Consider the following 144,179-nt stretch of genomic DNA (forward strand, 5'->3'; position numbering starts at 1 on the left):
TAGCAGATAACATAAGAAAAATCTAGAAGACCTTGGGTTTGCAATGACTTTTTACATACAAAGACCAAAGATATGATCCATAAAAGAAAGAATTGACAAGCTGGACTTTTTTAAAATTAAGAATATTTGTGATATGAGAGACATTGTGAAAAAAAATGAAAAGACAAAGCACAGACAAGAAGAAAACAGATATACACACACACACACACACACACACGACATCAAAATTATACAGAGAACTCTTAACACTCAACAATGAGACAAACAACTTGGTTGAAAAGTGGGCCAAAGACCTCACCAAAAAATATACACAAATGCCAAATAAACACATTGAAAATGTGTTCCAGATCATATGTAATCAGAAAAATGCAAATCAAAACAATGTTGCCCCTGCACACATATTAGAAAGGCCAAATTCAACACCAGATGCTGGTAAGGATATGGAGCAACAGGAATTCTTGCTCATTGTTGATGGGAATGTGAAATAGTACAACATATACTCTTTCTGTATGTTCTAATAATTGCAATTGTGTTTCCTTTCATTTACTCAAGGGAGTTGAAAACTTCTATCTATTCCCAAGACCTACACATGAGTGTTTATAGTACCTTTATTCATAAATACCAAAACCTGGAAGTAAGCCAAGATGCCTTTGTGTAGGTCAATGGATAAACTGTGGTATATCCAGACAATAGAGTAGTACTCAGCACTAAAAAGAATGGATAAGAAAGCTGTGGTACATATACACAATGGAGTATTACTCAGCTGTTAAAAAGAATTCATTTGAATCAGTTCTGATGACATGGATGAAACTGGAGCCAATTATACAGAGTGAAGTAAGCCAGAAAGAAAAACACCAATACAGTATACTAACACATATATACGGAATTTAGGAAGATGGCAATGACGACCCTGTATGCAAGACAGGAAAAAAGACACAGATGTGTATAATGGACTTTTGGACTCAGAGGGAGAGGGAGAGGGTGGGATGATTTGGGAGAATGGGAATTCTAACATGTACACTATCATGTAAGAATTGAATCGCCAGTCTATGTCTGATGCAGGGTGCAGCATGCTTGCGGCTGGTGCATGGGGATGACCCAGAGAGATGTTGTGGGGAGGGAGGTGGGAGGGGGGTTCATGTTTGGGAACGCATGTAAGAATTAAATATTTTAAAATTTAAAAAATAAAAAACTAAAAAAAAAAAACAGAAGAAGTGAAGTAAAGTGAAGTGAAGTCAAAAAAAATAAAAAATAAATTAAAAAAAGTTGCTGTAGGTAGGAGCTATGTAAATCAAAACAAATTTTAAATAGTTTTATGAAAGGATATTTGACTTTTATTTTTATTTAATGTAGATTTTAAAATAAACTACTAACTTTAGTACAGCTTTTGATTTACAGGAAATCTGTGGAAAAGATGGTGCAGAGAATTTCCATAAACCAACACACAGCATATCCTGTTACAAACATCATACTTTAGTATGGTACAGTTGTCATAGTTAATAAACCAATGAACCGATATTGCTAGCTTATTGTAAATTAAATTACATGATTTCTTCAAAAAAAATAATGAACTATCACACAATGAAAAGACATGAAGGAAAAATATACATATTACTGAGTGAAGGAAGCCAAACTGAAAATTGTACATATTGCATAATTTTAAATGTATGGCATTGTAGAAAAGGCAGAAATATGGATACAGTAAAATATCAGTGATTTCCAGGGGTGAGGGAGGAGATAATCATGAATAGATAAAGCACAGGGAATTTTTAGGGCAGTGAAACTATTATGTATGATGCTATAGTGGTGGTTATATGTCATTATTTGCTTTTCCAAACCCATAGAATGTATAAAACCAAGAGTGAATCAGAATTTAATCTATAGTCCATGGATGATAATGACGTGTCAGTGAGGGTTCATCAGTGTAACAAATATACCACTCAGTGAGAGATGTTGATAATCAAAGAGGCAATTTATGTGTGGGAGCAAGGAAATATATGGAAATTGTCTGAAATTTATGCTTAATTTTGTCGTGAAACTAACACTGTTCTGAAAATAAAACCTATTTAAATTGACATAATAAACATGAAAAAATGTTACAAATAATATGTGTGAACCTTTATGAAAAATATATACATAAATGTATATTTATGGCTAGAACAAATGCAAAAGGCAGTACATCAAAATACTAGCAGTAGTTACCATTGAATATGTATGATTTTATCTACTTCATAATTTATGCATTTGTAACTTTTATAAAATTATTAAAAATAAAGCTATTTCAAAAAAAGCTATTTTTATCTTGGAAAATAAAAATTAATAAGCAAGTCTTTCAGATATTGTTGATATACTTCCTTTTTCAAACATCATATGTGTGCATTAAAAATCTAAAGATTAAAGATATTTTACATTACAAATAAAACTGGCTTGTACTGTATTTACTTAGTTTTATGAAGCTAAAAATCAATACCAAACTGTATTGTTGTTGATTTAGCCTAGTCTCCATGAATTGAGGGCTTCCCAGGTACCTTAGTGGTAAAGAACCTGCCTACCAATGCAAGAGATGGAGGGCATGTGGGTTCAACTCGTGGGTCGGGAAGATCCCCAGGCTTAGGAAACGGCAACCCATTCCAAAATTCTTGACTGGAAAATTCCATGGAAAAAGAGCCTAGTGGACTACAGTCCATGGGGTTGCAAAGAGTTGGACAGACTGAATGACTGATCATGCATGTATGCCATGATTTGAGACAATTTTCTATAACATAAAATACATGTCAATTCAAAGAACCAAATATGATCTGTTCAAAATAACAGGGATATTTGTGTTATTTTCCACTCTTATTCAAGATTAACGTGTAGAGCCTTTGGTGTTTAGTATAAAGAAAATTGAGATGAAATATTTCATAAAGGTGCTATGTGTTCACAACTGTAAATGGAAACTATTACCCAATATTCCTGACATTTTTTATAGAAAAGAGAAGATAAAACCATGTTTTCCTCCTTCCTGAGATTGCTCCTGAGTTCATTTCAGTTCAGCCAGTCAGCTGTGTCTGACTCTGCAATCTGATGGACTGGGGCACACCAGGCCTCACTGTCCACCAGTAACTTCCAGAGTACACTCAAACTCATGTCCATTGTGTCGGTGATGATATCCAACCATCTCATTCTCTGTTGTCCCCTTCTCCTCCCAACTTCAATCTTTCCCAGCATCAGGGTCTTTTCAAATGAGTCAGTTCTTCACATTAGATGGCCAAACTTTGGAGTTTCAGCTTCAGCATCATTCTTTCCAATGAATATTCAGGACTGATTTCCTTTAGGATGGATTAGTTGGATCTCCTTGCTATCCAAGGGACTCTCAAGAGTCTTCTCCAACACCACAGCTAAAAAGCATCAATTCTTCACCACTCACCTTTCCTTATAGTCCAACTCTAACATCCATACATGACCACTGGAAAAACAACAGATTTGACTAGACAGACACTTCTTGGCAAACTAATGTCTCTGCCTCTTAATATGCTGTCTAGGTTGGTCATTTCTTTGCACTGATACCTGAAGAAGGCTTTCTTATCTCTTCTTGCTATTCTTTGGAACTCTGCATTCAGATGCTTATATTTTTCCTTTTCTCCTTAGCTTTTTGCCTCTCTTCTTTTCACAGCTATTTGTAAGGCCTCTCCAGACAGCCATTTTGCTTTTTTGCATTTCTTTTCCATGGGGATGGTCTTGATCCCTCTCTCATGTACAATGTCATGAACCTCATTCCATAGTTCATCAGACACTCTATCTATCAGATCTAGGCCCTTAAGTCTATTTCTCACTTCCACTGTATAATCATAAGGGATTTGATTTAGGTCATACCTGAATGGTCTAGTGGTTTTCCCTACTTTCTTCAATTTGAGCCTGGATTTGGTAATAAGGAGTTCATGATCGGAGACACAGTCTGCTCCTGGTATTGTTTTTGTTGACTGTATAGAGCTTCTCCATCTTTGGCTGCAAAGAATAAAATCAATCTGATTTGGATGTTGACCATCTGGTGATGTCCATGTGTAGAGTCTTCTCTTGTGTTGTTGGAAGAGGGTGTTTGCTATGACCAGTGCATTTTCTTGGCAAAACTCTATTAGTCTTTGCCCTGCTTCATTCCACATTCCAAGGCCAAATTTGCCTGTTTCTCCAGGTGTTTCTTGACTTTCTACTTTTGCATTCCAGTCCCCTATAATGAAAAGGACATCTTTTTTAGGTGTTAGTTCTAAAAGGTCTTGTAGATCTTCATAGAACTGTTCAACTTCAGCTCCTTCAGCATTACTGGTTGGAGCATAGACTTGGATAACTGTGATATTGAATGGTTTGCCTTGGAGATGAACAGCGATCATTCTGTCGTTTTTGAGATTGCATCCAAGTACTGCATTTCGGACACTTTTGTTGACCATAATGGCTACTCCATTTCTTCTGAGGGATTCCTGCCCTCAGTAATACATATAATGGTCATCTGAGTTAAATTCACCCAATCCAGTCCATTTTCATTCGCTGATTCCTAGAATGTCTATGTTCACTCTTGCCATCTCTTGTTTGACCACTTCCAATTGGCCTTGATTCATGGACCTAACATTCCAGGTTCCTATGCAATATTGCTCTTTACAACATCGGACCTTGCTTCTATCACCAATCACATCCGCAGCTGGGTATTGTTTTTGCTTTGGATTCATGCCTTCATTCTTTCTGGAGTTATTTCTCCACTGGTCTCCAGTAGAATATTGGGCACCTACTGACCTGGGGAGTTCCTCTTTCAATATCCTATCATTTTTCCTTTTCATACTATTCATGGGGTTTTCAAGGCAAGAATGCTGAAGTGGTTTGCCATTGCCTTTTCCAGTGGACCACATTCTGTCAGACCTCTAGAGGAAAATAACAGAATGGGAAAGACTAGAGATCTCTTCAAGATAATTAAAGATACCAAGGGAACATTTCATGCAAAGATGGGCTCAATAAAGGACAGAAATGTTTTGGACATAAAAGAAACAGAAGATATTAAGAAGAGGTAGCAAGAATACACAGAAGAACTGTTCAAAAAAGATCTTCACGACCCAGATAATGAGGATGGTGTGACCACTAATCTAGGGCCAGACATCTAAGAATGTGAAGTCAAGGGGGGCTTGGAAAGCATCACTACAAAGCTACTGAAAGTGATGGAATTCCAGTTGAGCTGTTTCAAATCCTGAAAGATGATGCTGTGAAAGTGCTGCACTCAATATGCCAGCAAATTTGGAAAACTCAGCAGTGGCCACAGGACTGGAAAAGGTCAGTTTTCATTCCAATCCCAAAGAAAGGCTTTGCCAAAGGATGCTCAAACTACCACCCAATTGCACTCATCTCACATGCTAGTAAAGTAATACTCAAAATTCTCCAAGCCAGGCTTCAGCAATACGTGAACCGTGAATTTCCTGATATTCAAGCTGGTTTTAGAAAAGGCAAAGGAACCAGAGATCAAATTGCCAACATCCCCCGGATTATGGAAAAAGCAAGAGAGTTCCAGAAAAACATCTATTTCTGCTTTATTGACTATGCCAAAGCCTTTGACTCTGTGGATCACAATAAACTGTGGAAAATTCTGAAAGAGATGGGAATACCAGACCACCTAACCTGCCACTTGAGAAACGTGTATGCAGGTCAGGAAGCAGCAGTTAGAACTGGTCATGGAACAAGACACTTGTTCCAAATAGGAAAAGGAGTACATCAAGGCTGCATATTGTCACCCTGCTCATTTAACTTATATGCAGAGTGCATCATGAGAAACGCTGGACTGGAAGAAACACAAACTGGAATCAAGATTGCCGGGAGAAATATCAGCAACCTCAGATATGCAGATGACACCATCTTTATGGCAGAAATTGAGGAGGAACTAAAAAGCCTCTTGATGAAAGCGAAAGTGGATAATGAAAAAGTTAGCCTAAAGCTCAACATTCAGAAAACGAAGATCATGGCATCTGGTCCCATCACTTCATGGGAAATAGATAGGGAAACAGTGGAAACAGTGTCAGACTTTATTTTTTTTTTGGGTTCCAAAATCACTGCAGATGGTGATTGCAACCAGGAATTTAAAAGACGCTTACTCCTTGAAAGAAAAGTTATGTCCAACCTAGATAGTATATTAAAAAGCAGAGACATTACTTTGCCGACTAAGGTCCATCTAGTCAAGGCTATGGTTTTTCCTGTGATCATGTATGGATGTGAGAGTTGGACTGTGAAGAAGGCTGAGCGCTGAAGAATTGATGTTTTTAAATTGTGGTGTTGGAGAAGACTCTTGAGAGTCCCTTGGACTGCAAGGAGATCCAACCAGTCCATTCTGAAGGAGATCAGCCCTGGGATTTCTTTGGAAGGAATGATGCTAAAGCTGAAGCTCCAGTACTTTGGCCTCCTCATATGAAGATTTGACTCATTGGAAAAAAACTCTGAAGCTGGGAGGGATTGGGGGCAGGAGGAGAAGAGGACAACGGAAGATGACATGACTGGATGACATCACTGACTTGATAGACCTGAGTCTGTGTGACCTCTAGGAGTTGGTGATGGGCAAGGAGCCCCACATGCTGCGATTCATGGGATCGCAAAGAGTCGGACACGACTGAGCGACTGAACTGAACTGACTGAGGTTAGTCATAGTATTCTTTCAAGGAGCACACGTCTTTTAATTTCATGGCTGCAGTTACCATCTGCAGTGATTTTGGACCCCAAAACAATAAAATCTGTCACTGTTTCTATTGTTTCCCCATGTATTTCCCTTGAAGTGATGGGACCAGATGCCATGACCTTAGTTTTCTGAATGTTGAAGTTTAAGCCAACTTTTACACTCTTCACTTTCATGTTCTTCAAGAAGCTCTTTAATTCTTCTTCATTTTCTGCCATAAGTGTGGTGTCATCTGAATATCTGAGGTTATTGATATTTCTGCCCACAATCTTGATTCCACCTTGTGCTTCATCCAACCCAGAGTTTCTTGAGATATACTCTGCATATAAGTTAAATAAGCAGGGTGACAATACAAAGCCTTGACATACTCCTTCTCCTATTTGTGACCAGTCTGTTGTTTCATGCCCAGTTCTAACTGATGCTTCTCAACCGACATACAGATTTCTCAAGTGGCAGGTTAGGTGGTCTGGTATACCCATCTCTTTCAGAATTTTCCACAGTTTGTTGTGATCCACACAGTCAAAGGCTTTGGTGTAGTCAATAAATCAGAAGTACATGTTTTTCTGGAACTCTCTTGCTTTTTCAATGATCCAGTGGATTTTGTGAATTTGATCTCTGGTCCCTCTGCCTTTTCTAAATCCAGCTTGAACATCAGGATTCATAGTTCACGTAATGTTGAAGCCTGGATTGCAGAATTTTGAGCATTACTTTACTAGCGTTTGAGATGAGTCCAATTGGGTGGTAGTTTGAACATTATTTGGCATTAACTTTCTTTGGGATTGGAATGAAAATAACCTTTTCTAGTCCTGTTGCCACTGCTGAATTTTCCAAATTTGCTGGCATATGGAGCCACAGCATCATCTTTTTTTTTTCTTTAAATATAAATTTATTTATTTTCATTGGAGGTTGATTACTTTACAATATTGTATTGGTTTTGCCATACATCAACATGAATCTGCCACAGGTATACACGTGTTCTCCATCCTGAACCCACCTCCATCCTCCCTCCCTGTACTATCCCTCTGGGTCGTCCCAGTGCACCAGCCCCAAGCATCTAGTATCATGCACAGACACAGGTGCAAACATCATCTTTTAGGATTTGAAATAGCTCAGTTGGAATTCCATCACCTCCACTAGCTTTTTTCATCATGATGCTTCCTAAAGCCCCCTTGACTATGCGTTCTAGGATATCTGTCTCTAGGTGATTGATCAGATCATTGTGGTTATCTGGGTCATGAAAATCTTTTTTGTATAGTTCTCTGTGTATTCTTGCCACCTCTTCTTAAAAAAAAAATCATTTCCAAACTAATGCTTATAACTGAGACTTTACTCATTCAGTTTGTGTAAGGTCTTTAAGTTGCCATCAGCAAAACTATTACTTAGTTAATTCGGATAACAATAATAATAGTGTATATTAATAAATAGCCTAAATTCCCAAAAGACTACATCTAGACTACTGAAGAACAACCTTAGACTCTATCTAAAGTGAAATAAAATTTCAAGGTCTATTTTAAAGCAAATTAAAATGTTAAAATTGAATGAGAAAAGTTTTGCAAGATCTAATTTGCTAGTTGAAAATAGAGATAGATTATATGATTTCCATTAGAAGTTGAATACCAAGTAAAACACAAGAGAAATTCTACATAGAAAAAAATCATTAATGATTCAATTCAGCTGAGTTGTTCAGTCATGTCTGACTCTTTGTGACCCCCATGGACTAAATCACGCCAGGCTTCCCTGTCCAACACCAACTCCCAGAGCCTGCTCAAGCTCATGTCCATCTAGTTGGTGAATCCATCCAACCATCTCATCCTCTGTCGTCCCCTTCTCCTCCTGCCTACAATCTTTCCCAGCATCAGGGTCTTTTCCAATGAGTCAGTTTTTTTGCATCAGGTGGCCAAAGTATTAATATAGTACATTAATGATTAGAATTTACTATATGTATTAGCAATTAATCTATACTGTATTTGAAATATATTCTCTTTATATAAATGTTCAATTTGCATTGAAATGTGGTTCCTATAATAGTAGCTAAGCTCCCTTCCTCTTAAATTTAGTCATAAGCCAGTCTTAGTAACAAAGATAAGTTATACAACTGACAAGCTTGAAAAACACATAGAAATAACAGGGAGAGCATAAAACTCTCTGGAAAATGGAGGTCTTTTGGCAGGACAATTAGAATAATGAGCAGCAGGAGAAATATGATTAATTATGGCAACAGTATCTCTATATCTTATGGCTGACAGAGAGAAGCTGCAAGTTAGGTCTGCACAAGAAAACACTGCGCTTTGTGTTTTAATGTAGAAAGCCAAATGGGAGGGTCTAACTAGGCAATTTCGTTAGAAAGAAGAAAGTCAACTGCTTTAAGACACAAGTTGTTTCCACTCCTGTAAACATTAAAGGATAAAGTCAGCAATAAAGTAAGTAAGCATTTGAGAATCAAATTGCATAGGAGTGTATTCTGAGGGAAATAAGGGAAAGAGATGGAGGATAAGAGGGAAGAAAATAAGGTGGAAGGTAGTAATAAATGACCTATCACTGGAATTTAAAGTTGTACAGTGAAATGAAAAGAACATTTTTATCACAGGTCTCTATAAACACACACACACACACACACACACAAATAGTAAATGGAAACCTGATCAATTTTCTTAGAAACTAATGTTCTTTTAAGGCTTGTTGATAATAATTTTTCTGAATTCACCCTCTGTAGCTATTTTCAATTCATTCTTCAGATGGATTTCATATTGATAAAAATATTAGTAAAGTCCTAAACACTTCACCAGAAAATTACTAGAGCTAATCAATGAATGTAGTAAAGTTGCAGGATATAAAATCAACACACAGAAATCCCTTGCATTCCTAAACAACAATAATGAGAAAATAGAAGAAAGGATTAAGGAAACAATTCCATTCGCCATTGCAATGAAAAGAATATATCTACCTAAAGAAACTAAAGACCTATATATAGAAAACTATATATTAAAAAAAAAAAAACTGGTGAAAGAAATCAAAGAGGACACTAATAGGTGGAGAAATATACCATGTTCATGGATCGGAAGAATCAATATAGTGAAAATGAGGATACTGCCCAAAGCAATCTATAGATTCAATGCTATCCTTATCAAACTACCAGCGGTATTTTTCACAGAGCTAGAACAAATAATTTCACAATTTTTTATGGAAATACAAAAAACCTCGAATAGCAAAAGCAATCTTGAGAAAGAAGAATGGAACTGGAGGAATCAACCTGCCTGACTTCAGGCTCTACTACAAAGCCACAGTCATCAAGACACTATGGTACTGGCACAAAGACAGAAATATAGATCAATGAAATGAAATAGAAAGCCCAGAGATAAATCCACACACCTATGGACACCTTATCTTCAACAAAGGAGACAAGAATATACAATGGATTAAAGACAATCTCTTTAACAAGTGGTGCTGGGAAAACTGGTCAACCACTTGTGAAAGAATGAAACTAGAACACTTTCTAACACCATACACAAAAGCAAACTCAAAGTGGATTAAAGATCTAAATGTAAGATCAGAAACTATAAAACTCCTAGAGGAGAACATAGGCAAAACACTCTCCGACATAAATCACAGCAGGATCTTCTTTGACCCACTTCCCAGAATTCTGGAAATAAAAGCAGAAATAAACAAATGAGACCTAATTAAAATTAAAAGCTTCTGCACAACAAAGGAAACTATAAGCTAGGTGAAAAGACAGTTTTAAGAATGAAAGAAAGTAATAGCAAATGAAGCAACTGACAAACAACTAATCTCAAAAATATACAAGCAACTCCTGCAGCTCAAGTCCAGAAAAATAAACGACCCAATCAAAAAATGGGCCAAAGAACTAAATAGACACTTCTCCAAAGAAGACATACAGATGACTAACAAACATATGAAAACATGCTCAACATCACTCATTATCAGAGAAATGCAAATTAAAACCACAGTGAGGTACCATTTCACACCAGTCAGAATGGCTGCGATCCAAAAATCAACAAGCAATAAATGCTGGAGAGGATGTGGAGAAAAGGGAACCCTCTTAAACTGTTGGTGGGAATGCAAACTAGTTTAGCCACTATGGAGAACAGCGTGGAGATTCCTTAGAAAAACTGGAAATAGAACTACGTTATGGCCCAGCAATCCCCCTGCTGGGCATACACATAGAAGAAACTAGAATTGAAAGAGACACGTGTACCTCAATGTTCATCGCAGCACTGTTTATAATGGTCAGGACATGGAAGCAACCTAGATGTCCGTCAGCAGATGAATGGATAAGAAATCTGTGGTACATATACACAATGGAGTATTATTCAGCCATTAAAAATAATACGTTTGAATCAGTTCTAATGAGGTGGATGAAACTGGAGCCTATTATACAGAGTGAAGTAAGCCAGAAAGAAAAACACCAATACAGTATACTAACACATATATATGGAATTTAGAAAGATGGTAATGATAACCCTGTATGCGAGACAGCAAAAGAGACACAGATGTATAGAACAGTCTTTTGGACTCTGTGGGAGAGGGAGAGGGTGGGATGATTTTGGAGAATGGCATTAAAACATGTATAATATCATATAAGAGACGAATCACCAGTCTAGGTTTGATGCAGGATACAGGATGCTTGGTGCTGGTGCATTGGGATGGTCCAGAGGGATGGTATGGGGAGGGAGGTGGGATGGGGTTTCAGGATTGGGAACACGTGTACATCCATGGTGGATTCGTGTTGATGTATGGCAAAACTAATACAATATTGTAAAGTATTTAGCCTCCAATTAAAATAAATAAATTTAAATTTAAAATCAATATTTGGAAAGAAAGTGTACTAGAAATAAAAAAAAATGGCTGAAATAGTAATCTAGCCATTTTATATATTTTAAATCAGAAGTCAGTAATATTTCAGAAACAAGATGCTGGATTGATAGCCTCATTCTTTTTTTTCTTCTTCATTTTTTTATTTTTTTTTAATTATGAAAGCATTGCAGCACATTTATAGGACACTGGAAAATAAAGAACAAAGTTACATATAGTTTTACCATATATTACAAATATTTTTAAGTACATAAATAAAGATTTTTAGTTGGAGTTTCAAAGTTAAACTCTCAGAAATTAACAGAATGAAGAAAAAAAAAGCAGTAGGTTATAATAGACTTGAAAGGAACTATAAACCAAAAGGCATAAGAGCTATACAATTTTCACACAACAGCAGAATACAAATGTTCTTCACGTTCCCATAGATGATAAACTAGAAGACATTGGCATATACCCAGGGATATAAAACAAGGTGCAAAATTTTCATGGTCTAAAGGTATTGAAATCATACAGAGTCTGTTCTCTTACTACTGTGGAATTAGTTTAGAAATCAATATCAAAACATATTTGAAAATATCCCACATATTTTCAAGTGCAATGTGACATTTACCAAGATACATCTTTGGCTTAGCCATTGAAAGCCTCAATAAATTTAGAAGACTGAAAAAACAGAAAGTGATCGCAGAGAAGAAAGTATATAACTGAGAAATAAGTATCAAAATGAGAAATTAATATCAAGGATATTAAAAAGACAAACATGTGTTTGGAAATTCAGTGTCCACTTCTAAATAAAGGGGGTGTATGTAAGAAGTCATAACAAAGAAAATTTAAAAATATTGGTAACAGAAAGATGAAAAGAGAATTTACCAGAATTTATGCATGTAGCTGAAGCACCTCAATGCAACTAAATATAATGTGAAATCTTGTATAAAGTATGAAAACAAATGGTGAACACTGACATAAAATTTTGTGAAATTTGAACAAATCTGTACTTTAGTTAACTATATCATGCTTTTTCTTCTGTTTTTGAAGCATAATATTTCTTTATATTCTCAGAATTGAATTGGAATTTTCAAGCCTCATCCAATTATTTTTAAAATCACTAAGATAATAAAGTTTCTAGAATTTTAGCATTAATACTAGATGCCAGAATAAATGGAACTATATAAAAATTTTGAGTGAATATAAATTAGAAATCTAGGATTCTATTTACACTTAGTCAAACAAGTGAAATCAAAATGTCATAAAATTTTAGCTAAGCAAAAATCCATGTTTTCTAAACTATACATTATACATACTATTAATATATATGTGCAAGAAAAGGGTTTTCTACAACACTTGATAAAGGTTTGAGAAAGAAAAACAAAAATAAAGGCATGGAGAAATTAGAAAACTTAAACTAAATGAGATGGGAGCACAGAATATGAAATAGAAAAAGCGAAACAAACTATATAAAAGGTCATCAAACAGTCCAGTTGCTTTTAAACAGAACTGTTCATGAGAATCACATCTGGAGCTTTGGAGAAAAAAACAATACATGGGTATTTGTAATTTTCAAAAAATTATGAATTAATTTTAATGTGCATCTGTGTTTTATTTATTTTTTTATTTTACTATATTTACTTTACAATACTGTATTGGTTTTGCCATACATCAACATGAATCCCCCTTGGGTGTACACGTGTTCCCAATCTTGAACTCTCCTCCCACCTCCCTCCCCATACCATCTCTCTGGGTCATCCCAGTTCACCAGCCCCAAGCATCCTGTATCCTGCATTGAACCTTCACTGGCAATTCATTTCTTATATGATGCTATACATGTCTCAATACCATTCTCCCAAATCATCCCATCCTCTCCCTCTCCCACAGAGTCCAAAAGACTGTTCTATACATCTGTGTCTCTTTTGCTGTCTTGCATACAGGGTTATCATTACCATCTTTCTAAATTCCATATATATGTGTTAGTATACTGTATTGGTATTTTTCTTTCTTGCTTACTTCACTCTGTATAATAGGCTCCAGTTTCATCCACCTCATTAGAAAGATGGCTGAATAATACTTTAACAAGTGGTGCTGGGAAAACTTGTCAACCGCTTGTAAAAGAATGAAACTAGAACACTTTCTAACACCATACACAAAAGCAAACTCAAAGCGGATTAAAGATCTAAATGTAAGATCAGAAACTATAAAACTCCTAGAGGAGAACATAGGCAAAACACTCTCCGACATAAATCACAGCAGAATCCTCTATGACCCACCTCTCAGAATACTGGAACTAAAAGCAGTATTAAATGGCTGAGTAATACTCCATTGTGTATATGTACCACTGCTTTCTTATCCATTCATCTGCTGATGGATATCTAGGTTGCTTCCATGTCCTGGCTATTATAAACAGTGCTGCGATGAACATTGAGATACACGTGCCTCTTTCAATTCTAGTTTCCTCTATGTGTATGCCCAGCAGGGGGATTGCTGGGTCATAAGGCAGTTCTATTTCCAGTTTTTCTAAGGAATCTTAACACTGTTCTCCATAGTGGCTGGACTAGTTTGCATTCCCACCAACAGTGTAAGAGGGTTCCTTTTTCTCCACACCCTCTCCAGCATTTATTGCTTGCAGACTTTTGGATCACAGTCATTCTGACTGGTGTGAAATGGTACGTCATTGTGGTGTTGATTTGCATTTCTCTGATAATGAGTGATGTTGAGCATCTTTTCATGTGTTTGTTAGTCATCTGTATGTCTTCTTTGGAGAAGTGTCTATTTAGTTCTTTGGCCCATTTTTTGATTGGGTCGTTTATTTTTCTGGACTTGAGCTGCAGAAGTTGCTTGTATAGTTTTGAGATTAGTTGTTTGTCAGTTGCTTCATTTGCTATTACTTTCTCCCATTCTGAAAGCTGTCTTTTCACCTAGCTTATAGTTTCCTTTATTGTGAAGAAGCTTTTAATTTTAATTAGGTCTCATTTGTTTATTTCTGCTTTTATTTCCAGAATTCTGGGAAGTGGGTCATAGAGGATCCTGCTGTGATTTATGTCGGAGAGTGTTTTGCCTATGTTCTCCTCTAGGAGTTTTATAGTTTCTGGTCTTACATTTAAATCTTTAATCCACTTTGAGTTTGCTTTTGTGTATGGTGTTAGAAAGTGTTCTAGTTTCATTCTTTCACAAGTGGTTGACCAGTTTTCCCAGCACCACTTGTTAAAGAGATTGTCTTTAATCCATTGTATATTCTTGTCTCCTTTGTTGAAGATAAGGTGTCCATAGGTGTGTGGATTTATCTCTGGGCTTTCTATTTCGTTTCATTGATCTATATTTCTGTCTTTGTGCCAGTACCATAGTGTCTTGATGACTGTGGCTTTGTAGTAGAGCCTGAAGTCAGGCAGGTTGATTCCTCCAGTTCCATTCTTCTTTCTCAAGATTGCTTTGGCTATTCAGGTTTTTTGTATTTCCATAAAAATTGTGAAATTATTTGTTCTAGGTCTGTGAAAAATACCGCTGGTAGTTTGATAAGGATTGCATTGAATCTATAGATTGCTTTGGGTAGTATACTCATTTTCACTATATTGATTCTTCCAATCCATGACTGCTACTGCTAAGTCACTTCAGTCATTTCCGACTCTGTGTGACCCCATAGACGGCAGCCCACCAGGGTTCCCCGTCCCTGGGATTCTCCAGGCAAGAACACTGGAAGTGGGTTGCCATTTCCTTCTTCAATACATGAAAGTGAAAAGTGAATGTGAAGTCGATCAGTCGTGTCCAACTCTTAGCGACCCCATGGACTGCAGCCTACCAGGCTCCTCCATCCATGGGATTTTCCAGGCAAGAGTACTGGAGTGGGGTGCCATTGCCTTCTCCCCAATCCATGAACATGGCATATTCCTCCATCCATTAGTGTCCTCTTTGATTTCTTTCACCAATGTTTTATAGTTTTCTATATATAGGTCTTTAGTTTCTATAGGTAGATATATTCCTAAGTATTTTATTCTTTTCATTACAATGATAAATGGAATTGTTTCATTAATTTCTTTTTCTTTCTCATTATCAGTATTTAGGAATGCAAGGGATTTCTGTGTGTTGATTTTATATCCTGCAACTTTACTGTATTCATTGATTAGCTCTAGTAATTTTCTGTGAAGTCTTTAGGGTTTTCTATGTATAGGATCATGTCATCTGCAAACAGTGAGAGTTTTACTTCTTCTTTTCCAATTTGGATTCCTTTTTCTTCTCTGATTGCTGTGGCCAAAACTTCCAGAGATATGTTGAATAGTAGCAGTGAAAGTGGGCACACTTGTCTTGTTCCTGACTTTAGGGGAAATGGTTTCAATTTTTTACCATCGAGGATAATGTTTGTTGTGGGTTTGTCATATGTAGCTTTCATTATGTTGAGGTATGTTCCTTCTATTCCTGCTTTCTGGAGAGTTTTTATCATAAATGGATGTTGAATTTTGTCATGGCTTTCTCTGCATCTATTGAGATATTCATATGGCTTTTATTTTTCAATTTGTTAATGTGGTGAATTACATTGATTGATTTGCTGATATTGAAGAATCCTTTCATCCCTGGGATGAAGCCCACTTTGTCATGGTGTATAACCTTTTTAATGTGTTGTTGGATTCTGATTGCTAGAATTTTGTTAAGGATTTTTGCATCTATGTTCATCAGTGATATTGGCCTGTAGTTTTCTTTTTTGGGGCATCTTTGTCAGGTTTTGATATTAGGGTGATGGTGGCCACATAGAATGAGTCTGGAAGTTTACCTTCCTCTGCGATTTTCTGGAAGAGTTTGAGTAAGATAGGTGTTAGCTCTTCTCTAAACTTTTGGTAGAATCTAGGTGTGAAGCCGTCTGGACCTGGGCTTTTGTTTGCTGGAAGATTTCTGATTACAGTTTCAATTTCCATTCTTGTGATGGGTCTGTTAAGATTTTCTATTTCTTCCTGGTTCAGTTTTGGAAAGTTGTGCTTTTCTAAGAATTTGTCCATTTCTTCCACATTGTCCATTTTATTGCCATATAATTGCTGATAGGAGTCCTTTATGATCCTTTGTATTCCTGTGTTGTCTGTTGTGATCTCTCCATTTTCATTTCTAATTTTATTGATTTGATTTTTCTCCCTTTGTTTCTTGATGAGTCTGGCTAATGACTTGTCAATTTTATTTATCCTCTCAAAGAACCAGCTTTTGGCTTTGTTGATTTTTGCTATGGTCTCTTTTGTTTCTTTTGCATTTATTTCTGTGCTAATTTTTAAGATTTATTTCCTTCTAACAGTAGGGTTCCCCATTTCTTCCTTTGTAGTTGCTTTAGGTGTAGAGTTAAGTTATTTATTTGACTCTTTTCGTCTTTCTTGAGGTATGCCTGTATTATTATGAACTTTCCCCTTAGCACTGCTTTTAAAGTGTCCCACAGGTTTTGGGTTGTTTTGTTTTCATTTTCATTCATTTCTATGCATATTTTGATTTCTTTTTTGATTTCTTCTGTGATTTGTTGGTTATTCAGAAGTGTGTTGTTCAGCCTCCATATGTTGGGATTTTTAATAGTTTTTTTCCCCTGTAATTAAGCTCTAATCTTACTGCATTGTGGTCAGAAAAGATGCTTGGAATGATTTCAATTTTCTTGAATTTATCAAGGCTAGATTTATGGCCCAGGATGTGATGTATCCTGGAGAAGGTTCCGTGAGCACTTGAGAAAAAGGTGAAATTCATTGTTTTGGGGTGAAATGTCCTACAGATATCAATTAGGTCTAACTGGTCTATTGTATCATTTAAACTTTGTATTTCTTTGTTAATTTTCTGTTTAGTTGATCTATCCATAGGTGTGAGTGGGGTATTAAAGTCTCCCACTATTATTGTGTTATTGTTAATTTCCCCTTTCATACTTGTTAGCATTTGTCTTACATATTGTGGTGCTCCTATGTTGGGTGTATATATATATTTATAATTGTTATATCTTCTTCTTGGATTGATCCTTTGATCATTATGTAGTGGCCTTCTTTGTCTCTTTTCACAGCCTTTGTTTTAAAGTCTATTTTATCGGATATGAGTATTGCTAGTCCTGCTTTCTTTTGGTCTCTATTTGGTGAAATATCTTTTTCCAGCCCTTCACTTTCAGTCTGTATGTGTCCCTTGTTTTGAGGTGGGTCTCTTATAGACAACATATACAGGGGTGTTGTTTTTGTATCCATTCAGCCAGTCTTTGGCTTTTGGTTGGGGTATTCAACCCATTTATGTTTAAGGTAATTATTGATAAGTATGATCCCATTGCCATTTACTTTGTTGTTTTGGGTTCGAGTTTATACATGCTTTTGTGTTTCTGATCTAGAGAATATTCTTTAGCATTCGTTGGAGAGCTGGTTTGGTGGTGCTGAATTCTCTCAGCTTTTGCTTGTCTGTAAAGCTTTTGATTTCTCCTTCATATTTGAATGAGATCCTTGCTGGGTACAGTAATCTGGGCTGTAGGTTATTGTCTTTCATCACTTTAAGTATGTCTTGCCATTCCCTCCTGGCCTGAAGAGTTTCTATTGAAAGCTCAGCTGTTATCCTTATGGGAATCCCCTTGTGTGTTATTTGTTGTTTTTCCCTTGCTGCTTTTAATATTTGTTCTTTGTGTTTGATCTTTGTTAACTTGATGAATATGTGTCTTGGGGTGTTTTGCCTTGGGTTTATCCTGTTTGGGACTCTCTGGGTTTCTTGGACTTGGGTGATTATTTCCTTCCCCATGTTACGGAATTTTTCAACTATTATCTCCTCAAGTATTTTCTCATGGTCTTTCTTTTTGTCTTCTTCTCAGACTCCTATAATTTGAATGTTGGAGAGTTTCATATTGTTCTGGAGATCTCTGAGATTGTCCTCATTTCTTTTAATTCGTTTTTCTTTTTTCCTCTCTAATTCATTTATTTCCACCATATTTTCTACTTCACTAATCCTATTTTCTGCCTCCATTATTCTACTATTTGTTGCCTCCAGAGGGTTTTTATCTCATTTATTTCATTATTCATTGTATTTTGACTCTTTTTTGTTTCTTCTAGGTCTTTGTTAAACCTTTTTTGCATCTTCTCAATCCTTGTCTTCAGGCTATTTATCTGTGATTCCATTTTGATTTCAAGATTTTGGATCATTTTCACTGTCATTATTTGGAATTCGTTATCAGGTAGATTCCCTATGTCTTCCCATTTTGTTTGGTTTGGTGGACATTTATCCTGTTCCTTTACCTGCTGGGTATTCCTCTGTCTCTTCATTTTGTTTATATTGCTGAGTTTGGGGTGACATTTCTGTATTCTGGCAGTTTGTGGAATTTTATTTATTGTGGAGTTTCCTCACTGTGGGTGGGGTTGTATCAATGGCTTGTCAAGGTTTCTTGGTTAGGGAAGCTTTTGTCAAAGTTCTGGTGGGTGGAGCTGGATTTATTCTCTCTGGAGTGCAATGAAGTGTCCAGTAATGAGTTATGAGATGTCAATGGTTTTGGAGTAACTTTGGGCAGCCTGTATATTGAAGCTTATGGCTGTGTTCCTGTGTTGCTGGAGAATTTGTGTGGTATGTCTTGCTCTGGAACTTGTTGGCCCTTGGGTGGTGTTTGGTTTCTGTGTAGGTATGGATATGTTTGACGAGCTCCTATCGATTAATGTTCCCTGGAGTCAGGAGTTCTCTGATGTTCTCAGGATTTGGACTTAAGCCTCCTGCCTCTGGTTTTCCATCTTATTTTTACAGTAGTCTCAAGACTTCTCCTTCTATACAGCACCATTGATAAAACATCCAGGTTAAAGATGATAAGTTTCTCCACAGTGAGGAACACCCAGAGAGGTTCACAGAGTCACATGGATTAGAGAAGAGGGAGGAGGGAGTTAGAGGTGACCCAAATGAGATGAGACGGAATCAAAAGAGGAGAGAGCAAGCTAGCCAGTAATCACTTCCTTATGTGCACTCCACTGTCTGGACCACTCAGAGATGTTCACGGAGTTATACAGAGAAGAGAAGAGGGAGGAAAGAGACAGAGGTGGCCAGGATGATAAAAGGGGGGAATCAAAAGGAGAGAGACAGATCCAGCCAGTAATCAGTTCCCTAAGTATTCTCCACTGTCTGGAACACACAGAGATTCACAAAGTTGGGTAGAGAAGAGAAGGGGGAGGATGGAGACAGAGGCGACCTGGTGGAGAAAAAGGAGAGTCCAAAGGAGAAGAGAGCAGTCCAGCCAGTAATCTCACTCTCAAGTAAAAATGGGTAATGAAGATTGGGTTTTTGAAGATACAAAATTGATAACAAATACCAAAAAGCAAAGATTAAAAATCTAAAGTAGAGGTTGGATTTTCAAAAATACAATATTAAGAAAGAGAAGAAGAAAAAAAAGTCACAAGAAGTATTTAAAATATATATATGTATATGTAAATGAAGTTTGCCTTAAAAATAGTCTTTTTTTTGAAATGTAATAGTAGGTTATAAAAATGAAAATTAAAGGAGTAATAGAGGACTTAAAATTAAAATAAAAAGTTTAAAAAAAAAGAAGAAAAAGAAAAAAAAAGAATGATCGTAAAAATAGTAAAGGTATATCTAGGACTTTCTCTGGTGTTGTTGTGAGCAGTGATGGGTCAGTTCATTTTCGGATAGTTCCTTGGTCCAGCTTATATTTCTCACGATCTATAGACCCCTTCCTATGTAGTTGGTACTAACGACAGGGTTTTAATCTATTGCACCTCTCACTTCCAAGACGGTTCCCTCTGTTTTAGCTTCTTCTGTTTGTTGGTCTCTTCAGTGTCTGATTTCTGCCCTGACACAAGGAGGGCGGTGGTGGACACTTGTTTTAGGCTCACTTGTTTAGTCGCGCTGTGAGGAGGGAAGAATGCTGCAAACAAATAACAGTGGCGTGTGCTCACAGTGTCTCAGCCACACTGGGCCTGGCCCCGCTCACGGTGCACACATCTCAGGCTCTAGGTTGCTCCGCTGGGAACCGTCTGAGGCCGGCCCTGGGCTGCATGCACCTCCCAGGTCTAAGCCACTCAGTTCAGGCACTCAGGTAGTCCTCAGAGGCGCAGATTCGGTTGGGCCTGCATTTTGTGCCCTTCCCAGGTCTGAGTAGCTCAAGTGTTTGGCGAGCAGAGTTGCTGCTACTTATCACCTCCCCCGTCCCTGCTGCTGTTTTCTGGGTGTACAACTGGCGTCCCTTCTCAGGTGGATGGTGATTGTCTAGAACCCCAAGAAGTTTTAGTTAGCAAATAAGCCTGCTTGCCATTTGGTAGATAATGTCCTTCTGGGGCTGCTATTGCCCCCTTCCAGCCCTTCTGGCTCTGTCTGCCTGTCACCGGAGGGGGATGGTCTGCAGCTGGCTAATTCTATTCCATCCTTTGTTCTGTGCGTGGTCCTGGCAGTTTCTTATGTTAGAGCTTTTCACATGGTAGCTATCCCACAGTCTGGTTTGCTAGCGCAAGTTAGTTAGCTCTGATTACCCTCGGGCATTTGGGCCCGATCCTTAAAAAGCAATGCAGCCTGTGCCTCCCTGCCCAGCCCCCGCTTGCTAGTGGCAGATGCAGGCATCTGCACTGCTTCTCTGCTGGGGGAGTTACTGCTGGGATCGTAATCTGTGGGTTTTAATTATTTATTTATTTTTCCTTCCTGTTATGTTGCCCTCTGTGCTTCCAAGGCTCACAACAGACTTGGCAGTGAGAGTGTTTCCTAGTGTTTGGAAACTTCTCTCTTTTCAAGACTCACTTCCCAGGATGGAGCTCCCTCCCTACCTCTTTGGTCTCTTTTTTTGTCTTTTATATTTTTTCCTAACTCTTTTCAAAGACAATGAGCTGCTTTTCTGTGTGCCTGATGTCCTCTGCTGGCATTTAGAAGTTGTTTTGTGGAATTTACTCAGCGCTTAAATGTTCTTTTGATCAATTTGTGGAGGAGAAAGTGGTCTCCCTGTCCTATTCCTCCACCATCTTAGGACCGCCCCCCATCTGTTTTTTAAAAAGCAATTGCATGCTTTTCTATTAATGGTAGAATTATATTATTTTCTCTTGACCAATCATGATTGATATTGACATTGACATTGAAGTCACTCAGTCGTGTCCGACTCCTTGTGACCCCATGGACTGTACCAGGCTCCTCTGTCCATGGAATTTCCAGACAAGAATACAAAGTGAATAGCTACATAATCACTACAGTAAAATATGTTTATCAGTTTTCAAAATCAATAGCCAGACAAAAAATAAAATATAATTAGAATTGCAAGCCATACTGGAAACATGATTAACCAAAAATATAAACTAATTACATACAATTTAGGGGTTAAGTAGAATGATGCGGTAAGTGGAAGTATATACATGTACCTGTTTTCATCCACCCAGCCAGTCTATGTGTTTTGGATAGTGCATTTAATCCATTTACATTTAAAGTAGTTATTGATATGTATGATCCTATTACCATTTTCTTAATTGTTTTCCATTGAATTTTGTAGGTCTTATCCTTCTCCTGTTTTTCCATACTAGAGAATTTCCTTTAGCATTTGTTGTAAAGCTGGTTTGGTGGTCCTGAAATCTCTTAATTTTTGCATGTCTGGAAAGCTTTTGATTTCTTCATCAAATCTGAACATGAGTCTGGCAAGGTAGAGTATTCTTGGTTGTAGGTGGCTCCCTTTCATCACTTTAAATATATCATGCCATGATGTATGTGATTTGAGGATCTATACAGAGTGAAGCAAGCCAGAAAAAAAAAAAAAAAAAAACACCAATACAGTACACTAATGCATATATATGGAATTTAGAAAGATGGTAATGATAACCCTGTATGTGAGACAGCAAAAGAAACACAGATGTATAGAAGAGTCTTTTGGATTCTGTGGGAGAGGGCGAGGGTGGGATAATTTGGGAGAATGGCATTGAAACATGTGTAATATCATATATGAAACGAATAGCCAGTCCAGGTTCGATGCAGGAAACTGGATGCTTGGGGCTGGTGCACTGAGAAGACCAAGAGGGATGGTATGGGAGGGAGGAGGGAGAGGGGTTCAGGATGGTGAACACATGTATACCTGTGGCAGATTCATGTTGATGTATGGCAAAACCAATACAATATTGTAAAGTAATTAACTTCCAATTAAAATAAATAAATTTATATTAAAAATAAATGAATAAATATATATATCATGCCATTCCCTTCTGGCTTGTGGAATTTATGTTGAGAAATCAGCTGATAACCTTATGAAAGTTCCCTTGTATGTTGTCATTTTTCCCTTGTTGCTCTTAATATTTTATCTTTGCCTTTAATTTTTGTCAGTTTGATTATTATGTGTCTCTGTATGTTTTCCTTAGGATTATCCTGCCTGGGACTCTCTGAGCTTCTGGGACTTGATTGACTATTTTCTTTCCCATGTTAGGGAATTTGTCAGCTATTACCTCTTCTAATAATTTCTCAAGTCTTTTCTCTCTCTCTTCTTCTGGGATATCTATGACGTGAATGTTGATGTATTTAATGTTGTCCCAGAGGTTTAAACTGCCTTTAACTTTTTTTTAAATTATTTTTTTCTATACTTTGTTTTACAGCAGTGATTTCAACCATTGTGTCTTCCAGGTGATTTATCCATTCTTCTGCCTCAGATATTCTGCTATTCATTCCTGCCAGTGTATTGTTCATTTCTGTTTGCTGGTTCTTTAGTTCTTCTAAGTCTTTGGTAAACATTTCTGGCATCTTTTCCATTCTTTTTCTGACATCCTGGATTATCTTCAATATTATTAGTCTGAATTATTTTTCTGGAAGGTTGCTTATCTCTACTGTGTTTATTTATTTTTTCTAGGTTTTATCTTGTTCCTTTATCTGGGACATAGTTCAGTTCAGTTGCTCAGTTGTGTCCGACTCTTTGCGACCCCATGAATCACAGCATGCCAGGCCTCCCTGTCTATCACCAACTCCCAGAGAAATCTGTATGCAGGTCAGGAAGCAACACTTAGAACTGGACATGGAACAACAGACTGGTTTCAAATAGGAAAAGGAGTACGTCAAGGCTATATATTGACACCCTGCTTATTTAACCTATATTCAGAGTACATCATGAGAAACACTGGACTGGAAGAAACACAAGCGGGAATCAAGATTGCCAGGAGAAATATCTATAAACTCAGATATGCAGACACCGCCCTTATGGCAGAAAGTGAAGAGAAACTAAAAAGCCTCTTGATGAAAGTGAAAGAGGAGAGTGAAAAAGTTGGCTTAAAGAACAACATTCAGAAAATGAAGATCATGGCATCCGGTCCCATCACTTTATGGGAAATAGATGGGGAAACAGTGGAAACAGTGTCAGACTTTATTTTTGGGGGCTCCAAAATCACTGCAGATGGTGACTGCAACCATGAAATTAAAAGACCCTTACTCCTTGGAAGGGAAGTTATGACCAACCTAGATAGCATATTCAAAAGCAGAGACATTACTTTTCCGACTAAGGTCCGTCTAGTCAAGGCTATGGTTTTCCAGTAGTCATGTATGGATGTGAGAGTTGGACTGTGAAGAAGGCTGAACGCTGAAGAATTGATGCTTTTGAGCTGTGGTGTTGGAGAAGACTCTTGAGAGTCCCTTGGACTGCAAGGAGATCCAACCAGTCCATTCTGAAGGAGATCAGCCCTGGGATTTCTTTGGAAGGAATGATGTTAAAGCTCAAACTCCTGTCCTTTGGCCACCTCATGTGAAGAGTTGACTAATTGGAAAAGACTCTGATGCTGGGAGGCATTGGGGGCAGGAGGAGAAAGGCAGGACCGAGGATGAGATGACTGGATGGCATCACTGGGACATCACTCTGTTCCTTTTCGTTTTGGTCGACTTTCTGTGATGAGTTTTTTGTTCTGGTGGTGCAGGGTTGTAGTTTTTATTGCTTCTTCTATCTGCCTTCTGGAGGATAAGACTAAGAGGATTGCTTAATCTTCCCTGTTAGCTTCCCTGATGGGAGGGACTGGTGGTGGGAAAATCTAGGTTTTGCTGTGGTGGGCAGCACCATGCTCAGTAAAACTTTAATGTGATTGTCTGCGTATGGGTATGGCTGCACTCCCTCCTATTAAGCTGTGTAACCTCAGGCAACCCAGGCCTGGAGTCTCTATGGTAGAGTTAATGTCAATGTCCAAGAGGGCTCACGCCAAGGGACACTGCTCAGGACTACTGCTACCAGTGTCCCTATCTCTGTAGTGAGCCACTGTTTACTCCTTCCTCCACAGGAGACCGTCCAACACTAGCAGATATGTCTGGTTCAGCATCCTGTGGAGTCACTGCTCCTTTCCCCTGGGTCTTGGTGCACACAAGTTTTTGTTTGTGCCCTCCAAGAGTGGAGCCTCTGTTTCCCCTGTCCTGTGGAAGTCCTGTAATTGAATCCCACTGACCTTGAAAGTTAGATTCCCTGGAGAATCCTAATCACTTTGCTGGATCCCTGGGCTGGGAAGCCTGACATGAGGCTCAGAACCTTCACAAGAGTGAGGGAACTTCTTTGGTATTACTGTTCTTCAGACTGTGGTTCATCCACCTAGCAGGTATGAGATTTGATTTTATCATGGTTATACAGCTTCTCCTTTGTCTTTGAACATGGGGTATCTTTTTTGGTGGGTTCCAGCATCCTCTTGTCAATTGTTGTTCAACAGCTATTAATAGTTGTAATTTTGATGCTCTCACTAAAGGAGATTGCTCATCCTTCTACTCTACCATTTCAAAACATTCTCTGACCTCGTTCTTCTTATATGCATTGCACAAGCACAGGGACAAGTGGTAGAGGCAAAGCACTTAAGGAAGGTACCTACATTTAAATAATTCCCCTATTTCTTCCAAACACCTATAAATTAATTGGATGAACAATCTTAAAGGCCCTTCCTTTAAAAAAATCCTAACCATATTAGATATTATATTTTAATCAAATATTCATTAATTCAATAGCCATTTAGTAATGGCTTATAATGAATTAGACATTGTGCTGATCCCTATTGATATAATTAGAGGGAAAACAAACATGTATTTTGTTCTAATTTTGCTTGAGTGCATGGAGAGAATTCACTTCAGCAGCTCAAAGTTACCAACAGCTTAGATTTGGGAGGAAATTAGAAAAGATGCTATTTGCTATCTGCAGGTCATGGGGCAAGAAGAGGGCTATCAAAACAAAGTGCTCTTTTTTTCCCCCAAGTTTAACAATCACATTTCCTGAGAAGCACCAAGTACAATAAGTTATGAAAGTCTAAAAGAGAAAAATTGCCTTCCAATTTAACCGATACTTCCCACAGTTGATTTTGCTCAGTTAACATACTGAAGGGTTGTTGATTCTCAGATTAAAGATTTTGTAACTATTTACTTATCAGTATGTCTCTAATCAGACCATCAAACTTGAGCTCCCTGGGAAGAAGGTCCACTCCTTATTCATCTTTGTTCCCCTAGAGCATGGGGAGTGGGATGAGGGGGTGACGGGGTGGGAGGAGGGCCTACAGCCAATGCATACATGCTTAGTCACTTCTGACTCATTGTGTCTCTTTGGACTGTAGCCAGGCTCCTCTGTCCATGGGGTTTTCCAGGCAAGAATACTGGAGTGGGTTGCCATTTCCTTCTCCAGGGTATCTTCCTGACCTGGGGATTGAACCCATGTCTCCTGTGTCTCCTGTACTGCAGGTAGATTCTTTAGCTACTGAGCCATCTGGGAAGCCTCTAGAGCATAGTAGCATATATATTTGATGATTATTGGAGGATTGACAGAATATTGAATTAACTGCAGCCCAATAGAGGCAGTTTCTACTTGTCCATGTGAAATATTCAGGCAAGAGTTGAAAGCATAATTGTAAAAGCAGGAAATCTTAAGATTTCTCTGGTCCTCCAGTGGTTTGGACTCTGTGCTCTCACTGCCAGGGGCCTGGGTTCCATTCCTGGCAGGGGGACTAAAAATCACAGAAACCATGTGATATGGCACAGAAAAGACATCTCACAAAGTTTAAATTGTATCCATAAAAAGAAAAAGTCAAATGCATAGAAAAGCAACTGTGTTACTAGATTTCATTCTGGTTCTTAATTCTCAGTTGGTCAGCTTTTTCACTACTTTGTAGTGATACCAGTTGGTAGTTCATAATCTGATAAAAAATAAAACTTGAATATGTCACCTTTTGATGGAACAGATTTGGGGGATATTTTTAATAAGTGAAATAAAATGTCTTCCTTTACTTTCACTTTTATTAGCATTTTTTTAAAGAATGAAAGGTAAATGGGCAGTTTCAAAATTGGAAAGGTTCTGCTTTTGGAAACCATCTTAGAGAAGTAGATTTAGCTGTGGTATTTTTATTCATCTAGACTTTCCAACTTTGATTACCAAGTTCCCCTCTTTTATTCATGGGAAATTCAACACATGGGACTTGTAGTGATGTTGTCACATTCTTATCTGTACAAAGGGAGGAATTAAATACAATGTATTGGACCACACCAAGTTTATTTAATGTCTACTATTTAGGGAAAAAAATAATGAATAAAGATAGCTTTGAAGCTAAGTTTTGTTGAGTGACAAGTATTTTCATATTTGAAGTATTTAACATATATTACATAATAGTTCTTAATAAACCATCTTTAGAAAAATATTTTAACAGGCTCTACCTTAAGATGTTTTGCCTCATCTTTTAAGGAGGAAAAAGGAACTGAACTTTTTTTTTTTTTAAATAAAGCTTTCCGACAACCACAAACATATCATACAATCTTAAATTCTAAATTGCATTTGTTTTTATCAAGAAAATAAAGTCTTGCTAAAAGGTAGCATTAACTCAAGACCTAAGCAACAGAAAGAGTAAAAACTCCTACCTTTGTATCTTTAATAAAATTGACAAATAAAAACAGTACATGAAATTATGAGGTGTTAAAAAACCTCTTGTTACTGTATGTCAAAACTAATGTTTTTATACAAATGAGGTATCTGTGTTCAGATATGAAATTTTCAACCATTTTTACTTATAGATCAAAAATAAGGTCTTATCTGGGAAATAGTTGTGATCTGATGAGCATAATTCATTCAACACAGTGAACTACCAACCAAGAATACAAGGTTTTAAATAAAAGAGTAAAATAACAGTTTTAAGACTCTGATACCACAGATAAATTTCACAAATGATTCCATTATATACATGAAATCATTTGCTCACTAGTAACACTGACCCATTTTTTCATGACAGCTTCTAATTAAATAATTTTAAATAGTAAAAACATTAATGCAAAAAAATACTTCACAGAGAAGTTAAAAAAAGATGTAGTAAGACAGTGGAAAATAACATAATTAGCAATAGCAAAATTTTGAAGCAGTACATGTTTAAGTTGCATATATCCTGTTTCCTTTGCAACTCTTTGCAATACTTTTTTTCCTAGAATGAACAGAAGAGGTTGGCAGGCTGCAGTCCATGGGGTTGCAAGAGTTGGACATGACTTAGTGACTAAATCACCAATAAACATTATGTCTTTAACTAAGATATCTCCTGATTTCTTTGCCTCTCTTTGCAATACTTCTTTTCCTAGCTAGAAGCTTTGAACCTTCAGATGGATCAAGCATAGTCAAAAGATGAAAAAAAACAATGTTAAGTTCATTCATATAAAGTTATTAATGATAATGAAGAGTCTTCCACTCATTATTGTCACTCTCTCAAAAATTTTAACCATAGACACTTAACATAGGATAAAATCTTGAGTGTCATCTGGCCTATGCTTCAGTTCCACAGGCCAATAAATTTTCTTTTATTTTGCAAATGTTTATCAGAGGACTAACGGTGAGTTTGATCAAATTGCCAACATCCGCTGGATCATCGAAAAAGCAAGAGAGTTCCAGAAAAACATCTATTTCTGCTATATTGACTATACCAAAGCCTTTGACTGTGTGGATCACAATAAACTATGCAAAATTCTGAAAGAGATGGGAATACTAGACCACCTGACCTGCTTCTTGAGAAACCTATATGCAAGTCAGGAAGCAATAGTTAGAACTGGACATGGAACAACAGATTGGTTCTAATAGGAAAAGGAGTATGTCAAGGCTGTATATTGTCACCCTGCTTATTTAACTTATATGCAGAGTACAACATGAGAAATGCTGGGCTGGAAAAAGCACAAGCTGGAACCAGATTGCCAGCAGAAATATCAATAACCTCAGATATGCAGATGATACCACCCTTATGGCAGAAAGTGAAGAGGAACTAAAAGGCCTCTTGATGAAAGTGAAAGAGGAGAGTGAAAAAGTTGGCTTAAAGAACAACATTCAGAAAACTAAGATCACAGTATCTGCTCCCATCATTTCATGGGAAATAGATGGGGAAACAGTGTCGGACTTTGTTTTTTGGGGCTTCAAAATCACTGCAGATGGTGATTGCAGCCATGAAATTAAAAGACACTTACTGTTTGGAAGGAAAGTTATGACCAAACTAGATAGCATATTGAAATGCAGAGACATTACTTTACCAACAAAGATCCGTCTAGTCAAGGCTCTGGTTTTTCCAGTGGTCATGTATGGATGTGGGAGTTGGACTGTGAAGAAAGCTGAGCACAGAACTGATGCTTTTGAACTGTGGTGTTGGAGAAGACGCTTGAGAGTCCCTTGGACTGCAAGGAGATCCAACCAGTCCATTCTGTGATGACCCAGAGGGATGGTACAGGGAGGGAGGAAGGAGGGGAGTTCAGGACGGGGAACACGTGTATACCTGTGGCGGATTCATGTTGATGTATGGCAAAACCAATACAATATTGTAAAGTAATTAACCTCCAAAAAAATAAATAAAAATAAACTTAAAAAAATAAAGGAGATCAGTCCTGCGTGTTCATTGGAAGGACTGATGCTGAGGCTGAAACTCCAATACTTTGGCCACCTCATGTGAAGTGTTGACTCATTGGAAAAGTCCCTGATGTTGGGAGGGATTGGAGGCAGGAGGAGAAGGGGACAACCGAGGATGAGATGGCTGGATGGCATCACCGACTTGATGCACATGAGTTCGGGTGAACTCCGGGAGTTGGTGATGGCCAGGGAGGCCTGGCATGCTGCGATTCATGGGGTCACAAAGAGTCGGACACGACTGAGGGACTGAACTGAACTAAACTGAACACTGAGTTGCCATCTTGGTTTGTTAAGTAAGAACATCAAACATTATTTTTTCTATCTAACAGCATCATTTCAAAATGGAAAAGACATTTTTAAACTGAAAAAAAGGATAAATTTACCTAGATGAAAATTCACTACATTTTTGCATTTTACTCATTTTTCTTGCTTTGCTAACATTTGATTATTTTCTCTAAAAGCCCTATATACAGTTATTCAAGACCTTAGAATATCTCACTTGATCAAGAATCTGCTAAATCTTGAGACACTGCATTCCATCTTTGGTTAGCTGTGACTATTAGAAAGTACTTGCTTGAATTTACGCAAAGTTCGTCTCCTTTTAACTCCCAACTATTGATTTAATTCTGCCATAAAGAATTATGCCATAATTATGCCATAAAGCCATAAAGATCAAGTTAATCCTTCTACATAATGACCCTTCAGACATTTGGAGACCTCTCTTTTGCTCCCCCCACCACGTTGTCCTTGCCTTTGTTACACAAAGTAATATTTTCCCAAGCTAAATATTCTATATTTTCTTTAAGTCTTCCCATGTGATGTGGGCTAGTGTCAGCTCCATTATCTTATTCACCCTTTTACTACTTCAAGTCTTTTCTATAATGACTGACTGAAAATTTATACTCCTTTGGATAGAGTTAAATTTATCAATTGAAGTGTGAAGTGACTTTGCAAGTGTGGCAATAATAACTGAATTAGACTTTTAGAGACCTTACATATAGAGAAGATTATGGTTCCCTTCTTCAGCACCTAACATATGTAATGAAAAATAAAGCAAAACCAAAGATGAGATGATTTTTTTTTTCTAAAAGACACATAATTACCTGATTGCTAAAATTGAAATGTTACTAGGCACATAATGATGGGACCCAGAACTAAGTTCTGGGTATACCAGTACTCAAGGTGTAATCTGATGCACATGGAACAAGGCAAAATTCATATTAAAACAATGTCTTAGTTGCAAGAGGCAGCCAAATAAAATGTTTCTTTAACTAGTAAGTCCAATCAGCAAAATAGTCAAATCTGTCAAATAGCTTAACTGACTAATTCTTTACCAACTTGGACCATTGTTTGAATCCACAGACTCTGCCACAGTTATAACATAATTAAGACATGATAGCAGTTATCACCATGGTCTTATTCCTTGCAAATGCTAAATAACTCATCTTCATCCATTTTATAAAGTTAGCTCTGAAAAAGAATAATTCTACTTTCAGCTTTAACTTTTATTCAATGTAGTATTGATTTTTTCTTACCTCTGGTGCTGCTGTTGATTTTTCATCACTGTGAACACTTAAGTATTGGTGGAAGTATTGCCTCATAGAGTAGGTTTCTCTTTTGAGTTTCCAACAGATTTTGCAGTGAATAACAAAAAGTAAAATACATTTCCACTTTCCCTCATCCTAACTGCTGTTGTCTACCATTCTAGAGTGCTGCAAATAATAATAATAATAATAATAATAATAATAATAATATAATCCTACCTCTTTGGTTTTGTTTATCTGTATGTTTTTTCTTCTTTTGCTTTTTATTTCACTTTTTGATAAGATAAAATATATATTTTTATTCTCTTTTATTGTATATTCTACTTTTAAGAGACTGTTTGGAGAGTATATATCATGGCAAAAGAAAGATAAGGTACAGGAAGAAAAGGTTTTACTTCATTTATGCAAATATTGGAATTATTTTCTAACTTTAGATTTATTGCTTTCATAAAAACTAACATGAGTATTTAAAGATCCAAACATTCATTCGTTCTAGTAACTGAATAACCTAAGTGAAGATAACTTACTTATAAGATATTAAACTGGAGATATGATTTGAAAAAAAATAAAAAAGCTTCTGATATGATACAAATCTTTCAGGAGTATTGATTTTAGAGGAGATTCATCATATTATTCAATTACCTAATTATTTCTGTCAGGAAAGGAGCATGGTATAGTACAAATTTTAAAGATCTAGACTTGAATTCTTATTTTGCCACTTTCTTAGATCTCAGTTAGCACTTGTTCAAAGTAGAGTTAATAATAGTACTGGCTTTACTACCCCGTAGAGTTTGTAGATTTCAAAGAGATAGGGGATGCATTTCCTGATCAACCTCCAAGCAACATAAGGCTCCCAGATTACAGTCTTGTGAAAAGCACCTCATAGTTCATTTTTGTGGTATTAATCTTTATTTAAATTGATTATTTATGTTATTTTTTAAAATCTGTCATTTATTTAAAGACTAAGCTCCTTGAGAGCAAAAAATGACCATCGTCTTGTATACTGCTATATCTCAGACAAAAAATACAGCAAATGACACTAAGTAGCCAATGCATAAATATTTGATGAATAAATGAGGACGTTTTGTAAACTTTATAGCAATTTTCTGATTTTGTTATTACCATGTTCTGTTAAAAATGATGACAAAAACCTAGTCATACTGCATCCTTACCACACAAAAAATAAAAAAGAAACTTGGTGGTGATGTAATTTTTAGTACCTTCAGTTGAGTTCAGTTCAGTTCAGTTGCTCAGTCGTGTCCGACTCTTTGCAACCCCATGAATCACAGCACGCCAGACCTCCCTGTCCATCACCAACTCCCGGAGTTCACTCAGACTCACCTCCATCGAGTCAGTGATGCCATCCAGCCATCTCATCCTCTGTCGTCCCCTTTTCCTCCTGCCCCCAATCCCTCCCAGCATCAGAGTCTTTTCCAATGAGTCAACTCTTCACATGAGGTGGCCAAAGTACTGGAGTTTCAGCTTCAGCATCATTCCCTCCAAAGAAATTCCAGGGCTGATCACCTTCAGTAGTGTGATAGCAACATGGCTGTATGGATATGTCTAACTCATCAATGTATACAGTAAAAGTGTGCAATTTTTGCATATTATTTATCAATAAAGCTTAAAAAATAATCATACTAACAGTCAAGTTGGCAATCTAACTAAGTAGGAGTATAATCTTATAACTTTTGGCATTAAAAATATCAAAGCAAACAGCTAAATCAGTGAATTCAAGTAGATTGAATCATTAATAAACAGTCTTATAAATACCATGGTTTTTCCCATCTAATATTACTTTTTTTTCTATTATGAGAGTATAAGCTCTCCTTAAATATATATTCAAGTATATACTGTACTATAGTCCTCTTGAATTTTAAGTGACTTCAAAGTGGTGCCATTCAAAGGGCTGAATCACCGAACTATAGTAGGAACTTATTTTTTCTTCCTGCATCCTCTCTTTCTTCCCTGTTTGTAGCTTCAGGTACTGAGCTTCATTTTGGTTGCCACTTAAAGGACTCAGTGCTGAGATTTGGAAGATTAACTTCTCCTACTTCTGAGAAGAGCTTTACAGAAGCTATGCCTATGAGTCACCATACTCCTTCTACACTCCCTCTCTGCCCTTCCCTTGCCCCTAACTAGCATGCATACATAGATGCACCATACTTTTGTAAAGACTAGAAGGGCCTCAACAGCTAAATGGGTTTTAAAATCACTATGTCTGCTCACAATTTGTTGGGTTTCACTACTGTAGAGTATATTTTCATAATGTGGATCATTAACATTGGGGCTTCCCTCATAGCTCAGTTAGTAAAGAATCCACCTGCGATGCAGAAGACCCTGGTTCGATTCCTGGGTCAAGAAGATCTGCTGGAGAAGGAATAAGTTACCCACTCCAGTATTCTTGGGCTTCCCTTGTGGCTCAGCTGGGAAAGAATCTGCCTGCAATGTGGGAGACCTGGGTTCAATCCCGGGGTTGGGAAGATTCCCTGGAGAAGGGAAAGGCTACCCACACCAGTATTCTGGCCTGGAGAATTTTATGGACTATGCAGTCCATGGGGTTGCAAAGAGTCAGACATGACTTTCACTTTCACTATCATTAACATTATGGAGTCATTCCTCATTTTTTATAGAGAATTATTTTCTCTGAAAGTTGTTAGAAGATGGTTAGTTATTTTAATTTGCACATACTGAAATGGCTTTCAAATCTTGATCTGAATAGAGGATCATAATGACTTCTGGTAACTAGTTCAGTGGCTTACAGAAAAATATTCTCATTTTCATTCTCTATTAAAAAAAACACATAGTGTCATAAATGGTATTCAACTGAGGAATGTGTGAGGGATTTATATATGATATAAGGAGAGGAATGTAACTTCCTTATTTAAAATTAAATCTGGTGGAATTAGACTCATGTTATTAGAGACAGGATAAATATCAAAAATTAATTATTTTGCAACTTAGTTTATCACAAATCTGCCCTATGACACATAAATAACTTATATTGTTTTGCAGATTATTTTATAATAAGTTCAATGGTGTAGGTGAGTGACAATGTGAGATGCATGATGATAATTCCCCAGGGAAATCAGACTTAAGACCACAGAGTTAGACATATGTGGACTTTTATTAAAATGAAAAAATCATATTCAAAAGTTGATTTTTTTTCATAAGACCATCAGTTGAGATATAGAAAATCAATATTAACAAATAAGTAGTTTTGGAAAAACAGCATAACAAAAATATTGATTCCTATTCTAAATTGAAAATATTTAAAACTTCATGTGCTAAAAGGCATGGATTCATTGTATATAATAGAATTAATATTATATTATTTGGTCTGTTACAGAAACAAGGGTTAAGAAATGGGAATACAATTAGACTTAGTATAAAAAGATAGAAGAATTAATTAGAAAGCACAAAAAATAATTGTTTTCATTGTTCCCTATACAACAAACACATCAAAACGTGAATATGAACAGTACTACTTCAATAGTTTGCTAAAGGAAAATAAGTTGAAATGTATTAACTTTTCCACATAATTCATTGAAAGACATTGATATAGAGTATTGTTTTTCTCCAAGAAGATGGTTTAAGTTTGAAATTTCAAATTTAGTGGACACCTCAGTACTTTCCAGGATATGGAAATATTTGTGTTGAAAATATATAGGCATAAATTTCCATTTAAGTATATACATTATGCTTCTCAAATGCTATAGGCAGATTTTTCAAGCCCTTAGCTATGAAGATGCTGGTGAATTGCCACCCACCCTTCAGTTCAGTTCAGTTCAGCCGATCAGTCGTGTCCGACTCTTTGCGACCCCATGAATCGCAGCATGCCAGGCCTCCCTGTTCATCACCATCTCCCGGAGTTCACTCAGACTCACTTCCATCGAGTCCGTGATGCCATCCACTCATCTCATCCTCGCTCGTCCCCTTCTCCTTCCCCCAATTCCTCCCAGCATTGGAGTCTTTTCCAATGAGTCATCTCTTCTCATGAGGTGGCCAAAGTACTGGAGTTTCAGCTTCAGCATCATTCCTTCCAAAGAAATCCCAGGGTTGATCTCCTTCAGAATGGATTGGTTGGATCTCCTTGCAGTCCAAGGGACTCTCAAGAGTCTTCTCCAACACCACAGTTCAAAAGCATCAATTCTTCAGTGCTCAGCCTTCTTCACAGTCCAACTCTCACATCCATACATGACCACAGGAAAAACCATAGCCTTGACTAGACAGACCTTACTCGACAAAGTAATGTCTCTGTTTTTGAATATGCTATCTAGGTTGGTCATAACTTTTATTCCAAAAAGTAAGCGTCTTTTAATTTCATGGCTGCAGTCACCATCTGATATAAAAACTCCCGTAACATAACCCATCCTCCTGAGTTGTCAGTGTACTTTGAAAATTTGGGTTGGTTATTTTAATCTCTCTTTTCCTTAGGAACTGGAGTTTTACAATTTAAGTACTTTTGCTTATGACAAGTCATGCACGTTTTCCTTGAAAAGTTTGTGTTAAGAAGGATAAAGTATTTTTTGAGACGTTTACAATGGTTGTGTTAAAGAACAGAGTCAAAATTCATTTAAATAAAACGAGATAGTAGAGATAATCATATATGATGCATGTAATCACTTGTTAAACAACCTACTTTGCTTCTAAAAATACATTCATATATCCTTTTGTGTGCATAAGCAGTTTGACTCAGAAGATATCCTTGGTCACTGAAATAAAAATGCATTAATTTCAAACATTCTTCTTATGTTTTAAATAATTTCATCCTCAAACCTCAAATTTCATTACTTACTCTATCACAACCAAATGTGGAAAATTCATGAACAGATGGGAAGACCAGATCACCTTACCTGCCTCCTGAGAAATTTCTATGTAAGTCAAGAAGAAACACTTAGAACTGGTCATGGAACAACAGACTGATTCCAAATCGGGAAAGGAGTACCTCAAGGCTGTATATTGTCATCCTGATTATTTAAATTATGTGCAGAGTACATCATGCAAAATGTTGGGCTGGATGAAGCACAAGCTGGAATCAAGATTGCAGAAAGAAATATCAATAGCCTCAGATATGCAGATAACACCACCCTTAAGGCAGACAGTGAAGAACTAAAGGCCTCTTGATGAAAGTGAAAGAGGTGAGTGAAAAAGTTGGCTTCAAACTCAACATTCAAAAAATGAAGATCATGGCATCTGGTCCCATCACTTCATGGCAGATATATGGGGAAACAATGGAAACAGTGACAGACTTTATTTTTTAGGACTCCAAAATCATTGCAGATGGTGACTGCAGCCTTGAAATTAAAAGACGCTCGTTCCTTGGAAGAAAAGCTATGACCAACCTAAACAGCATACTAAAAAGCAGAGACATTACTTTGCCAACAAAGGTCCATCTAATCAAAACTATGTTTGTTTGTTTGTTTCCGGTAGTCATGTATGGATGTGATAATTGGACTGTAAAGAAAGCTGAAGAATTAATGCTTTTGAACTGTGGTGTTGGAGAAGACTCTTGAGAGTCCTTTGGTCTGCAAAGAGATCAAACCAATCAATTATAAAGGAAATAAGTCCTGGGTATTCTTTGGAAAGACTGATGCTGAAGCAGAAACTCCAATATTTTGGCCACCTGATGGGAAGAACCGACTCATTGGAAAACACCAAGATGCTGGGAAATATTGAAGGCAGGAAGAGAAGGGGACGACAGAGAATGACATGGTTGGATGGCATCACCGGTTCAATGGAAATGAGTTTGAGCAAGCTCCAGGAGTTGATGATGGACAAGGAAGACTGGTGTGCTGCAGTCCAAGGGGTCACAAAGAGTCGGACACAACTGAGTGACTGAACTGAACTGATATATGTTCAGGATGAAGAAGTACGAAGTTCTTGGTAAATTTTATCACACATAGAAAGAAAATCATGGGACTAAAAGAGTCGGACACAACTGAGCGACTTCACTTTCACGTTTCACTGTCATACATTGGAGAAGGAAATGGCAACCCACTGCAGTGTTCTTGCCTTGAGAATCCCAGGGGTGGTGGAGCCTGGTGGGCTGCCATCTATGGGGTTGCATACCGTCGGACACGACTGAAGTGACTCAGCAAACAATGTGAACCCTAGGAGAGACAAGGCTCATTTAATAGCTTCACATATGAAAAAAAGCGTAAGAATAAAACTACAGTAATGCTACCACTCAGGTTGCTTCTATCTTCACTAAACATTCAAAAATTGTTGTTTAAATGATTTATTTAAATCAAACTCAAAATTTGAATGGAAAACTGTGTAATGAACATATATATTGCTCTTTATTATCTACTACTAAGTGATTTGTGAATTGTTTCTTACATACATCGAATATTCCCTTAAAATTTTCCAGTAAGGATAAACATGTTGTTATGAAATTTGAATGACAAATTAATGCTGAAAATTTTTTCTCAAAGATTCAAATGTTAAAAATAAATTAATGCCTGACCCAGTAGCCATAACGGACTCATTAACTAATTAAAGTTATTATTTATTCTAAAATAATTGGTGTGAAATGTAAGTTTGTAGTTTCTGCTGAATCATTCATATATTAACATGTACAAATCCTACCAAACATTAATCTTCTACAAGCTAGTTTAATGGAAGCATTCACAGATATACATACACCAATTCTATTCTTGATTCTTCCTCTGTGTGGTCTTTTATAACTTGCAGTATCAGTTTTCTGTTTATTATTGTTCTTGGTTTAAACGGAATTTGCCAAGTGATTTCTGGACTCCAATTTTTAGGCCTGTTTGGACAAATTAATCTCTGTGGAAACCGACTGTGCCTTAGATACCGTCTAGCAAATGCAAGATAAATGGAGAAATAGTACAAGCATTTCTATGTAACTTGCTGGAGATGGAGGAACAATAAGGGATACTTTGAAGAACCAAAAAAAAAAAATGACCATATAATAAAATTAACATATTTTTATTGTAGGTAGCAAAATTCAAAATAAAATAATAAAATATAATGTGTAGTAAATTAGTATGGGGAAATAGATGTCAATAATTTCATCTACACAGTTATACTCTTCTGCACATGGATATGAAACATTTGTTTAATTATCTACTGATCTCATATTTTTGTAGATTAAAATATTTATATATATATAATTCTTTTTATTTTGCCATGAAAAATTAATTTAAATTATTGAATTCTCAACTGAAGACAAGACAACATCTGCAATTGCTTTGTTTATTGTAAATAATCAGACATTGTTTGCAATTAGAAATTTAGGAGTTAAATGGTCCTTTTATAGATTAAAGCCTACAGACTGGGTTATGCAAAATTCTCCAGACACTTCAAGTTTAAATCCCTATTTTTTTTTTTAATTTCTTCATGAATTTGGTGGAATGGAGGTGAAACTGTCACTGGGGAGTGTTCAGGAGCTTGAAAAACTCAGATAGGGCATATGAGGGGTTTGAATTAATCAGATAATCATTTCTTCCTTCATAGACCTTGATAGGAAACTTGTATAAAATCTCACCTGAACAGTCTGTCACAAACACACCATTTAATGTTGGTTAAAACAGTAATCAGTTATCTGTAGTTTTATTAATTCATCATTTATAAACGCCTAACAATGCTCAGCTTATTTGCCTGAGGAAAAGTTTCTGAGAATAAAATTGGATAATATAACTAAAGGAGGAAAAAATACACTGAAATAAGCAAAACTTTTTTCTGTTATATCTTGGATTCAAAAAAAGCTGCAATATTTTCTTAATTTCTCATATTTTGAATATGAAAACATAGCATATTAAGGAGGCAATATTCAAGAACATTCTTGGAAATTCTTGGTCTAGCTTTATGTGCATAGAAATCAGATGGAAATGTTAACATGCAGTTTCTTGAGCAGTAAATCTGGAATGCACCTGAAATACTGCATCTTGCATTTCTAACAAGATCAAAAGTGATGAAATGCTGCTGCTCATCAAAGAGCCAGACTTTAAGTAGCAAAAGTTCATATATAATTCAACATTTATGGGTCACATTTTCTTATTGGCTAAGTAGAGCAATTAATCTTGACCCTATGTCCTTCAAAGTTCAGAATATCAAAATGTATATATAGAGGTGAATTTTATATGAATATATAGTAAAGATTTCCTTTCAGGTAAGAATGATAGTTTATAATTCACAGAGATTAGCTGAGTAGCTTCCATACGTTCAACATAGTGTTAGATATTGCATGACCAAGCAAATAAGTTTCTTGCCGTCAGAGTTTATAATCCAGCTATGTTCAAACCTGGTCCAAATAAAAGCAGTATAAATCTGTACCTTTATTAACATTGTTTTTTTTTTTCCCCCAATATAACGGTAGATTATAATTGTTTTATACTCTATTATGATAATAAAAACTTCTGTTGTGTTGCTGGTGAATCCCTTTTCTACTGAGTTGGATGCTGCTTCTGCTGCTAAGTCACTTCAGTAGTGCCCGACTCTGTGCGACCCCATAGACGGCAGCCCACCAGGCTCCTCTGTCTCTGGGATTGTCCAGGCAAGAATAATGGAGTGGGTTGCCATTTCCTTCTCCAATGCATGAAAGTGAAAAGCAAAAGTGAAGTTGCTCAGTCGTATCTGACTCTTCACGGCGCCATGGACTGCTGCCTACCAGGATCCTCTGTCCATGGGATTTTCCAGGCAAGAGTGCTGGAGTGGGGTGCCATTGCCTTCTCCACTGAGTTGGATAGTAATTCTCAAATACTTAAATAACAGTTTTTAAAATGTTTGTGCACCAGCCCCGAGCACCCTGTATCATGCATAAAACCTTGACTTGCGTTTCGTTTCACATATGATAATTTACATGTTTCAATGCAATTCTCCCATATCATCCCACCCTCACCCTCTCCCACAGAGTCCAAAAGACTGTTCTATACATCTGTGTCTCTTTTGCTGTCTCACATACAGGGTTATTGTTACCATCTTTCTAAATTCCATATATATGCCTTAGCCGCTAAGAGTTGGACATGACTGAGTGACTTCACTTTCACTTTTCACTTCCCTGCGTTGGAGAAGGAAATGGCAACCCACTCCAGTGTTCTTGCCTGGAGAATCCCAGGGACGTGGGAGCCTGGTGGGCTGCCGTCTATGGGGTCGCACAGAGTCGGACACAACTGAAGCGACTTAGCAGCAGCAGCAGCAGCTTACTGTATTGGTGTTTTTCTTTCTCCTTTACTTCACTCTGTATAATAGGATAATATATAATAGGATAATAATAGGATGACCCAGAGGGATGGGATGGGGAGGGAGGTGGGAGGGGGGTTCAAGATAAGGAACAGATATACACCCATGGTGGATTCAAGTCAATGTATGGCAAAACCAATACAATATTGTAAATTTACATAAATAAATAAACAGAAGAAATAAAAAATGTTGTGGTACTCACAGTATCACAGTCACAGACATGTTGCACTTATAAATTTAACTTTACTTGTGAACATTTTCTCAACCATATTTTTAAATTTAGACCAAAAGTTGGCAAATATTTTATACAGGAGGACATGGTGTAAATACTTTGTGTTTTGCAAGTCATATAGTCAACTCCATCCTTGTAGCACTGGAATTGCCTATATACCAGTAAAATTTTATTTAACAAAATAGATGGCAGGCTAGAGTTGGACCATGGACTATAGTTTATTGATTTAAGTTAAAAAAATTGAATAATTATTTGTAAAACACTGATTTCCATAGTGCAAATACTCTCACTGTTTCCAGTTTCAAGCTAGAACATGGTATCATTGAGAGCATAATTGGGAAGTAATGCTGTGACACATCATTATATACTATCTCCACTGTGCAAGTTCAATAGATGTAATAACCTTAAAAACATGTATAATAGTAAAATGTAGTAAAAAAGAAATGATAAATACTTGTCACATTTTTATAATTTACTTAATTTTGATTATATAATTTAATTTTTAAGAATGATTGACTTAATATCTAGTTCACAAAATTTATGAAAAGTCAACATTTTACTCTTATGAGCTAACATCACAACTAACTGACAAAAATGGATTTAATTGTGCATTTTCATGTCTTGGCCACTTATGTTGATAGCATGCATATAAAGACTTACAGCAAAGAAAATAACTGCATGTGCTTTCTATATGACTTTCATATCCTCACCAACTTCCTGCTTCTTGGAACTACAGTGAACAGAGGTATTGAAGAAGGGTAAATGGAGATAAAGAAAACAGCATAGATGAAGAGGGGGGAAAAGTAAAAGTTGGTAAAGATGGAGGCCCTACATTCCAAGCTTTCTATCCCATCACAATCATAAAGGCAACACAATTAGCTGATAGCATGAGTATTTATGCCTAAATGAAGCATGCAAAAATCTATCTCCCCAAAAGAAATGGCCTCCAAAATGAGGGTGTTTTGTGTTAAATGGAAAAATGCAAGAAATAAAAAGATGTTGACTAAATACTGTTGGTACAAACCCTAGTATACTGTAATGAGGTGAAAGGAGGTGGAGAAGGAAGAAATAACACCATTATCTTGAGGACAAATGCCGTGTGTGTGTGTTAGTAACTCAGTTGTGTCCAACTCTTTGTGATCCCATGGACTGTAGCCCACCAGGCTCCTCCATCCATGGGCTTCTCCAGAAAAGAATATTGGAGTGAGTTTACATTCCCTTCTCCAAGGGATCTTCCTGACCCAGGGATCAAACCCGGATCTCCCACATTGGAAGTAGATTCTTTACTGTCTGAGCCTCCAGGGAAACTATTCCAAAAGCCTTAGAGAAGTCAAATCTTGCACCACGTAATATAAAGAACAAAATCTTAAACTGTTAAGGGCTCTTAGCTAGAAATTCCTTCTGTTTTCACATGCAACACTGCCATATGTTTCAGTCACATAAGACTAACTTGGGCAGATGAACTTAATGAATGCAAAGATTCTCACCGAATCAACCCTATTGGCAAATATTTAAATTACTTCTGTTTTGTTTACAACTTCATTTGGAAAACAGGAAAACCTGTGGCTTTGTGTCTGGTACAAATTTCTCTGTGGCAAAATATTTTTTAAACCACATTCATCAGCAAATCAAGGAAATCTTCACACTTGTCTTCTTTCTGCATCAAGCCTTTGACATAAATGAAACCTAAAGACTCTAAAAAAATTATGAGCATATATAGTCAAGTGTAGGTTTCTGAAGCCCTCTGACAATATAAGATAGCCCTAAAATAGTAGTAGCTAAAATGGATTTCAATGAAACTAATATATAAAATACATGATATATAATATATAAATAATGTTTTTAATTTATGGAAAATATAAATTAAATCATGTACTCAAATTGGTTTTCTCACTGTTCTTCATATATAACCCTTACTTTATGGGGAAAAAAAAAAAAAAACCTTAAGAGTGCTTTAGAACACAGGAAGCTATACATGTTGTTTCTAGTCATGCTGTGGAACACTTTTAAGAAATACAAAAAAAGTTTGTGTCTTAGAACATCAGTATGATTTTGCTGAATTGTTGTTTCTAAAAAACCCATTGCAAAGCAAAGGAAAAGATCATAGAGAATTTGGGAGTCATTTAAAGCTTATGAATAGTACTTGTAAAGGCAACGAGGAACAGTCTGCCAAATTATCAAAATATCAAATCTAAGTTTAATTTTGCCTATGAAAAATCCCAACAGATAATCTATCTTGCTGACAATTAGGGTATCCATACCTGAATACTGAATAATCAAATAATAATGAATTTCCTTCATCCTCCCTCAATACATAGTATGGAGCTACTTTGCCACAAGGATTTAAGTTTAGACCAACCTCATTTCTTGATGGGACAAAAACCGCCTAAATGACTTACTTTTCTCTGGCCTTTCTGATGCTCCATTCCATTTTACATCCTGATGTCAGAATCATCTTTCTAAAATGCCAGTTTTCTTATCATACTCTGCTGCCGAAAATCTATCAATGATTCACTTTACTCACAGGTTAATGTCCAAGTTCATTAGCTGTGAGTAAGCTAAAACCTTCTTTTATTTTTTTATTTTATGTTATATATATATATATATATATTTTAAAATTTTTAATTGGAGGCTAATTACTTTACAATATTGTGGTGGTTTTTGCCATACATTCACACGAATCAGCCATGGGTGTACATGGTTCCCCATCCTGACCCTCCCTCCAACCTCCCTTCCCATCCTATTCCTCAGGGTCATCCTAGGGCACCAGACCTAAGCACCCTGTCTCATGCATCGAACCTGGACTGGGGCTCTATTTCACATATGATAATAAACATTTTTCAATGCTATTCTCTCAAATCATCCCTTCCTCGCCTTCTCCCACACAGTCCAACAGTCTGTTCTTTACATCTGTGTCTCTTTTGCTGTCTCACATATAGGGTTATTATTACCATCTTTCTAAATTCCATATATATGCGTTAATTTCATTCACCTCATTAGAACTGATTCAAATGCACTCTTTTTAATAGCTGAGTAATATTCCATTGTGTATATATACCACTGCTTTCTTACCCATTTGTCTGCCAGTGGACATCTAGGTTGCTTCCATGTCCTGGCTATTGTAAACAGTGTTTCAATGAACACTGGGGTACACGTATCTCTTTCAATTCTGGTTTGCTCGGTGGGTATGCCCAGCAGTTGGATTGCTGGGTCATATGGCAGTTCTATTTCCAGTTTTTTAAGGAATCTCTACACTGTTCTCCATAGTGTCTAGACTAGTCTGCATTCCCACCAACAATGTAAGAGGATTCCTTTTTCTCTGCACCCTCTCCAGCATTTATTGTTTATAGACTTTTGGATAGCATATATTCTGACTGGCGTGAGATGGTACCTCATTGTGGTTTTGATTTGCATTTCTCTGATAATGAGTGATGTTGAGCATCTATTCATCTGTTTGTTAGCCATTTGTATGACTTCTTTGGAGAAATATCTGTTTAATTTTTTGGCCCATTTTTTATTATTTTTAGTTTTTATAAAATAAAATATTTTGATTGTTTATTTGATCATTTATTTTTTTGGAATTGAGCTACAGGAGTTGCTTGTATATTTTTGAGACTAATTCTTTGTCAGTTGCTTCATCTGCTATTATTTTCTCCCATTCTGAAGGCTGTCTTTTCATCTTGCTTATAGTTTCTTTAGTTGTGCAAAAGCTTTTAAGTTTAATTAGATCCCATTTTTTTTTTATTTTTGCTTTTATTTCCATTACTCTGGGAGGTGGGTCATAGAGAATCCTGCTATGATTCATGTTGGAGAGAGTTTAGCCTATGTTTTCCTCTAGGAGTTTTTATAGTTTCTGGTCTTACATTTAGATCTTTAATCCATTTCAAGTTTATTTTGCGTGAGGTATTAGAAAGTGTTCTAGTTTCATTTTTTTACAAGCGGTTGACCAGCTTTCCCGGCACCGCTTGTTAAAGAGATTGTCTTTACTCCATTGTATATTCTTCCCTCCTTTGTCAAAGATAAGGTGTCCATAGGTGTGTGGATTTATTTCTGGGCTTTCTATTTTGTTCCATTGATCTATGTTTCTGTCTTTGTGCCAGTACCATACCGTCTTGATGACTGTTGCTTTGTAGCGGAGCCTGAAGTCAGGCAGGTTGATTCCTTCAGTTCCATTCTTTTTTTTCCAGATTGCTTTGGCTATTTTAGGTTTTTTGTGTTTCCATACAAATTGTGAAATCATTTGTTTTAGTTCTGTGAAAAATACCATGAGTAGCTTGATAGGGATTGCATTGTATCTATAGATTAGGTAGTGTACTCATTCCCATGATATTGATTCTTCTAATCCATGAGCCTGGTATATTTCTCCATCTATTTGCATCATCTTTGATTTCTTTCATCACTCTTTTATAGTTTTCTGTATATAGGTCTTTTGTTTCCTTAGGTAGATTTATTCTTAACTATTTTATTATTTTCGTTGCAATGGTGAATGGAATTGTTTCTTTAATTTCTCTTTCTGTTTTCTCATTGTTAGTGTATAGGAATGCAAGTAATTTTTGCCTCTTAATTTAATATCTTGCTACTTTCCTGTATTCATTGATTAGCTCTAATAACTTTCTGGCAAGGCACTCTTTTATAACGATCATTTTCTTCCTCTATTCCTTCTGCAGTTTCACTCCTCTCTTCTATGTCTTATGAATGTCTATTTTTCAGTCAAAGTCCAGGTAGTGTGGCACTTCCCATTACAAATTGTTCTGACTTTTCCAGAATGGATTAGTCACTCTCTCCACTGGTCCCCCATAAAACTTTGTTTATAAAGTTTGTGGTGTGGGGAAATTTTTGAATGGAAAAAGAATGCTTACAGAGCAATAGATTTTGCCACAGAGGCATCTAAGGGGTTGCAATGCATAGTCCTTACTTCAATTAAAACACAGTAAATATTACATTATATATGTGTGTAAGATTGCCTTTCAAAAATTTTGTTTGTTCAGTCACCCAATACTGTCTGTCTCGTTGAACCCCATGAACTGCAGCATGCCAGGCCTCTCTGTCCCTCACCACCTCCCAAAATTTGCCTAAGTTCATGTCCATTGCATCAGTGATGCCATCCAGCCATCTCATCCTCTGATGCCCTCTTCTCCTTCTGCCCTCAATCTTTCCCAGGTCAAGGACTTCTTCAATGAGTCAGCTATTCGCATCAGTTGACCAAAATACTGGAGCTTCAGCATCAGTCCTTCCAATGAGTATTCAGGGATGATTTCCTTTGAGATTGACTGGTTTTATCTCCTTGCTGTCCAAGGGATTCTCCACAGCTTTCTCCAGCACCACAGTTGGAAGGCATCAATACTTTGGCGTTCTGCCTTCATGATGGTCCAGCTCTCACAACTGCATGTCAACACAGGAAAGACCATAACCTTGACTATATAGACATTTGTCGTAAAACTCAAAAAGTTTTCAAAAAACTCTGCCTTTAAAAAAAAAAAGAGTCAAGCAATCAGAGCAGAAAAATAAATAAAAGGAATCCAAATTGGAAAAGAAGTAAAACTCTCACTGTTTGCAGATGACATGATCCTCTACATAGAAAACCCTAAAGACTCCACCAGAAAATTACTAGAGCTAATCAATGAATATAGTAAAGTTGCAGGATATAAAATCAACACACAGAAATCCCTTGCATTCCTATACACTAATAATGAGAAAGTAGAAAAAGAAATTAAGGAAACAATTCCATCCACCATTGCAACGAAAAGAATAAAATACTTAGGAATATATCTACCTAAAGAAACTAAAGATCTATATATAGAAAACTATAAAACACTGATGAAAGAAATCAAAGAGGACACAAATAGATGGAGAAATATATCATGTTCATGGATCGGAAGAATCAATATATTGAAAATGAGTATACTACCCAAAGCAATCTACAAATTCAATGCAATCCCTATCAAGCTACCAGCCATATTTTTCACAGAACTAGAACAAACAATTTCAAGATTTGTATGGAAATACAAAAAACCTCGAATAGCCAAAGCAATCTTGAGAAAGAAGAATGGAACTGGAGGAAACAACTTGCCTGACTTCAGGCTCTATTACAAAGCCACAGTCATCAAGACAGTATGATACTGGCACAAAGATAGAAATATAGATCAGTGGAACAAAATAGAAAGCCCAGAGATAAATCCACACACCTATGGACACCTTATTTTTGACAAAGGAGGGAAGAATATACAATGGAGTAAAGAAAATCTCTTTAACAAGTGGTGCTGGGAAAACTGGTCAACCACTTGTAAAAGAATGAAACTAGATCACTTTCTAACACCGCACACAAAAATAAACTCAAAATGGATTAAAGATCTAAATGTAAGACCAGAAACTATAAAACTCCTAGAGAAGAACATATGCAAAACACACTCTCCGACATAAATAACAGTAGGATCCTCTATGATCCACCTCCCAGAATTCTGGAAATAAAAGCAGAAATAAACAAATGTGATCTAATGAAAATTAAAAGCTTCTGCACAACAAAGGAAAATATAAGCAAGGTGAAAAGACAGCCTTCTGAATGGAAGAAAATAATAGCAAATGAAGCAACTGACAAACAACTAATCTCAAAAATATACAAGCAACTTATGCAACTCAATTCTAGAAAACTAAACAACCCAATCAAAAAATGGACCAAAGAACTAAATAGACATTTCTCCAAAGAAGACATGCAGATGGCTAACAAACACAAGAAAAGATGCTCAACATCACTCATTATTAGAGAAATGCAAATGAAAACCACAATGAGGTACCACTTCACACCAGTCAGAATGGCTGCGATCCAAAAATCTGCAAGCAATAAATGCTGGAGAGGGTGTGGAGAAAAAGGAACCCTCTTACACTGTTGGTGGGAATGCAAACTAGTACAGCCACTATGGAATACAGTGTGGAGATTCCTTTAAAAATTGCAAATAGAACTGCCATATGACCCAGCAATCCCATTGCTGGGCATACACACCGAGGAAACCAGAATTGAAAGAGACACATGTACCCCAATGTTCATCGCAGCACTGTTTATAATAGCCAGGACATGGAAACAACCTAGATGTCCATTAGCAGATGAATGGATAAGAAAGCAGTGGTACATATACACAATGGAGTATTACTCAGCCATTAAAAAGAATACATTTGAATCAGTTCTGATGAGATGGATGAAACTGGAGCCGATTATACAGAGTGAAGTAAGCCAGAAAGAAAAACACCAATACAGTATACTAACACATATATATGGAATTTAGAAAGATGGCAATGATGACCCTGTATGCAAGACAGCAAAAAAGACACAGATGTGTATAACGGACTTTTGGACTCAGAGGGAGAGGGAGAGGGTGGGATGATTTGGGAGAATGGCATTGAATCATGTATACTATCATGTAAGAATTGAATCACCAGTCTGTGTGCGATGCAGCATACAGCATGCTTGGGGCTGGTGCATGGGGATGACCCAGAGGGATGTTGTGGGGAGGGAGGTGGGAGGGGGGTTCATGTTTGGGATCGCATGTACACCCGTGGTGGATTCATGTCAATATATGGCAAAACCAATACAGTATTGTAAAGTAAAATAAAGTAAAAATAAAAAGTTAAAAAAAGTCATCATAAAACACAAGTGTGGTAGAAAATTATAGTTTTTAGAGCCTGAGAGAATTAAATTTTAAATAAATACTCTTCCACTTACTAGACGTATGATTTTAGGCAAATCAATTTTCCTACCTTTCTCCAACACCATCATATATCACTTGTTTGCTTGCAACTTACATTTCAGTTCAGTTGAGAAATTAGAGGCTTCCTAAATGTTTCATAATGGGTTTCCCATGTAGTTCAGTGGTAAATAATCTGCTTGCTAATGTAGGAGATGCTGGAGATGTAGATTTGATCCCTGGGTGGGGAAAATACCCTGGAGAAGGAAATGAGAACCTACTCCAGTATTCTTGCCATGATAATCCTGTAAACAGAAGAGCGGGGTGAGTGATAATCCAAGGGGTTGCAAAGATTCAGACACAAATGAGTGACTAAACAGCAGCAGCAACAGGAGCAAATATTTCATAATATAACATTTCATAGCATATTTAGACAAGCATATTTAAGTTCATGTTTCCAATTCATGTTTCTGGAATGCCTCTAATATGTCAAATGCTTATTTATATTTCAAGACCCAGTTGAAGTGTTACTTTGTCCATGAAGTCTAACTTCACATAGAATCCAATACTCTTACATTTTTGACCTCATTTTGAGATATAAAAAACTTTATTATCTATTGTCATTTTTCCATTTCCAGTACCCAGGGTTATGTCAGCTTCAAAACAGTCCTATTTATTGTTAAAATATTGAAATACTATGTTCAGTTCAATTCACCTGCTCAGTTGTGCATGACTCTGCAACCTCACGGACTGGGGCATGCCTGGCATCCCTGTCCATCACCAACTCCTGGAGCTTGCTCAAACTACTGGAGCTTCAGCTTCAGCACCAGTTCTCCCAATGAATATTCAAAACTGATTTCCTTTAGGATTGACTTGTTTCATCTTCTTTCAGTCTAAGAGACTCTCAAGAGTCTTCTCCAACACCACAGTTGAAAAGCATCAATTCTTCAACACTCAGCTTTATTTATGGTCCAACACTCACATCCATTCATGACTGCTGGAAAAATCATAGCTTTCACTATATGGGCCTTCGTTGAAAAAGTAATGTCTCTGCTTTTTAATATGCTGTGTAAATTTCTTATAGCTTTTCTTCCAAGGAGTGAACATCTTTTAATTTCATGGCTGTAGTCACCATCTGCAGTGATTTTGGAGCCCAAGAAAATAAAGTCTGTCACTGTTTCCATTGATTCCTGATCTATTCGCCATGAAGTGATGGGATCAGATTCTACGATCTTAGTTTTTTGATTATTGAGATTTAAGCCAACTTTTTTCACTCTCCTCTTTCACTTTCATCAATAGCCTCTTTAGTTCTTCTTCATTTTCTGCCATAAGGGTGGTATTATCTGCTTACCTGAGGTTATTGATATTTTTTTCTGGCAATCTCGATTCCAGCTTATGCTCCATCCAGCCTGCCATTTCACATAATGTACACCGCATATAAGTTAAACAATCAGGGTGACAACATGCAACCTTGACATACTATTTTCCCAATTTGTAGCCAGTCTGTTTCATGTCCCTTTCTGCAAGTTGCTTCTTGACCTGAATACAGATATCTCAGGAGGCAGGTAAGGTGGTCTGGTCTTCCCATCTCTTTAAGAATTTTCCACAGTTTGCTGTGATCCACACAGTTACAGGATTTAGTGTAGTCAATAATGCAGATTTAGATGTTATTTCTGGAAATCTCTTCCTTTTTCTATGATTCAAGGGAACGTTGGCAGTTTGATATCTGGTTCCTCTGCCTTTTCCAAATCCAGCTTGAACATCTGGAAGTTCTTGGTTCATGTACTGTTGAAGCTTAGCTTGGAGAATTTTGAGTATTACTTTGCTAGCATGTGAGATGAGTGCAATTGTGTAATAGTTTGAACATTCTTTGGAATTAACTTTCTTTTTGATTGGAATAAAACCTGAACTTTTCCAGTTCTGTGGCCACTACTGAATTTTCCAAATATGCTGGCATATTGTGTGAAGCACTTTCACAGCATTATCTTTTAGGAATTAAAGTAGCTCAGCTGGAATTCCATCACCTCCACTAGCTTTGTTTGTATTTATGCTTCCTAAGGCCCACTTGACATTGGATTCAAGGATGTCTGGCTCTAAGTGAGTGATCACACCTACATGGTTCTCTGGGTCATTAATATATTTTTTTGTATAGTTCTTCTATGTTTCCTGCCACCTCTTCTTAACATCTTCTGCTTCTGTTAGGTCCATATTGTTTCTGTCCTTTATTGTGCTCATCTTTGCATGTAATTTCTCCACTGATATCCAGTAGCATATTGTGCACCAACTGACCTGGGGTGTTAATCTTTCAAGGTCCTATATTTTTGCCTTTTCATACTGTTCATGGGGGTAATGGAATTCCTGTTGAGTTATTTCAAATCCTGAAAGATGATGCTGTGAAAGTGCTGCGCTCAATATGCCAGCAAATTTGGAAAATTCAGCAGTGGCCACAGGACTGGAAAAGGTCAGTTTTCATTCCAATTCCAAAGAAAGGCAATGCCAAAGAATGATCAAGCTACTACTGCACAATTGCACTCATCTCACATGCTAGTAAATTAATGCTCAAAATTCTCCAGGCCAGGCTTCAGCAGCACATGGACCATGAACCTCCAGATGTTCAAGCTGGTTTTAGAAAAGGCAGAGGAACCAGAGATCAAATTGCCAACATCCACTGGATCATGGAAAAAGCAAGAGTTCCAGAAAAACCTCTATTTCTGCTTTATTGATTATACCAAAGCCTTTGACTGTGTGGATCACAATAAACAGTGGAAAATTCTGAAAGAGATGGGAATATCAGACCACCTGACCTGCCCCTTGAGAAACCTATATTCAGGTCAGGAGGCAACAGTTAGAACTGGACATGGAACAAGAGACTGGACCCAAATAAGAAAAGGAATATGTCAAAGCTATATTTTGTCACCTTGCTTATTTAACTTATATGCAGAGTACATCATGAGAAACGCTGGGCTGGAAGAAGCAAAAGCTAGAATCAAGATTGCCAGGAGAAATATCAATAACTTCAGATATGCAGACAACACCACCCTTATGGCAGAAAGTGAAAGAGGAGAGTGAAAAAGTTGACTTAAAGCTCAACATAGAGAAAACTAAACTCATTTTATGGGAAACAGATGGGGAACAGTGGAAACAGTGCCAGACTTTATTTTTTGGGGCTCCAAAATCACTGCAGATGGTGATTGCAGCCATGAAATTAGAAGACGCTTACTCCTTGGAAGGAAAGTTGTGACCAAACTAGGTAGCATATTGAAAAACAGAGACATTACTTTGCCAACAAAGGTTCGTCTAGTGAAGGCTATGGTTTTTCCAGTGGTCGTGTATGGATGTGAGAGTTGGACTGTGAAGAAAGCTGAGCACCGAAGAATTTATGCTTTTGAACTGTGGTGTTTCAGAAGACTCTTGAGAATACCTTGGACTGCAAGGAGATCCAATCAGTCCATTCTAAAGGAGATCAGTCCTGGGTGTTCTTTGGAAGGAATGATGCTACAGCTGAAACTCCAGTACTTTGGCCACCTCATGCGAAGAGTTGATTGATTGGAAAAAACCCTGATCCTGGGAGGGATTGGAGGCAAGAGGAGCAGGAGATGACAGAGGATGGGATGCCTTGATGCCATCACCGACTGGATGCACATGAGTTTGGGTGAACTCTGGGAGTTGCTGATGGACAGGGAAACCTGGCATGCTGCGATTCATGGGGTCACAAATAATCGGACACAACTGAGCGCCTGAACTGAACTGAAGTGAACTGTTCATGGGATTCTCAAGGCAAGAATAATGAAGTGGTTTGCCATTCCCTTCTCCAGTGGACCACGTTTTTTTCAGAACTCTCCACAACGACCCATTCATCTTATGTAGCCATACATGGCATGGGTTATAGTTTCATTTCAAATCCTAAAAGGTGAAGCACAAACTGAAATTAATATTGCCAGGAGAAATATCAATAACCTCAGATATACAGATGACACCACTTTTATGGCAGAAAGCAAAGTAGAACTAAAGAGCCTCTTGATAAAAGTGAAAGAGAAGAGTGAAAAAGATGGCTTAAAACTCAGCACTCAGAAAATTAAGATTATGGAATCCAGTCCCATCACTTCATGACAAAGATGGGGAAACAATGGAAACAGTGGGTGGTAGACTATTTTAGGGGACTCCAAAATCACTGCAGATATTGTCTGCAGCCATGAAATTAAAAGATGCTTGCTCCTTGGAAGAAAAGTTACGACCAACATGGGCAGCATGTTTAAAAGCAGAGACATTACTTTGCTAAGAAAGTCTGTCTAGTCAAAGCTATGTTTTGGTGTTTTTTGTTTTTTGTCTTTTGTTTTTTTCAGTAGTCATATATGGATCAGAGAGTTGGATTGTAAAGAAAGCTGAGTGCTGAAGAACTGATGCTTTTTAACTTCAGTGTTGAAGAAGACTCTTGAGACTCCTTTGGACTGCAAGGAGTTCCAACCAGTCCATCCTAAAGGAAATCAGTCTTGAATATTCATTGGAAGGACTGATGCTGAAGCTGTAACTCCAACAGTTTGACAACCTGAAGTGAAAAACTGACTCATTGGGAAAAAAAAAAAAAAAAAAACAACCCTGATGCTGGGAAAAATTGAAGGCAGGAGAAGGGGACGACACAGGATGAGATGGTTGGATAGCATCACTGATTCAATGGACATGAGTTTATGTAAACTCCAGGAGTTGCTGATGGACAGGGAAGCCTGGCCTGCTGCAGTCCATGGGGTCAGGAAGAATCAGACATGACTGAACAACTGAACTGACTGACTGACTTGAATGAAATATTCCCTTGGTATCTTTAATTTTCTTGAAGTGATCTCTAGTCTTTCCTGTTCTACTGTTTTCCTCTGGTTCTTTGCATTGATTAATCAGGAAATCTTTCTTATCTCTCTTTGGTATTCTTTGGAAATCTGCCTTCAGATGTGTATATCTTTCCTTTTCTCTTTTGCTTTTTGCTTCTCTTCTTTCTTAGATATTTTTAGGCCTCATGAGACAAACATTTTGGCTTTTTGCATTTCTTCTTCATGGGGATAGTTTTGATCATCACCTACTGTATAATGTCACGAACCTCCCCTCTAGAGTTCTTCAGGCCCTCTGTCTATCAGATCTAATCCCTTGAGTCTATGTGTCACTTCCACAGTATAATCATAAGGGATTTGATTTAGGTCATACCTGAATGGTCTGTGGTATTCCCTACTTTCTTCAATTTAAGCCTGATTTTGGCAATAAGGAGTTCATGATCTGAGCCACAGTCAGCTCCCAGTCTTGTTTTTGCTGACTCTACAGAGCTTCTCCATCTTTGGCTGTAGAGAATATAATCAATCTAATTTCAGTATTGGTTATCTGGTGATGTCTGTGTGTACAGTCAGTTCAGTTCAGTTCAGTCACTCAGTCGTGTCCGACTCTTTGTGACCCCATGAACTGCAGCAAGCTAGGCCTCCCTGTTGATCACCATCTCCTGGAGTTCACTCAGACTCACGTCATCCAGCCATCTCATCCTCTGTCGTCCCCTTCTCCTGCCCCCAATCCCTCTCAGCATCAGAGTCTTTTCCAATGAGTCAACTCTTCCCATTAGGTGGCCAAAGTACTGGAGCTTCAGCTTTATGGTCATTCCTTCCAAAGAAATCCCAGGGTTGATCTCCTTCAGAATGTACTTGCTGGATCTCCTTGCAGTCCAAGAGACTCTCAAGAGTCTTCTCCAACACCACAGTTCAAAAGCATCAATTTCTCGATGCTCAGCCTTCTTCACAGTCCAACTCTCACATCCATACATGACCACAGATAAAACCATAGCCTTGACTAGATGGACCTTACTCGGCAAAGTAATGTCTCTGCTTTTGAATATACTATCTACGTTGGTCATAACTTTTTTTCCAAGGAGTAAGTGTCTTTTAATTCCATGGCTGCAATCGCCATCTGCAGTGATTTTGGAGCCCCAAAAAATAAAGTCTGGCACTGTTTCCACTGTTTCCCTATCTATTTCCCATAAAGTGATGGGACCGGATGCCATGATCTTCGTTTTCTGAATGTTGAGCTTTAAGCCAACTTTTTCACTCTCCTTTTTCACTTTCATGTGGAGGTTTTAGCTCCTCTTCACTTTCTGCCATAAGGGTGGTGTCATCTGCATATCAGTGTTCGCTATAACCAGTGTGTTCTCTTGGGAAAACTCTGTTAGTGTTTGCCCTGTTTCATCTTGTACTCCAAGGCCAAACTTGACTGTTATTCAGATATCTCCTGACTTCCTACTTTTGCATTCCAGTCCCCATGATGAAAAGGATATCTTTTTTTTTTTTTTATGTTAGTTCTAAAGGTCTTTTAGGTCATCATAGAACCTCTTTTTGCCTGTTCATACTGCTCATGGGGTTCTCAAGGCAAGAATACTTAAGTCCTTTGCCATCCCCTTCTCCAGTGCACCACATTTTGTCAGAACTCTCTACCATGACCCTCCCATCTTGAGTGGCAATACAGGGCCTGGCTGATAGTTTCACTGATTTAGACAAGATAGTGGTCCATGTGATCAGTCTGGTTACTTTTCTGTGATTGTGGTTTTCATTCTGTTTGTCCTCTGATGGATAAGTATAAGATACTTGTAGAAGTCTTCTGATGGGAGGGACTGCCTCTAGGGGAATCTGGGTCTTGTTCTGATGGGTGGGGCCATGCTCAGTAAATCTTTAATCCAATTTTCTGTTGTTTGGCCTAAGGCCAAACTATGGTAAGGGTAATGGTGGTAATGTTGACCTCCTTCAAAAGAATTTATGCCAGCACTGTTGTATTCAGTGTCCCAGCCCCACAGCCAGCCACTGTCGACCCAGGCGTCCACTGGAGACTTCTGAACATTTACAGTCAAGTCTGACTCAGTCTCTTTTGGGATTACTGCTCCTTTCTCCTGGGTCCTGGTGTGCACAAGGTTTTGTTTTTGCCCTCTAAGAGTCTGTTTTGGTGGCTCTGTGATTGAGTTAATGGCGACATCCTCCGAGAGGACTTAGGCCACAAGCCGGCTTCCCAGTTCTGCTGTAGCCAGATCTCATATTCCTGCAGTGTGCCACTGCTGACTTGTGCCTCTGCAGGAGACACTCAAACCTTTAAAGGCAGATCTGGCTCAGTCTCTGTGGGGTCTCTGGGTTCTAGTTTAGATAAGGTTTTGTTTGAGCCCTGCAAGAGTCTCTGGTGGGCATGGAGTTTGATTCTAAATGTGATTTTGTCCCTCCTATTGTCTTCTTGGGGCTTCTCCTTTGCCCTTCCATGTGCAGTATCTTTTTTTGGTGGGATACAACATTATCCTGTTGACTTTTTTTTTTTTTTTTTTTATCAGTGAGTTGCAGTTTTGGAATTCTTGCAGGAGAAAATGAGCACACGTCCTTCTATTCTGCCATCATTTACTCCAAGGAAATAGTATGTACAGATTGGTAAAGATTCATTGTCCCAATTTTCAACTCTTGCTCTTCCTGATATTTCAGTTCTCCTTAAGACACTCACTTCAAAACCTCCAATGACTGAACAACTAAGGGGTTAACACCTGGACCATCAGGGAACCTCCAGAACTCTGATCTATTTCTAAGGCTTGTATTCATTTTGATCCATCAGTTCTTGTGTTTCCTGGTTGTTAATATATGAATATAATTCGTATCTTCCTATTAAAAGGTAAATTACCTGAGAGCAGCATTTGAGTTGTCATTCATCCTCGTTTCCCTGCTGTTCCAGTTGTTATATCTAGTTAATCTTTCATTTTGGCACTTCTGCCCTTTCTGATATCAAATATTTCTCACCTTCAATGCATTTTCAACAAACTCATGTTGTCATTATTTGTTATGGAATCTGTACCTTGGCCTACCCTACTTGAACCTGTGAATGGATTTTAGTCTTCCTCTGTCCCTACATACAAAAATTAATTATTTTGTTTAGGGATATACAAGGACAGGCAGAAAGATAATTTCATGAAAGAAAATAATACACTTGAGTATATATTGCTAACTACAACTGTCCTAAAGATTAATATGGTTTACAAATATATCTCACATAACAGTTACTTAAATAATGGGTTGTCTGTCTTCAGCTTATCAATAAGTGTTCTTTTACTCCTCTGTCCTCCAGTACTTTGGCCACCTGATGCTAACAACTGTCTCATTGGCAAAGATCCTGATGCTGGGAAAGATCGAAGGCAAAAGGAGAAGGAGTCAGCAGAGAATGAGATGGTTAGATCATATCACTGACTCAATGGACATGAATTTGAGCAAACTACAAGAAATAGTGGAAGACAGAGGAGCCTGGCATGCTGTGGTCCATGGGGTCACAAAGAGTCAGATACCACCTAGGGACTGAACAACAACTGAAAACCAAACTTTTAAATAAATCATTCCAGAAAAGTAAATATATTAAGGGTCCTTCTCACCCTTACCTTCACCCATTATATATTGTCTAAAATGTTACTACTAACTACTCCATATAGCATCTACTGTACTTTCTGAAAAGGTCATTCCATCTCTATATGAAGCACTGCTGAATACAATTCATATATTAGTGCAAGTACTAAAATCTTCCTTGGAAAAATAGCTGCTATCAATAAGAATATAATAATTCATTTAATTTAGATCAAGGCCTCCATACGTGCTAAGTCAATACAGTCATGTCCAACTTTTTGGGGCCCTATGGACTATAGCCCGCCAAGCTCATCTGTCCATGGGATTCTCAAGACAAGAATACTGGAGTGGGTTGCCATGCCCTCCTCCAGGGGATTTTCCCAACCCAGCGACCGAACCTGCATCTCTTATGTCTCCTGCATTGGCAGGCGGGTTCTTCACCATTAGCGTCACCTGAGAAGCCCATAAAATAAGTTGAAACAAGTTATTTTCTAAAGAAAAATAATATCATCAATCTAGAAACTTGAAGTAGAATTTGATTCATATCCAAAAAATATGTTTTCAATTGTGATACTATTCTGGTGAATATTGGTTTCCACTATAGAATTGCTCTATCTTCTACATCTCTTTTAGGAAAATTTATCTATAGATATATTAGACTAAAAACAAAATAAAATATAATTATTGTAATAGTAGTATAATATTCATTATTTGAAAGTTGCTTACTATGCTGTTCTTATTCATTAATTGATTCATTCATTAAACAAACATGCATCAAGTGTCATCTCTGTGCCAGGTGCTAAGAGTACAAAAAGAAATATTATGTCTAATAGTAAAGTGCTCATAATAACAAGCCAAATGTTTTTTTTTTAAACTTATTTATATGAAAGTCAATTAACTATTAAGTCTTACCTTTCCACAACATAGTCAAGAAGCAGGAAAAAGTTGAAAAGAAAAGTGTTCTCTAAACAAATGTGAAGATACATTTCAAAATTAATTTATTGAGACTACCGTATTACTGATACCAAACTGCCAAAGGGAGAACAATGACATTGACAAGATGGCAGAATAGAAATTCCCAGCAGTCATTCCCCCACAGTAATATCAACATAACAAAAAGTACACACTGGAAACCTATATGAGATTTCCAGAATCCAAATAAGATGCTGCTATACTTCAGGAAAGTACAAAACTGAGACTAGTTGCACTGAGATAGATAAGAAGAGGCATTTAAAAGTCATTTTTGTCATTCCCAAGCCAAGATAGATCAGTCCTGTGAGCAAATATTCCACCTTGTGACAGAACAGAGAAAGAGAAGAGTGGTGTGTGTGTGTGTGTGTGTGTGTGTGTGTGTGTGTGTGTGTGTCCAGTGTCCCAACTTTTTGGAGGACTGCCAGAAGACTGATTTTCTTTGCATCTCATTTGGAGTGCTGATGAAGCAGATAGTTTGGCAACCTATGGGCCACTGACAGCAAAGAAGAATACTTGCTGAAGCCAGCATGATTCAACACAATTGTGAGGTAATGTACAACATACAACATGAGGCTTCTCCCTCAAGCGGGGAGCAGAAGAACTGAATGTTAGTCTAGAATTTTGAATTTTGAGATAACTACCTAAGAGACTAATTCAAATTTTACTTGACTCAGGGTGTTGATGCAGAACTGGCTTACTTTGAATGCCTGTTGGCTAGTGGACACAAAGAAAATGAGGTACTTGCTCCTATAAAACCAGAAAACTTTCACCAGAAATAGCAAGATATTATTAAAATTTTTATTATGAAAAAGGAGCTGGAGCCCCCTATAGTTATGAACTGGCAACCTCCTAAATAGTTTCAATGTCCCTCAGAATCTCTAGCCAGGCTGAAGTGAAGTGAAGCTGCTCAGTCGTGTCGACTCTTTGTGACCCCATGGACTGTAGTCTACCAGGCTCCTCCATCCATGAGATTTTCCAGGCAAGAGTACTGGAGTGGGTTGCCATTTCCTTCTCCAGGAGATCATTCCCACCCAGGGATTGAACCTGAGTCTCCAGAATTATAGGCAGACACTTTACTGTTTGAGACACCAGGGAAGTCTAGCCAGGCTGATTACTGAGAAAGAGTTCTCCTGTGTGAAGCCAGTCCATAAAAACTGGGGCAGATGGCTTTCCAAATGGACAGGTTCCAACACAAAGTTATAAGACATATGAAAAAACATGCAGATATGACTCAAATAAAGGAACAAAATAAATCCCCAGAGAATGACCCTAAAGTAACAGAAGAATATGAATTACCAAACACATAATTCAAAATAAATGTCATAAAGATGCTCTACAAGATCTTTTAGAAGAAAACGATACATGCATAAAATGGAAACTAAAGAGTAAATATTAAAAAGACAAGTTAACAAATTTTGGAGACGAGGAATATAAAAGATAAATTTAATTCTTAGGAGTTCAACAGTAGGCTTAAATAGACAGAAGGAAAAAAATCAGAGGACATGAAAACAGGGTATTTGAAATTATCCAGTCAAAAGAATTAAAAAAAAAAAAGAAAGAAAAAGAAAATGACTGAGCACTTCTAAAATCCAAGAAAGGAAGCCGAAATCCATAGTTGAGAATATGAAGAGTCCAACTAGGAAGAATTCAAAAAAATCCATGTCAAAATATATTCTAATTAAATTGTCAAAAGTCCAAGATAAAAACAGAATTTTGAAAGCATCAAGAAAAAGTGACTCACCACATGCAAACAAAACAAAACCCATAAAGCTATCAATGCTTTCTCAAGCAGCAACATAGCAGGAGAGAAGGGAGTTGGATCACTTAAGTGTTGAACGGAAAATAAATAAATAAATAAAAACTGGCAAGCAAGAATAGTAGACCAAAAAACTATCCTTAAAAAAATGAGAAAGAATGGCCTTCCCAGACAGGAAAAAAAAAAAAAAAAAAAAGCTGAGAGATTTTATCACCACTAGACCTGCCTTAAAATAAATGTTGCGCTAAGTTGTTTTAGTCGTGTTCAACTCTTTGCAACACTATGGATTGCAGCCTGCCAGGTTCCTCTGTCCATGGGATTCTACAGGCAAGAATACTGGAGTGGGTAGCTATTTCCTTCTTCATGGGACCTTCCCAACTAAGGGATCGAACCCGTGTCTCTTATGCCTCCTGCACTGGCAGGTGGGTTCTTTACCATTAGCACTAACAAGTGCTAAAGGAAATCAGCTGTGTTAAAATGAAAGGATGCTAAACAGCAGCAGGAAAGTATGTATATGAAGATATAAAAGCTTGGTGGGAATGCAAACTAGTACAGCCACTATGGAGAACAGTGCGGAGATTACTTAAAAAACTGGAAATAGAACTACCCAGCAATCCCACTGCTGGCACACACACCAAGGAAACCAGAATTGAAAGAGACATGTGTACCCCAATGTTCATCGCAGCACCATTTACAATAGCTAGGGCATGGAATCAACCTAGATGTCCTTTGGCAGATGAATGGATAAGAAAGCTGTGGTATATATACACAATAGAATATTACTCAGCTATTAAAAAGGACACATTTGAATCATTTCTAATGAGGTGGATGAGACTGGAGCCTATTATACATAGTGAAGTAAGCCAGAAAGAAAAACACCAATACAGTATACTAACACATATATATAGAATTTGAAAGATGGTAACGATAACCCTATGTACGAGATGGCAAAGAGACACAGATGTATAGAACAGTCTTTTGGACTCTGTGGGAGAGGGCCAGGGAGGGATGATTTGGGAGAATGGCTTTGAAACATGTATATTATCATATGTGAAATGAATTGCTAGTCCAGGTTCTATGCATGATACAGGATGCTCAGGGCTGGTGCACTGGGATGACCCAGAGAGATGGTATGGGGAGGGAGGTAGGGAGGGGGTTCAGGATGGGGAACACATGTACACCTGTGGGGGGTTCATATCAATGTATGAGAAAACCAATACAATATTGTAAAGTAATTAACCTCCAATTAAAATAAACAAATTTATATTTAAAAAATAAAAGGTGATGTATGAAATGAGTGAAAATATTTGCAGAACATATATTTGATAAAGGATTAATATCTAAAATAAATAAAAAAACTCATAAGTCAATAGCAGAAAGAAATAACTCAATTAAAAATAGGAAAAGGATTTGAATATTCTTTTCTTCAAAGAAGAAACATAAATGACTATCTGGTATATGAAAATATGCTCAATACCCATAGTAATCAGAAAATGGAAATCAGAGCCATAATGAGAAATTACCTCACATTGGTTAGATTGGCCATCCTTTTTTGTTAAAGTAAGGTAAACAGAAAATGTGTGGATGAGGCTGTGAATAAATTGGAACTCTTGTGCACTGATGATAGAAATGTTAAGTGGTTCAGCCACTAAAGGAAAATATTATGTAGGTCCTCAAAAATTTTATTAGAATTGCCATATGATGCAACAGTTTCCAATACTAGGGGTTTATCCAAAGTAATTAAAATTAGGATATCTTGATGAGATAGTTGCATTCCCATGTTATTTACAGAAATATTCACAGTAGACAATAGGTGAAAACAATATAAATATTTGTGATTGAATGAATAAAAAAATGTTGTATATGTATAAATGGAATATTAATTTGGCCATAATGAAGGATGAAACCCTGTCATACACTGTAAAATGGATGAATTTCAAAGACACAATGCTAACTGAAATAATCCAGTCATAGATGGACAAATATTACTTGATTCTTCTTGTACTTTACTCAAACATACAAAAAAAAAATGTAGAATGTTGGTTCCCAGGGGTTAAGTGGAAAATAAGATAGGGGGCATTGCTGTTCAATGGGTATAAGGTTTCAGTAATGAAAGATGAAAACGTTTTAGAGATCTGTTTTACAACATAATGGTTATAGTTAACAATGATCTATTGTACACTTAAGCATTTGCTGAGAGATAATATCTCACGTAATATCTCATGTTATGTTTTTATTCCTAGAAACACACACACACAAAATAAAATCTCACCAAGACAGAAGGCTGGAAAATCACCACACAATTCTCACCTATGAAAGTCCATACAAATATCTTAAGCAAAATATTTGTAAACTAATTTCAAGAGTATATGCAAAGGATACTATATAATGACTGAATTGGTTTTATCCAAGGGATGAAATGTTGGTTGAACATTCAGATACCCACAGCATCAGACTAAAGAAGAAAAAAAAAATCATACAACTATTTGAATATATGGAAAAAATGTATTTGGCAAAATTCAACTTCTTTTAACTTTTATAGAAGGGAAACTTCATAATACTTATTAGAAAGGAAATACCAAAATCCACTTCAAAATTACACTTTTATGATACGTCAAATTGTTTTAATTTAAGATAGGGAAAGACAATGAAGCCATAAACTAGAGACCCCAGACTGCTCAATGTCAAGAAGATGGCTAACTTGGAGATAATTCAACTCAATAATACTGTGAATAGCGTGAATTGGTTTAAATGGTATTAGAAGTTTGAAAAGGTAAATTAGTAAAACTGAAGTAACAAGAAACTAATTTCAGGAACAGATACCACCCTTAGGGCTGGGAGACAAAGGAAAGAGGTTAGGGTTGTCAAAATCTAGAAGCTTGGAGGGAAAACTTTGAGAAGCTGCGATCTGTTTACCTATAAGAGCTGCTGCCTAGCTAACAACAGTACTCAGTAGCTTGAAGGGGGCCTCATGGAGCTGGGATTCAGATATTGGTGAAGGGTTACTGCTAGTATCTCCAACTTTTGTTAATGTCTCCAAGAAAGCACAATGAGGTTGGTTTGGGGACTATGGAAAACTATGAGACATTGGAAACAACTGCTACTAGAACCAAATGCTATTGCTAGGGTAAAATACCATTGTATTCCAACAGGAATGTAAAGAGAAAATTCCTTTTACTTTTTCCTAACCTTAAAATCTCCCTTTAATGCTGAACTTATTTACAGAACAGAAACTGACTCACAGATTTAGAAAACAAACCTATGGTTACAGGGAAGATGGTGGAGATGAGGTGGAGATTGTGAGTTAGAGATTCACATGTACACACTGATGTATTTAAATACATTGAAATAGATAACCAAGAAGGGCCTGCAGTATACCACAAGGAATGCTTCTCAGTACTCAATAATAACCTAAATGGGAAAAGAATCTGAAAAAGTATAGATATATGCATAACTGAATCACTTTGCTATACACAGTACTGTTTTATTTTTATATTTTGGCAATCTCATGTTTTTATAATATAAATTTATTTTAATTGGAGGCTAATTACTTTACAATATTGTATTGGTTTTGCCATACATTGACATGAATCCACCACGGGTGTACACGTGTTCCCCATCCTGAACCCCCCTCCTACCTTCCTTCCCATACAATCCCTCTGGGTCAACCCAGTACACCAGCCCCGAGCATCCTGTATCATGTATCAAACCTGGACTGGCGATTCGTTTCACATATGATAATATACATGTTTCAATGCCATTCTCCCAAATCATCCCACCCTTGCCCTCTCCCACAGAGTCCAAAAGACTGTTCTATACATCTGTACTCCAATATAAAATTTAAAAAAAAATTAGAACAAATCATCTAATGCAGAACCAGTTTGCAAATAGAAAATTACTCTATTTTAGCCCTAGCACCACAAAGATAATAGAAGGGTGAATTTGGAACAGAAAGACCAAAGCTTAATAATTGATAAAAAGTGAAAGTTATGAAGATTATTTTTTTATTTCAGCTTTTTCTTTTGTAGTAACTCCAATATTTCAGCAACATTTATTTCTTGCTCACATTACATGAAGATTGTTGGTTGGGTACAGTTCTACTCAGTGCTGCTACATATCTTCTTATTTTTATTACCAGGTTAAGCACCGGTCCCTATCTGGGATACATTCTTGATCAGAACGAGGTCACATCTAAAGCCTAAACCTTGAGTTGCATTTATCTAATAACAGGAAAAAAAAAAAGTTGGCTTAAAGCTCAACCTTCAGAACACTAAGATCATGGCATCTGGTCCCATCACTTCATGGGAAATAGATGGGAAAACAGTGGAAACAGTGCCAGACTTTATTTTGGGGGCTCCGAAATCACTGCAGATGATGATTGCAGCCATGAAATTAAAAGACACTTACTCCTTGTAAGGAAAATTATGACCAACCTAGATAGCATATTAAAAACCAGAGACATTACTTTGCCAACAAAGGTCCTTCTAGTCAAGGCTATGGTTTTCCAGTGGTCATGTATAGATGTGAGAGTTGGACTGTGAAGTAAGTTGAGCACCAAAGAATTGATGCTTTTGAACTGTGGTGTTGGAGAAGACTCTTGAGAGTTCCTTGGACTGCAAGGAGATCCAACCAGTCCATCCTAAAGGAGATCAGTCCTGGGTGTTCATTGGAAGGACTGATACTGAGGCTGAAATTCCAATACTTTGGCCACCTCATGTGAAGAGTTGATTGATTGGAAAAGACCCTGATCCTGGGAGGGATTGGGGCCAGGAGGAGAAGTGGATGACAGAGGATGACATGCCTGGATGGCATCACTGACTGGATGGACATGAGTTTGGGTGCACTACCAGAGTTGGTGATGGACAGGGAGGCCTGGCGTTCTGCAATTCATGTGGTCATTAAACAGTCAGACAAGACTGAGCAACTGAACTGAACTGAATAATTAGTGATGTTGAACATATTTTCATGTACATTTTTCCATCTGCATATCTCTTTTGGAGAAGGATCTATTTTTGTTTTCCACCTATGGAGAAATGAAAATAAAAACTACAGTGAAGTATCACCCCACACCAATCAGAATGAAAAGCATCAAAAATTCTACAAATGATACATGCTGGAGAGGGTGTGGACAAAAGGGAGTCCTCCTACACAGTTGCTGGAAATGTAAATTGGTACAGCCACTATGGAGAACTGTATAGAGATTCCTTAAAAAACTGAAAAAAAGCTATCACATAATCCTGCAATCCCATCCCTGGGAATTATCTGGAGAAAACCACAATTCAAAATGATATGTGCACTCCAGTGCTCAATGCAGTGCTGTTTATAAAAAACAAGACATCGAAGCAACCTAAATGTACATCAAAAGAGGAATGGATACAGAAGATGTGATACATACATAGAATATTTCTCAGCCATAGAAAAGAATTAAGTAATGTCATTGGCAGCAACATGGATGGACCTAGAGATTGTTATACTGACTGAAGTTAAGTCAGATAAAGACAAATGTCATATGATATTTATTGTATGTGGAATCTAAAAAAAATGGTACAAATGAATTTATCTACAAAATAGAAATAGAGTCACAAATGTAGAAAGCCAACTTAGCTTTACCAAGGAGAATGGGGGATAGGAATAAATTGGGAGATTGGAATTGACACATACACACTACTATATATAAAATAGATAACTAATAAGGACCTACTATGTAGCACAAGAAGCTCTACTCAGTAGTCTCTAATGACATACATGGAAAAATAATCTAAAAAAGAGTAGTATATGTATATTTATAACTGATTCACTTTACATATAGCATAAACTAATACAACATTGCAAATCAACCATATTCTAACAAAAATTTTAATAAAGAGAAACCCTAAGCCAATCCACATGTGGCATTTAAAGCTTTGCCTCAAACATGGCAAACATATTAATTCATGTGCCACTGGCCAAAGTATATCATATGTCCAATTCCCAAGTAATAGATGTGAGAAAGAGATACACAAGCAAGTCACATGACAATGGTCTGGATTATATAATCTTACTGCATAGAGGTACAGAGTGGTTGGCAAAAATAGCCCAGTGTTCTACATGTTTGAAATGGAATTAAAAAAATATTATTTATAGGTTACATGGTTGTTTACTTAGAAACTTTTTAAAAATCTATGTACAAAATGTTAGCACTCATAAAGGAGTTCAGCAACATTGATGAAAAAATAACAAATTGAAAAAAATCACAAAAAAAAAGAAAAAAATCACATATTTCTCTACAACAATAACAAATGTTTATAAAATAATGTTTTGTAAGAGTGCCCTATATAAAAGTTCAATGAATAAAAGGAAAATTTCTATGTAAGAATATTTTATTGTTGGAAATCAAAGACCTAAATTATATACAAATACTGTGTTTATGGATTAAAGACTCCATGTAGTAAAGCATGTCTAAATTCAACAAAATTGCAATCAATATGCCAGTAGGAATTTTGTGATCATTGATAAGACTATGCTAAAATTTGTATGAAAATACAAAAGGATAAGAATAGACAAGACATCCTCTATGAAGAAGGATGTAATAAGATTATTGACAAGATTTATAAAGTTGTAATAATAAAAAGAATATGCTATTTGCACAAAAATATACAAATATACCAATGAGACATATTGGGAATCTTGAAATAGACAAATACTTATAGGACTCTGATTTATGCAATGTTAACTCTGTAAAGTAGTCTTTTCAACAAATAATGTTAAATCAATCAAGTATACATATCAGAAAAAGGGAAATTGGAGCCCTACCATCACAAAAATTAATCCCAAGTAGATTATAGACCTAAATGTGAACCACGAACAATAAAATATTTAGATAATATAAGAGAATATCTTAATACACACAAGATAAGAAAATGTTACACAAAAAGCATGAACCATAAGAGGGAAAATGAATAAATTTGACTTTTAAAATTAAGAGTTTATATACATTAAAGAGTGCAAAGGAAATGAATGAAATAGGAGACTAAAAAAAAAAAAAAAAAAAGATCCTTTTCAGAACACAGAAGGAATTACACCAGAGGCATAAGAAATAGCTGGAGAAGGAAATGATAATCCACTCCAGTATTCTTACGTGGAAAATCCCTTGGACAGAGGAACCTGAAAGGCTACTGTCCTTGGGATCTCGAGAGTCGGACATGAATTAGTGACTAAATCACTGCCATAAGAAATAGGCAACTCAGTAAATATGTGCAAAAGGCCTAACAGGAACTTTACACAAAATAAGCTTCACCTTGGCTTCTCTGGTGACTCAGATGGTAAAGAACCCTCCTTCAATGAGGGAGTTCTAGGTTCATTCCCTTAGTTATGAAGAGACCCTGGAGGAGGGTATGGAAACTCCAGTATTCTTGCCTGGAATATCCCTACTGACAGAGGAGCCTGGCAGGCTACAGTCCAGTCCATTTCAGTTCAGTTCAGTCGCTCAGTCGTGTCCGAATCTTTGCAACCCCATGAACTGCAGCACACCAGGCCTTCCTGTCCATCAACAACTCCCAGAGTTTAACCAAGCTCATGTCCATTGAGTTGGTGATGCCATCCAACCCTCTCATCTTCTGTCGTCCCCTTCTCCTCCTGCCCTCAATCTTTACCAGCATCAGGGTCTTTTCCAATGAGTCAGCTCTTCTCATCAAGTGGCCAAAGTATTGGAGTTTCAGCTGCAACATCAGTTCTTTCCAGGATTGATCTCCCTTAGGACGGACAGGTTGGATCTCCTTGCAGCCCAAGGGACTCTCAAGTGTTATCTCCAGCACCACAATTCAAAAGCATCAATTCTTAGGTGCTCAGACTTCCTTATGATCTAAATCTCACATCCATACATGACTACTGGAAAACCATAGCCTTGAATAGACGGAACTTTGTTGACAAAGTAATGTCTCTGCTTTTTAATATGTTGTCCAGGTTGGTCATAACCTTCCTTCCAAGGAGTAAGTGTCTTTTAATTTCATGGCTGCAGTCACCATCTGCAGTGATTTTGGAGCCCCCCCCCACCCCAAAATAAAGTCTGACACTGTTTCTGCTGTTTCCCCATCTATTTCCCGTGAAGCAATGGGACCAGATGCCATGATCTTTGTTTTCTGAATGTTGAAGTTTAAGCCAAATTTTTCACTCTCCTCTTTCAATTTCATCAAGAGGCTCTTTAGTTCTTCACTTTCTGCCATAAGGGTGGTGTCATCTGCATATCTGAGGTTATTGATATTTCTTCTGACAATCTTGATACCAGCTTGTGCTTCTTCTAGCCCAGCATTTCTCATGATGTACTCTGCATATAAGTTAAATAAGCAAGGTGACAGTATACAGCCTTGACGTACTCCTTTTCATATTTGGAACCAGTCTTTTGTTCCACGTCCAGTTCTAACTGTTGTTTGCTGACCTGCATACAGGCTTCTCAAGAGGCAGGTCGGGTGGTCTGGTATTCCCATCTCTTTCAGAATTTTCCACAGTTTATTGTGATCCACACAGTCAAAGGCTTTGGCATAGTCAATAAAGCAGAAATAGATGTTTTTCTGGAACTCTCTTGCTTTTATGATGATCCAGTGGATGTTGACAATTTGATCTCTGGTTCCTCTGCCTTTCCTGAAACCAGCTTGAACATCTGGAAGTTCATGATTCATGTATTGCTGAAGCCTGGCTTGGAGAATTTTGAACATTACTAGCGTGTGAGATGAGTGCAATTATGCAATTATGCAGTAGTTTGAGTATTCTTTGGCATTGCCTCTTTTTGGGATTGGAATGAAAAGAGACCTTTTCCAGTCCTGTGGCCACTGCTTAGTATTCCAAATTTGCTGGCTTATTGAGTGCAGCACTTTCACAGCATCATCTTTCAGGATTTGAAATAACTCAACTGGAATTCCCTCACCTCCACTAGCTTTGTTCATAGTGGTGCTTCCTAAGGCCCCCATGACTTCACATTCCAGGATGTCTGGCTCTATGTGAGTGATCACACCATTGTGATTATCTGCATAATGAAGATCTTTTTTGTACAGTTCTTCTGTGTATTCTTGCCACCTCTTCTTAATATCTTCTGCTTCTGTTAGGTCCCTACCATTTCTGTCCTTTATTGAGCCCATCTTTGCATAAAATGTTCCCTTGGTATCTCTAATTTTCTTTAAGAGATCTCTAGTCTTTCCCATCCTGTTATTTTCCTCTATTTCTTTGCACTGTTCTCTGAGCAAGGCCTTTTTTTTTATCTCTCCTTGCTCTTCTTTGAAACTCTGCCTTCAAATGGGTATATCTTCCCTTTTCTCCTTTTCTTTTTGCTTCTCTTCTTTCACAGCTATTTTTAAGGCCTCCTCAGACAGCCATTTTGCTTTTTTGGCTACAGTCCACAGTGTTGAAAAGAGTTGGACACAGCTGACCATCTAAGCACAGCCAATAAATATTTTGTTAGTTCCTTAACCTTATTAGCAAGCCCCCAGGTGGCATCAGTGGTAAAGAATCCGACTGACAATGCAGGAAACATTAGATACGTGTGTTGGATCCCTGGATCTGGAAGATTCCCTGGAGGAAAGCATGGAAACCACCTCCAGCATTTTTGCCTGTAGAATCCCATGGACAGTAGAGCCTGGTGAGCTACAGTCCATAGGGTCACAGGGAGTTGGACATGACTGAAGTGACTTAGCACCCAATACAAATCTTATTAGCAAATCCATGTGTGGGCAAGCTCATTTGATCAGTCATGTCCACTCTTTGCACCCCTATGGACTGTAGCTCACCAGATGCCTCTGTCCAGGGGATTTTCCCAGCAAGAATACTGGAATGGGTTGCCATTTCCTCCTTCAGAGGTTCTTCTTGACCCAGGGATCAAACCTGCATTTGCTGCACTGCGGGTTGATTCTTTACCTCTGAGCCACTGGGGAAGCCCTATTAGCAGTCAGGTTAACATTCCTACACATCCTCCAGAATGGCTAAATCTGAAGTCTACAGAAATCAAATACTGTCAACAGCATGGAGCTGTGATAAGTTTCACACTCTGATTGTGGTATGGAGTAGAAGTCTTAATTTGTATAACCATTTTGGGAAAGAATTTGAAGTAATAGAGTAAAATTGGAGATATTCTACAGCTCAGCAATTCTAGTCTATATGACTTACTGTAATATGAGTTTATGTGTACCAGGACTCATGTAAAAATTTCCAGAATATTGTTTATATACAAAATTACGATCTACATATCTAATAGCAATACAAAGAGATGAGTTATACTATGCTCACACAATGGAATATAGTGCAACAATGTCCATGAATATTCTACAACTAATAAAACAGTGGCTGAATCTTACTAACAACTGTTGAAATAAAGCAGTTAGACACAAAATAGCATATACTGTGTAATTACACATATAGTGTTCAAAAGCAGATAAAATGAAACTATTTAAGAAGTAGACTTGCATGGTAAAATTACAAAGGAACTCACAGAATTAAGAAGAAAAGTTATCTTTAAATTAGGCAGAGGGCTATATTCAAGAAATAATACACCAAGGACTTCTAGAATACTGAAAATGTTTTATTTCTTGACTTTAGAAAATTTACACATGAAGTTATTTCACAAATATTTCAAGTTGTATATTTATATTTTATGTATGGTCATTCACAATATAAATGAAAATACAAGGCGTTTTATTAGTAAAAATAAATTTTACAATGTCTGTTCAAATTTAGACCGCAAAATCTTTGGCACATTCTTAAATTTTCTGCACCTCTGTTTTTCATTTTTAAAATGAAGCTATTTTCTGGGAGAGTTTGAGTAGGATAAGTGTTAGCTTTTCTCGAAATTTTTGTAGAATTCAACTGTGAAGCCGTCTGGACCTGGGCTTTTGTTTGCTGGAAGATTTCTGATTACAGTTTCAATTTCGATGCTTGTGATGGATCTGTTAAGATTTTCTATTTCTTCCTGGTTCAGTTTTGGAAAATTGTACTTTTCTAAGAATTTGTCCATTTCTTCCACGTTGTCCATTTTATTGACATATAATTGCTGATAGTAGTCTCTTATGATCCTTTGTATTTCTGTGTTGTCTGTTTTGATCTCTCCATTTTCATTTCTAATTTTATTGATTTGATTTTTCTCTCTTTGTTTCTTGATGAGTCTGGCTAATGGTTTGTCAATTTTATTTATCCTTTCAAAGAACTAGCTTTTGGCTTTGTTGATTTTTGCTATGGTCTCTTTTGTTTCTTTTGCATTTATTTCTGCCCTAATTTTTAAGATTTCTTTCCTTCTACTAACTCTGGGGTTCTAGGCAAGAATATACAATGGAGTAAAGAAAATCTCTTTAACAAGTGGTGCTGGGAAAACTGGTCAACCACTTGTAAAAGAATGAAACTAGATCACTTTCTAACACCGCACACAAAAATAAACTCAAAATGGATTAAAGATATAAATGTAAGACCAGAAACTATAAAATTCCTAGAGGAGAACATAGGCAAAACACTCTCCTATGTAAATAACAGCAGGATCCTCTATGATCCACCCCCAGAATTCTGGAAATAAATGCAAAAATAAACAAATGGGATCTAATGAAAATTAAAAGCTTCTGCACAACAAAGGAAAATATAAGCAAGGTGAAAAGACACCCTTCTGAATGGGAGAAAATAATAGCAATTGAAGCAACTGACAAACAACTAATCTCAAAAGTATACAAGCAACTTATGCAGCTCAATTCCAGAAAAATAAATGACCCAATCAAAAAATGGGCCAAAGAACTAAATAGACATTTCTCCAAAGAAGACATATGGATGGCTAACAAACACATGAAAAGATCCTCAACATCATTCATTATTAGAGAAATGCAAATGAAAACCACAATGAGGTACCACTTCACACCAGTCAGAATGTCTGCGATCCAAAAGTCTGCAAGGAGTAAATGCTGGAGAGGGTGTGGAGAAAAGGGAACCCTCCTACACTGTTGGTGGGAATGCAAACTAGTCCAGCCACTATGGAGAACAGTATGGAGATTCCTTAAAAAATTGCAAATAGAATTGCCATATACACTCCAAGGAAACCAGAATTGAAAGAGACACATGTACCCCAATGTTCATCGCAGCATTGTTTATAATAGCCAGGACATGGAAACAACCTAGATGTCCATCAGCAGATGAATGGATAAGAAAGCAGTGGTACATATACACAATGGAGTATTAGCCATTAAAAATAATACAGTTCTAATGAGATGGATGAAACTGGAGCCGATTATACAGAGTGAAGTAAGCCAGAAAGATACAGAATACTAACACATATATATGGAATTTAGAAAGATGGCAATGATGACCCTGTATGCAAGACAGCAAAGAGACACAGATGTGTAGAGCGGACTTTTGGACTCAGAGGGAGCTGGAGAGTGTGGAATAATTTGGGAGAATGGCATTGAAACATGTATACTATCATGTAAGAAACGAATTGCCAGTCTATGTCTGATGTAGGATACAGCATGCTTGGGGCTGGTGCACGGGGATGACCCAGTGAGATGTTATGGGGAGGGAGGTGGGAGGGGGCTCATGTTTGGGAACACATGTACACCTGTGGTGGATTCATGTCAATGTATGGCAAAACCAATACAGTATTGTAAAGTAAAATAAAGTAAAAATAAAAATTAAATAAATAAATAAAATGATGCTAATTATGTTTATTTTCCAACGTGTCAAATGAGATCTTGGTTATGAAACTGCACTATAGACTATTAAGCATAGTACAAGTATGTTGCATAATTATCTCTTTCTTGAGTCTACCATAGATTAGAGAAAAAGACAGAAGAAAATGAAGTTCAGACCCCTGCTGCTGCTAAGTCACTTCAGTCGTGTCCGACTCTGCACGACCCCAGAGACGGCACCCCAACAGGTTCCCCCGTCCCTGGGATTCTCCAGGTAAGAACACTGGAGTGGGTTGCCATTTCCTTCTCCAATGCATGAAAGTGAAAAGTGAAAGTGAAGTCGCTCAGTCGTGTCTGGCTCTTCGTGACCCCATGGACTGCAGCCCACCAGGTTCCTCCGTCCATGGGATTTTCCAGGCAAGAGTTGGAGTGGGGTGCCATTCACAGGCAAGTATATTTTCAGCATTGCTTAAAAAATGAACTAGAAAAATCAGGTAAGATCTGAAAGAGTACAACTTGAAACAATTTAGAAGATAGGACAAACACTGCTCTTAATACATCAGTTGGCCAAGGGCATCATCATACATATAAGTGCAGAATATAAAGATGAGAATTCCTTGCGATTATTCAGGACCACAAAGAAACATGTCAGCTATGTTCATTGTAGTCTCCTGAAAGAATCAGAGAATGTAATATAGATATTTTTTAATCTGAAATGGATAAATTTTTAAAGTTTTTGTTTATCATATAGAGGTAAAGCTGTATTTGGTGAATACACTTACCTAGAAAAAAGTTATATTGATTAAAATACCTTTTACTGCAGTACACAGATCTAGAAACTCTCTGGACATTACATTATTTAACATTTAAAATAATCTTGCAAACCAGGTCTATTTGTTATCTCCAATTTACAAATGAGAAAATTGAGAGTTTCAATGGCTTTCCTATACATCTAAGGAGAGGCAGAATTGAAATTTGAACCCAAATATGATTCATTCCAAATCCTAGCCTCCTTCAACTATCATAAAACTCCCTTTTATTGCTTAAAGTTGATAGATAAATGTGGTGGGGCAAATATACTTTTTGGAAAGTGACAAAATCAGTTACCTCCATATTCATATAACTCTGTATGGCAATGTAATCGTACAAGGTTTTTATCAGTCATCTTTAAAGTCTTCAATTCTTGAGCTGTTGATGTTTTATTACTTGTAGATATATCATTATCATCTTAAGTGAGCCAAACAAGGCATTTTCTCTAGGAGACTTAAATTTCAAGTTAATCACCTCCATAGGTATGTCAGTTAGCATATATATTTGTAGATATTTCCAGTTTTTAATACAATAAAAATTCTAGTGGAAAAAGTTTTCAGCAGCTTTCAAAAATGCATGTGTAATCTTTGAACAATATATCTATTTTACAACTTGAATTTTATATCCTAAATGCTGCTGCTTTAAAACAATGAATGTATAGAAATAATATTTTTGATAAAACCTGAATTTGCCACTTTAAAAGATTTATAAAGATAAAATCCTTAAAATTCATTTTTAACAATCTATAATAGATTAACATGAGTTTGAGCAAGTTCTGAGAGTTGCTGATGGACAGGGAAGCCTGGCATGCTGCAGTCCATGAGATAGCAAAGAGTTGGACACGATTGAGTGACTGAACTGAAGTGAATAGTTTAACAGACTTCTCTTAATCTGAGAAAAATTTTAATAAATAGATTTTTAGAGACATATAGCACTAAAGAATACCTTAAAAGTCAACTAATGAAGTTTAATCTCATTCTCCCCTTCCCTATTATGATTCAGGCCTCACACATTTCATATTACAGTATCTCAAATGAAGGAGATAGTAATCCTTGCAGATTTACTCTTTAATGCTAACTCTGTAATATTTTGCCCCCAAATATTGTTGCTTATTAGCATATAAAATTATAATTCTATAATTTCAGCATATTATTATTGTAAGTTAGAGCCACTCAACAGGAAGATAACAACTGAATCTCAACTAGAGAGCAAATACAGACCATAAGCTTAATATTGAACCAGTAAAATTCATTTTTTTTCCTTTGCCACTTTATTTTTTTTAATCGAAGGATAATTGCTTTATAGAATTTTGTTGTTTTCTGTCATACATGAACAAGAATCAGCCATAGGTACACACATGCCCTCTCCCTCCCAAACCTTCCTCCCATCTCCCTCCCAAACCTTCCTCCCATCTCCCTCCCCAACCTTCCTCCCATCTCCCTCCCCATCCCACCCTTCTAGATTGTCACAGAGCCAATGTTTGAGTTCCCTGAGTCATACAGAAAATTCCCATTGGATATCTATTTTACATATGGCATTGTAAGTTTCCATGTTACTCTCTCCATACATTTCACCCTTTCTGCTCCCCTCCCCCATGTCCATAAGTCTGTTCTTTATGACTGTTTCTTCATTGCTGCCCTGAAAATAAATCCATTAGTATCATCTTTTTAGATTCCATATATATATGCGTCTCTATATGATATTTATATTTCTTTTTCTGACCTACTTCAGTCTGTATAATAGGCTCTAGGTTCATCCACCTCATTAGAACTGACTCAAATGAGTTCCTTTTTATGGCTCAGTAGTATTCCATTGTATATATGTACCACAGCTTCTTGAACTCTGTAAAATTCTTAAATAATTTATTAAATATTTTTAGAGCTTAAAAAAAAAAAAAGAGGGTGATTACAAGTCATCGTATGTTCACCAAAAACAAGATCAGTTCAGTTCAGTTCAGTTCAGTCGCTCAGTTGTGTCCGAATCTTTACAACTCTATGAATCTCAGCAAGCCAGGCCTCCTTGTCCATCATCAACTCCCAGAGTTTACTCAAACTCATGTCCATCGAGTCGGTGGTGCCATCCAGCCACCTCATCCCCTGTCGTTCCCTTCTCCTCTTGCCCCCAATCCCTCCCAGAATCAGGGTCTTTTCCAATGAGTCAACTCTTCCCATCAAGTGGTCAAAGTACTGGAGTTTTAGCTTCAGCATCAGTCCTTCCAATGAACACCCAGGACTTGTCTCCTTTAGGACGGACTGGTTGGATCTCCTTGCAGTCCAAGGGAATCTCAGGAGTCTTCTCCAACATCACAGTTCAAAAGCATCAATACTTCGGCACTCAACTTTCTTCACAGTCCAACTCTCACATCCGTACATGACTACTGGAAAAACCATAGCCTTGACTAGATGGACCTTTGTCGGTAAAGTAATGTCTCTGCTTTCTAATATGCGCTCTAGTTTGGTCATAACTTTCCTTCCAAAGAGTAACAAAATATGTTGAACAAATTCCATTTTTTTCAGATAGAATTACTAGAAGAGACTGCCACACATGTGGTGGGTTTTTGAGTCTTTAAAAATTTGGGAGACTTCCCTGGTCATTCAGTGGTTAAGACTCTGCACTTTCACTGCAGGGGGCATGGGTTCCATCCCTGGTCTGGGAACAAAGATCCCATATGTCATGCAGTGAGGTAACTCCAAAAATTAATTAATTAAAGTGATTTTTAAAATTCATGTTAGGGCCCTGGAATATATGATTATCTAAGGTCCATTTTGACTTCAAAATCTCACATTTTACCTGATAGACATTAGAAAAATTTTTGCTGTATGAATTTGTAATTTGATATACAAATTTTCTTAATGAGTTCTGATGAATGGATTCTTTGTAAACCTGAACATAAATCTCAAGTGGCAAAACAGTGACTCTGTCTTTGACCTTTAGCCTTCTCAACAATATTTTTTCAATGCAGACTGAGATATACAAGAATCTTAAATTTATCCATGACACAATTCTAAAAAGGATAGCTATTATTTGAGAAAACAAAACCATGATGCGTGTATGTGTGTATGCATGCATACACCCACAAGATGAATCTAAGAATGAAAAGATCCTTAAGTATTTACAAATAAATATGGGTTCAAGTATAAATCTCACTGTGTTTACAGTATTTGCAAAGTCAACAGAAAGGAACGCTTTTGTAAATTATGAAACACCCTTAAGATGAAATAATATGAAACATTTAAAAACATTTGTAGAAAGGGAACATAGGGAATTCATATAATAAGTTGAATTTTTTAGCACATACAATTGCTTATAAAGTATTATTACAATTATATTTACAGACACTTAAAAGCAAAGAAAATAATAGAGAGAAGTCACCAAAAGTTTAAATGTGAGTGGCGAGGAGACCTGGGTTCAATCCCCGGGTTGGGAAGATCCCCTGGAGAAGGAAATGGCAATCAACTCTCAAAATGGCAATGTCCAGGGAAGAACATTGGAGTGGGTTGCCATTTCCTTCTCCAATGCATGAAAGTGAAAAGTGAAAGTGAAGTCACTGAGTCATGTCCAACTCTCAGCGACCCCCATGGACTACAGCCCACCAGGCTTCTCCATCCATGGGATTTTCCAGGCAAGAGTACTGGAGTGGGGTGCCATTGCCTTCTCTGATGTGAGAGTGCTAAGTGCATGTAATCTGGGATAGTGAATGCTATGGACTGAATTGTGTTCTCACCACAAATTCATATGTAGTAGCCCAGTCCTCCAATATGACTATATCTGGAGATGTAGTCTTAAGGTGGTAATTAGAATTAAGTGAGGTCATAAGAGTGGGATCCTAATCTGATAGAATTTGTGAAAAGAAGGCCATCTACAAATCAGGAAGAAAGCCCTCATCAGAATCCAACCATACTGGCACTTCTGAGTCAAAACTGTGAGAAAAAAATCTCTGTTTTTAAAGCCACCTAGTCTATAGCATTTGCTATGCCAGACAAATAGAGTGAGAGATCTTAAAACCACTCCAATGATGAATAGGTGGAGTAGCTCAAGATATTAAGAATGAAAAGAAAATTAATAAGGCAGGGTTAATAAATTGTTTTCAGATATTCAAAGAGATGTCATTTGGAAACAAATAGGCTTCCCAAACTAGGTTACAAGAATTTGGGTTCAATGTGAAGCATAGCTTTCTAACAAAACTCAGCCAAAATGAAACAAGCTGTTTTTTGACATGGTGAAGTTCATATCAATAGACTTGTTCCAATAAAGACTATAGGACAATTGTTCAAGCGTGCTATAGAAGAGATTTTTGTATTACTTTAGATGATTTTTGAAGTCTCATCTAACTCCAATTTTCTCAGTCGTAGCATATCACACTATTGAAGTCTTTCAGAATTTTAATTCCCATACAATATATTAACTTTCCCTGAAAATTCTTTAAGTATGTCTTCTATACTTTTATTTTAGACTTTCATTAAAAACAAAAGGAACTCAAGATGGTGGAGTAGAAAATCATGCACTCATCTTCTGCAAGAACACCAAAATTGCAGCTAGCTGCTGAACAACCATTGAGAGGAGGATGTTGGAGCCCACCTAAAAAAGATACCCCATGTTCAAGGACAAAGAAGAAGCTGAAAATAGAAGATGGGAGGGGTGCAATCATGTTCAAATCAAACCTCATACCTGCCAGAGACTCTTGGATAGCACAAACAAAACCTTGTGCACACCAGGACCCAGGGGAAAGGATTAATGATCCCCACAAGAAACTGAGCCAGACCTACCTATGAGTATTTGAGGGTCTCCTGTGTAGGCATGGGTCAGCAGTGGCCTGCCATAGGGCAGGGGCACTGGCTGCAGTAGTCTTGGGATGTGGGGCGTGTGGCATAAGTCCTCTTGGAAGAGGTCACCATTAGCCCCACCACAGACCCTGGAGTCAGGTGAGTGAACCAAACTGAGGACAATTACACCATAGAAGTTCTCACATTGCTGTGAAGGTTCTAGGCCATACATCAGACTTCCCAACTTAAGGTATCTAGCAAAGGGTCTGGGAATCCCAAGGGAATGTGATTTGAAAGTCAGCAAGAATTGACTACAGAACTTCCACAGGACTGGGGGAAACAGAGACTCTTGGAGGACACAAACAAAACCTTGTGCACACCAAGACCCAGGAGAAAGGAATAATTACCCATAAGAGATTGAGCCATACCTGACAGTGAGTATGTGGGAGTCTCCTCTGGAGATGTGGGTTGAGAGAGGCCTACTGCAGTAACAGGAGCACTGGCAGTAAAGTCCTAGGAGGTGGAGTGTGTTGGAATGAGTTCTCTTGGAGGAGGTCATGATTAGTCTTTCCATAGAGTCAGAAGCCCTACCAGAGAGACTACAGACTCTAGCACTGAGCCACCTCAGGCCTAACAACTAATCAGGGAGGGAGCAGAAAATTGAATTAAAGATTTACTAAGCATGACCTTACCCACTAGAGTAAGATCCAGTTTTCCTCACAGCCAGTCCCTGCCATCAGGAAGGTTGCACAAACCTCTTATCCTCATACATCAGTGGGAAGACAAAAGAAGCAAGAACTACAACCTCATGGCCTCCAAAAAGAAAACCACAATCACAGAAAACTAATCAAAGTGATCATATGTATCACAGCCTTATGTAACTTAGTGAAAATATGAGCCATGCCATGCCACCCAAGAGCAATGGATCATGGTGGAGAGTTCTGACAAAATGTCCACTGGGGAAGGGAGTGGCAAACCACTTCAGTATTCTTGCCTTGAATACTGAGCATAGCTTGAACAGTATGAAAAGGCAAAAGGATATGAAACTGGAAGATGAAATCCCCACATCAGTAGGTGCCCAATATACTACTGGGGAAGAGCAGACAAATAGCTCCAGAAAGAATGAAGAGGCTGAGCCAAAGTGGAAAAGTTACCCAGTTGTGGATGTGTCTGGTGGCGAAAGTAAAGTCTGATGCTGTAAAGAACAATATTGCATAGGAACCCAAAATGTTAGGTACATAAATCAAGGTAAATTGGACATGGTCAACAGGAAGTGGCAAGACTGAACATCGAAATTTTAGGAATTAATTAACTAAAATGTACTGGAATGGGCAAATTTAATTCAGACGACCATTATATCTACTACTGTGGGCAAGAATCCCTTAGAAGGAATGCAGTAGCCCTCATAATCAACAACCAAGTCTGAAACGCAGTGCAATCTCAAAAACAACAAAATGATCTTGGTTCATTTCCAAGGCAAACCATTTAATATCACAGTAATCCAAGTCTATGCCCCAACCACTGATGCTGAAGAAGCTGAAGTTGAAGGATTCTATGAAGACCTACAAGACCTTATACAACTAATACCAAAAAAAGATGTCCTTTCCATCATAGGGGACTGGAATGCAAAAGTAGGAAGTCAAGAGATACCTGGAGTGAAGCAAGTTGGCTTTGGAGTACAAAATGAAGCAAGGCAAAGTCTAACACAGTTTTGTCAAGGAACACACTGGTCATTGCAAACATACTCTTCTAGCAACACAACCAATGACACTACACATGGACATTACCAGATGGTCAATACCGAAATCAGATTGATTATATTCTTTGCAGCCAAAGATGAAGAAGTTCTATACAGTCAGCAAAAACAAGACCTGGAGCTGACTGTGGCTCAGATCATGAACTCCTTATTTCAAAATTCAGATTTAAGTTGAAGAAAGTAGGGAAAATCACTAGGCCATTCAGGTATAATCTAAAGGAAATCGTTTATAATTGATGAATAGATTCAAGGGATTAGAACTGAAGAATTATGCATGGAAGTTTGTAACATTGTATAGGACGCAGTGACCAAAACCATCCCAGAAATAAAGAAATGCAAGAAAACAAATCAGTTGTCTGAGGAGGCCTTTAAAAATAGCTGAGAAAAGAAATAAAAGGCAAAGGAGAAAGGGAAAGATATAACCAATTTAATGTGGCATTCCAGAGAATAGCAAGGAGAGATAAACAAGACTTCTTAAGTGAGCAACACAGGGAAAAAAACAATGAAAACAATAGAATGGTAAAGACTTGAGATCTTTTCCAGAAAATTAGAGATAACAAGGGAACATTTCATGCAAAATCAGGCACAATTAAAGACAGAAACAGCAAAGATCTAACAGAAGCAGAAGAGATTAAGAGGTGGGAAGAATACACATAAGATCTGTACAAAGAAGGTGTTAATCACCCCGATAATCACGATGGTGTGTTCACTCACCTAGAGCCAGACATCCTGGAATGTGAAGTCAAGTGGTCCTTAGGAAGTATTACCATGAACAAAGCTTGTGGATGTGATGGAATTCCAGCTAAGCTATTCCAAATCCTAAAAGATGATGCTGTGAAAGTGCTGCATTCAATATGCTAGCAAATTTGGAAAACTCAGCAAAAGCCACAGCAGCACATGCTTAGTCATGTGTGACTCTTGTGACTGCATGGACTGTAGCACACCAGGCTTCACTGTTCACGGGAATTTTAAAACAAGGATACCAGAGTGGGTTGTGATTTCCTCCTTCAGGGGGTCTTCCCCACCCAGGGATGGAACTGCATCTGCCTGAATCCAGCAGTTTCATCTACTAAGCCATAGGGGAACTGGAATAGGTCAGTTTTCATTCCAATCTCAAACAAGGGCAATGCCAAAGAATGTTCAAACTACCATACAGTTGTGCTCATTTCACATGTTAACAAGGTAATGGTTAAAATCCTTCAAGCTAGGCTTCAACAGCACACGAACTGAGAACTTCCAGATGTACAAGTTGTATTTTAAAAATAGTAGAACCAGAGATCAAATTGCAAACATTCATTCCATCATGAGAGAGCAAAGGAATTCCAGAGAAACATCTACTTCTGCCTCATTGATTACAGGAAAGCCTTTGACTGCATGGACGAAAAGGAACTGTGGAAAATTCTTAAAGAGATGGGAATACCAGACCATCTGACGTGCCTCCTGAGAAACCTGTATGCAGGTCAAGAAGCAACAGTTAAAACCAGACATGGAACAATGGACTGGTTCAAAATTGGGAATGGAGCACGTCAAGGATGTATATTGTCACCCTGCTTATTTAATTTCTGTGCAGAGTACAGCATGTGAAATGCTGGGCTGGATGAGTCAAAAGCTGGAATTAAGATTGTGGGGAGAAATATCAACAACCTCAGATATGCATATGATACCACCCTAATGGCAGAGAGCGAAGAGGATCTAAAGAGCCTCTTAATGAAGGTGAAATAAGAAAGAGAAAAAGCTGGCTTAAAACTCAATGTTCAAAAAACTAACATCATGGCATCTGGTACCATCACTTTGTGGTAAATAGATGGAAGGGGAATGGAAACGGTGGCAGATTTTATTTTCTTGGGTTCTATGGTTTTTCCATTAGTCATATACAGATGTTAAAGTTAGACTGTAAAGAAAACTGAGCACCGAAGAATTGATGCCTTTGAAATATGGTTTGGAGAAGACTCTTGAGAGTCCCTTGGACATCAAGGAGATCAAACCAATTAATTCTAAAGAAAATCAACCCTGAATATTCATTGGGTGATCTGATGCTGAAAGTGAAGTTCCAATATTTGGCTACTTGATGTGAAGATCTGACTCGTTTGAAAAGAACCTGACGCTGGGAAAGATTGATGGCAGAAGGAGATAGGAACAATAGAGGATGAGATGTTTGGATGGCATCACCGATGCAATGGATATAAGTTTGAGTAAACTCTGGGAGATAGTGGAGGACAGGGAAGCCTGGTTTGCTGCAGTCCATCAGGTCAAAAAGAGTTGAACACGATTTAGCATGTGAACAACAACAACCAAAAAATGAGAAATGTAGCAAGATTTGACACAAAGTTCTATTCCACTAGGAAACTGATTGACTAACCATTAATTTTTTTTCCATGGTACAATTATTATTTAGGTGATGTTTTACTTGCACCTGTGATATGTGTTTAAAATTCACTTTGATAGCATTATCTGCTCAGGTAAGTTGACACTGTCACCTCAGCTAATCTGACTAACCTAATTTTCTGCCAGTGTTAATGGTAACAATGAAAACCATGGTAAAATAAGAAATTGTAAATACATAAATCTTTAATAAAAACACACTTTTTCTATACAAAAATCAAAACAATCTAAACATTACAGAGTGTTTATAGTACCAGGTTTTAACTATTATTTATAACTTTGTATGGAACAGGATTTTTGGATTTAAACTCAGAACAAGACACCATCTCTTTCCACTTCAGTATTAGAAACAGACTCAATCTTGGCAGATAGTAAGTGTATGTGTGCTAAGATGCTTCAGTAGTGTCCAGCTCTTTGTGACCTTGGACTGTAGCACACCAGGCTCCTCTGTCCATGAGATTTTCTGGACAAGAATACTGGAGTAGGATGCAGTGCCTTCCTCCAGGGGATCTTCCCAACACAGGGACTGAACCCTCATCTCTTACATCTTCTGTATTGGCAGGCAGGTTTTTCGTTTGTTTTTTACCACTAGAGGAAGCCCAGAAATAGCAAGATTTATACTCAAATTGTACTTTTGTCACAGTTTCCCTGAAAAGGGATTCCTGGATGAATTTCACAGAAAAGAAACAGCATACAGGTGCAGTGGTTCCAGAGGAGACCCCTCATTCCAAGGATAGAAGCTAAAATATTTGGGAAAACCCACAGGGGTTCTTATATTAAGAGGAGAGGTTTTCATCAGTGATGACTAGATTCCAGAATAAATGTCACAATACAAAGCAAGAAAACATTATTTGGGGTGCAGAAGCAGGTAATTATGATGGCATGTGAGTAGTATTAGGGAACTAGTGATAGTAGTTTTTGAGTAGTATAACAAGACTCATATTCATACATGGCTGTTCAAAAAATCCATATTGGGAAAGACATGCAGTGTGGATTTGATATTTAAATAAAACCAAATTTAGACAAACTATAGAAAGCTCACAGTAAAATAATAGAGCAATTATTTACTAATATAGTTTACACTGAGTATTAACATATGTCAGGTATTATGATGAGGATTTTGTATACATTATGTCATTTAATTCTTATAACAATTCCATGAAGTAGGTTTTAATGCTATCCTCATTTTCCTAAGGGGTAGTCAGAATCTCAGAAATGATATGGGATTAAGGCCACTTATTAAGTGATGGGTCTAAGATACATACTTGGGTCTGCTTAACTCTCAGCTCAGGTCAATTAAATTCTATTCTGTAAAGGCTTCCATATTTAGGCCCAAGGCTTGTTACAAATAGCATAATAATTTACATATTGAAATATTTCCTGATAATAAGTGAATATCTTTAGCTTTCTATTTAGAATAAACCAAAATTAGAATATCCACCTTTTTAAAAACCATTTTTGTATCTTTAATTTTTTAGACATTTCTTGCCATCATATGCATCTATATTTTTGATAGATGATCATACACATATATTTTTCAAGGATGAAATTTAGTTTACAAGTTCTGCAGTTGTTCTCATTAAGAACTAAGAAATATACAGCTTTTACCAACGCCCATATCTTCAAATTCGAGGAAACTACAGTCAGTTAGTGTTGAACATTTAAAAGTACATTTCAATTCTCAATAGTGTCTATAAATCATTTCATTCTTTCTTTGCCTCTCAACATTTGACAAAACATTTTACTGTAAACAAATTTGGGGGCCACTATGTGATTATTCTCAATTGGAAAATATACTGTTTTCCCTCCATGAAAATAGAACAAAGGTCTGAGAGAAAGGAAATTATTAACCATTCTACTGAGTTTTTTCCCCAACAAAAACTAAGATAGAGGTCAATGAATAAGTATGTGCAGACTGGAACTTGAATCCTCTAGAGTGACTGTAGGCTAATTAATAATTAATGCCAGAGTCATGGTGTTTGAAATGCAGATGTGATAACTGGAGGCCTTGCAGTGCTGTTCAGAGGAAGCAGATTTAGATGCTATAGGGAATAGGCACTCCCTTGCCGGCTGGCTCAGAGAGTCAGCCTGGGTGCAAAACAGGGCCTATGGTTTAGATTATATTCCCCTCAGCTGTTAATTACCTGAACCTACTTTGAAGTTTTTCTCTTTTTATCCTCTGCATGAAAAGAGATTGGTTCAGCCAAGGGACTTAGAGAAATGATCAAATACAAGGGACGGAGGGAAGGGGGGTGGAAATAGAACTTCAGATATAAGAAGATAACGAAGAAAAACACACAGCAGAACATACAAGAACATACATTATTAGGAACTATTGAATTGTGGCTCATTGTTTCAAACACATTGTATGTCCCTCAGTTGTTATAATGAAGTTGATTTTAAGTAAATATGTAAACTTTCTCTTACAGGTATAATAAAGAATTTTCATCTGTATTATTATATAAAGTAGTGATTTGACAAGAGACAATGTTTTGTAATGTCAAGTTTAATTTAACACAGTTACTTAAACATCTTAATATTTGTACTTACTGATAAGGGCAACATTAATATAATCAGCCACAACTGTTTCTATATAACCTGTCTGTGTTCAAATCACTGATCCTTACAATACAAATAGATGCCATTGCTCATGAGAAAAACTATAGGATATTAGAAAATTGTGGAAATATACTGCAATTGAAAAGAATCTGAAAATAAATGATGGTGCAGTTTTAACTGCATTAAAAAGCAGTTTGTTTTCAAATGTGTGTATGTATGAATGCAACTGAAGAAGCATGGCCACTAACTCTCTAATAAGTGGATTACAGTATGCTTGGATTAGATGTAAATACAAAGTTTGGGTTTTTTTTCCCCATTTTTAATTGTTATTTTTAGTGCAACTACTAACACAAGAAAAAAATTCTCTCTTCTGGTGAAAGAGTATGCAGTTATAAAATAGCTAATTTTCAACTGTGAGAAGTATTTCTATCTTTTTGACAGCACCATCAAAGGAAAATGTGTATTTATATTGAAATTGACACCTGTGGATGCAATATTTCCTAGCTAAGGTGACATCAGATGCATACAACCAAGTGAGTCAGTAATGGACATTCAGCTCAGACAGCACACATAGACCATGCAGTCATCTAGATTTGAAGTTCTATTTTGTACTGTTTAAAGCAGCAATTTTGTGAGTAAGGTCCATAAACTGTTAAGTCCAGAGGAAAAACTAAAAATTTTCTTATTAGAATATATTGCTCAGAATGAAAATTCCAACAAGAAAAATGTAGGGCTTTCATCATTGTAGAATTATTTTTTAAAATTTTAATATTGTTTTGTTGTTGTTGTTTTTTTTCTTGGCTACAGCACCAAGTTCCCACAAAAAGAGATTGAACCCATGCCCCCTGCATTGGGAGTACAGCATCTTAACCACTGGACTGCCAGAGAGGTCCCCATTGTACGATTTACATTTCCTTAAGCAAGTAAATAGTCAGGTAACTAAAGGTCTCCTATCAAAAGCAAATCACAATGGGAAGTTTTACAATTTGTCTGTAATACAGCTTTCCCAGTTGTAGTTTTTATTCTAAGAACATATGTACAACACTAAAATTGTGGCTCAGATGATAAAGGATCTTCCTGCAATGTGGAAGACCTGGGTTCAATTCCTGCGTTGGGAAGGTCCCCTGGAGGAGGGCATGGCAACACACTTCCAGTATTCATACCTGGAGACTCTCCATGGAGAGAGGAGCCTGGCTGGCTACAGTCCACAGGGTCGTGAAGAGTTGCACACGACTGAGCGACTAAGCATAGCACAGCACGAGATTGTGTAAAAATAGCAAAAACAAAATTCATCTTCATGCAATTTCAATTTTGATATACTGACATAAGGCCAGAGGACCAAATCACAGAAAGTAGAGTCTCCTTTCATACTGATTTTTATCACCAATCAACTGTCTTTGCAGTATTGTTAGAGTTCAAAGTGTTCATGACTATGTAGCAATTTTTTCAGGCTTTACATATAAACTTTGTATGTTGAATTCCTGCCACTAAGAAAAAGAAAAAATAAAGGAAGTTCTTGAAAGTGTAAGCTGAAAACCAGAGGCAATTTTTTTTTTAATTAACCACTTAGATCCACACCTAAGATTTTCATGCCCATAGCTCTTTTCCCCTATCTGCATTCATGATTATTCACCTGGAACACAATTTTATTTATTTATTTTTTATTTTGATAAAAACAGTCCCACAGCATTTATTGTCATCTGCTAATAACATAAGGGTAAGCATACCAATATGAATACATGTTTTAGAACTACATCTCTAACAAAGGACACCTAAAAAACCAACTGTATTACCAAACGATTTCTCACTTCATTGATCACTTCTAGTTGGAGACAATTTGGAGCAGAGTAATGTTATCTCCTTTTAGCATGATCCAACCCAGTTGTTTTCTTGATTTTGTTTTAGAATGTATCTCTTCTGCATCATCTAATACAAGGTTCACATACTCATCAAAACCAATGATACAGCCCTCTATCCAAATATTCACTTGCTCATAAAGCCACACCTGAATCTGAGATTTATTTTGCAAGTATCTGAAGATGAGATTGATGGGCTGCACCATCACCTTCTGCACCTTCTGGCCCTGGCTCCAGTATGTCATGCTGGGAGCTCACAAGCATCACACCGCTCCACTGCAACACAATTTTAAGGCATAAACACAGAACAAAACATTTCCTACACTAGAACTGCAATCATCTTCCAAATTTGAATTTAAAATTTTTGAATCATTGTTCCTCGTAGCAAAGGAAACTACATTTAAGACTGGTGACATTCAGGCTTCATTTATGCATTTTTTAATTATTTTTTATTGTGTTAAAATATGCTAATTAATCAGTAGATGTACATATACTTTCTATTTTGTTTTTACCACTTCTATCAATTGATCAATTCAGTTTAAAGAGAAAGATATTTGAAAACATTATCTCCAGCTTAATTTCAGTGTAAATAAATTTTAGCTTAGAGCTAATGTGAGAAGAAATATAAGCTAAAGAGCACAATGCCATCTCCAGAAGAATGAAGTAAAGCTTTACACTTATTTCAACCTGTATGTTTACATACTCACCTCCCTTATACTCTACATTACTATTTCTTAGCACTAATAATTGCCTGTTTTGTAAAGATTTATTCAATTTCTTAAAGCACATTTTCAGAAGTTTTACTGTAATCTATTAGCAAAATGTTGCCTTAATCTCAAGGTCTTCATATATTTTAAAAGGCGATGTAAAACACAACTCTGCCTAACCATCAATATTTAAGTCATAGAACTTTGAAGACATAGTTTGTATGCTTTTATATTAACTGGAACAACTAAAGCATTCTTCTGTGTCAACTCTATTTTAAATATATTTTTCTTCTTAATGATATGCTTTCCACAGTTCAGTTTTGATCATATCTTCAGATTATAAAACTGCCTTTGACTAGAGGCTTCTAAACATGTGCACAATATTCTTTCTCTCCACTGCAATCTAAAATGTGGTTAGATGATCTAGTTTGCTTTGTGTCCTTTTTACCCAAAGCTATAGAGAGACTGAAATGAAATTCTCAGTTCTTTATTAGCAAAAAGCACTGGAAAAGTGAAAAGATCTTGACAGAAATATTTTTCTGCCTCCAGTATGAGTAATGTATGTTGCATAAGCTATGCACTGCAAAGTGGAGGAAGACTTCTTAGCCCTGCAAAAGGAAAAGTAAAATATTGAAAAAGGATTTTAATGAAATCATAACATTAAAATAGTTTTATATTAAATCTTGCTAATTTTCTATGTGAAGGTTGTGGAATAAATGTGAGGAAACATTAAAATGGGAATTGAATTTCCATTCCTTACGTTACAGGCACATGTTTACATGACCTTTAAAACAGAATTAAAGCTGTATCATCAGCCGCTGTAGGCAATTCACATTACTAAGACAATCAAATAAGAATGTTAAACTAACTATAAAGCATAAACTGAACTGATAGAGAATGATCTCAATTTACTGGGTTTACTTGAAATATACTTACACAAAACTGGTCATTTCAAAGCAGTTTGCAGATCCACCAAGCCAGAAACACTCATACATATTTGAAAACAGAGTGTCCAGCTATAATTATGTAAGCTAGGGGCATTTAATGTTTCTCAGAAATCATTCATCAGAGCTAGCTTATTTATGATCATTGTTTACTTTCAATAATCACCTCCAAAAGTAAGCATTTATCCCATAAAGACACAGTTATTTTTTATATGTTGTAAAGAATGTTTAAAGGTTATTAAAAAGTTCAGTACACTTGTTTCTACTCTAAACTTCATTGCATTGTTCTACCATTTCCCCACAATTTCCAGTAACTATATTTTGATTTCCTTTCATAGCATGTACAGATATGACACCTTTTAAAATATGATAAGGTGGATAATTAAATAGAGTTTTAAATCTGGTTTTCTGTGATGAGACTTACTCTAAAGACATGTAAAGAGAAGAGTAAATTTATAATGCAAGGCATCATCTTACTAGAACTGTTTTAAGAAAGTTTTGTCTATATTTTTAGTAGTAAAATCTCAGGAAAAAAAGAATATCTTTATCAAAATGTTTCTATTTGTGTGATGTGGCTTATTTTCCATCTTTTTAGAAAACTTTGCAGACTCCTCAATAATATTGAAAACATAAGAATGTGTTTGCAAATGCAATTCTTCAATTTGAAGGGCATAAAAGAGGAAGAAATCAAATGCTTCTCTCCATCAATAATGTGGGTGTTTATAAAGGACAAATTTCAGTTTTCTACAAAGCTGTCCACTAAAAGTTAAAAGAAAATCAAACTTCTACAGTTCTAAGACTCAGCTTCTGCAAAGTTCAGATCCATACACAGAGATACAGAGTTCAGGTCACTTTTGAAGTCAATTTACACTCAAAAAAGTTTGTTCTTCAATATGTAAATTTCAGCCAAGTAATCTCTCTCTCTCTCTCTCTCTCTCTCTCTCTCTCTCTCTCTCTCTCTCTCTCACACACACACACACACACACACACACACACACACACAAGGTATATGTGATCCATTTAAGGGGGAGTGCATATCTAATATTTACATCAAGCACCTAGGGAAATACTGCATCTAAAGGTAAAGATGAGGGCATATATGATTGAATTATAGTTTAAATGAGAACAGGAACCTCAATCTCTCTCAGAAAGTACAAGTAAGTAAAAGGAGGGTAAGGGGGCAAATGAGATAACCTCAATGATTTGAGTATGTTAAGAGAAATGTTTAGAATGTAAAAGAAAAAAATTAGTGTTATTTAGGTTGCCCAAAGTGTATTTCCTTAGAAGCCTGTTTCTCTTGCCCTTGTCAATTGTTATAAACAGGAAATTTGTTCTTTATAAAGAGGATTAGGGAGGCTTAAATCCTGATGCCCTCAATATGATCTGAGTTAACATTTCTGTGCCTGGATAAAATATTTTAAGGTGACTATCACCCCCAACACATACACACACAAGAAGAATCATGGGGTGGCTGCTTTCCTAAGCACACCTCCAAGGGAGAGTGTCACTGAGGCAGAATTCTGATAACATAAAGTGTCTGGCAGTAAAGGGGCTGGGTTGTATCTTCAAAGAAATGGTTACCTTAATCATCTCACCTTTGTTCAGGCCTACAGAGGGAGACACTGGGCTTACAAATGTTTAAGGGGCCCACAGAGCAAAGAACCAAGGGACAAGGATGCTCAGCCTAGGTCCAGGGGACCTCCCAAAATTAATTGCCTGCTGGCCCCCAGAATCACACAGCTCACACAGCTGCCCTGGCACCGGCTTTTCTAGATCTTGGCCACCTCCCTCCACTTTGGACCTGGGAAATTCACCCTCCTCCTTCCTATGGAAGCTGTTCCAAATAGAGGATGAGAACCTGTTGGGGGCAGGACAGTCCAAGCCAAGAAGCTGGCAAAATAAGCCCCTCTCGATAGCTGCTCGATTGTCAGAAAAGGACCCATTCAGCTCAAGGAATTTTCATCTACCAATTTAGCTTAACACGGAATCTCCCAATTGAAAGCCCCCACCCCTGTCCTGGTCCAACCATCTCTATTCAGGATGTATTTCAGAGGCTAAAGCAGGTCAAGCCGCTGGGTTTCACCCAAGCATTTTAGCCAGGCTACCTCTCGGAGGTGAGGAATACTGTTGCTGCCCAGATCACATCCCCTCCCACCAAGATCTTGTTCAGGACTTTGGGACAGCTCTTTGATTCTGCATGGTTCTGACTCTGCAGGTTGGAGCTAAGGCACTTAGGTTCATAACAATACCAGAATTGAGACTGGACTAGCTGCAGAGTTGTGGTCTAGGGAGCAGATCCAAGAGGGAAGACCTGGTAAGGGCTGAGTTATTTTGCTGGCCTCTTGAGCACTTGAACATTGAAAAAAAATTTTCAAAAACTTCTTGGATATAAAATTTACACACACACACACACAATGGCATGATCCATAAGCACCTAAAAACTGAAATACTAGAGCAAATAGATCTCTTTCCCAAGCAGGCAAGCCAAATTGATTCCCCCAGTGGAGACCGGGGCAAAGTGCAAAAAAGTGGCCTTAAGGAAAGTTACAGGATATGCAGATTTTTAAGAGTATTCAGGAAATTAAAACCCCCCTCCCGGAGAACTAGCACAGCAATTACAACAGAGGAAGCTCTTATATTCTTGTAAAAAATGAGTCCTCCAAAAGTCTTCGTAAAGTGGACTATTCCCCAAACACTTCTCTCTCGTGTATTAATTATATATTTATATTTGATATATAATACTTGATTTTAAAATACTTTTTAATACATTTTTCTCTCAATCAGCCTGTTTCCCAACCAAATCGCTCTGGGAAATTTCTGAATAAATGATAGGAGGTTAAATCTGGTCATTTGCTTACTTTCAAATATGATATAGATTCTTCCTCATCATGGGACACAAAAAATGGTAACATTAACCCCCAATACTCAGCTGATTACTTACTAAAAGCCTTTTCTTAGAAGGACCCCATATTTCAATATATAATCAAGTTTCCATAGTTCAATCACTTCACAGGGTGGGTAGGGGGGACACAGAATGCTAGCCACTTCAAATAAATACTATTAACTAAAGAAGTGAGACACACATGCAGGGAAAACACAACCTCAGTTATGAATGAAACCGGAGGAGTATTCCTAGAATTTTGTATGTTAAAACCTTAATCTGTCCATGAAGAAGGAAGTGAATTGCAATTTGAAGCTGCTCTATTAACTAACAAAGTGATTTATAAACAGCCTCTAATGTTCAACTAGATGGACTTACTGACGTGTCCTATATATATATATACACACACACAGAGTTTAAAGTAATAGATCATCTCTATGAGATCTCTACAAGATCAATTACACAGCTGAAACTATTTTTTTTCTCTTTAAATGCTCCTACCATTTCTGTTTTAAGGAAAAAAACTAAACATAAAAAAATTACAAACCACCACAATTTATAAACAATCTGCGACTTCACTATAGAGAGAGAGACATACAGACCGACAGACACACACACACACACACGGAAGTAATTCCACATTGGATCTGTATTTTTTAAAAAACAATTGACTGGACTCCTAGAAACTTGTCCTTATTTGTAGTACAAAAAAATGTGACTGGCAAATACCCATAATGATTTCTAAACACCCTAAATCCTAGTACTGGGAAAAATGATAGCCACATAGAATATTGCACAATAGCTCTGTCCCTATAGAGTTCTTTCCCTGGGATGCTGTAAAATCTGGCAATGTCAAGGGAAGAAATAAGCTGTAAACTCGGAAGAGAAACTAAGAAAGGATCAGCTCAACCTTGTCTACTCAGTGGCACCAGTGGGAGCCAGTACCGGGTCTTTATTGTCCCTATCTGTCTTCTAACCCTCCTGTCTCTGCCCCAGCCACAAGATACTTCAGCAGTTTCCCCAGTGACAGTCGATTTTGCTAGCAAATGACTAGCATTCTTGAAGATTGTGATGAGTATTATATTTTATAAATAACCTTGTTTATGCTGCAGCATTTGCTGTATGTTGTCACTCCATTCTTTCCCTTTCTCCTTTTCTCTAAATATCCTTTTCTTCATGTTCAAGGAATGCCAACAGAGATCTTTTAAAAATGAACTAGTTGAGCTTGAATCAGTATTGGCTCATGTCTGCTAATGCCATCTAATTTTTAAAAAATTATCCCTCAGAATATTAAAAGCCCCTTACCTCCTTCCCCATGCAGTTTGCCAAGAAGAACAACAACAATAACAATAAGAACTATGAGAGCAGCTGCAGTAAACTGGTGCTTTGAAGGGCAGCTGTGTCTCACATTGAGAATGTCTTGTGAGCTTAGTGTACAGACATCAGGGAAAAGGTTTCTTTCTCTGTTGCTTTGAAGAGGTTGTTCAACTGTTTTCCATCCCTCAGGAGTTTCCTGGCTATAACAAGAATATGTGTACTTCTCCTCACCAAGCCCAATCTAACTGTCCCTGTTTCCAAAGTGAATTTATGTTGAAAATAAAGTTTTCAATCTTTGGTCATGCATATGTACTATGTCCTACCATCTGGAGCTCCAGTCTGCATTATACACATTCAAATCGGGCCATTTGGACTTCTTTCCTTAACCCCATCCTCAGTCTCCACCAGCTCTAGCCCCAGATAATCTCCCCTTTCCAATTTGTACTGATAACAAAAACACTTCATAATCTACACTCAAATATGAAATTTACAAGGGGCAGAATTTCCATGGCCGGGGCTCATTCTGAACCAGCCTGGGCACAGGCTTCCCAGCCACAACCACGCTTGGATGCTTCCACAGGAACAGGCAATCTGAACTACCTTAATCTGCTTAATTTCTTTTGTGAGTCCTTCCTTACTTAGAAAGGGAAGGAGGCGGGCATGGGGTCTGTGAAGTCTTTCAGGAATTGTTTTATATCCTTAAATCTTGTGAGAGAAGAAAGTCACTGTGAACTCCCACGTTACAGATAAATGAGTACAAGTAAATCAAGCTGATCTGGCTTGTTTTTGAAAATTAACTGATTTGCCCTTTTAAAAACCAGCAAAATGATAGGTAGGGTGGCCTGGTGAGTTTGGGTATGAAGGCAATCCTAGGCGGAATGAAGTTGGTGCTGTGTCGTGGCCAGGCATGGCAAACGAAACCTGTGTTGCCTTGCTGGAAATAGGTGTGTAGACTTGCTAAAATTATAATTCCTCCAATTCTAAGTCTGGCTCTTCTCTAGGGTGACTTTTAGCTGCCCTAGCCTGGCAGGGTTCACAGCCATTTTTATATTCAAACCATAGCTCTGGAGGGGGTGGGGTAAATCAGATCCAAGGATCTGGCAGTGGACTTCAAGATCTCAGTGAGAAGAACACCAAGCTGTGTATTTATCCCAGCTATCCAAGTGGACAGGTTTACCAGTGGTAAATTTTGAGTTTAAGGTAAAATGAAGTCTACAAAAAATAAGTTACCAGCTCTTTGCAACAGTAGCTTCACATGGACTTATTTTTCTCCCATGTCCAGACAAGGTTCTCTATTGAATGAGGCTCTTTTATTTCGCATGGGGCAGGGGATTTGTGACCATGGTCCCCCCTTTTATTCCTCTCTCTATGGAAACCCAGATCATGGGGAGAAATATGCAAGGCTGAATAAAGAGAAGCCGCAGAAAGGAGCGCTTGAGAGCGGCATCTGTTACACTTGGGAAGTTAGACTGACAGGAGAGGGTGAAGGAAACCTCTCCAGTAGATTAGATAGAACAGGAAGAAGATGTGACTATATGCAGATATTTTCTTCAAAAACAAAGAACCTTGCCATCTTGTGTGAAAGAAATTGTATCTCAACTGCTAAAGGACATGCTTCCATCTGAATTCAATAAACAGTATCTATATTCATGGGAACTAATTATTAAAACGAAGGAAGAAGGAAAAAGGAAAGGAAATAATGGAAATAGAAAGACAACTAACATCGTTTTATTTTCCTCTTGACAGAATTTATTCTTGTATTCAAAGACTGGAAAGCAACAGTGTGGAAAAACCTGTCGCTGGGTGCAGATGCCCACATCCTTGACACCTCCCCCCTCAACCAGCCTCGGGGCAAAAGATCTGAACTACTTTTGCACCTCTGGTCAAACCCCTTTGCCCAGAACAGAAGCCACTGGCAAGAGGAAGGTAGATTGTAAGAAATCAAGCAAGTCAAAATTGAAAGAGGTTCCCCTTCTTCTTCATGCAAAAGTTTTATAAATTGACAATTGCTTTAATTCCTAGAATGACCAAGCTAAGATTTGAAACTCTTTCACCAAACACAGCTGCGATTGTGAGGGTGGAGAATCCACAACAACCTGGAAATGATCATGAACTTTTTGTTCCTATGGTTTCTTCAATGCGTTTCCCTCTGACCTCTAAACTGAACCCACTCGGACTGGCAAATGGATCCTTGAACAGGCAGTCTAACAGAATGCCTGAAAACTTTCATTTTTTAAAATTTTATAAAGTTATTTTTTCTTCATGAAGCAACATTTTAGGCACAAATGAAATTGAATTCTTGCAAAGGAAAATGTACACAGTTGGTAGTAAAGAAATGACATTCCTGGGCAGAAAGAGAAGAAGAAAGTAGAGGAGAGGAGGGGAGGGGAGCGGAGGGTAGAGGAAGGAAAGAAAATGGAAGGGAAAGGAAAAGAAAGGGAAAGAAAAGGAAAGGGAGGGAGGGGAAATCAATTTCTAGGTTAAAAGCAGATAAACCTTTACAATAGGACACCAGCAAATGAAAACACAATTTCAGTAGGGGAGAAGGAGGGGGAAGATGGCAAATGATCCTCTCTGCCAATAATTACAAGTGCTTATCTTTTTTTTTTTTTAAGAGAAAGAGAAAGAAAGAAATAGATCTCAACCAGATGCCAATCTTTCTTGCATAATAGACACTGTTCACATTTCCTAACATAAGCTTTTACTGCTCTGTGCTATCATAAGAAATTACTCATTTTATAGGAAATATACACTATAGCTACATAAAGGAATGGCAGAATAAGCTCACCTTGTTGATATTTTTTCTCGTTTTCTTGCATTTTCTTCAGATCTGTCTTCTCAGAGAAACTAATGCCTTGATGACTTTCTGGTAGCTGCAAGCCTTCTTTTATTTCTGCTAAATATATGAAAATGTATGCAAATTTAAATCAAGCTTAGCCTAGGAGCTCTTGCAATATATTTAATGGAATTTTAAACCAATAAGGGAACTCTGATGCTGTCTTCTGCAAGTGCAAATATAATTATGCAACTAGGTTATCTCCAAAATTATGCAATGAAAGGTCATTTTTTAACTTGAAAGATCATGCTAGGTATCCGATGTTGATGTTGCCTTTCTTTGCTAGAGCAAATCCAAAATCTTTGCATTTCACCGTACTCTGCTTGAAAGCAATACCTTTGCACTGGGCTGTGGAGCACATAGACTTGTCCTTCCCGAACTTATAAAAGCTTAGGTGGAGTACAAGTCTTTCCTCTATTTTCCTCTAACTAAAATGTAAAAACAGTCCCGTCTTCCCAATCTGAAAGTAAATTCAAGCTTGAAGGGAATGTCGGGGGTGGGGGTAGGGGGTGGGGGTTGGGAGTTGGGGAAGGCGGTACTTAACGCCAAACAGACCACCAGCCACCTCTCTCTCTCTCTCTCTGAATTTCCCGGGCGTACTAATTGATTTCCATTTTCTTCAATCTGTGTGGGATTTGGGGGTGGTTTGAAGATGTGTGTGTTAAAAATAATTTTCCTAGGGGACAACACTGGGCGCCGGTAGTCAGGAACATTCACCTATGTACCTACTGGGGGTGGAAAGGCTCGCAGTGTGTCTCGGGTGAATGCGTAGAAGGGTTACCCTCTTCAGCAAGAGTTGCCTCTGACAAAAATTGTGAGACCTGTGATGGGAGCTGACACGGAGCGGAGCAGTAAAAAAAAAAAAAAAAAGTCCTGATTAACCAACTAAATTGGAAGACAAATTTCAAAATAACTGATTTTTGCTGGTATCACATTAAATTTTACTTTCTCGGAATTTTCCAGTGCTTCATGCCTTAAATCAACATGTTTTTGTTTGTATGTCTGTTTTCCAGAAGATTTTCAGCATCTTTTTCTTAGATGCTTTTTTACTTGGTATAGAGTTTCTTATAAATGAAAAATGAAATTAAACGCATTGAAATATTTCTTATTGGGATCATGGGTTTTGATACTAGATTTAGGGTCATACCGAACATGTTCCTTTGCTCAAAGCCTAGAGTGGGGTTTTGTTTTTCACTCTCTGGCACCCAATTAACCCAGAGTGCCAAATTTATCTGAGAAAAATCCATATCCGTTAAGATCTGGATGGCATTTAAAGTTATATTGTTTTCTTAATATTCTTCTTTATTTGGGTTAATCTAAACCTAAAAGAGTTCTAAAATTATATCCCGCACCACACACACGCACACGCCCCCTCTCACCCTTCCCGCTCCTCTACAAACATCCCTGAAGTCCAAGAGTGGGGGGAGGTTGGGGGAAGGGTCAACCAAATAAGCTCCTGCCACTCAGCGCCAGGCAGCCAATGGAGCCAAAAGATTGATTCACTTCCTGCTTGAGTCTCACCGAAACTCTCAAGCTTCGCCCGCCTAATTTGGAAAGCTAGCTCGGCCTCTCGCTCCGCCATTGGTGGAGTTCGTGGCAGGCCAGGTCAAGACGCGATGCAATTGGCCTCAGCGGATGCCGGTAACTCGCTCTCGCTGCTTTGGCTCCCCGCACAGTAGATGTCAAAGACTGTAGCTGCTCCCTTTGCCACATTATAACTAGTAGGGGATCCTCACCGACCATGGCCACAGCTGCCTCGAATCCCTACAGCATTCTCACTTCCAGCTCTCTAGTCCATGCGGACTCTGCGGGCATGCAGCAGGGGAGTCCTTTCCGAAACCCTCAGAAACTTCTCCAAAGTGATTACTTGCAGGGAGTTCCTAGCAATGGGCATCCCCTCGGGCATCATTGGGTAACCAGTCTGAGCGATGGAGGGCCATGGTCCTCCACACTGGCCACCAGCCCCCTGGAACAGCAAGACGTGAAGCCTGCGCGTGAAGACCTACAGTTGGGCGCGATCATCCATCATCGCTCGCCGCATGTCTCCCACCACTCTCCGCACACTAACCATCCGAATGCCTGGGGAGCGAGCCCAGCTCCGAATCCGTCCATCACGTCGAGCAGCCAACCCCTTAATGTGTACTCGCAGCCTGGCTTCACGGTGAGCGGCATGCTGGAGCACGGGGGGCTCACTCCACCGCCGGCCTCTGCCTCAGCGCAGAGCTTACATCCAGTGCTCCGGGAAGCCCCAGACCACGGCGACCTAGGTTCGCATCACTGCTTGGACCATTCGGACGAGGAGACACCAACCTCGGATGAGTTGGAACAGTTTGCCAAACAGTTCAAACAAAGAAGAATCAAGTTGGGCTTCACGCAGGCTGACGTGGGGCTGGCGCTGGGCACATTGTATGGCAACGTGTTTTCTCAGACCACCATCTGCAGATTCGAGGCCTTACAACTGAGCTTCAAGAACATGTGCAAGCTGAAGCCGCTGCTGAACAAGTGGCTGGAAGAGGCTGATTCATCCACAGGGAGCCCGACCAGCATTGACAAGATCGCGGCACAGGGTCGCAAACGGAAGAAGCGAACCTCTATCGAGGTGAGTGTCAAGGGCGTACTGGAGACGCATTTCCTCAAGTGTCCGAAGCCTGCGGCGCAGGAGATTTCCTCGCTGGCAGACAGCCTCCAGTTGGAGAAAGAAGTGGTGCGTGTCTGGTTCTGTAATCGAAGACAGAAAGAGAAAAGAATGACTCCACCAGGGGATCAGCAGCCACATGAGGTTTATTCGCACACGCACACGGTGAAAACAGACACATCCTGCCATGATCTCTGACTGCAGGAAGCCAGGAAGCGGCCGGCCGCACTGGGAGCAGCGCGGATTTCTCTTTCTCTTCCACTCTCTTCCTTTAATTCCAGCTTTATTATTGCGATTTCTCTCACTTTCTCTCTCTTGTTTGTTCTTTCTTTTCTCCTTCCTTCCATTTTTTTTTTTTCTTTTCCCAACAGAAGAGTCTAACTTACGCTAAGAAATGAAACACACGTAGGCATTCAGGCTTAACGCGGATACACAGTTGCATCAAGCATCCAGGCAGGGACCTCATCTCCCCTGCGTCAAGAAAAACACTTCCCTCCAACCTTTTCTGCTGATCAAATACGCTGTTTACTTTAAGTAAGGTTTTTTTTGTTTGTTTGTTTGTTTTGATTTTTGGTCGCTCCTCTCTAGGAAGAGAAAGGAGTCGAGTAACTTGGGGGCGGGGTAGGGATGGGGAAAGGGGTGGGAAGACAGATGTGTGCCTCTGAATAACCTTTCAGCGCCTTGGTTATAGCAGCTGTATTTCAGGTGAAATCTGTTTTACAATAGGCTAGTTTTGCATTTTTAAAAAATTCTATAGCGTTTCTAAGTGTCTGCGGTGTTTTACTACAACTGTACACAATATTTGTGAGATGATTTGTATCTAATCGACCACTTCATATTGTTATTGCTATTATTATTATTCCTTCATTGAGCTGATGTTTTTTTTTAATTGCTTAGAAAAGGAAGGAGGGAGAGATGTCTACCCATCCACCGATCTCCTATCCCAAATCTTTATGGAGAAGAGAGGATACAGTAGAGAGAGTTGTTGATGATATTGGAGATATATATGTTTATTTTGGCTTTTTTCCGGGAGACAGAGTTCCTAGGGTAGGCAAAATAGGCAGCCGATTCTGTTTGCAAACCAGCACACAGGAGGAAAGGAGATTTTGAAGGTTTCTGCCCTGCATCCCGCGACTATGGAACCCTCATAGGCTTCTACAGTGCACCTAGATGCCCTAGAAGGATTCCGCTGCGGCGCCAGGCGAAAGAGGTCGGCTTGAGGAGCGGAAAGTGCTCCTCACTTCCCGAAGTCTAGGGATGCCTGCACTTACTCCAAGCTCCCCACCCGCGCCGCGCCTTGCCAGGCCAGCTGCTAGCGCGACCCTACTTTAGCCCTTATAGGCAAAGGATTTTGCTTTTATACGCGATTGCTTTAGCTGGAGACGACGACCTGACCGGGACACGCTGGCGACGGACTGGGTCAACGCTTTCCAGTTCGTTTCACCTCCAGTTCACCGCCTTCTCCGTGAGTGAGAAACCCTCAGGGAGGGGTGGCGAGGGAGTGGTGGACAGGAGTTCTCTGCTCTGTGCAGAAAGTCAATGAAATGATAGACAAAGTTTACAGGGATTCTGGTCTAGTCACGTACCACCTCCTCTCGTGTATATACCACTGCCTCTGGGTGGACTCCATGGGGAGCCATCTCTGTGCCTCCAACAATCACAGCTGGTAGTAAGCCCATGGCGAAGACTGAGTGAGCTAGAGAGCTCCTGGGCGGCTGGATTTTTTCCTCTTCATCTTTTTGTCTGTGTGTGTGTGTTTGTGTGTGTGTGTGTGTGTGCGTGAGCGTGCAAACGTGTGTGTGTTTGTAGATAGCTATGTGTATCGTATTATTATTTACAAAAAAAAAAAAAAAAAACTACAGAAAGTCTCACTGGTCTATGTAGAGATCCAAAAATCATGCAGTTTCTGTGGCTTTATTACTAGCTGTCATGTCTACATGCCAGGTCCACAGGCACACCTCATTCCCAAGGAGCACACATTCTGGACCAGACATGCAGCCATGCACCCAGTCCCTGCTAGCCAGACCTTGCTGGGGGCTCCGTAAGTCTGGGCCGCAGCCTATCCCAACCTCCAGAGGAAGCTGCGGTAGACAAAGCTTCACACTACCTATAAGGACCTGAAAGCCTATGGCCCCCTTTTGAGGATCCTTAGTATGGGCTGCGGAAAAGGCAATGGCACCCCACTCCAGTACTCTTGTCTGGAAAATCCCATGGATGGTGGAGCCTGGTGGGCTGCAGTCCATGGGATCCCTAAGAGTCAGATACGACTGAGTGACTTCACTTTCACTTTTCACTTTCATGCATTGGAGAAGGAAATGGCAACCCACTCCAGTAATCTTGTTTGGAGAATCCCAGGGACAGAGAAGCCTAGTGGGCTGCCGTCTATGGGGTCGCACAGAGTCGGACACGACTGAAGCGACTTAGCAGCAGCAACAGCAGTATGGGCTGCCAGGGCCATGGGCACTGGTACAGTGTGTGTCCCCCAGCTGCAGGTCGAAGAGCCTGTTTTAATTTGAATCCCAGACTTTTTTTTTTTCTTTTTCTTTTTCTGCTAAGCTTCTACATTCTGTTGGTAGTTGGGTTTTAGTTTTGGGATTTTTTTTTTTCCTCCCCCACAAGGAGTTCATGTTTTACAACTGTTACGGTTTTCTTTGTTTCGATTTTCCTTTCCTCTGCAGTTAACACTCTGGTTCAAACCTGAGTTAACCCAAATATTTCTGCCGACTTTATAATTGTACAGTTTTGTATAAAACATTTCTGAAGTTATTAATTTAAAGAAAAATCATTTAGTTTATTCATTTAGTAACTGATGTATAATAAACGCTATTTTCATTAAGAGTTGCTTTTTCAACTATTTTATTCAAATTGCCTATTGAAGTTTCCAGCAATTATTTATTTTCAATAAATTCTGCATTGTGATTAGAAGGAAATTCTTTCAAAGATGAGTTGGATGTCAAAAATAAAACAATTTGCTGTAACGTTTGATGTGAATGGTTTCAGTCAAGGGGTTTATATTGACACAATATTTTATTGTTGTAAAAGATTTAAAAGGTTTAAATAAAACATTTTTCAAAAAAAAATCTGTGTTTTTCTCCTGTTTTTTATCGTGTGGTACTTGAAATGAAGCATTTAAATAGGAGGAGATTCCAGATAAGCATCACATCTGCTTTGCTTCAGGTTAGAAATCATTAGTCTTTTTTTAAATTTTGATTTTCTCTCACTGAATTTTGGCCTTTTATACACTCACACAACATGGCCTATTATCACACCCAGGATCATGCAAACACACCCCCAAAATTGGAGAAAGCTAGTGGGGCAGAGGGTTCATTTCAGGAGGTGAAATCTTATTAACGTTCTACAAAAGGAGTGTGTATCTCTCTTGTCCAGTAGATAGACCCTTCTCTGGAGCTCCCTTTCATGAAACTGGAGCCAGTCCTTCGTTGAGGCTTTCATTTCACCTAGCTGCAGCAACCTCACTTCCTCTTCTTCTTCATTCCTATCTGGTGATGCCCTTCTGGTAGGTGAGCCCCCATTCCTCTGATGAGGAATGTAAGTGCTCTCCTTCTAAAGGTTTTCCCTGGGCCCAGAAACTTGGGTATACTGTTGTCCACTTAGTATTGCCCAGTAAAGGCTGAATTCTGACCATTCCTATGTGAGTTTGGGGGAAGAAAAATAGATTACATGGAGACATTGGAGTAAAAGTTTGGTGAATTACTCTTCTCACTTATACATAACATTTCACCTCTATTGTTTTATCACAAGGCCTTAAATAAAATAAGGGACAGTTACCTGTAGTGATGGCTGAGAAATAATTTACTAAATTAGAAGCAGTTATATTTTAAAGCATTGTATGTACACATATGCCTTATATAACATTTCTGTAGATGCATTTTAAAGTAATAGAAAAGACATTTAACTGTAATTTTCCAGCAGTAAAATCCTCTTCAGTTTATACTCTGAAGTGTTTTTTCATTAGAGCAAAATTACTTATTTTAATAGATAATTATTATAATTTTTTTAGATTGCCTAATAAATTAAAGTTCTACAGTGCACCATACAAATATGGGTGTTGTGTATGAGATATTCTACATGTTATATGTGTACTAATAGGCCTATCTCTCTTTATAAATGATACTGGTTTTATAGAGATGTAACTATAAGCACAAAAGCCATAGTCTTAAACCTGTTGGTTCTGTTTCCATTCTTACCACCTAATTTCTTTCTCTTTCAACATCCTATGAACAATTTTGAATTGATTAAAAAATAGTACCTTTGCTTACTAAAGTGCACAGAAATCAACTAGCAGTACATTCTGAACTTTTTAATGGAGCCACAAGCAGATATTTCAGGAAATACTTGTATAAATATATACATATAGACACAGTATTTTATCAGTATTTTACCATGTATTATTGATTACATATATTTATGTGAATTTACGAGACTTGGTTCTTTTACTGCCTTTCTCTTAATATATAACTAAGCCCTAGTTGGCTTTTCTGATTACCTCCTTATCAATCTTGTTATATCTTTAACATGACATTTTCTTTAAAATTCAGGGGATGTTGGTGCCTCTGCCTGGGATATTCTTTGTATTAAGGTTGACACCACCCAATTCCAAACCAAGACCTTTGTAGGAGAAGCAGCTTTAGCTTCAGTTTCTTTCAGCTCTTCACAGCAGTGTCTCTCCCTCCCATAATAAGAATCCATGGGTGAAAAAAGAAAAATAATGGTTAACTATATTTAATGGTGTGCAAGCAAACGTGTTTCATTTCCATTACCTGGTTAGAGCAGTAGACAATAAAGTGAGTATGGCGGGGGGCGGGGAGTAGATGTGAAAAGAATAATCATTTAGGTGTTACAGATAGGTAAACAAAGTCAAATATGTGATTTAAGTATGCATTTGTATGTAGACATAGGTTGATAATCTGTTTGACTGTGGATTTCTGCATACATAACAAATTTCTGCATGCATAATAAATTACAGCATATCTTTCCAACAATAAAAGAAGAGAACATTATACCTGAAAATTGGTTTATTATCTTTAAAACAAAAAGAGTAGGGGAAACTATTGCCTAAATTAGTACATAAGCTATGTTTTTCTTTAATAAAATCAAACACTGCTCTCTTGGAAGTATTTAGCATTCAGATGTTTCTTTTATTCCCAAGTCAGGATGCTGTTGTTGATTTAATTGTCTATAAGCTATAAGTAGAAACATAATTTTCTATTTTTATACAAAATATATTTTTAGTAAGGAGAGAGGAGAAGAAGGGGAGAGTGCAGAAATAGAAAATGGCCAGAGGTTAAAACATAGTTTTCCAAAGGAAAGAATGTGTTTTTCTACCTGTCAGATATTTTTAAAGATGCATATAGAACCTCAGAATTGTGAATGTTATTTCTATGACTTGATATTTAAAAAGCTAAACATGTGACCCTTTCAAAAAAGTCTTGAAGAAAAAGTAACAATGCAAAGCAATACTATGTGAATAGAAACCACTCATCTATTCTGTAAAATAAAAGGCTATAACATTCTTTATGCATGTCTTAAAATAGTAGTTCAAAAATAACAACCCTCCAACTTACTCATTTGTAGATGTTAACTTTTAAAACACTAAGAAGAGTGAACATATATTGAAATCGATTAAGATTTTTTTTATAAGATGAAATAAAATTATCTCTTCTCAAGGACACTCCTGATGAGACATTTCCAAAATGGAAGACTTACTTAAAGAAATACAATCTTGAAAACAAAATCCAGTTAACTTCTGCTACCTCTAAAAAGGTGGAGACAGAAGGATCACAAACAAGGACCCTAGACTATTTTTCCTGTAAACAGAATCCACAAAATCAAACTTTTGCACTTTCCAGTGAAAAATACATTAGATCACTATGCTTTCTTTCATAGATATGATTATATTAATAGAACTTTATACCTATTCACACATTATCTTACTCACTACCTGAAACACTGGGTTCTCTTATCAAGGGAGATTGAGTATAAGATGAGCTAATCTTGGATACTTTCCAAGTCAGTTCAGTTCAGTCACTGTCATGTCCAAGTCTTCACAACCCCATGGACTGCAGCTTCCCAGTCCATCACCAACTCCCAGAGCTTGCTCAAACTCATGTTCATCTAGTAGATGATGCCATCCAACCACCTCATCCTCTGTCGGCCCTTCTGCTCTTACCTTCAAATTTTCCCAGCATCAGGGTCTTTTCCAATGGGTCAGTTCTTTGCATCAGGTGGCCAAAACATTGGACTTTCAGCTTCAGCATCCATCCTTCCAGTGAATATTCAGGACTGATTTCCTCTAGGATTGATTGGCTTGTTAATTATAAAAACAGCCTTATTATGAGGTGGCTTCACTCTGTAAGGGAATCATGGGACAACTTGCTTGTGGTGGAAACGCTACAGTATTCAATACATGTTAATATACACATACAACTGAAAACATGCCTTGTCTTCCTACACCCTCCCTCTGTCCCTGCACTTGCACACAGACAAGGTGATTTAACAGAAAACAGACTGTGCTCAAAGACAGGAAACAAGTTAACTAATTGACTAACTCATTAAGTAGGTCTTTTCATCTTTCCAACTACTCAATGTCCATACTGTTCTGGTATAGCCAGTTGAAAACAACAACAACGACAAAATCCTCTCTATCAAAATTTGCTTTTTAAAATAATGTCAAAAAAGACTAATTTGAGTGAACTTCCCACAAACTATGATACACACACAATGAACTGACCTCTTGCTTTTTCATCTTGTAAACAATGTCTTATATATCAAAAGAGATTCTTGGCAGGAATGCGTGTTTTCATATTGATTGCTTCTCATCTTCCCAGTCATTTTTCACATCAGGGCAATACCATTATAATGTGACCTCCCAGATTTGACCAGATCTGAGACCAATCTTTGCTCTGCCCAACTTTCATAAACATGGAAAACTTCCTATAAAAGTGAGCATGGAAAGTAATGTCTGTATTTCCCCACTAAACCAACATTAAAAAGAGATTTGTTATATAGAATGAATATCTGGTAAAAGATTATTTCTTCCCTAATACTTGCAATCTGGGCGCAGAAAATCACATACATACACATCCTACATGCTAAAATCCCTGCCTGATGTCACATTTTTAAAGCACAGAAAATAGAAGACTATGGATCAGGTGCAGTTGTTTATTTGACTTCAAATGTCATATGATTCCAAACTGCAGAAAGAAAGCTATCTAAGTGGATGTGTTACACAGAGATGTGTGTGTATATATATATATATATATATATATATATATATATCCATTTATATATGAGTATCGGAGAAGGCAATGGCAACCCACTCCAGTACTCGTGCACATATATAAATCTCTTGCTATTCACAGTCTACTTGTGGTGGTATTGGTAATATTCATGTTTAATTAACATCAGTTTTTTTCTTTATTGCTACAGAAGTGCATGTATATACACATGTAGAAAAGATTAGAATCAAAGACAGGTCAGTCTTGAACCTGTGGTGGCCTACAAAAATAACAAAAAAAAAAGTCAGATTTGTGATATTTGTTGCAATAATCAGGGACTATGTTCAAAATAAAGTACAATAGGCACTCTTGACAGATAAGGATTGACTTGCTCAATAGTAAAGAGCAATATTCTACAAATGAATTTATTTCATCATGGGAAGAGGAGCCGAGAATATTTAACCCAAAATTCTGAGCCTTTAAGGTGAGAGGGGTTGAAATTCTAGATAAACATATTTTCCTTAATAACCTGCATTTTTTGTGTTTTATCCTAGGAGAGAAAAGCCTAACTTCTCCAGATTTTACATTAAAAGTGAAACTGCAGTGACTTTACAAAGTAGCTCTTTCATCCACTCAGTTCTCCCTTCATCCCTGTACATGGATTAGTGGATGATATGGGCTTTTTTTTGGTGCGCATCACTAACCTCCTTAGGGCAGAACTAAAGAAGTAGGTATAGAAGGAACTTCAAGAAAAAGGTTCATACTGAGAGTCCCAGTCTCATCCAGAATGAAATTTCAAGTCCTATTTTCACTTCTCCTCCTTAGTTCTCTGCGTCTGCATATGCTACTTTGATGTTGTCTGTCAAACGAGAAAATGAACTAACTTGTTTTCAATGGATTAAAAATACTTCTAAAAGTGGATAATTTCAAAATTGCTGGTTTAAAATAGTTTTATTTCTTGGAATTTCCTCTGTACATCTGTTTTGCACTTTTTACTGTATTTATGCATGATTTAGAAGACTCACAAATAGAACCATTTATAATAAAGACAGTAATAATCTTTTCAATTTATGTACTACTTTCCTCTGTAAAGATCCCTAGGCAGTTTAGAAATGATATATACACTGTACTCTGCAGCAACTAATATGCAAATCACAATAAAATGACCACTTCAGGCTGCATAAAATGACTATAGTCAGTTCAGGCAAAAACTCATTAATATCAATAGGAGTTCTGTGCACAATTGAAGGGCAATATATGCCATGGGTCTCATTCATTGCTGTACGAGAGTATGAAAGTATATGGGCTCACACTGCAGAAGAATAAAGTTTTACATTTTACACTTGTGTCTTATAGGAGGAAAAAAAGATAAAATTAATTTATATATATTTGATAATTGTTGGTTAAATTTGTCTCCAAGAGTTTTGTAGAAAAATAAGCTATTCAGTAAATGAAAGACCAGTGATACTCAAAAGTAATTGTGTGTTTAAGATGAATAATATTTCAAATTAAAATTGTTATTCACATCTGTTAAAAATGCTTAAATAGAAGACTAACCAATTTCAAAATCACAGTCTCTTGGCTGCTTCTAATTATACACAAATGCGAGCACACACACACACACAATTAGAACACACACTCTGGAGTAACTGTTTTAAAAGTAGCCATTGATTCTTAAGCTTACAATCACCATGGCCGTAACTCCTCCCACCCCTCTACTAACACCACACATATTTAAGTCCATATTTTGTAAAAATGGCCAAGCTGTTCAGATGAAGAGAGGTGGATTTGATAGGTCTTAAATATATTAAAGGGTACTTTTAGGACAAAGATCCTTAATACTTCAATAAAAAACAATTTATTTTCTGGCTCACTTTTAACTCTTTTGACATGAGATATGTGATATAAATGGCAACTCTTTATTTTTTTAGTAAAAACATCACAAGCTATATTATCATTACCTTCTGATAGTATGAAAGCATTTTTGTTTTAAAAATTCTGGAAAACACAACAAAAATAATCAACTTACCTGCAAAGAAGCTGTGTATTTACTGCAAAATATGTGTTATTCTAAACTCTTTGTGCCTTCGCTGACCATGTTCCATGCCTCTGGCTGTCAGAGTTGTGCAGTGTCTGCTCAAAGATCAATGCCAAATTAAAGAGAATGGCATTGAAATATGTATAATATCATATATAAAATGAATCGCCAGTCCAGGATCCATGCATGATACTGGATGCTTGGGGCTGGTGCACTGAGACCACCCAGAGGGATGGTATGGGGAGGGAGGAGGGAGGGGAGTTCAGGATGGGGAACACATGTATACCTGTGGTGGATTCATGTTGATGTATGGCAAAACCAATACAATATTGTAAAGTAATTAACCTCCAGTTAAAATAAATAAATTTTTAAAAGGCACAATTTTCATAATTGAAAAAAAGAGTTGGTACTAATTCTATTCTTGTCATTCAGTAATTTTCATGAATCTAAATTTTAACTTTAATTTTTTTTCTGTTTTTTTTTCCTTTTTTTCTCTTTTTTTGTGTTGAGATTAGCAACGTCTGAATAAAACTTGCCTGTTCTAAGTTTTCTTTAACTAGAATTAGGCTCCTGTCTCTGGTGCTGGTAGTGCCTCTAAACATACACTCCAACTATGGAAACTTTGGTTATCTACCTGGGATGTTTTCTGGTTTGGTTTACAATCTTCTCCTGTAAAACCCTTGCTTATAAAACCAGCCCCAGATTCACCCAAAGAAAGATGATGCAATTAAGTGGGTACATAAGGGATAATTCTTTAAAAGCTACGTATGTACTTCCTGGGGAGATATGTTTTTAATGACTCAAAACCTATTCATTAGCTCAACAAACATTTATTGAGTACATTCCATATCCAAGAATTTTAAAATCACTATTGCTTTTGGAGATTTTTTTTTTTTTTTTGGTATTCTGGATTTTGAGCTGTTGCATTCTTATTCTGCAGATTAACTACCTCTGGGACATTGAACAAGTCTTTTAACTTGTGTTTAATTTTCTTATTTGTAAAATCAGAATAATAATAATTGCACATTCTAATAAGGTTTTTATTATGCTAAAGGCTTACCTTAGTTCCTGACACATGAGAAGTACTCATTAGATACTAGCTCTTATTGCTTTGTTCATTTCTCCTCATTTTCCACATTCTATACAAGAAATGTTTTAATATGGTTGAAATGTATCTAAACAGAGTGAAAAGAAAATTCCCCTTTTAGTGCCTACTATTGCAGTGCTTTACCCCCACTATAATACACGTGGCAGTTGACACTTAAATGAGCAGATTATGTATAATTCCCTGGATGTTAACTGTAATGCAAGAACTTAAGAGTGATATCACCAAGACAACCTGGAATCTATTCTGATTTGTTTTTTAAAGAGGCAAGTGATTCATATACTTTGATATTACAACTACCATTAGTAACATTCTTTGTGACACACCTCACAGTACATGGAAAAACATCTTTTCACACTGACTCTGAAAATTGCCTGCACACAGAGATGTGCAAGGATTTCCTAACCTAAGGCATAGGCACATTACACTAGTCTCTTGGCTTAAGCATTTTAACCATTAATATGTCTTATTCTCATTAAAGAAGAGAATACAAAAGTAACTCCACTATAATAATGCAAGTATTCCTAGAAAAGAGGGTTAAATACCTTCTTTGTGCTCACCATCACTTAAAAAAAATCACATTATCCTATGTCTATATTTATCTCAAATTAAATCCAAGAAAAATTTCCTTGAAACTGTGGAGCCTTATATATTCCAGGTGAAAAATTAACTTTGAACTTTCCAAGGTTTGAATCAGTTTGATTCACCACCCATTCTTTTTCTTCCTGTTTGCAGTCTCAGTAACCTGTAAGGATAAAGTAGTATGAGCAGTCAATAAAAATGCAGAATATTGAAAAGGTTGAAGTTTGTTTTTATGAGTCTGTTAAATGTTTACAGTTTGTCACAGACCGAACTGGGCATCAAAACTATTGTATTTTATGCTAGCAATAAACATTGCAACATAAAGAAGTGGGCAAAACAATTCCATTCTTAAGGCAAAATTTGTAATAAGACAATAAAATGGCATAATGTGTATTCATTCATTCCCATGACAATAACTTTAGTTTTATGGAAAATAGTACAGACCTAAACAGTCGTTATGGTGGAGACAGAAATTATTAAGGAATTGAAAAAAAAAATCATGGAGTCTAGTGACTAGTGACATCTTGAATTTGATGCTTTGGGGAAAAGTAAGATACTTCTGAACTTACCATAAATGCATAACCATGAACCATCTAACTCCTTTCTAGGCAAAGACTGATAACTGATCTGATTTTCTTTTGTCATGCAACTGATAAAGTTGAATGTGGTATTATTTGCATGTTTCTTTTATATTTGAAAAAGGTTTCTGTTTGCTTGGAAGAAATTTTTGCACATCTTGAGTTTCATAACTTAATATATGCTATGCCAAAACATGCTTTTGTCTTAACATTAGGTCAAATATTGGTTTTAATGAAAAGTCTCCTATATATTATATTCATTCAAATAAACTATATTCAGGACTCTTAATTCAAGTAAAGCTAAAACATATTGTAAATAAAACAGGCTGCTAGATGTCAGCTGTTGTCATACTGGTCTTGGTTAAAATACATTAATCCATTTATTCTGTTTTGAAAGTGAATTTCGTAAGATTTTTCAATATTGCTATAAACCTCAGCAAAATCATCAACAGAAAAATACTGTTACAAATGAAGTTACTTCTGCCAAAGAGAAAGAGAAATGAAGGAATATTTTAGATTCTCTGGAACTATCATTTTATTATATAAGACTAATGAAATATATGTTAGCAGTTTGACCAACACACACTTAAAATTACATCATTTTGAGGATATCAGTGCTATCCTCTTTCATTTTGGAAAAAATTGAGTACTGAGCATTTAACAAAATTTAATCTAGTGGTTAGCACGTAATTTCAAAAGATAGTAATTTAAGATGCTTTTAAATTTTGTCATTTTCCTTTTCTGTTTCCAGCAATTTTGGAGACAACCATTCAAGTCAGAATAGAAGTCGGAAAGAAAATGAAAATGAATATATGACTATCACAATGACACAATTTTAACACATTGTTGTTTCCCAAAACAAGACCAGGAGCTGATTGTGCCTCAGATCATGAACTCCTTATTGCCAAATTCAGACTTAAATTGGAGAAAGGAGGGAAAACCACTAGACCATTCAGGTATGACCTAAATCAAATCCCTTACAATTATACAGTGGAAATGACAAATAGATTTAAGGGACTAGATCTGATAGAGTGCCTGATGAACTATGGACTGAGGTTCATGACATTGTACAGGGGATTGGGATCAAGATCGTCCCTAAGAAAAAGAAATGCAAAAAAGCAAAATGGCTATCTGAGGAGGCCTTAAAAATAGCTGTGAAAAGAATAGAAGTGAAAAACAAAGGGGAAAAGAAAAGATATACACATTTGAATGCAGAGTTCCAAAGAATAGCAAGGAGAGAAAAGAAAGCCTTCCTCAGTGATCAATGCAAAGAAATAGAGGGAAGAGATAGAATGGGAAAAAACTAGAGAAAATTAGAGATATGAAGGGAATATTTCATGCAAAGAAAGAGCCAATAAAGGAAATAAATGGCATGGACCTAACAGAAGCAGAAGATATTAAGAAGAGGAGGCAAGAATATAAAGAACTGTACAAAAAGGATCTTCACCAGCCAGATAATCACAATGGTGTGATTACTCAGAGCCAGACATCCTTGAATGTGAAGTCAAGTGGGACTTGGGAAGCATCACTACAAACAAAGCTAGTGAAAGTGATGGGATTCCTGCTGAGCTATTTCAAACCCTAAAAGATGATGCTGTGAAAGTGCTGCACTCAATATGCCAGCAAATATGGAAAATTCAACAGTGGCCACAGGACTGAAAAATGTGAATTTTCATTGAAATTTCAAAGAAAGCCAATGCCAAAGAATGATCGAAGTCCCACACAATTGCACTCATCTCACATGTTAGTAAAGTAATGCTCAAAATTCTCCATGCCAGGCTTTAACAATACATGAACCACGAGCATCCAGATGTTCAAGCTGGTTTTAGAAAAGGCAGAGGAACCAGAGATCAAATTGCTAACATCCGCAGGTTCATTGAAAAAGCAAGAGAGTTCCAGAAAAATATTTACTTCTGTTTTATTGACTATGCCAAAGTCTTTGAATATGTGGATCACAATAGACTGTGGAAAATTCTTCAAGAGATGGGAACACCAGACCACTTGTCCTGCATCTTGAGAAATTTGTATGCAGGTCAAGAAGCAACAGTCAGAACTGGACATGAAAACAGCAGACTGATTCCAAATAGGAAAAGGCGTATGTCAAGGCTATATATTGTCAGCCTGCTTATTTAACTTATATGCAGAGTACATCATGAGAAATGCTGAGCTGGATGAAGCACAAGCTAGAATCAAGATTGCAGGGGAAATATCAATAACTTCAGATATGCAGATGATACCACACTTAAAGAGCCTATTGATGAAGGTGAAAGAGAAGAGTGAAATAGTTGGCTTAAAACTCAACATTCAGAAAACTAAAATCATGACATCTGGTCCCATCACTTCATGGCAAATAGATGGGGAAATAGTGGAAACAGTGGCAGACTTTTTTTTTTGTTTGTTTTCTTGCCCCAAAATCACTGCAGATGGTGACTGCAGTCACAAAATTAAAAGAAGCTTACTGCTTAGAAGAAAATTTATGACCAGCCTAGACAAATTATTAGAAAGCAGAGACATTACTTTGCCAACAAAGGTCCATCTAGTCAAGGCTATGGTTTTTACCGTCGTCGTGTATGAATGTGGGAGTTGGACTAGAAAGAAAGCTGAGCGCCAAAGAATTAATGTTTTTGAACTGTGGTGTGGAAGTCCCTTGGACTGCAAGGAGGTCCAACTAGTCCATCCTAGAGGAAATCAGTCCTGAATATTCTTTGGAAGGACTGATGTTGAAACTGAAACTCCAATACTTTGGCCACCTGATGCGAATAGCTGAGTCATTTGAAAGGACCCTGAAGCTGGGAAAAATTGAAAGTGGGGGGAGAAGGGGACGACAGAGGATGAGATGTTGGATGGCATCCGACTCAATGGACATGAGTTTGAGTAAGCTCCGGGAGTTGGTGATGGACAGGAAGGCCAGGCCTGGGGTGCTGTAGTCCATGGGGTTGCAAAGAGTGGGACACCAGTGAGCAACTGAACTGAACTGTTTTCTAGAACACTTCCATCGTTAGAAGCTTCATTCTAATAGAAAAATATTTCATATATTGAATGAACAAATAGCAAAATTTTCATACGAAAGGCCAATAGTTTCCCCTGAGTGTGGGTACCAGTGGGGAAATGGAAAGGACAGGGACAATATAGGGGTATGGAATTAACAGATACAAATGACAATGTATAAAATAGATAAGCAACAAGGATATATTATATAGTACAAGAGATTATAGTCATTATCTCAATAACTTTTAATGAAGTATCATCTTTAAGAATGCAAAACCACTATGCTGTACTTCTGAAACTAACATAATATTGTAACTCAACTATACTTCAGTTTTTCAAAACTTTAAAAAAGTTATTTTTAAGAGGGTAAAATCCATTGTAGGCACTTATCTCTTGGCTTATTGAATGGTTACTCTTGAGTGCCAAGGCCTATCACATAAATGTTTCTTCCACTCTCCTCACCACTCCATTGAAAGACCATCCTCTCATTGGATCTACTCATCATCTTTGAATCAGATAACCTCTTAGTATTATGCCCATCTTCAAGGAGGATTTTCTATATCTTTGTGCCCCTGCCTCGCAAGCCCACCTGCTCTCCCATTAGGAATAGTCAGAAAAGATTCCTATTTTTCCACTTTAATATCAGATATTTATCAAAGGGTTGTGGATTTAGTTAAGTCATGCTGTTGTTGTTGTTTAGTCGCTAAGTCTTGTCCAACTCTTTTTGTGACCCCAACTCTTTTTGTGAGCCTGTAACCCACCAGGCTCCTCTGTCCGTAGGATTTTTCAGGCAAGGATATTGGAATGGGTTGCCATATTCTTCTCCAGGGCACCTTCCTGACCCAGGGTTCAAAACCGCATCTCCTTATGCATCTCCTGCATTGGCAGGCAGATTCTTTACCACTGAGCCACTAGGGAAGCCCAGTTAATTCATATTTACCTTATAGTTCTTATATAACCAACAATAATAGCTATGCTTTTATAACACATTATGAACCATTAAGTACTTTACATATATTGATTAATTCAATTATCATAACAATCTTAGAATGTAGGCATTATTAATGCCATTCTCATCTTACAGATAAAGAAACTTATGTTAGAGAGACTGTAGAAAATGCCTAAGGTCATATAGCTAATAAATGCTAGAGTGAGCTTCAAACTTGGACATCTGGCTCTATAGTGTGTGCTCATAAATATTGTACTACACTGCCTTCCTACAGTAAGTGTACTCACACAAACTAGATGAGTTCGGTTTGAGTCTTCAACTGTCCCTGTTGATTTTTTCCTTGAGTGGAGATATTTTACTCATATATGCACATTAGGTGTGTATGTGTGCTTCCTATAATACAGGGTATCCTAAATTTCCAAGATTGAGTAATGATGCAATGAATTAAAAATTAGAAGGTTCTTTTGCTTGAGACCTGTGTTGCTGACCCAAAGCCTAGAAGCTGGAGATTTCCCAAAGTCTATTTGTGTTGTATCCTTAATTGAACAATTTCAAAACTTCCGTTTGAATTTTTAGATTTGGAAGATACAAACATCACATTTAATAAATCAATTTTTTAATGATTCAGTTAATATGATCTAGTTTTATTTGTTACATAATTATTTTTACCTTATCAATGCTTAAACAATAAAGTTTCAGTTACCTGTCTCAGATTAGATAATCAATACTAGATCTGAAGTAACTTATTTCTCCAGAATCTAGAGTCATGACTGAGTCACAATAGATACACATAATAGATACTCAATAAGTACACTGAATAAGTGTATTCAGTAAGTACACTGAATAACAAAACAATGTTCTAGTAATGCTTCCTACTTAGTATTAGTCACTGTGCAACATGATTTAGATATATTATATTGAATCTTTTAACAACCTAAATATAAGCTAGTTATCTGCATTTTAGAAATTGAAAAATTGAGGTACAGAGTTTAATTTATATATGCAAAATTTAGTTGGCAGAAAAATGAAAGTTGGTCAGTCGTGTTTGGCTTTTTGTGACCTCATGGACTATACAGTCATGGGATTCTCCAGGCCAGATTACTGAAGTGGGTAGCCTCTCCTTTCTCTAGGGGATCCTCCCAATCCAGGGATCAAACCAAGGTCTCCCTCACTGCAGGTGAATTCTTTACCAGCTGAGCCACAAAGGAAGCCCTTAATTAGCAGAATCATCATTCAACCTTGCATTATATTCCAAAATCTATGTGCTTCTCATGACATTATTTTGCAAAGGTGGATTAATGTCTAAATGATCAATTTTCCTTCAATCTGCATGAGCAGGTTTTGACCAAGTTTCTTGTCTTAGTTCTGATTCTGAAATATTTCTCAGTTCTAAATAGATTTGGAAGATAAAAAGAGAAAGAAAAAGGATAAAGTGGAAAAACAAAACAGATAAACATTGTTGGGGATTCTCTAAACTGAAAAAAAAAAATTGGTTGTGTGAATAAGGTAATTCTAGCTAAATATGTGAATGATAGCATTGTGTTAAGCTTTCTGAAATCATGAACTTGGCATTTTATTTCCTGTTTTCCACAACAATGACTTATAAGTGGCAGCAGCTCAATAAATGCTCATATAAAATCTAAGGTCCTTAAAAACATTTCTCTCCCCTGGCATACATACACTTTAATAGAAGAACAAATGTATTGGAAGAATATTCCTAGAGACTGTTCTTGTGATATTAGCATCATAATACATTCTCCCTGGATGCTGGGTACTATGAGCAGAACGAAGTGCTTCAGGATTGCATGATAACTTACTCTCTGTCTACTAAAAAAATTCAAAACCCGTGAGAGTTGAGAGCTAAGTTTTTTTTTTTTTAATTGATTGATAATTGGTTTACAATATCGGTTTGGTTTCTGGCATGCATCAACATGGATTAACTATATGAATACATATGTCTCCTCCCTCTGAATCTCTTTCCCACTCTTCTAGGTTATTACAGAAGCCCCGATTGAATGTCCTGAGTCATACAGCAAATTCCCATTGTCTAACTATTCACATATGTTAACAGTTGTGAGCTAAATTGTATTTGGGGCAAAATAAGGACAATAGCCTAAGAGACAGCATTCCAGATAGCTCTGAGAAATTGGCCCAAAGAGGCAGAGGAGAAAAGTCAGCAAGTATGTGATTTTGGTGGCGGAGGAGTCAGTTCAGTTCAGTTCAATCAGTCCTTTCCGACTCTTTGCAACCGCATGAATTGCAGCACACCTGTCCATCACCAACTCCTGGAGTTCACTCAGACTCACGTCCATCGAGTCAGTGATGCCATCCAGCCATCTCATCCTCTGTTGTCCCATTTTCCTCCTGCCCGCAATTCCTCCCAGCATCAGGGTCTTTTCCAATGAGTCAACTCTTTGCATGAAGTGGCCAAAGTACTGGAGTTTCAGCGTTAGCATCATTCCTTCCAAAGCACATCCAAGGCTGATCTCCCTTAGAATGAACTGGTTGGATCTCCTTGCAGTCCAAGGGATTCTGAAGAGTCTTCTCCAACACCACAGATCAAAAGCATCAATTCTTCGGCGCTCAGCTTTCTTCACAGTCCAACTCTTACATCCATACATGGCTACTGGAAAAACCATAGCCTTGACTAGATGGAGCTTAGTCAGAAAAGTAATATCTCTGCTTTTTAATATGCTATCTAGGGTGGTCATAGCTTTCCTTACAACGTGTAAGTGTCTTTTAATTTCATAGCTGCAATCACCATCTGCAGTGATTTTGAAGCCCCAAAAAACAAAGTCTGACACTGTTTCCACTGCTTCCCCATCTATTTCCCAGGAAGGGATGGGACCAGATGCCATGATCTTCGTTTTCTGTATGTTGAACTTTAAGCCAACTTTTCCAATCTCCTCTTTCACTTTCATCAAGAGGCTTTTTAGTTCCTCTTCACTTTCTGCCATAAGGGTGGTATCATCTGCATATCTGAGGTTATTGATATTTCTCCTGGAAATCTTGATTCCAGCTTGTGCTTCTTCCAGTCCAGCATTTCTGATGATGTACTCTGCATAGAAGTTAAATAAGCAGGGTGACAATATACAGCCTTGACATACTCTTTTTCCTATTTGGAACCAGTCTGTTGTTCCATGTCCAGTTCTAACTGTTGCTTCCTGAACTGCATATAGGTTTCTCAAGAGGCAGGTCAGGTGGTCTGGTATTCCTATCTCTTGAAGAATCTTCCACAGTTTATTGTGATCCACACAGTCAAAGCTTTGACATAGTCAATAAAGGAGAAATAGATGTTTATCTGGAACTCTTTGGCTTTTTTAATGATCCAGCAAATGTTGTCAATTTGATCTCTGGTTCCTCTGCCTTTTCTAAAACCAGCTTGAACATCTGGAAGCTCATGGTTCATGTATTGTTGAAGCCTGGCATGGAGAATTTTGAGCATTACTTTACTAGTGTGTGAGATGAGTGCAATTATGCAGTAGTTTGAGCATTCTTTGGCATTACCTTTCTTTGGGACTGGAATGAAAACTGACCTTTTCCAGTCCTGTGACTCCTGCTGAGTTTTCCCAATTTGCTGGCATACTGAGTGCAGCACATGCAATCAAACACATATTTTTTAATTAATTTATGTATTTTAATTGGAGGATAATTACTGTACAATATTGTGATGGTTTTTGCCATACATCATCTTGAATTGGCCGCAGGTATACATGTGTCCCCCCCACATTCTGAACCCTCCCCACCCCATCCCTCTGGGTTGTCCCTGAGCACCAGCTTTGGGTGTCCTGTTGCATGCACTGGTAATCTATTTTACATATGGCACCCTATTATACAGAATGAAGTCAGTCATAAAGAGAAAGACAAATACTGCATGTTAACACATATATATGGAATTTAAAAAGATGGTATCAATGATCCTACAGCAGCAAAGGAGACACAGATGTAAAAAACAGACTTTTGGACTCAGTGAGAGAAGGCAAGGATGGGATGATTTGAGAGAAAAGCATTCTCTAAAAAAAGCACATTTTTTTTTTTTTTTGCAGAAGATTTCTGCTAGTCTCTTGAAGATTACTGCTAGTCACAAGGAACAGATGTCAGCATGAAGGATTTTCATGCTTTTCTAGATATGATGAGATACAAGAGTTGTGCTGTGTTGTGCTTAGTCACTCAGTTGTGTCCAACTCTTTGCAATCCTTTGGACTGTAGCCCACCAGGCTCCTCTGTCCATGGGAATTCTCCAGGCAATTTTACTGGAGTGAGATGCCACGCCCTCCTCCAGAGGATCTTTCCAATCCAGGGATCGAACCCAGGTCTCCGGCATTGCAGACAGATTCTTTAATGTCTGAGCCACCAGGAAAGCCCATGATGGGATACAGGAGCTGGGCTCATAAAACTGGCTCCTGAACATTTAACTATCTGAAGACCTGACATTTTTTTCCAGAGCACAGAGTGCCTCCTCATTTCTGATCTCCACACTGAACTCCCTTCAGGGGGTGTTGAAGGTCAGCAGGTGTAGCAGCTCATAATTTAATCCTTGTGGAGGTAGATGACAGGTGCCAAGTTGCAGGTGGCACCTCTAATAACTCATAAGCTTTAGATGCACTGCTTGTAATTACAGGTTGGTTGTCACATTAATCAAGATTTTAGATTAAATTAATGAAGGGACCAGTAACAAAGCAAATTTTGTTTTTGACACTTAAAAGTTAAATTTTAAAGGAGCCATAGCTTCTTGAATGCCTCTTTGTTGTGTTTTGTGCTCTATATGATGCTTTAAATATTTTTCAAGCCTTCTAAATGGAATGGAAAATAGGTTTTATTCAATATCAAAGAGGGGATGGATAACAAGCAAGAATATGCAATGGAGAAAGGACAGCCTCTTCAATAATTGGTGTTGGGAAAACTGGATAGCTACATGCAAAAATGGAACTGAACCATTTTCTTATACAATATAAGAAAATGAACTCAAGATAGATTAAAAACTTTTATACAAGATGTGATACCACATAAGTTCTAGGAGAAAATATAGGGACTATGCACATCAGTCTTACAAATGAATTTCTTGGATCTGTCACTTCAGACAAGGGCAACAAAAACGAAGATAAACGAATGAGCAATGCCAAATTAAAAAGCTTTTTTACAACAAAGGAAACCATCAAAAATGAAAAGGCAATGTTTTGAATAGGAGGAAATATTTACAAATGACACATCTGATAAGGGATTAATAACAAAATTATGTAAAAATATTTTATAACTCAATAAAAATCTAATTTAAAATGGACAAAGAATTAGAAGATATATTTCTCCAAAGAAGACATAAAAATGGCCAACGGATGTGAAAAGATGCTCAGTATCACTAACTGTCAGGGAAATGCAAATGAAAACCACAATGACATATCACCTCACATTAGAAAGACAACAAGTAACAAGTGTTGGTGAGGGTATGGAGAAAAGAGAAGCTCTGTGCACTCTTGGTAGGAATGTAAATTGGTGAAGCCTCTATGGAAAACAATATGGAGGTTCCTCAAAACTTTAAAAATAAAACTATCATGTGTGTGCTCGATAGATCAGCATGTCCAACTCTTTGCAGCTCAATGAACTGTAACCCGCCAAGCCCCTCTGTCCATGGAATTTTCCAGGCAAGAACACTGGAACAGGTTGCCATTTCCTACTTGAGGGGATCTTCCCAACCCAGGGATCAAGCCCATGTCCTGTCTCTTGCATCTACTGCATAGGCAGAAGGGTTCTTTACCTCTAGTGCCACCTGGGAAGCCCCAAACCACCCTATGATCCAACAATTCCACTTCTGACTACTTGTCTGAAAAACACAAAAAGCCTAATTTGAAAAAATGTATATGTACCCCCATGTTCAGTGCAGAATCGTTTTCAATAGCCAAGACATGGAAACAACCTTAGTGTCCACTGATAGATAAATGGATAAAGAAGATGTGATCTATAAATGTAAATGTAAATATAAATGTAAACAAACTCAGCCATAAAAAAATGAAATCTTACCATTTGTCACAACATGCATGGCATACATTGTATAATGCTAAGCGAAATAAGACAGACAAAGAAAATACCATATGATCTCACTAATATGTGTAATCTAAGACAAAAAACAAATAAGTAAACAAAACAAAACAGAAAAAGACTGCAGATCCAGAAAGCAAATTGGTAGTTAGCAGAAGGGAGGGATGTGAGAGCTTGGGTGAAAAGAGTAAAGGGGATTAAGAAGTAAAAGCTTCCAGTTATTGAAAAGATAAGTCAATAGGATGTGCTATACTGCATAATAAATACAATGAATAACATGATAATAATTTTGTATGGTAACAGATGGTTATTCAACTTATCCTGGTGACCATTACATAATGCATGTAAATGTTGAATAAATACATTATACACTTGACAATAACATAATATTGTATATCAATCATATTTTAATATATAAAAAATAAGAAGTAGTTAAGTAAAATAATACTTCTCTCTCTTTCAAAGTCCTTAATATCTCTCTATTGTTTTATAAAGTCATACATTCCAAAGAAGTAAATGAATACAAACAAGGACTTATTGTGGATGTGACTGGTGATGGAAATAAAGTCCAATGCTGTAAAGAATAATATTGCATAAGAAACTGGAATGATATGTCCATAAATCAAGGTAAATTGGAAGTGGTCAAGCAGGAGTTGGCAAGGGTGAACATCGAAATGTTAGGAATCAGTGAACTAAAATGGATCAGAATGGGCGAGTTTAATTCAGATGACCATTACATCTACTACTGTAGGCAAGAATCCCTTAGAAGGAACAGAGTAGCCCTCATAGTCAACAAAAGAGTCCAAAATGCAGTACATGGGTGTAATCTCATAAATGACAGAGTGACCTCTGTTTCCAATGAAAGCTATTCAATATCACAGTAATCCAGGTCTATGCACCAACCAAGAAAGCTGAAGAAGCTGAAGTTGAATGGTTCTCTGAAAACCTACAAGATCTTCTAAAACTAACACACAAAAGAGATATCTTTTTCATCATAGGGGACTAAAATATAAAAGTAGGAATCAAGAAATACTTTGAGTAACAGGCAAATTTGGCCTTGGAGTACAGAATGAAGCAGGGCAAGGGGTAAAACAGTTTTGTTAAGAGAATGCAATAGTCATAGCAATCACCCTCTTTCAACAACACAAGAGATGAGTCTATACATGAACATCACCAAATGGCCAATACCGAAATCAGATTTATTACATTCTTTACAACAGAAAATGGAAAAGCTCTATAGAGTTGGGTAAACAAGAGGGAGCTGACTGTACCTCAGATCATGAACTCCTTATTGCAAAATTCAAACTTAAATTGAAGAAAGTAGGGGAAACCACTAGACCATTCAGGTATGACATAAATCAAATCTCTTACAATTTTACAATAGAAGTGACAAATAGACTCAAGGGATTAGATCTCATAGAGTGCCTGAAGAAGTATGGACTTCAAAACATTGTACAGGACGCCATGATCAAAACCATCCCCAAGAAAAAGAAATGCAAAAAGGCAAAATGGTTGTCTGAAGAGGCCTTACAAATAGCTGGGAAAAAAAGAGAAGTGAAAGACGCAGGGAAAGATATATCCATCTGAATGCAAAGTTTCAAAAAATAGCAAGGAGAGATAAAGTCTTCCTACTTGATCAATGTAAAGAAATAGAGGGAAATATTAGAATGGGAAAGACTAGAGATCTCTTCAAGAAACTCAGAGAAAGCAAGGGAACATTTCATGCAAAGATGGGCTCAATAAAGGAAAGAAATGGTATACACCTTACAGAAGCAGAAAATATTAAGAAGAGGTGGAAACAATATATGGGAAAACTATACAAAAAATATCTTCACGACCCAGATAACCACAGTGGTATGATCACTCCCCTAGAGCCAGACATCTTGGAATGTGAAGTCAAATGGGCCTTAAGAAGTATCACTATGAACAAAGCTAGTGGAGGTGATGGAATTCCAGTTGAGCTATTTCAAATCCTAAAAGAAGATGCTGTGAAAGTGCTACACTCAATATGCCAGCAAATTTGGAAAACTTAACAGTGGCCACAGGACTGGAAAAGGTCGGTTTTCATTCCAGTCCCAAAGAAAGGCAATGCCAAAGAATGTTCAAATTACCACACAATTGCACTCATCTCACATGCTAGCAAAGTAATATTCAAAATTCTCCAAGCTAGGCTTCAACAGTTCATGAACAGAGAATTTCCAAAAGTTCAAGTTGGGTTTAGAAAAGGCAGAGGTACCAGAGATCAAATTACCAACATCCATTAGATGGTAGAAAAAGCAAGAGAGTTCCAGAAAAACATCTGCTGCATTGACAGTAATAAAGACTTTGACTAACCCTGAGTCCTTAAAGGACAAGGCAAGAGGCAAATGCCTAATCTGTAGACAGGCGGGGCATTGGGCCAAAGAGTTTCCAAACAATGACAAGTCTCCTAAAATGGCTTGCTAAAAATGCCACCAACTGGGACATTGGGTGGCACTCTGCCCTTGGGACCCAAGAGCCTCAAGTTCAAGTGCCAAGCCTTCCCTCACGATGGTTCAACAGGACTGAAGCGGCCCTCTCCAGCCAGCTGGCCTGTCACAGATAACCATCACTGGACTGGAGCCAAGAGTGTAACTGGATGTGGCAGGTAGGTCCTAAAATTTCTTGGTTGACATGTGGGCTACCTACTCTCTCTTGATCTCCTACTCTGGAGCCTTCTCCTCCCAAACCTGTACCATTTTGGGTGCTACAGGAAAAACAACTACTACAAGATCCACCCAAGCACTTCTTTGTTTCTGGGGTGGACAAATATTTTCCCACCAGTTTCTGGTGGTCCCTGAGTGTCCTACCCCCTTATTGATAAGAGATATACTCAATAAACTGGGGACCACCCTTGTGATGGGAAGCTTTTGAGCCCCTAGAGCCTTAGAGCTTCTGGTTACCACTGAAGAATCCATTACACCTTCTCCAACAGAAATGGACCAAAAACTATAGGAGGACAAAATTAACCCCCAGGTGTGGGACCAAGGGATTCCTGGAAGAGCCCACCAAGCTGAACTGGTCATCATTGTCTTCCAAGATCCGACTTGGTTTCCTAACCAGAAACAATATCCCCTCAGAAGAGAGGCTTGGGAGGGACTACAGCTTTTAATAAATAAATTCCATGCTTGTGGGCTATTGGTGCCCACCAATTCTCTATGCAACACCCTAATCCTCTCAGTAAAGAAAAAGGATGGAACCTAGCGAATAGTTCAAGACCTTTGGATCATAAATGAAACTATAGTCCCCCTCCATCTCACAGTACACAATCCCTATGTAATCTTGGGAGAAATCCCACCTAGTGTCAACTGGTTTACAGTCTCGGATCTCAACGACACTTTTTCTTTTCTTTTTTTCTTTTTTTTTTTTTTTTGCATACCACTGGCTAAAGAATACCATCTTTTTGCCTTTGAGTGAGAGGCCCCAGGATAAAAACACCAACAGATGACTTTAACAGTATTACCTCAGGTGTTTAGAGACAGCCCCCATCTGTTTGGACAGGCCCTTAGCCAAGATCTCCTAGATCTGGATCTGGGACCTAATTGGAAAATATTACATTATGTAGATGACCTACTAATCTGCTCTCCAGATGAGAAAAATATCCAACAACATGCAACTCAAGTTCTAAACTTTTTGGCAGAAAGGGAATATAAAGTCTCCTGTGCTAAGGCACAGATTGTAGAGACAAATGTCACTTACCTGGGAGTTCTGATTACACATGGGTCCAGGGGGTTGTCCTCTGATCGGGTACAAGGAAACCTCCAGTTGTCCTCCCCCATGACTCGAAAACAATTGATAGCTTTCCTGGGGCTAATTAGGTATTTTAGAATCTGGATACCCAACTATGATCTAATTGCCCAGCCCTTATATGAAAGCTTAAAGGGATGGGACGATTCAATCCCACTGATGTGGGGAATTCCTCGAGAGAAGGCAGATGCTACACTAAAACAGGCCTTAACTCAGGCTCCTGCCTTGAGGTTGCCAGACCCAGAAAAAACATTATAACTTTATGTCCATGAAAGAGAGGGAGTGTTAACTCAAAGGTTGGGATCTGAACCTCAGCCTGTAGCTTACCTATCCAAGAGGCTCAATCCAACTGCCCGAGGCTGGCCCCCCCGCTTCGAAATCTTGCAGCTATTGCAATCATGATAGAAGATGCTTTAAAACTCTCCTTTGGAGGCAAACTATTTTTACCAGCCACCAAGTAAAACAACTCCTAAATTGGGGAGGCCATTTATGGATGTCTGATCAAAGAATCCTCGGATATCAAGTAGTGCTGTTGGAAAATCCAGGCCTCACTATATCCCCTTATGAGGTTCTTAACCCAGCCACCCTCCTGCCTACCCCCAAGGGTTCTCTCCCCTTTCACTCTTGTCTAGAAACCTTGGACCACTGGACAAAATCCCAAGAGGGATTGTCGGAAGAGCCTCTGACCAATCCTGAGGAAATCTGGTACACTGATGGAAGCAGCTTTGTCTTGGATGGAAAAAGAAGAGCCGGATAGGCAGTAGTCTCCAATTTTGAGATCATAGAGGCTAAGCCTCTGCCACCAGGTATTTCAGCCCAGTTAGCTGAGCTCATAGCCCTGACTTGAGTTTTAGAATTGGGAAAAGGAAAAAAAAAAATTTACATTGACTCCAAGTATGTCTTTCTGGTGCTACATGCACATGCTGCTATTTGGAAAGAAAGGGGCCACTTGACCACCCAAAGGCCCCCAATCAAATATGGTGATCAAATTCTTAGCTTGGAGGCAGTCCATCTGCCCACTGAATTTTCAGTTTCCCTCTGTAAAGGACACCAAAAAGGGAACACGGAAGTGGCTCGAGGGAACCAAGCAGCTGATCAGGCAGCTAAGAGAGCAGTATTACAGAACAATGATTTAGTAGGGGTTGCCATCCAAGTTCCACAGACTAATTTGCCAGAAACTCCTTCATATACTGAAGGTGAGACTCTTAAAGCTAAGAGTGAGGGCTTTTAAGATGATCATATGGGGTGCTTCCAAAAGGAAGGACTCATTATTCGCCTTGGAACCTCCAATGGAAGTTGGTTAACTCCTTACATGCCACCATTCATTTAGGGGAAAAGGCCCTCCAAAGATTACTAGAAAGGTCCTTCAGAGGAACAAGTGTCCAAACAACTATAAGGCAAGTGGTCTCCTCTTGTCCCACTTGCCAATTAAACAACCCCCAAGGAGCTTGAAGACCCCAGCTGGCCCAGCCTGTCCAATGATGTGGGACCTACCCAGGAGAGGATTAGCAGATGGACTTCACCCAGATGCCAGTTTCTCAAGGGTGTAAATACCTATTGGTCATGATAGATACATTCACAAGATGGATTGAAGGCTTTCCCACCTGGACTGAGAAGGCTGAAGAGGTGGTAAAAAAAAAAAATTGCTCTATGAAATCATTCCAATATTTGCTCTGCCCAGGTCATTACAAAATGTCAATGGGACATCATTTACTTCTAAGGTCACCCAAGGGGTCTCTAAAACATTGGGCATTACTTATCTCCATTGTGCCTGGAGGCCTCAGTCTTCAGGAAAAGTAGAAAGAGCCAACCAATTCTTAAAATCAGCTATAAAAAAGATATCTCAGGAGACCTCCCTGGGATGGAAGGAGACTTTACCAATGGCTCTCCTCCACACCCATATTGCCCCTAAAGAACAAGTTGGTCTTAGTCCTTATGAGATGCTATATGGGAGACCTTTCATTTATGTCAATGACCTCTTCCTAGATCCAGAGGTTCAGATCCTCCAGTCTTATACCATGGCCACTGGGCAATTCCAACAGGATATACGCTTGTGAGGTGTGAACCAGGACCCAAAAGATTCTAAGGAGTCACCACTGTATGCTCCAGGGACACAAGTCCAAATTAAAGTCTGGACAGATGGGTCCCCAAAGGCTCAACTCCAGTCCACATGGAAGGGACCCTATCCTGTAATACTTTCTACCCCCACAGCAGTCAAGGTACCAGGACATGACTTCTGGCTTCACTACTCACGAGACATGCCATGGAAGAAAACAGAAGAGAACACTCGCTACACCTGTGAGTACATGGGAGATGTCAGATACCTATTCAGAACTACTAATGAGTGCAACGGCACACAAGCACAGCTAAGAGGAGCTACCCCATGTCTGAGGTCAGGGGCAGAAGCCGGGAAGACCCCATGCCTGAGGGGCGGTGGCTGAGAGGAGCTATCCTATGCCCGAGGCCAGGGGTGGGAGCCAGGAGGAGCAACCCCACGTTGAAGGAGCGGTGGCTGCCCGGGCGCAGGAGGGCCTAGAGGAGCTATTCCACATTCCAGGTCTGGAGGGGTGGTGGTGAGGAGATACCCCTCCTCCAAAGTAACGAGCAGTGACTGTGCTTTGCTGGAGCAGCCATGAAGAGATACCCCACGTCCAAGGTAAGAGAAACCCAAGTAAGATGGTAGGTGTTGCAAGAGGGCATTAGAGGGCAGACACACTGAAACCATAATCACAGAAAACTAGTCAATCTAATCACACTAGGACCACAGCCTTGTCTAACTCAATGAAATTAAGCCATGCCCTGTGGGGCCACCCAAGATGGGCGGGTCATGGTGGGGAGGTCTAACAGAATGTGGTCCACTGGAGAAAGGAATGGTAAACCACTTCAGTATTCTTGCCTTGAGAACCCCATGAACAGTATGAAAAGGCAAAATGATAGGATATTAAAAGAGGAACTCCCCAGGTCAGTAGGTTCCCAATATGCTACTGGAGATCAGTGGAGAAATAACCCGAGAAAGAATGATGGGATGGAGCCAAAGCAAAAACAATACCCAGCTGTGGATGTGACTGGTGATAGAAGCAAGGTCCAATGCCATAAAGAGCAATATTGCATAGGATCCTGAAATGTAAGGTCCATGAATCAAGGAACACTGGAAGTGGTCAAACAGGAGATGACAAGAATGAACATCGAAATTCTAGGAATCAGCGAACTAAAATGGACTGGAATGGGTGAATTTAACTCAGATGACCATTATATCCACTACTGTGGGCAGGATTCCCTTAGAAGAAATGGAGTAGCCATTAGGGTCAACAAAAGAGTCTGAAATGCAGTACTTGGATGCAGTCTCAAAAACGACAGAAAGATCTCTGTTCGTTACCAAGGCAAACCATTCAATATCACAGTAATCCAAGTCTAGGCCCCAATCAGTAATGCTGAAGAAGCTGAATTTGAATGGTTCTATGAAGACCTACATTACCTTTTAGAACTAACAACCAAAAAAGATGTCCTTTTCATTATAGGGGATGTGAATGAAAAAGTAGGAAGTCAAGAAACACCTGGAGTAACAGGTAAAGTTGGCCTTGGAATACGGAATGAAGCAGGGCAAAGACTAATAGAGTTTTGCCAGGAGAACACACTGGTCATAGCAAACATCCTCTTCCAACAACACAAGAGAAGACTCTACACATGCACATCACCAGATGGTAAACCCCACAATCAGATTGATGATATTCTATGCAGCCAAAGATGGAGAAGCTCTATACAGTCAGCAAAAAGAAGACCAGGAGCTGACTATGGCTCAGATCATGAACCCCTTATTGCCAAATTCAGACTAAAATTGAAGAAAGTAGGAAAACCACTAGACCATTCAGGAATGACCTAAATCAAATCCCTCATGATTATACAGTGGAAGTGAGACATAGACTTAATGGACTAGATCTGATAGATAAAGTGCTTGATGAACTATGGAATGAGGTTCATAACATTGTACAGAAGACAGGGATCAAGACCATCCCCATGGAAAAGAAATGCAAAAAAGCAAAATGGCTGTCTGAGGAGGCCTTACAAATAGCTGTGAAAAGAAGAGAAGCAAAAAGCAAAGGAGAAAAGGAAATATATAAGTGTCTGAATTCAGAGTTCCAAAGAATAGCAAGGAGCGATAAGAAAGCATTCTTCACAGATCAGTGCAAAGAAACAGAGGAAAACAACAGAATGGGAAAGACTAAAGATCTCTTCAAAAAATTCGAGATACCAAGGGAACATTTCATGAAAAGATGGGCTTGATAAAAGACAGAAATGGTATGGACCTAAGAGAAGCAGAAGATATTAAGAAGAGGTGGCAAGAATACACAGAAGAACTCTACAAAAAAGGTCTTCATGACCAAGGTAATCATGATGGTATGATCACTCACCTAGAGCCAGACATCCTGGAATGTGAAGTCAAGTGGGCCTTAGAAAGCATCACTATGAACAAAGCTAGTGGAGATGATGGAATTCCAGTTGAGCTATTTGAAAACCTGAAAGATGATGCTGTGAAAGTGCTGCACTCAATATGCCAGCAAAAATGGAAAACTCAGCAGTGGCCACAGGACTAGAAAAGTTCAGATTTCATTCCAATCCCAAAGAAAGGCAATGTCAAAGAATGCTCAAACTACTGCATAATTGCACTCGTCTCACAAGCTAGTAAAGTAATGCTCAAAATTCTCCAAGCCAGGCTTCAACAGTATGTGAACCGTGAACTTCCAGATGTTCAAGCTGGTTTTAGAAAAGGTAGAGGAACCAGAGATCAAATTGACAACATTCGCTAGATCATTGAAAAAGCAAGAGAATTCCAGAAAAAACTTCTATTTCTGCTTTATTGACTATGCCAAAGCCTTTGACTGTGTGGATCACAATAAACTGTCTAAAATTCTGAAAGAGATGGGAATACAGACCACCTGACCTGCCTCTTGAGAAACCTATATGCAGGTCAGGAAGCAACAGTTAGAACTGGACATGGAACAACAAACTGGTTCCAAATAGGAAAAGGAGTACATCAAGGCTGTATATTGTCAGCCTGCTTATTTATCTTATATGCAGAGTACATCATGAGAAATGCTGCGCTGGAAGAAACACAAGCTGGAATCAGGATTTCTGGAAGAAATATCAATAACCTCAGATATGCAGATGACACCACCTTTATGGCAGAAAGTGAAGAAGAACTAAAAAGCCTCTTGATGAAAGTTAAAGAGGAGAGTGAAAGAGTTGGCTTAAAGCTCAACATTCAGAAAACTAGGATCATGGCATCCGGTCCCATCACTTGATGGGAAATAGATGGGGAAACAGTAGAAACAGTGTCAGACTTTAATTCTGGGAGCTCCAAAATCACTGCAGATGGTAACTGCAGCCATGAAATTAAAAGACCCTTACTCCTTTGAAGGAAAGTTATGACAAACTTAGATAACATATTGAAAAGCAGAGATATTAATTTGCCAACCAAAGTCCATCTAGTCAAGGCTATGGTTTTTTTCAGTGGTGATGCATGGATGTGAGTGTTGAACTGTGAAGAAAGCTGAGTTGTCGAAGAATTGATGCTTTTGAACTATGCTGTTGGGGAGGACTCTTGAGAGTCCCTTGGACTGCAGGGAGATCCAGCCAGTCCATTCTGAAGGAGATCAGCCCTGGGATTTCTTTGAAAGGAATGATGCAAAACCTGAATCTCCAATACTTTGGCCGCCTCATGCGAAGTGTTGACTCATTGGAAAAGACTCTGATGCTGGGAGGGATTAGGGGCAGGAGGAGAAGGGGATGACAGAAGATGAGATGGCTGGATGGCATCACTGACTCGATGGACGTGGGTCTGAGGGAACTCCAGGAATTGGTGATGGACAGGGAGGCCTGGCGTGCTGCAACTCATGGGGTTGCAAAGAATCAGACACGACTGCTCGACTGAACTGAATGAGGACCATTCTAATGAACACCCCCAAAATCTAGTTTCTGGAAGTAAGATTTCTCAGGACTGTACTTCAAAACAGACAGGAGATAGAAGTTTTGGTCCCTGAACAAGGAGGGACTTGAGCCATCCTGATGATGGGAATTTGGAATTGGCTAATGCCCCTACTAGGCCTTGTTATGCCATATTGGTGCTCTTTATGATTGTCCATGTATTGTCAATTGTCTAATCTGTTTTGTCTCTACACACATCAACAAGCTACAGCATGCAGTGCCAGTTCAACCATGAAAAATATTACTCACCCTTAGATGGACACTGTTATAAGGACTCTGAGGCCTGACACTAGCAAGAGGGGGAGGACCAATACCCCTTGCCATCCCAGTTCTGCAGGAAATAGCCAGAAATACCTTGATGCCCCTATTCCCAAAGAATTGGCCCTCCCATCTCTTGAGGGGGTAATGTTAGGTAATTAGAACAGGAAACAGGAGTCCAGAATGGTGGTGGCCAAAAGACAAGGAAGGGAAAAGCCCATGAATATAGACCAAAGGAAGGTCCGAGGACCAGAGTGAGGACCTCAGGTAGAACAAACAGCACTCCTGGCTAGCCCAATTTACATAGGGCAGGCCCGGGGGGAGAAAAAGACATGTAAAAAGTGCAGCCAAAGGGCAGGGCTCTCTCTTTCTCTTGCGCAGTGGTGCACTCCCCCACTCTCTTCTCTTTGCGTCTTTGGGTCAACATGCCCTCATGCCTCGAGGATGGATTTTCCTGCTGTTTTCTAAATAAAATAGAGCTGTTATATATATATATATATATATATATATATATATAAAGATTTTGTTTGTATGGACAACAACAAACTGTGGAAAATTCTTAAAGAGATGGCAATACCAGCCCACCTTACCTGCCTCCTGAGAAATCTGTAAGCACGTGGAGAAGCAACAGTTAGAACTAAACATGGAACAACACAGTGGTTCCAAATCGGGAAAGGATTACATCAAGCCTGCATACTGTCACCCTGCTTATTTAACCTACATGCAGATAACATCCTGCGAACGTCCGGGCTGGATGAAGCAGAAGCTGGAATCAAGATTGTGGGAAGAAATATAAATAACCTCAGATATGCAGATGACACCACCCTTATGGCAAAAGTGAAGAAGAACTAAAGAGCTTCTTCATGAAAGTGAAAGAGGAGAGTGAAAAAGTTGACTTAAAACTCAACATTCAAAAAACCAAAATCACGCCAGCTGGTCCCATCATTCCATGGCAAATAGATGGGGGAGAAATGAAATCAGTGGTAGAATTTAGTTTCTTGGGCTCCAAAATCACTGCAGTTGGTGACTGCAGCCATAAAATTAAAAGATGCCTGCTTCTTGGAAGAAAAGCTATGACCAACCTAGACAGCATATTAAAAAGCAGAGACATGACTTTGCTGACAAAGGTCTATATAATCAAAGGTATGGATTTTCCAGTAGTTGTGTATTAATGTGAGATTTGTACCATAAAGGAAGCTGAGGTGAAGAATTGTTGCCTTTGAACTGTGGTGCTGGAGAAGACTCATGAGAGTCCCTTGGATTGCAAGGAGATCAGACCAGTCAATCCTAAAGGAAATCAGTCCTGAATATTCTTTGGGAGGATTGATGCTGAAGCTGAAGCTCCAATACTTTGGCCACCTGATGGGAAGAACTAACTCACTGGAAAAGACCCCGATGCTCAGAAAGATTGAAGGCAGGAAGAGAAGGGGACAACAAAGGATGAGATGGCAGGATGGTATCACCAACTCGATGGACCTGTGTTTGAGCAGTCTCCAGGAGTTGATGATGGACAGGGAAGCCTGGCATGCTGCAGTACGTGGGGTGGCAGAGTCAGACACGACTGAGTGACTGAACTGAATTGAACTGAAACAAACTCAGGGAAGGTTTCAACAAAATTAAGTTTTAGAGACCACAAGATTTCCCTATTTTTCTTGTAAATTGTTAAGAATTTTTCAATCTAATTTCTATAAATAAATAAATATTGCTTTCAAATTACAGAACTTATGCATGGTTTGGAGCAGTATATAATTCTTAAACTAATAGTGGACAGTGAATGCTTCTAATTTAAGACACCTCAGTATCTCATCAAATCTCTATATTTCTTGAAGCAGAAACATAGTCTATTTTGCCTTCCAGAATCCATAGCACAGTGATTAATTAAAACATCAAAAACAAATGCATACATGTTATTTTTCAGTCGCCAAGTCGTGTTCAACACTTTGTGACCCAATGGACTGCAGCATACCAGGCTTCCCTGTCCTTCACTCTGTCCCAGGATTTGCTCAAACAAATGTTCATTGATTCAGTGATTCCATCTTCTGTCATGCTCTTTTCCTCCTGCTCTCAGTCTTTCCCAGATTCAGGGTCTTTTTCAAGGAGGAGTCTCTTTGCATCAGGTCGCCAAAATATTGGAGCTTCAACTTCAGCATCAAGGCTTCCAATGAATATTCAGGGTTGATTTCCTTTAGGATTGATTGGTTTTATCTCCTTGTTGTCCAAGGGACTCTAGAGAGTCTTCTCCTCCAGCACCAAAATTCAAAAACATCAATTCTCAGTCTCTTAGCTTTCTTTATGGTCCAAGTCTCACATTCCTGCATGACTACTGGAAAAGTCATAGCTTTGGCTATACAGGTCTTTGTCGGCAAAGTGATGTCTCTACTTTTTAATATGCTGTCTAGGTTTGTCATAGGTTTTCTTCCAAAGAGCAAGTGTCTTTTAATTCCATGACTTCAGTGATTGTCTACAGTGATTTTGGAGCTCAAGAAAATAAAGTCTGTCACTAATTCCATTGATTTCCCATCCATTTACCATGAAGTGATGGGACCAGATGCCATGATCTTAGTCTTCTGAATGCTGAGTTTTAAGCCAGGTTTTTCACCCTCCTCTTCATGTTAAACCTTGTCATGAGGCTTTAGTTCCTTTTCACTTTCTTCCATATTCAGTGGCAAAATTAAAGTACACTTTTGGGATGCATAATCGTTGCCGCTAAAATATAAACGTAAAAAATAGAAGCCTAATTGTGATCCTGCAGTAATTTGGCTTTTGATATTATAATTCTTACAGCTATCAAATCTTCTTTAAAATTCCCCCTTAGTTCCATTGCCAGGAATTTTATGGAAATTTGTAAAAGTTAATTTGGTCTAATACACAATTGTAGTACTTAAGTAAAAAAGAAAATAAAAGAAAAATACCTTGAAATCAATTTCTGCTGAAACTATATCAATGTGCAATGAAAGATTCAAAGTAGACAATGAAAATCTCTCTTTTATAAAACACTTTTATACAGAAACTTTCTATTTGAATGAGTTTACATTTTATACTATACTAGGACAAATTGTGTAAGATTAAGTCAGGAGTCCAGTGGGGGATTTTTTAATTTAGTTTATTTTAATTGGAGGTTAATTACTTTACAATATTGTACTGGTTTTGCCATACATCAACATGAATCCGCCACAGATATACACGTGTTCCCTATCCTGAACCCATCTTTTTAGCCCATGAAAAGTTACATATAATGAACACCTATGAAGTGGAAAATTGTAATTTTGTAATATGGATTTTTGTTTGTTTGGTTGATTTTGAGTCATAGAAGTTTCTTGTATATCTTAGATATTAACTTTTTATCAGCCATATGGTTTGAAAATATTTTCTCCCATCCTGTAGGTTGCCTTTTCACTTTGCTGATTATTTCCTTTCTTGTGCAGAAGTTTTTTTTTTTTTTTTTTTTCATTTGTATGGTACCACTTGCCTATTTTTGCTATTGGGGTCATATTCGAGAAACCATTGCCAAGGCTAATATCAAGAATCGTTATCCTTGTTTTCTTTCTTTTTTTATGCAATTTTTATTTTATTTTATTTTATTTATTTATTTAAATTTTAAAATCTTTAATTCTTACATGCGTTCCCAAACATGACCCCCCCTCCCACCTTCCTCCCCACAACAACTCTTCATCCCCATGCACCAGCCCCAAGCATGCTGCACCCTATGTCAGACATGGACTGGCGATTCAATTCTTACATGATAGTCTACATGTTAGAATTCCCATTCTCCCAAATCATCCCACCCTCTCCCTCTCCCTCTGAGTCCAAAAGTCCGTTATACACATCTGTGTCTTTTTTCCTGTCTTGCATACAGGGTCGTCATTGCCATCTTCCTAAATTCCATATATATGTGTTAGTATACTGTATTGGTGTTTTTCTTTCTGGCTTACTTCACTCTGTATAATCGGCTCCAGTTTCATCCATCTCATCAGAACTGATTCAAATGAATTCTTTTTAACAGCTGAGTAATACTCCATTGTGTATATGTACCACAGCTTTCTTATCCATTCATCTGCTGATGGACATCTAGGTTGTTTCCATGTCCTGGCTATTATAAACAGTGCTGCGATGAACATTGGGGTACATGTGTCTCTTTCAATTCTGGTTTCCTCGGTGTGTATGCCCAGAAGTGGGATTGCTGGGTCATAAGGTAGTTCTATTTGCAATTTTTTAAGGAATCTCCACACTGTTCTCCATAGTGGCTGTACTAGTTTGCATTCCCACCAACAGTGTATGAGGGTTCCCTTTTCTCCACACCCTCTCCAGCATTTATTGCTTGCAGATTTTTGGATCGCAGCCATTCTGACTGGTGTGAAGTGGTACCTCATTGTGGTTTTGATTTGCATTTCTCTAATAATGAGTGATGTTGAGCATCCTCAACAAAATTCTAGCAATCAGAATCCAACAACACATTAAAAAGATCATACACCATGACCAAGTGGGCTTTATCCCTTGTTTTCTTTTAGAAGATTTAAAGTTTAATGTCCTGTTTATGCCTTCAATCCACTTTGACTACTAGAGCTTTGTGATATATTTAGAAAGCAAGAAATGTGATCCCTTCTGCTTTGCTCAGGTTGCTTGTATTTCCATATGAATTTTAGGATAGTATTTTTCTACTTCTGTAAAAAGTTCCACTGGGACTTTTAAATCTCTAGATCATTTTGGATAGTAGTGACAGTTTGCTCATATTAATTCCCCCAATCCATTAAGATAGATGTCTTTCCATTTACTGTTGCTTTTAAAATTGCTTTCACTTATGTTTTAGACTTCCCTGGTGGCTCAGACGGTAAAGCCTCTGCCTACAATGTGGGAGACCCAGGCTCAATCCCTGGGTCAGGAAGATCTCACGGAGAAGAAAATGCCAACCTACTCCAGTATTCTTTTCTGAAAAATTCCATGGATGGAGGAGCCTGGTGGGCTACAGTCGCAAGAGTAGGACACAACTGAGCGACTTCACTTTCTTTCACTTTGGGTTGATTGGACTTGGTTACATCAAGGATTGCATTTAAGTCTGTTCCTCATCTTCTCTATTTTTCTGTTGGACTAGCAGATACACGGGGCATATAGTTCTCAAGACATATCACAGGAGGGCAAGAGGACAAGCCAATTCATGCCCATACGTTTTAAACATTTAATGGCATAAATTCCAGTAAACTTTCATTGGCCAAGGCAAACCACTAAGCCAAGTATACTTCACCTATATTGGGAGGATACTATAAATGCACCTGGCAAAGTATGTGGATGCATGATTCTACTAACAAGAAAAGGAAATATAAGAACCAATAACCAGCTATATTATAGTTGGGTATATCAATATCAACTCTGCTTAAACACAGTATCACTAGAAGTTTCAAAACAACCATACAAAGAATTGTTGAAAGAACTGAAAGATTTTAGTCATCACAAGATAAAGTCTGTTAGAGATGGTAGAAAAAGAATTCCAGTTTTGGGCAAAAATTTGGGTAAAATATTATCTAGCTCTAGGAAGAGTGTATGATTATTTTAGAAATTTCCTTGCAGAGAATATTGATTAACAGACTGGGGAAAAGGGGATGTGATGTTGCTAGAGCAGAGATATTTGAGTCTTTGTTCATAGGGAAGAGTTTCTATGAGTTGTAAAGGCTGGTTTTGATTGTTTTGCTTTTAAGAGAAAGGAAATATATATAAGGGAACATATATACAAGAGAAAGGGAAAATATATATGAGAGAAAATATATAAGAGAAAGATAAGATATATAAGAAAACATATAAGATATATATATATATATATATGAAAAATAAAATATGTAAGAGAAAGGGAGCTCTCACTATTCATGTTGTTATAATATCCCAAGCTCTCCTCTCAACTCTTTGGGCAGACTTGTTTGTTTCAAAATGGAGAAGAACATCATCTGAATCTTCTTAGACATTTTATAGATATTCTAATTCCTATTCAATCAGAAAATTTTCTGTATAATCTTGGCATGTTATTTACTTTCATTTCCTTATTTGCAAAACTGAGTGTGGCAAGGGGGAGCATTGAACTATGAAATCTCAAAGGAAGAAGGCAAGGATGCTTTCATTTATTGAGTGCTTTCTATATACCTGACACTGTGTTATATGTATCCACATGTTTTTGAAGCTCTGGGAGTTGATGCTTCTGTGATTTTATATTGTCAGTCAGCACCTATATGTAACACTACTAAAAAGCAGAATATCTTTGTGAACTACTGTTGACGTCTAATGGCTTTTTCATAAAACTTCCCATAAAATTCACATCTGTGACCTTTCTCATAACATCCTTTCTGCATTTTCTTCCCCAAAAGGTAATAGTCTCTGATTTATTCAGTCTTAAAATCAGTATGATAAAGGATAATCTAAAATCCTTTAAAAGAGCTCAGTTAAAATTATTCCCAAAAGATGACCCACTAGTAACTGAGGTTTCAAAAGACGTCAATATTAATAATGACTATCAGTTGTTGAACATATATTTTATTCCTGAAACTATGCTAGATGCTTTATATAAGTAATTTCATTTAAGCAAAGATCTCTTCAGTGTGTATTTATAGTCACGTCCTCTTGGGCTGCAAGACAAAAGGCATACAATTACACAAATATTGTGTGTTGAAACTTGCTACTAAAGTTCAACCTAATTTAGAATATTTTTGCTTGAAATTTAAATACTTTTCAAAACTGCATGTTCTACATAGTGCTCCCATTATATTTTCTTTATGAAAATGTATTGCCTGAACTGTGTATTCTATGATTTATGATGTATTGGAAACATTTTCTGGACAACTATTAATAACAGTGTTAGTAAGCTTGTATACATACTTGAGATATTTAAAGTTCAAGTTGAAGTTAATAGTACTTCGGACACAAGCTCTGTGATAATATTTATTAATTATACTATAGAATTGTCCTTTTATGTTGGGTCCATAACTATTCAAAACAGTGACATTAACTCAGTACTTATTAAGTATTGGGCAATGTTCAGAGGATGTTTTGTATATATATATGTATATATATATTTACATAGATCAATTCATTTTATCCTTATAACAATTCTATAAATGAGTATTAGTATTATTATCATCATCCTTACACTTAAGGAAGTGAAAACACAGAGGTGTTAACTTGCTCAGGGATGCACATCAAAAAAGATAGGATGTGAACTGAGGCAACAGGTTCTAGAATCTGCACTCAAAATCACTATGTTATGATGCTTGTGGATAGTTAGTCATGGAGCTTAATGTAGCTGCTTTAATTACATAGGATAGTATTAGTTATTTTTTCCTTGGTTAGTGTCTGAGATAGCTAGACTACAGATAATGTTTTTATCGCTTTGTTAAGCAGTTAGTTTTGACACATGGAAGCTTTATTTGGCCCAAGACAACATTCTTAACAACTATTCAGAACAGGCTACCTACTTTTCAGTGATCAAGAAAAATTAACATGCAAAACCCCTTGTTCAAACAGTAAGGGAAAAAGCATTCATAAGCATACAAAACTAACATATACATTTTTTTCCTTTTGCAGTCTCTTCTGCAAACTGATTTATTTTTTATTTGTTATTGAATGTCATGCTTCCTCAAGCACAGAGATATTTATAAGGAAAAGGACTTCCCAGGTGGCTCAAAGTTAAAGAATCCCTCTGCTAAGCAGGAGACCTCAGTTTGATCCCTGGGTCAGGAAGATCCCTTGGAGGAGGAAATGACAACCCACTCCAGTATTCTTGCCTGGAGAATCCTATGGACAGAGGTCTGGTGGGTTACAGTCCATGGGCTTGTAAAAGATTCAGATGGAGGAAGCTGGGTCACATACGAGCTTAGATTCCAAGCCCTTAACACCAGCTACATTGCCCCACTGGATATAACTTCCAAAACATAAATTCAAAGAGAAAGGTTTTAATAATCTCAAGATAACATCACAGAACAATAAACCTGAAGAATGAGGAACTTCCACGCTTATTGCCTTGTATGACTGTATTGATCATATGCACATGAAGCTGGCTTTGCAACTATTTCATAAAAATATTTGAGAAAGTATTGTGTAGTCATTGAGTCAGAGTACATGTGTTTAAATCTTGACTACCTAACTTATATATTACCTTGATCAAGTTATTTTTACCTCTTAAAGACTGAGATTGCATGCACGCATGTTCCATTGCTTCAGCTGTGTTTGCCCCTTGTGTGACCCTATGTACTGTAGCCTGACAGGCTTCTTTGTCCACGGAATTCTCCAAGGAAAGAATACTGGAGTGGGTTGCCATGCCCTCCTTCAGAGAAGATTGAGTTTGCTTATCTATAAGTACTGTGGTTATAAAAAGAACACTCTTCAGGGGACTCTGCTAAAGTTTAGGTGAGACAAGTTATGTTTGTACACATTGGTTTGCATTTATCCTTCTATAAATGTAAGCTATGTCATTTAATTTCAAAGTGGATTCAATGAGGCCATAGGAATGGTTTAGAACTATGTTCAATAGACACCTTTTCCCAGTATGCTTCTCCCCTATGACTATAGAATGTTTTCCTTCTGGAAATTGCCACTCCATCCCAACAGCATTCATAGCAGCTGAAAGTGCTGACTTGTGAGTATAATGTATATCTCCTTTTCTAACCATACATAATCTAAGACAAGCACCGAAACCAAATAAGGCCCATGTCAGTTTTGGGGAGTCAGAAAAAATGAAACTGGGCTTCAAGAATCACTAGAACTGGAGTCTGAAACAACCAGGGTGATCCTTCTCTACTCTCTGCTTCTTTCTGTACATATGCTCCATTTTCCTTCAAGTTTTGTTCTCACTTTCTTTGAAATATCCCAGGATTCTTAATAAAAACTGTTCTCCCATCTTCTTCAGTTTGATTTGGGCTTCTAATAGTTATAATCAAAAAAGCCCTGTCTATACACAACCTCATTAGAGAAAGCTGATTGATCACCAATAATACATTGCGTTTTTTACCTTCCTCACTTGAGTATTCACTACATGCCAGGTCATGCAGCTATTCAAATTCTACTATGTGAATAAAATGCAGATCAGTAATCACGAATTACACAAAGACTCTCTCACCATCCGTATCAAAAACAACCTCTCTTTTTCCTGTACTCCTAAAGAACTCTCTCTTTTGTTTACAACCTATGGCACATATTCCACCCTTTCTTTGTAGTTATCACTTCATATATTACAAATTTTGTTTAGTTGTTGTGTATGCCTCACAACAACTATTGAGATGCAAACAAAGACCTATTTACCGTTATGATTAATAGTAGCATTAATTACTGTATTCTATAAAATCATGAAAATTGCATATTCCTAATAAAATTATTTTAAAATGAATGTACTAATGAATTAATTAATAAATAAGTCAGAGTGAATCAGTAGTAACCGCCTTGTAATTCCTTGTGCTATTAGTGATGGCTAGGTTTCGTAGAAAGCTCTCTGCTTATTTCTTGTGTAAAAATAAGGTTGTTGCAAAGAAATCATCACCTTCAACATTCTACCACCATAAAAATGTTCATCAGTGGGAAAAATTGCTTTAGCTATTAGCCTAATAAAGCAGTCTTAACTTTTTATTCTTCTGAAGAATTTATGCATGAGAGAACTTTATAACTACACTTAATTATTATTTTCTTCCTATCTTGGGAAATAAAAGATTATAGGAGACAGATGTTACTGTTTCCAGAGGCCAGACTCTGATAGGGCTTTAGTCAGCATCTTTTGTGTTTTGATTTGGTTATTGAGCCTTGATTCTAACATTACTATGCCTTAACCCATAGTTAAAGAAGAAAAAAAAAAAAGTGAAATCGATAGAAATCCAAGGAGACAGCATACCTTTCATACAGGCCAGAAGTTCTTAACTTTGGCATTCTTGACATCATGGGCTGGAAAACTCTTTGTTGTGTGGGCCTTCACTGTGCATTGCAGGACAGCAACTTTAGCAGTATTCATGGCCTTCCAACTGTGACAATAAAAAATGTCTTCTTATTTCCAAACATTCTTTGGTGAGCAAATTGCCCATGTTGAGATCCACTGATACAGAGAGAATATAATTAGTATACTGTCCTTTGGCTCTTAAAGCAAAATTATTTCTGACAAAATGTTCACAGAGAGCACATAATTTTAACATTGGAAGGATGTAGAAAAACTGAAAATAACCCTCTCATTTTACTAATGAAGACATTAAAGGTCAGATAATCTTTTTTACAATCATACAGTGATGTAATCGACAGAGTTGTCTCATATCCAGATCTCCTGACTCCTGCATAAGATTTGAACCACTGTAGCATGTTCAATTAGGAAGGCTTATTAACATGGTCAAAACTTGCCAATTAGTCAGTTAGACTACCACCTAAAATTTGTTGGTTTGACTACCTCTTCAGCAGGACAGGCAGCATAATTTGTGGGTCCCAGTACAAAATTAAAATGTGAGAATTATTGTTTAACAGTAGAAATATATATTGTTAAAGCTTATTTCTTTATCTCTCTTGACCTGTCATGGTGTTTTTTATTTAACTTTTAATGTTGCAATGCCTAACAGTTGGGGATACTTGTGGAGTAAGTGCACTACTTGGTAGAGGCCCATCAGCTGCAGGGTTCTTCCTACTGCCAGCCTCTAAATCAATGTATCATATGTTTTGGAGAGAGAGGAGAGTCCACCAATGCATATTTATTTCCTAAAATCTTACCTTCAGTGAGTAAATGACCTCCAAAGTGAATGAGCACTAGGACTTACTCCTGAGTTGGGAGAGGTGGATTGGCTAAAATCTCACTTTCAGCAAAGTCACGATATCATCAGCCCAGGGAAAATATGGCTACCACCATGCCCTAGTCGAAGACTTACAGAGGCCTCAATCTTTCCCACAAGGTCAGAGGGCAACAATGGCTGTTGGGCAGCCATGGGTACTGAGAACTCATCCTGGGGAGGCAGAGAAGCGCTGAGAAGAATGATTACAACATGAAGCCAAGCTCCAAACTCCTGTAACATATTCCAATGTTTCTTTGAACTCTATGTACAAAACACAATTTAAAGATAAAATTACTTAGACTCTTAAGACAGTTTCTTCAGTGTGTTAAACCCTAAGTGCTAGGAACATTCTGAGTGTGGTGTCCTGTACCACTATACTAGTATCATGCATATAATGCCTTCACTTTTCCTAGAATCAGAGTGAAAAAATTTATCAATGCATAGTTGCCTAAAGTGAAGATTTTATAAAAATTTTATCAATGTCATATTTCATCAAAAGAAAATGATTATTGCCACTTTCCCATGATTATCCAATCCATAGTCATATTGATCTTTTAAGGTATTGGGGAGATTCTTTGTAAAATAATTTTACTATGTCATTTGATTCCTTACAAGATTTTGAACTCCAGGAAAATACACCAACTACCACTGTATATCACCCACAATTATAGATGCCTTTATTTTATCTAATAGTAAAGGAATACATTACATCTTGTTGTTGTTCAGTCACTAAGTCATGTCCGACTCTTTGAGACCCCATGGACTACAACATGCCAGTCTTCCCTGTCCTTCAATGTTTGCTGGAGTTTGGTCAAACTCATGTCCATTGAATCCATGATGCAATTCAACCATTTCATTCTCTTATAAATTTGTAATAAGAATAATCTTTCAAACTCAAGGCTTCATGGTGAGAGTATAAGACAGGAAATAGGAAAAACTGCATTTTTGAACTTACCTCTGAATTTCAATTTACCATGGAGAAAATATAAAAAAAAAAAGAACAAAAATTTGGAAAATGCGATCATATATTGAACTATCTGTTCAGACAACATCACGAATCATTTGAATATGGTCTGAGGATGTCTCATCAACTTCCCTTCCACATTAAAATGATTCTAAGATGGTTAAGACAATGCCTACAAATATAGCTATCAACTCAGTTCAGGAAATTCTATTAATATGACTATAGTTCATCAACAAGCTAATTAACATATCATTTAGACAAGTTGAACCTAGGAGAAGAGAATTGGTTTAACGACCATCTTTTCAGTGTAAAGGTGAAAAATCTACAGATACAGTATTCTGCTAGAAATCTCTAGTTCAGTTGTTGAATCTGCTTGGTTCCATAATAATAAGCAGTTGATAGTGTTTACATAAGAATCTAACAATAAGCTACTGTAGAAACTTAGACTCCAAATAATTAGCATGGAAAATGAATTTAACCCATTAACAGGTCTCTGAAACAGACCCTTCTAAAAATCAGTTTGACAGTTTCATTTAATAAGTATTTGACACCTCAAGGAACTCTACTTGATTTACCTTTTATTTTCCTCTTTGTGTTCCTTGTAGCCAGACTCTGCTACCTGTTAATAGTCACTGCTTTGGTGAGGAAATGTTTTGCAGGAGCAGCAACAGCAACAGACACTCTAACGTATGTATGCACAAACACAGGATATTTTTCTCTTGAAAATGATAGTCCTTTCCTAGACAAATTTCAGAGCAGGGTGGCATCCAGAAACGTTCTATAGCAAAGGGGTGATTGTTCCTGGAAGTACAGCTCTGGAGATGACAATCCAGCCACAGATTGTCAGTTTCCATCACCATCAATGTGAATGTCAGCTGTATGGACAAAAGTGGCCTAACACTAAGCTTTGCTGTTTTTCCAGACTTATCTAAGACTAGTTTGACTAAACAAAATCATTCATAGAATGTTAGAACTGAAAGAGTCTTATGAGATTACTAAATTTTCCTTAAGGTCTTGAGAGATACCATTTACTACCCAAGGTTACATTGGAATTCAAATCGCTAAGTCTGAAGCAACCTACAGTTATTTCTTTTTTATAAATATAAATTTATTTATTTTAATTGGAGGTTAATTACTTTACAATATGTATGTTTTCCCATACATCAGCATGAATCCGCCACATGTATACACGTGTTCCCTATCCTGAAGCCCCCTCCCTCCTCCCTCCCCATACCATCCCTCTGGGTAGTCTCAGTGCACCAGCCCCAAGCATTCAGTATCATGCATCAAACCTTGACTGGTGATTCATTTCACATATTATATTATATAAGTTTCAATGCCATTCTCCCAAATTATCCAACCCTCTCCCTCTCCCACAGATTCCAAAAGACTGTTCTATACATCTGTGTCTCTTTTGCTGTTTCGCATACAGGGTTATCCTTACCACCTTTCTAAATTCCATAAATATGCGTTAGTATACTGTATTGGTGTTTTTCTTTCTGGCTTACTTCACTCTGTATAATAGGCTCCAGTTTCATCCACCTCATTTGAACTGATTCAAATGTATTTTTTTAATGGCTGAATAATACTCCATTGTGTATGTGTACCACTGCTTTCTTATCCATTCATCTGTTGATGGACATCTAGGTTGCTTCCATGTCCTGGCTATTATAAACAGTGCTGTGATGAACATTGGGGTACACGTACCTCTATTAATTCTGGTTTCCTCAGTGTGTATGCCCAGAAGTGGGATTGCTGGGTCATAAGGCAGTTCTATTTCCAGTTTTTTAAGGAATCTCCACACTGTTCTTCATAGTGGCTGCACTAGTTTGCATTCCCACCAACAGTGTAAGAGGGTTCCCTTTTCTCCACACCTCTCCAGCATTTATTGCTTGTAGACTTTTGGATCACAGCCATTTTGACTGGCGTGAAATGGTACCTCATTGTGGGTTTGATTTGCATTTATCTGATAATGAGTGATGTTGAGCATCTTTTCATTTGTTTCTGAGCTGCAGGAGTTGCTTGTATATTTTTGAGATTAGTTTTTGGTCCGCTGCTTCATTTGCTATTATTTTCTCCCATTCTGAAGGCTGTGTTTTCACATTGCTTATAGTTTCCTTTGTTGTTCAGAAGCTTTTAAGTTCAATTAGGTCCCCTTTGTTTATTTCTGCTTTTATTTCCAATATTCTGGCAGGTGGGTCATAGAGGATCCTGTTGTGATGTGTGTCAGAGAGTGTTTTGCCTATGTTTTCCTCTTGGAGTTTTATAGTTTCTGGTCTTATGTTTAGACCTTTAATCCATTTTGAGTTTATTTTTGTGTATGGTGTTAGAAAGTGTTCTAGTTTCATTCTTTTACAAATGGTTGACCACTTTTCCCAGCACCACTTGTTAAAGAGATTGTATTTAATCCATTGTATACAATTATTTCTGAAGACTATTTTTCAAAAAGGCAGACTAATGGAAAAATAGGTATATTAAATGGAGAAAACAGATTTGGGGGAGTATATTCATCAGCTTAGCACCATAGCAACTTGGCAGCACCCCACACAAAGTGAAGTGGAAAATTGAAGCAATTAGGTAGGCAATTCAATTCAAAACACACTCATCTGAAATAGATAATTGAAGCAATATATATATATTTTTGCCTTGAATTATCTTGATAGTTGTCTCAATTATCCACCTCACTGTGTGTGTAGACTCTGTCATTCAGAGAGATCATAATTATCACTACTTGACTTTAATCTGATCTCTTCCCTTGTAAAATATTTACCAGTAAACGTGAACCTAAAGGCAACTTGGGAGAGGTACAGTACAGAGATTGGAATGACTTTCAAATATCTCCAGAAAGAATAGAAAATGGAAAAATGGAGTGTGTGACTTGTGAATGCCTGAAATCAATTTGAATCAAGCAATTACATATGTCATAGAAATCAGCCATCAGAGTCCAGGCACTACCTAAGTACAAGAGAGCAAGACGGCTTTGTAGGTTCTTTGATTGAAGAGATTTAGATTAGGAGCAAAAATTTCTTTTTGTTATGAATAACCAAGACCAATGGCTTTTTTAAAATGGTTAAAGATATGTGGCTTTTACACATCACACATTATACTCTGTGGCCCATTTTCAGACAAGAACTCTGCTGCAAATAGGCATGTTAGTCATATCTAAACAGTAAACCTATTCTCTATATAAGGATGTGGCTATTTACAAATGGATGGATAGACTCTGACCTGTATAATTCAGTCCCTTAAGAGTTTTACTGTGTTCCCATTAAGGTAGATTTGAAAATGTAAAACACACAGACAAAAGGTTCAATAATGTTGATTGCTTTTTAACTTTAGGGAAAGGAAAGCAATGCATAAATAGCTAGACATTTGTGTATCCCTTGTAATTCTGTGACGAGAAGAGGTTTGTGAAAATTTACTATTTGACATATAGTTTTGCCTTTTTAAAATCAACATTTGTTATGTTTTCAAATACTATTAAGAAGTGTTGTCATTATAGTATAGTAGTTGAATGCCCGGTCTCTGGAGCCAGGTTGTCTGAGTTCAAATTATAACTCTGCCACTTATTAGTTATATGAATTTCTGTTTTAGCCTCTCTTATGGGAGTGGATTTTCTTTACTATAAAATAAAGGTAATGATGGTGACTATCTCATAAGCTTGAGTCTCAAATGCATAGAAATTTGAGAAAATGATGCATGCTACATAATGAAGATCACTCTAGTTATTATATATTATTATTATTATTATTATTATTTCATTTTCCTTGGTGATATGTGTGTGTAAGGGCACAAATTGACATTAGAAGGTGGAAATGCAATACAAGTTAGAGATATT

At 37.7% G+C, this 144,179-nt stretch overlaps 2 protein-coding genes and 1 long non-coding RNA gene across 3 annotated transcripts; 1 reads left to right on the forward strand and 2 right to left on the reverse strand.

Moving 5' to 3' along the window:
• Positions 1–33,922: 33,922 nt before the first annotated feature.
• LOC132658848 (uncharacterized) lies at positions 33,923–94,940 on the reverse strand. The gene is made up of 4 exons (XR_009598924.1): positions 94,797–94,940; positions 94,413–94,520; positions 48,045–48,231; positions 33,923–36,924 (listed from the first exon to the last, which is right to left on the reverse strand). It is a non-coding gene; the product is annotated as an uncharacterized LOC132658848 (long non-coding RNA).
• LOC121818221 (small nuclear ribonucleoprotein E-like) lies at positions 85,707–88,386 on the reverse strand. The gene has a single exon (XM_060408366.1). The coding sequence runs from the start codon at positions 86,018–86,020 to the stop codon at positions 85,742–85,744; it is 279 nt and encodes a 92-aa protein (XP_060264349.1). The 5' UTR covers positions 86,021–88,386; the 3' UTR covers positions 85,707–85,741.
• A 1,229-nt stretch (positions 94,941–96,169) lies between the features above and the next one.
• On the forward strand, positions 96,170–100,175 carry POU3F4 (POU class 3 homeobox 4). Its single transcript, XM_004022223.6, has one exon. The coding sequence runs from the start codon at positions 96,202–96,204 to the stop codon at positions 97,291–97,293; it is 1,092 nt and encodes a 363-aa protein (XP_004022272.1). The 5' UTR covers positions 96,170–96,201; the 3' UTR covers positions 97,294–100,175.
• The last annotated feature ends 44,004 nt before the right edge of the window (positions 100,176–144,179 follow it).

Source organism: Ovis aries, chromosome X (genome assembly GCF_016772045.2).
Source record: "Ovis aries strain OAR_USU_Benz2616 breed Rambouillet chromosome X, ARS-UI_Ramb_v3.0, whole genome shotgun sequence".
Taxonomy (NCBI): Eukaryota; Metazoa; Chordata; class Mammalia; order Artiodactyla; family Bovidae; genus Ovis; species Ovis aries.

What these genes read in the sequence shown, in the direction of transcription:
- LOC121818221 (XM_060408366.1), bottom strand. Translation starts at nt 86,020, where the DNA reads ATGACATACTGGAGCCAGGGCCAGAAGGTGCAGAAGGTGATGGTGCAG.
- POU3F4 (XM_004022223.6), top strand. Translation starts at nt 96,202, where the DNA reads ATGGCCACAGCTGCCTCGAATCCCTACAGCATTCTCACTTCCAGCTCT.